At 41.4% G+C, this 121,896-nt stretch overlaps 8 protein-coding genes across 11 annotated transcripts; 6 read left to right on the forward strand and 2 right to left on the reverse strand.

The window, feature by feature from the left end:
• Window positions 1-4,518: 4,518 nt before the first annotated feature.
• LOC133416384 (uncharacterized) lies at window positions 4,519-41,655 on the forward strand. Its single transcript, XM_061703235.1, has 10 exons — window positions 4,519-7,182; window positions 9,074-9,135; window positions 9,217-9,329; window positions 9,440-9,742; window positions 12,714-14,159; window positions 14,266-15,155; window positions 26,068-28,635; window positions 30,970-31,028; window positions 34,125-34,210; window positions 38,337-41,655. Exons 1-10 carry the CDS (start codon window positions 4,651-4,653, stop codon window positions 38,648-38,650), a joined length of 8,373 nt encoding a protein of 2,790 aa, XP_061559219.1. The 5' UTR covers window positions 4,519-4,650; the 3' UTR covers window positions 38,651-41,655.
• On the forward strand, window positions 12,564-19,939 carry LOC133416451 (protocadherin alpha-C2-like). Its single transcript, XM_061703353.1, is given in 3 exon segments — window positions 12,564-14,176; window positions 14,178-15,155; window positions 17,434-19,939. Coding segments are annotated over 3 exon segments (2,460 nt in total). The 5' UTR covers window positions 12,564-12,721; the 3' UTR covers window positions 17,461-19,939.
• A 3,198-nt stretch (window positions 41,656-44,853) lies between the features above and the next one.
• On the forward strand, window positions 44,854-53,136 carry LOC133416116 (uncharacterized). Of its 2 annotated transcripts, XM_061702778.1 has the most exons (5): window positions 44,854-45,236; window positions 45,458-45,509; window positions 47,510-50,542; window positions 51,440-51,514; window positions 52,576-53,136. In XM_061702778.1, exons 3-5 carry the CDS (start codon window positions 47,574-47,576, stop codon window positions 52,790-52,792), a joined length of 3,261 nt encoding a protein of 1,086 aa, XP_061558762.1. In that variant the 5' UTR covers window positions 44,854-45,236; window positions 45,458-45,509; window positions 47,510-47,573; the 3' UTR covers window positions 52,793-53,136. The 2 variants fall into 2 exon arrangements, with proteins under 2 accessions (XP_061558762.1, XP_061558763.1); XM_061702779.1 differs by lacking the exon at window positions 45,458-45,509.
• A 5,336-nt stretch (window positions 53,137-58,472) lies between these two features.
• hrh2b (histamine receptor H2b) lies at window positions 58,473-60,932 on the forward strand. The gene is made up of 2 exons (XM_061703236.1): window positions 58,473-59,093; window positions 60,435-60,932. The coding sequence occupies exons 1-2, from the start codon at window positions 58,473-58,475 to the stop codon at window positions 60,930-60,932; spliced, it is 1,119 nt and encodes a 372-aa protein (XP_061559220.1).
• Window positions 60,933-63,765: 2,833 nt separating this feature from the next.
• Window positions 63,766-76,093, forward strand: kcnip1b (Kv channel interacting protein 1 b). Of its 2 annotated transcripts, XM_061702208.1 has the most exons (9): window positions 63,766-63,871; window positions 64,361-64,449; window positions 72,575-72,699; window positions 72,779-72,848; window positions 72,917-72,987; window positions 73,083-73,190; window positions 73,985-74,089; window positions 74,270-74,332; window positions 74,962-76,093. In XM_061702208.1, coding segments are annotated over exons 1-9 (681 nt in total). In that variant the 5' UTR covers window positions 63,766-63,869; the 3' UTR covers window positions 75,010-76,093. The 2 variants fall into 2 exon arrangements, with proteins under 2 accessions (XP_061558192.1, XP_061558193.1); XM_061702209.1 differs by lacking the exons at window positions 63,766-63,871; window positions 64,361-64,449 and adding an exon at window positions 69,592-69,839.
• Window positions 76,094-76,951: 858 nt separating this feature from the next.
• On the forward strand, window positions 76,952-82,662 carry npm1a (nucleophosmin 1a). The gene is made up of 11 exons (XM_061702303.1): window positions 76,952-77,101; window positions 78,155-78,234; window positions 78,331-78,450; window positions 79,459-79,552; window positions 79,636-79,775; window positions 80,168-80,220; window positions 80,358-80,397; window positions 80,475-80,543; window positions 81,586-81,696; window positions 81,801-81,875; window positions 81,969-82,662. The coding sequence occupies exons 1-11, from the start codon at window positions 77,062-77,064 to the stop codon at window positions 82,017-82,019; spliced, it is 873 nt and encodes a 290-aa protein (XP_061558287.1). The 5' UTR covers window positions 76,952-77,061; the 3' UTR covers window positions 82,020-82,662.
• Window positions 82,663-85,686: 3,024 nt separating this feature from the next.
• Window positions 85,687-88,792, reverse strand: LOC133416336 (claudin-7-B-like). Its single transcript, XM_061703183.1, has 4 exons — window positions 88,396-88,792; window positions 86,994-87,158; window positions 86,806-86,890; window positions 85,687-86,668 (listed from the first exon to the last, which is right to left on the reverse strand). The coding sequence occupies exons 1-4, from the start codon at window positions 88,616-88,618 to the stop codon at window positions 86,515-86,517; spliced, it is 627 nt and encodes a 208-aa protein (XP_061559167.1). The 5' UTR covers window positions 88,619-88,792; the 3' UTR covers window positions 85,687-86,514.
• Window positions 88,793-98,326: 9,534 nt separating this feature from the next.
• fgf11b (fibroblast growth factor 11b) lies at window positions 98,327-121,130 on the reverse strand. 2 transcript variants are annotated; one of them, XR_009770210.1, is made up of 6 exons: window positions 120,052-121,130; window positions 106,445-106,555; window positions 105,647-105,750; window positions 100,471-100,669; window positions 99,716-99,996; window positions 98,327-99,481 (listed from the first exon to the last, which is right to left on the reverse strand). XR_009770210.1 is itself a non-coding variant. In XM_061702742.1 (5 exons), exons 1-5 carry the CDS (start codon window positions 120,242-120,244, stop codon window positions 99,860-99,862), a joined length of 744 nt encoding a protein of 247 aa, XP_061558726.1. In that variant the 5' UTR covers window positions 120,245-121,130; the 3' UTR covers window positions 98,327-99,859. The 2 variants fall into 2 exon arrangements, 1 of the variants encoding a protein (XP_061558726.1); XM_061702742.1 differs by having other exon boundaries at window positions 98,327-99,996.
• Window positions 121,131-121,896: the final 766 nt, after the last annotated feature.

The raw sequence follows: 121,896 nt of genomic DNA on the forward strand, positions 1-121,896 counted from the left end.
GAACAGGATGTGAGATTGGACCCAAACGCCAGATTCAGAGACAAAACCACAGTTCCAAAATCACAATGTTGAATAAACAGGCTGGGTGCGGTCGGTACATGGGGAGGCAGTCAGCGAAGGCAGCTGTATCCAAAAGCAGGAGGCAAAAAGGTCACGTCAATAATCCCATTATGATTCAGGGGCGAGAACACACACACACTACACGCACACACACACACACACACACACGCATGCATGACAGCATGCTATACTCTCTGACGTTCCACACCTTGCTTTTCAAGAAATTCTCCCAATCCAACCAAAGTAAACTAAGTGTGTTTTCCACATATTTCTTCATGCTAAATGGAATTGTTCTTTTCATTTGGGTGGAAAATCTGTACCGAAATTACAACTTTTCATCACTTTAACTGGTTTCACAAGCATTTCTTTTCCTCATTTCCCTTCTCTTGACATAATTGGACAATAATTCTCGACTAAAATATGCGCGTGCCACCGGTTTCCGTTACTTCAGATTTGAAATATAGTTTAGTGTTAAAAATACACAGTATATAATAACATATACTGGGGAAATGTGTTTATATAATATTATGATGAGGTGATTATACTTTTATCTGGTTTTCAGTCATAACAGCCCTCTCAAGAAAATCGTAATCGAATGAGTTTGACCCCCCCTGCGTATTCTATTTCACATAAGTCATGTGTTGGCTAACTCATTTGCATACATGACAGGGACGTATATATTAAATACATACAGCGCATTTCCTTCCAGTACCACTTTGACCTCATGAATACATCCATGCATGCTTGTGCTCATTAAGGGTAACGGTTGCGCTGTGTGTGTGTGTGTGTGTGTGTGTGTGTGTGTGTGTGTGTGTGTGTGTGTAGACAAACTACCATTCGCACTGTCCACCATTTTTTTTTTGGGTAATGTGAGAGGAAGCCCGAGTCGCAAGATAAAACTGGGAGCAGTGCACACACAAAAAAAAAAAAAAAAACCCTTGGCCCCTGTCTGGCCACACCACTGAAATCAGTCTAGAACCGCCTCTGCACACAGGAAGTCCAGAACCGGGATTCGAATCCCCGACGTCAGTATCGTGAGGCAGACATGATAACCACTCGTTCACCGTGCCGCCGGCGTTAATGCATTTGTTCATTCTGACAGCACGACTCAAAACTGAAATATCAGTAACCTTGCGCATTTGAGGGGCAGAGCCATTTGTTGATCTGTCTTAAATGTGGCCCAAGAGTGTGTTATAGCTTCTGTTACAGAGAGTTGGGAAGAGAGGAGAACCCGCAGTGGCTTCTCTTGACAAAGAAGATCGCCTTAAAGAGCTTTTCTCGTTGATACATTTGGCTGGTGCGTTGTATCACGGAGACATCTGCCTGTTGGCGAGTTAATTGTTTAGCCCCTGCATATCTGCCAGTGACCTCAATTGTGCTTTAATCTCCAGTCAATGCTCTCCTCATGTGTAAGTGTGTTTGCATTATCTACTTTTTATGTGCTGCTTCTTAGCGACGGCTATAAAGTCAGGAAGAGTAACTAACTATGCAACTTAACGAGTAAACATATTATTTCACATTTCTGTAGCAGAAAATAATCATACAATAGTTACTGTGTAAACTAAAACAATAACTGCCCCATATCAACTCAACGTGTCTTTTCGAGGACCCCTTGTTTGCCCGACAAAATGCTGTGACGTAAAATACATGAAGTTCAGCACCGTCTGAACAATGTATGCACAAAACACCGCAATAATACGGAATTTACAATAATGACCTCTTCCGAAGAATCCATCTTTTTGTCACCAGTGGCTGTCATTCAAAACAGAATAAAAAATGTTATAGAATCACATAGAAGGGTCATAAAGTGCATAGTCTACGTCATATGGAAGTGACGGCTCTGTTGTTGTAATGCCGAATTCCAGCCGAGGGGGCGACAGAAGTTACATCAAATAGCTTTAATTGTTATATGTGATATTTTCCATTTTTTTTTTTCTGCGTAGTCCGAAAACTAATACATTTATCATCTTAATCTAAACATCATCATTGTAAATCATTTAACTTCATCTACTGTAAGGATGCGCTCTATCTCAAAGATGGCAATGTAGGTAAACTGTCAGTCAATATCAATAATTTGGACGCAATTTCAAATGGGAAAATTCATAATCAAACAAACCCTGATAAGCAACAGTGACAAATCACAATGTTATGTTTCAACTGACATTGCCTCAAGTGCATGTCGATTTGCAACCGACAAAAAAAATACAAATAAAAAAAATCACTAAGATATTATTTCTCGTTCTTGACCAGGAAATGAAGTTGTAAGGTAAAATCATTCGACCAGTTTTGTTGCTGTGGCTTTGTGAGAGAAACATTCAATGTCAAAGGCTCTGGAAATTCTGCCTGCCTGAACGGCCCCTCGGCAACTCCAATAACTGAAATGTATTTTTTGTCATCTTTCATTTCTGCCATCAACAGTCCACGCTGACAGGTGATGACCTCTTGAAAACCCAAGCTGGAGGTCCAAACAACGATTGAATGATACATTTATGTCACACGGCAAAGCTACTTCTTGAAAGACAAGTTCAGTGAGCGATGATAATAAATGTCATTTCATGATGATCAAACTGGCTCAAAACAACTTTGCAAGCAGGGTAAAATTGTCATCATTTCTCATCATTTTCTGGCTTGTATTTCTTACTGCAACACAGAGTTTAATCCCATAACCCTAGTCAACCATGTGCAAGAATTCATTTTAGATGACGCTTTCGCAAACAAAAAACACCTACTGAATGAATACTGAATCTATTTTACTGCTGTGAATTGAAATCTTATCCAGTGAACAGTGAATTCAGGCTTTTGTACGTGAATCGGTGTTTTATGAAGCTTTCCCGATCTTACATTTTCCTTATGTCGTGTCGCATTGAAGTAAAATCGTAGCGCTGCAACTCGACAAGAGGAAGCGGTCAGTGGTGGTAATTGTTATTAATCTCATAACCAGAGCAGTCAATCATGTGAGAAGAATCGTTTTGCTTGTGGCATGTTCAGAGCAGGTAGTGCAGAAAATGCTTTTTTTGCCCCTGTGAGGTAAAATCATCAAATTCAGAATGATTAGTTGGCCTCAAAACACATGACGTGCTTTTTAAACCATTTTAGCAGAATGCACATCACTTTTTTTTTTGTTTTGTTTTTTTTACTTTATACTAAAACCGATTATGAGTAAGAAGCTGCAACGGCCCAACCTTTTCCAATCCTAAGGTTTTAAAACCGAAAAGCAGTTAAAGACAAAAGGATTGCTTGTCGACTTTTGCCCTTGAGTGAGCGACAGCGGCAGATTGTCAGTGTGTGCGCGTGTGTTGGAGAGCCAGCAAGAGTGACAGGGAGATCATCTCTTTTGTATTTTTTGATCCCTAAATGCGGTGGCTGCGTCCCCCTTATCCGAGCTACTTAGTTGTGCAGCGGGTAAGTGATGCCATGCACTTAGGCTGTGAAAAGCAGGTCAATATGACCACTGAGAGGAAACCACATGTGCATTACATGGATAGCCTTGGGATTATTTCTCACAAAATGTCTTAATTCCTCTGTTCGCTAATGATCCAGGGAAAATGCCCTCTAATCTCCATTCCATTAATTAAAAAGAGCATGAGCCCGTGGAAAACCTCGCCATCTGCTGCGGTTTCGCTGCTGCAGACAGATTGTGTTTTCAGCTTTCAGCATGCGGGCGAACTGGGATTTTGGGAGCAAATGGGTCGAGCATGCATTGAGTAGACGGTAAACAGATAAAACTGCTCTGTTTCAGTGATAACACTCCCAGATGTGTTGGAATGTTCAATATCTTCTCCTTCGCTCAAATTCCACATTAGATACACCTGCACAATCTCATGAGTTCAAAACAGATGCCGTGCTAAAAATTGCGCCTTTACTAAATGTATAAAACTACGTTTTGTACGGCACCATCACTGATGTAATTTTACTTTACTTTACCAAAATACTAGAAAGACCTCTCAGAATAATGCAACTGATAACCAGCACAATACTATTTTTTTTCTGATGGGAGAAGAGTACAAAGGGTACTCATTTCTGCATGTACATAATTTGGACCGAAGGATGTGGACGTGCAATTTGGCCACATGAAAACTCAACAATGAATAAACAAAATAATAAACACAATACCGTGCGGCTCTCCAGCATGGGCAAGCTACAACAAAATTACAACTCCAGTTTTGCTTTTTTTTGTTTTTTTTTACACTTCTGGTGAGGCCAAATGCATTCAGTGAGTAAAAGTGAAGCAAGCACGCTGACATGCAATTAAAGCCTCGGGACTGTGATATGGATTGGCTCTGGCTAGTAGGCAGTCAAGATTATCCAAGCAGATGTCGTCTTGCCTCCAATTGAAACAGTAGGGCCAATGAAACGAGGGCGCGCTCGCACACACGCGCACACGCACGCACACACACCTCTGTGATAGCCCCCCTGCGAGCCCCCGCCGCCCCCCTCGCTCTTTCCTCTCTCCTTTCTCCCAGACAGACAAACAGGAGCTGCATCAGTCCCACCAATGTCAAGTTTTGTATTGTTTGCCGTCCACTGCGCGCAATTTGGCCTCCGTCAGAAGCGTCACGTTTTCATGGGAGTTGAGAGAAAAGCCTCCAAATGGACACACAAGGGGCGAAGACGGGACGAAAGGTGTGCGTAAACTGCTCCGTATTCTGCGCCTTTGCCTTGCTCGTGTGCTTCTTGCACTCGGCATGCGCACAGATCCGCTACGCCATCCCAGAGGAGCTGGAACACGGCGCCTTCGTGGGCAACGTAGCGGAGGACTTGGGTTTGGATCTGGATCAACTCTCTGCGCGAAGATTCCGCATCGTGTCCGGTACAAGGAGGCAGTACGTGGAGGTCAATTTGGAAAATGGAGTTTTATTCGTAAACGAGAGGCTCGATCGGGAAGATGTGTGCGAGCAGAGTTTGGCGTGCTCGTTCCATTTGCAAGTGGTGATCGAAAACCCTCTGGAGTTGTACAGAGTTGAGGTCGAAATTCTGGACGTAAATGACAACTCCCCGAGCTTCCCGTGGAGCCAATTTAATCTTGACATTTCGGAATCCGCGGCACCGGGATCCCGTTTCCCACTGGAGAGCGCGCAAGACTCGGACGTGGCTTCCAATTCGTTGCGCACTTATTTGCTGAGCGTCAATGAGCATTTCACTTTGGACATCCAGACGAGGAGCGATGGCAGTAAATTCGCCGAACTGGTCCTCCAGAACCCGTTGGACCGGGAAGAGCAGGGCGCTCACCAGATGGTTCTGACGGCGGTGGACGGAGGTTCGCCGGAGAGGTCCGGAAGCGCGCAAATTGACATCACCGTTTTGGACGCCAACGATAACGCGCCTGTGTTCGACCACTCTTTCTATCGCGTGCGACTGGCGGAGAACGCACCCAAGGGCGCAGTTGTCATCAGACTCAACGCGTCCGACTTGGATGAGGGCACCAACGCGGACATCAGCTACTCTTTCAGCGGGCACGCGCCCAGCAAAGTGCGCCAGCTTTTCGCGGTGGACGCGCGCACGGGGGAAATCAAAGTGAAGGGGCTGATCGATTATGAAAAGGCAAGGATGCATGAAATTTACATCCAGGCGAAGGACAAAGGTCCTTCCGCCGTCGCGGTCCACTGCAAGGTGCTGGTGAACGTCTTGGACCGGAACGACAACCTCCCGGAGGTCATCCTGACGTCCGTGTCCACGCCTGTGCACGAGGACGCGCCCCCGGGCACCGTCATTGCTGTCATCAGCGTCACAGACGAGGACTCGGGGGAAAACGGCAACGTGGACTGCGAGATCCCAAATCTGATCCCCTTCCAGCTCCACTCCTCCTTTCAAAACTACTACACGTTGGTGACCAGTGATTTTCTGGACAGGGAACGCGTGGCAGAGTATAACATCACTCTGACCGCAAGAGATATGGGTTCTCCGCCTTTATTCACCAGGAAAACGATCGTGGTGCAAGTTTCTGACGTGAACGATAACGCACCGCTCTTCAAGCAACCTTCGTATTCTGTCTATTTGACTGAGAACAATGCACCCGGGGCCTCCGTCTGCTCAGTGACGGCACAGGACCCAGACTATGGGCAAAACGCGTATCTCTCGTATTCTATAGCAGAAGCCGACATCCAGGAGATGCCCACCTCCACGTACGTGTCCATCAATTCCGATAACGGGAATATTTACGCCCTCAGGTCGTTTGACCACGAGCAGTTAAAAAGCTTTCAGATCACAGTGCAAGCTCGAGATGCTGGATTCCCACCTTTAATCGGCAACGCTACAGTGACTCTCTTTATTTTGGACCAAAATGACAATGCGCCCGTCATCGTGTCGCCTCTTCCTGAAAACGGGACACCGCCAACCGAAGCGGTGCCGAGATCTGCCGATGCCGGCTACCTGATCACCGCGATACGAGCGGTGGACGCGGACGCGGGTCAGAACTCGCGCCTGTTCTTTCAGATGCTCCAAGCGACTGATCCGAGCTTGTTCAGTGTGGCTTTATACACAGGGGAAATCAGGACAGTACGGCAGCTCGTGGAGAAAGACCCCACGAGGCACAGATTGGTCATTCTGGTGAAGGACAATGGCCAACTACCCCTCTCGGCCACAGTTTCCATCATTCTGTCAGTGGTTGACAGCCTGCCAGAATCTCAGCCCGATTCGGGTGACCTGTCCCTGAGCCCCCGTCACAGCTCCGACTTTAGCCTCTACTTGATCGTGTCCCTGGGCGCTATCTCCTTCACATTTCTCGTGGCTATCGTCGTCATCGTTACCGTGAGGAGGCTGAAGGACAGAGCGTCCGGCAAAGAGTCCAACTTGCCCTGCGCCAGCGTGCGCTGCTGTTGTTGTCGCTCGGTATCGCCCGGCAGCGCCGACGTCTTCAAAAAGTCCAATTTGAACATCAGAACGTCAGCGGACTCGGTCGGATGCGCCGAGGCCGGCGGTAACAGCGCGCTCCCGCAAGCTTACTGCTACAAGATGTGTCTGACGCCAGAATCCTCCAAAAGTGACTTCATGTTCCTCAAGCCCTGCAGTCCTGCCTTGTCTGGTCGGCAGAATAATTCCCAAAGCACAGACTACCTGACATCTGGTTGGAGCGCACTGGGCCGCAATGAGCTGGCCAACAGCCGAACTTCATCCCCAAAAGAGGTAACGGCACACAAAACACACTCACGCAATTAACAAAACAACTTGTAATAATAAAGGAGGTGAAGGGACACTCCAGTGGAACCAATGGAGTCTATAAGATGTTGTTAACGTAGTAGTTCACATAGGTGACTCATGCAGATGGCGTCGTGCATTGACGTGCAAGCCACCAATCCAGGTTGTAGTCTGTAAACCGTCTTGGTTGCTGTGGTATAGAAAATTGAGACCTCTCAGTATCAGGCAGCGTAGTTATACTCCACTGCGAACTACAGCAATTCGCATTTTCTTAGCTATTGCTTCTTATGCACTGTAGTATTTGCAAAAGCTAACTTTTCTTTTTTTTTTTTAAATATTGCTCATGCATTCCCCTAATTAGTGCTTGAAGTATATTTTGAAATGATGTATTAATCTACTGCAGTAGTTCTCTTTGTGGGACAAGTACCACTCATGGTACAGGGGCTCCCTCTAGTGGTGCACAATAGAATCACTGAATTAAATGTTCAAACTTAGTGTCTTCATTTTTTTTTAAATACGGTATAGTATTTTTTTTTATTCAGTTGAATTAAACTTTTAAGTACTATACATTTGCCTCATTTTTTTTTAATTTTTAATTTTTTGATGAACACCTCATTATTGGTACTTGGTGTAAAAATGTGTTAAAAACGACTGATCTCGTGCGTAATGCAAATGTGAAGCATCGGCAACCCATAGCAGGGATATTTTGTATAAAGCCAAACATCAACATTGTGTTACTTGGGGGCTCTTACAAAAATCAAATATTAGATCATTGTGCCTTTAGGGGTAAATGGCTTATCGCGATTAGTATCCTCAAAGGGACTACTTTGGTACCCTTGATGAGAGACTTTTCCAGCTTCAGAACATGCGTGTACCTTTATCGTCCTGGAAAAGATTAAACCAGTTAGCTTGGAGTCCATCAATTAATCCCATGGGATACTTTAGCACGCGTACCTTGAGGGACTACAGACAAAACTACATGCGATGACGAAATCAGCACATTATACAAACAGCATGACTCAAGAGTTTAACAATGATGTGATCAAACGGGAAAAAAAGAAAAGAAGTGAGGCAGGGAAAATAGTTTCTTATTCACACATCTATATCTTTCCGTGGATCTTAACATATATTTACGTTGCATTTTACATTTGTGTAAATGTCATCGGTAGGATGTTTCTAAATGTTGAGTTGTCCCTGATTAAGTGCGAACTGCTAAATTTGCAACGACATTCATTATTCATCCCATTAGTCATTCCGTGCACCCCAAGTAGTGTGATACTTCACACCGAATCAATTTGTTCCTCATTACCTCATGATGATCTCATTAGGGTTTGCTTTTCCGGACTCCTCAGGCGTAATCAAATTACAAACCTGTGAATAATTTTTGTATTTTGTATTTTTTTTCCTTTTCAACTCTGTTTGTGAGCAAATCAGTATCAAATCATTATTTACATTTTTGTAGTGGGGTGCGCAGCCACAAAAGTATGATTTCGAACTGAACTACATCATACAAAGATTAGTAATAATTTCACCTACATGATAATTTCATATATATCAATGACTTTTAACTCGATAGGATCACATTCGATTGTGCAGGTAAATGGGTCAGTATGAAGTGTGTTCTATCATAACGACTATACACACAAATATCGTGAAATTTATGTTTGAAAGCAACACGACATCCAATTTTGTTTGAGTTGATTTTCTTGTTTTTTCGGGGGGGGGGGGGGGGGGGGGGTTCCACTAAAATACGGACCCATATGAGCTATTGAATGTCAATACAAACAAAGGAGAAAAGGGCACGCCAGTCAAGCAGAAAACACATTTGCTCCACTTGAGCAAGTTAATGATTTGCATTTGGTATGCTTCAACCATGCAGCTTAAGTATTCAAGTAAGGACTGGACCTGGACCAAGAACCAACGCAATTCAACATACAAGAGGTGAAAAGTTCAACAGACGTCACACATGTACTGTATGCAGATATATGAAATTACACCGAAGTTGTATTTTTACGTCTTCAGGTACAGCTGTGGAAATATGGAAGGCGCGCTATCCCGTCCGCAGCAGTACGACGCTGATGAGTATTTCTGCTCTGTGGCGCCGCAGTACTGGACCTGGGGAAACCAAATGAGTGGTGAGTGTCGATTGTTAAATCTCTTCTTGGTCGTGTCCCGCGAGTGCAGATTTGGGGTTGATCAAAATGCGAGGATGCAATTGTCGGAGACTCAATGGCCATTTTTACAGACTGCAAGATGTCTCTTCAAGACGAACACAACTGCACTTGGACTCCAAAGTACACGCAGCCTCAGTCTGAGGCTGCGGACTACCAGCAGAATGTGTACATTCCCTCGGAGACACCGGACTACCAGCACAATGTGTATATTCCTGGCACCACATCCGGCTACAGCACACTCAAGCTTGCGCCGCGGGGTGAGCTGGACGTCTACAACACCTTTTCTACTTTTGGGAAGAAAAAGAAATTAATCTCCAAATATGAACAGCCTTATGACAGAGATGATGGGCTCATAAGCAGTGCTATTTTGAAATAAGACACCAACCATTCTGTGTACTCTGTGTATGATGTATGATATATTTGTAACTAACAAGTTTGTTTTTGTGAGATTTTTGCATAGGACTTTGAAAAGCAATTCGGTATACTAATAAGAAGAAAACATAATTATAATCGGGGTGATTCAAAATGTGATTTTTCCTAATTAGTGTCCAAAACATACAGCCCTAAATGCATATGGTAAAATATTTTACTTCCACTTTTCAAATGATTTCCTGCTCAATTCTCATGAGTACACGTTGTATTAAGCAACTCATCCAATAGTAACTGTTTATTCTTCCTCAAGAAGTGTTTTATATGTTGGACAAGTTGTTTCTGAATTTCTCTGAGTCGTTTTGACTGTTGTTGTTGTTGTTGTTTTTTCTTATCACATGCAAATAATGATGCAATTTAGATGGACAGCAAAGGTGACGGTCGACTTGTGGCTTTTAGGCTTGCTCCATTTAAAATGATCATCATATGATACAATACATGATTATTTAAATGTGTAAAGATTATTTAAATTCAGTTTGAAATGTGATCTGTACCTGTCCATGATTCATCTGTATTCTAGTACATGTTCATACATGGTAGAAATATTCACTTTGTACAAAGTATGTACAGTAAATATATATTATATGAATAAAATTCACCTTAAACCCAAATCTTTATTGTAGTTTTTATTTGGTTTTTTTTAAACAAATAGCTACATCAATTTGAATTGTGCAGTATGTTTTAAAGGTAAGTATGACAGTGTGAACGTGGTGACTAAATGTGAGAACATACACAGAGAACATTAACTAAAATGTGTCAGCCGCTTCTTAATTTTAAAGTTGCGTGAAATTGTGATCATTTTCTGTACAATCCGGGTCCAGATGGGTCAGATGAAACCTACTGTAAATGGTACGCATGTAAGAGCCAATTGTATCGCAGTATAGTTTCATCCCCCGTATGTCTTAAAGAGCCTGAAATCCTTGCCATTTAAAGGCAACTGGAAGAATATCCACAGAAATACAGATTGACTTGCACACATTTATCCTGGCAATTCTTGCAGAGAAAAAGAGCCAAGATTCAATATTTGACTGAATCACAAAAACAGTACCAAAAACAGCCAGAGGACATGCATATGGAAATTGTCTGTTTCTTATCAAACGGGGTGTGAAATCAAGATGTGCTTCATGATTTTTTTTTTTCTCTCTCTCCCATTAGCTCCATTACTCGGGTGAGCAAGTATCATTTTGCCACTAGAGGGTGTGACTCCATCACAGATGCGGCACTTTTGTTAAACCGAGTTGGATTTTGAATTGAATGGAGAGAAAGAAGAAAACAAAAAACATTTCCTATGCCAAAAGAACGACCCTTACAATTGGTTTGTACTGTATGTGTATAGGAATGTCGTGTGCAGGCATGATCTGATGCACTGCAGCCGCTGCCAAAGACACACACACACGCACGCACACACACACACACACACACACACACATGCACACACTGCAGTCTTTCACTCGCTGCAGAGAGAGTAATTGGCTGCAACCTGCGATCCCTTCAGAACCTCGGACTCCTAATGGACTTTGAGAGCAAAGGGTCAAAGGTCGTGGCTGACCCCTCGCACCTTGGTCACTGCTTGTTCCAGTCAGTCTCAGCTGGCAGGAGGCCAAGGTCAATCTGCACCAAAACCTCACGGCACAAAAACGGTTTCTTCACCTTTGCAGTTCGCCTTATCAACGAGGAATCCATCCTAATGCTTTCGAAATTTGGACAAACTAAATTAGCCTTTTTTATACATTTTTTCATACTATGCACAGCATTTTGATTATTACTTGATGATGTCTTTTTATTTCATTCTTGCCCAATATTAATCGTGGTCATTGTTTAGATTTTCCACGCACATGGCAAGGCAAATTCCTTGTTTGTGTTGGCAAATCAACATCATTCTGATTTTCAGGTAGTACTAAATCACCACAAGCTGCAACCGCGATGCACATATTGTTCATCGTATTTCCGTGTCAATCAAAACCGAGTCATAGTATCGATTGTATTTGATACAGCGTATTGGATCACATCGGCTTGTGCAGCAGCACCTCACGCAGTTTCAGGTGAGTCTTTTTACTTTCACTTACGACCGTGGCTAAAGCACATGAGGCCAATCGTGAGACAGGTGGCCTTAAAAATCCTGGAACTTGCTGTCATTCTTAAATGTTTCACTAGGTGGCGGTAAAATACAGGCCAAAGGAGGCACAATGCACCAGAACGAAGCTCTCACAAAGCATCCATGTGGTTGAGCTAAATCACCCATGCAACCATGACAAAGAACTAATCGTCGCTATGGTTACGTCAAAAGAAAACTTAATTTAGTACCTCTACATTGTACGTGGGGGTGGGGGGCATTGCAAAAACTGTAAATGACGAGTTGTTGGGGGAAAACAGGCTTGCAAAAGATACAAGAACAAGTGTTACATTGCAGCTCCTGATGAAATGAAAAGGCAAAGTCTTGATTGACTGCTTCGGGTTAGTGTTACGGTTCTCTCAAACCTAAAAAAAAACAACATCATAAGGAATGCTTACTTATTGCTCTTAAAATTCCTACATGTTTTATGCCGGCACCATTCAAAATTTGAGTGATTACATTCTGTTTAAAAAAAACAAACAGTTCATGATGAAAATGAATGGAGTCAAAATAAACGTTTTCATTTATTAGGTGCCACGTTTTTAAAGGATGTTATGTGCGTTTGGGGGTATAAAAGGGTCCAGCCCCTTCCCCCAATCCCCCCTCCCTCCCCCGCATCTTCTTTATGTGAGCTGGGCCACCCGACGCCGGTCTACACAAACGCTGCACACGCCCCTGCAGGAATCGGATGGACCGCTTGCTGCAGCTCCCACGCGTGGAGCCAAGAATGACGCCGGCGCTCGTTTGCATCAAGACGGCCTGAACATTATAGGACGCATCTGCTCGATCGCTTGATTTCCAAGGCCGCGCGATGGCTTCTCTCGTGGCGCTTTCACGGACACGACTGCTGGTCGCAGCTTTTGCATTCTGCGCGTTGTGCGGGTCAGTGCTTTCAATCACTCGCTACTCCATTCCGGAGGAGATGGAAGAGGGTTCCTTTGTTGCCAACCTCGCCGCCGATTTGGGTCTCGATGTTCGGAGCATGGTGGAGCGCAAAGCAAAGCTGGATGTCATTCACAGCAAAAATTACCTTGACATCAACAAAGAAACCGGTGAGCTCATCATCCGAGAGAAGATGGACCGGGAGAGCATCTGCATGACCAAAACAGCCTCGTGCTTTATGAAGATGGATGTCATACTAGAAAACCCAATTCGTATTTTTAACATCGAACTGGAGATCATGGACATTAACGACAACGCGCCGGTGTTCCGGAGGAAGAGCATTCATTTGGATGTTTCCGAGGCAACCCCTCCCGGTGAGAGATTCTCGTTAACAAATGCCGTCGATGCGGATGTTGGCGCTAATTCAATTAAGACTTACTATCTCAGCGAGAGCAAAGACTTCAACGTTGACATACAAACTGGCAGCGATGGCTCCAAATATGTAGACTTGGTTCTGAATGGCAATCTGGACCGGGAGACAGACGCGGTGCATAATCTGATTCTAACCGCGGTGGATGGAGGGCTTCCTCCCCGATCCGGCACAGCCAGTATTATTATCAATGTCCTCGATATCAATGACAACGCCCCCCTCTTCACTCAGCCGGTGTTTGAAGTCAATGTTGCAGAGAATTCAGGTGTGGGGACAGTTGTCATGACCTTAAATGCAACAGATTTGGACGAAGGCACAAACGCACGCTTATTATATTCGTATACGCTCTACACTTCTGAGAAGACACAGGAGCTCTTCTCGCTTGACCGACATTCGGGGGAGATCAAGGTTAAGGGGGTTGTTGATTTTGAGGAGAATCCGAGTTTTGAGATGCACGTCCAAGCTCAGGATGAAGGGTCCAGCCCGCTGTCAGGACACTGCAAAGTGACGGTGTCCGTCACCGATTTGAACGATAACTACCCCGAGATGACCATCAAGTCTCTGAAGAGCGCCACGGCCGAGAATACGGCCGTGGGGACACTGATTGCGGTGGTCGGCGTCAGCGACAGGGACTCGGGAGTCAACGGCCAAGTGGAGCTCACTTTAAGTCAGCAGGAAAAGCTACCCTTTGTGCTCAATCAGTCCTCGGAGGGTTACTTCGAGCTCTTGGTTTCAAAGCCGCTGGACAGAGAGATAAAGGGCAAATACGAAATAACGCTGAAGGTGACTGACAAAGGAACGCCGCCGCTCACTGAAAGCGAGACCTTCACCTTAGAGATTCATGATATCAACGACAATGCTCCCACATTCCCGCAGTCCTTCTACACCATCCACGTGATGGAGAATAATCTGCCGGGAGCCTTGCTGACATCTCTGAGTGCACTTGACCCGGATCTTGAATGAGAACCAGTACTTGGTCTATTTCATAATGGAGAAAGAGATCGCCAACACATCTATGTCAATGCTGTTCTCCATCAATCCAGAAAATGCCGACCTTTATGCCTTGAAGACCTTCGATTTTGAGCGAGAGAGGGAGTATCTTTTCCACATTGAGGCGAGGGACTCCGGTGTCCCCGCGCTGAGCAGCAATGTTACGGTTCATATCATCATTCTGGACCAAAACGACAATATCCCTGTCATAGTGTCGCCGTGGCGGGCGCAGGGCTCTGTCGTCGAGCAGGTGATACCGAGGTCTACAGATAAGGGACACCTAGTGGCCAAAGTGATCGCCATCGACGCCGACTCGGAGCAGAACGGCAGGGTCACGTATCAGCTCTTGCAAATCAGCGATACCAGCCTCTTCAGTCTAGACCAGTACAACGGCGAGATCCGGACAACCAGAATGTTCAGCTACAGAGACCCCCGGCAACAACGCCTGGTAATTGCCGCGAAAGACAACGGCAACCCGGCCCTCTCCACCACCGTCACCATCAAAATTGCCACTGTCGAGCACGCCACGGCATTTTCGGAGACAACGGAGTTGCCGCTGGAGTATGACCTCTTCACAGACCTCAACTTGTATTTAGTCATCGGTTTAGGGGCCGTTTCCTTCATGCTGCTCATTACCATATTGGTGATTATCGTGCTAAAGTGTCAAAAGCCCAAGCCAAAGGCCATCAAGATGCCCCCAGCTAATCGGAACAGCGTGATCAGCAGGAATAGCGTGATCAGCCAGAGGAGCTCCACTATCGCGGACTCCACTTTGATCTCCAGCGACGCCTACTGGTACAGCCTCTTTCTCGCAGAGACCAGGAAAGGCAAAGTAGTCGTCAGACAGCCCATAATACCCAAAGGGGCTGGCTACTTTGTGTCCAGTATACCCAGGAGCATAGGGCCAAGTGAGACCACAGAGTCCAGAGCATCTACACTGGAGGTACGTTGAATGTACAACATTTTACAGTCAACTGGCAGGTAACTAACATTACTCGCAGCACAATCATCAACAAGAATAATTGCAGACTAAACTGTGTGTTGAGAGACTTTTGAAAGGCATACAACTTTCAAAAATAATGCTAATGGCAGGTTAAACAATTCCTTTATGTACTTTATGATACTTACAGATTACAGTATTTAGTTTCAGTATTTAGTTTCAGTATTTACAATGAACACACAAAACAAGTATTTCCAGGCATGGGTTTCCCCAAACTATTCCAGCTCAAAATCAAAATAAGAGATTACAAAAATATGACATGACTCCACAATAATGATCACGAACACAACACACATCAATCAGTGCAACACGGAAATCAAAAAGAAAAAAGCGAAAAGGTTTGCCGACAACCCAACAAAGGCCTAACTGAAATACAGGAGGTTTGGGTTCAAGAATAAGACTTAACCGAAGACGAAAAAAAAATTCACTGGCTATCATTAAATCCACAATCCCGTGTAATTTTGTCCAGCAATCACTTGAACTACATGAAACATTAAATAACAATCAAAAGGGGGGGCGGGGGGGGGGAATAGCTACACTCACAAAGGCATCGATCCTGCCAATTCTAATAATGAAACAGTATGTGGTCTCTGCACCACAATGTCATGCTGCTAGATTTGGTTTTCCTCTGCTATAGATCATAACAAAGAATGGCAAAGCCCCAGGTTTCACACTGTTTGTCATATTTCCAGCTAAAATACATTTGCAACATAGAACCAAGGTAAAAAAAAAAAAAACACAACAACAAAAAAACAAGAAACAAAGGTCAGGGGTGAAATGATGCAGTGATTTCTGAGTAAATTTTGATGAAGTGAAGGACCGGCTATTAATTATCAGTGTACTGAAAGAGCCGACAAGCAATCACATTGACTAATTAGGTCAAACGAATACAGCACTCCCCCCCTGTCCCCCGCCTCGCAAACACACACATGCACACACATATGCACGCATAATGTTCCACTGTTCAATGTCGAATGCAAAATGTAGGTCATTTATCCCAGATGCATATCACGGTGGTGGCTGGCAGAAGAGCGGGAATAAACTTCAAAGAAAGCACAGAGAGCGCTTCTCTTCAGGGACAAGAAGTGCAAAATGAGCAGCATCATGCAGGGAGTCGAGCCAATCAGACGCAGTTCATGCATAGACGTGCGCACAGTGGAACTTCTAAGGTCAAACGGCACACCTTTCCAAAATTGGAAGAATCCGCCGCCATCACAGCACCTTTATCAACTGTACAGGGAATGTCTCAATTCATATTTTATCGTTCATAACTATCGTACACGTGTGCTGTAATGAAGTAGGTGCATTGTAGGCAGACCGGAAGCACCTATCGTTCTTTTTTATTCTTCTTCTAATTATTCTCAACTGTCACTAGTGTAAGAGGAAGTGAACTACTGTAAAACTTTCAAATGCAAAGACTCCAAGTCCCTTTTGGTGGCTTCTCCTGAACCTGCAGACTGAACTGTAACAACACTGAACAGAAGAATCATATACAGTCCAATAAAACAAATACATGGGTGTAGTATATGGCTGGTGTTTGACATTCACACTCATTGTGCAACTTGTCTCTTTTCTTCTGTTCTTAAGTATTCAAAATGAAAAGAAGCCCGTTCTACAACTGGAGGTACGCTGGTTGCTATCTACATGCCGTAGATTTTATTTGTATTTTTTATTTGAATGATTTTCTTTGACTCAAAAATCAGGTGTATATTCTGGCTTCACCATTCAGTTCAAATTGATTTGGTTTTCAAATCCTATGACTGACATTTTCCTGGATGGGTAGTTGCCCATATTTGTGCACACGGGCCCACAGCATTGCGCTTTGAAAGGCTACATTTAAATTGGCTAGGCTCTCAAGTCAGGAAACCAATAAGCTTACTGAGTGCACAGATTAGAATGGAATTGGCTGCCGGTCAGAGTCGTGTTGTGCACATCTGGCTGTCCTAAATTCTGGCCAAGCCGGTGTAATTGCCAAACTTCACATTATGATGCTTGCTGCATGCTTTGTCCACACTTATGAGTCCTTGTGAATGATTTTATGTATTTTTTTTAATTGGAATAATACAAGTTGTTGCCTTGTGACGACTGATTTTAGTTTTGCCACAACGACACTTGAACGACGGTGGCAGTAACCAGTCACGATCCCCTGTTGCATGAGTGAGGACTTTGTGTAATCTTCAGCATGTTCGTGTCAGGACTAATTTGATGTTCTGTCTCTCAGCAGGCAACCAGAAGAGAACTGCCGTGATATAATCATCTCTTCCTGGCAGTCATTGACTCCTACACCAATTCAAAACAGTTTCCTTGAGTCCTTCCGAGCCAACTCTTCTCTCCTTCAATCCTCCAAATATTGTCATGAGCTAGATAGGCAGACACAGTAGATATTGTATACTTTAATAATCGTGTGCTGGAAGTAAAGGAATCATCCTCAGTTCATTCAGCTTCATTGTCCCAGACCTTCTATTTTCAGCATGAATCTGCATGATTCTTAAACATGTCCCATTTGGACTAAGAACTGAAAACGTATTATTCTGAACATGAGCTGAGTGGCCTCATGCCAATTTCTTGTCAACGCAACTCAAACGGGTCGGGTAGTGCCGTGTACAAAACGTGCTTAACCAATAACAGTCAGGGTGAACACGGTTCTTCCATAGGACTTATTTACATACTGAATTGTGTCGGGTGATGTCATTCATCTAAATGCTGCGTGGTTTCCTTTTTTAAATGACATTTTGACTGTTTTATGTGTGGAGCTGTTGTCGAAAAAAAAAAAAAAAAAAGGCTCCCACTGTCATCTGGTAATTTGACTTTCTCTGGTATCTTTCTCAGTACTCACAAATGTGTAAAATTGAAAGCTCACGGGTAGGGAAAGGTTTTGTTAGGTTTTTATGTGTCTGTAGTCTAACATTTTGAAAGATTTTTGAGTATCGAGTGGATAATTTCTCGGCATAGGTACTGTTCTAAATAATCTGACTGGCCATGTATTAGTTAGTATTTAACTGTAATTTGGGGACAAGTTACATGGCAAAATCTGTATTTATTTAAAAAAAATAATAATAATAATACTTGGAATGTGGTACGAGGGAGATAGAAGTTAAACGTGCCCTCAAGCGTAATGTGACATAACCAATGAGGTGAAAGTGGATTGTACATTCAAGCATCCTGAACTGTAGCACTGCTTTAAAAAAAAGTCCATCTTTTTTCTATCAATAACATAAGCAGACAAAACTGGCAATAAAAATATCATCTATTAAGCTTCAACTATAGCTGAAAATGTATGTTCATATTTCAATTTTAATACTGAATCTATCAATTCATATGAAGAAGAATATTGAAATGTATTCATTTTGGACATGATTGAATTGAAGTGCATACAAGGTTTATGATTTGTTTTGTTTGTTTTATTGATAGTTTGTGTCATAACTTTTAATGCTGCTTCTGTGGGCTTTTTCAAGGGCATTTTGTGTTGCAATTGTGAAGTCTAGTGGATTTGATGTTTTGGTATTCTGTAGTTTTTAACTGAGATTTTAACACGCTGTCCTTTTTCATGACCCTTTTGACCTCTGAGATAGCGCCTTTGCGCTCCACCAAGGCACAGGACTTTAATTTCTCAGAAACAAGTGGCTGATTAAAGCAACTTATTTGGGTGCTCAAATATAATAGAGTTAGAAGAAGAGAATGTGGTTTAAGTTGCAGTGCTCAAGTACTGCATTAAGTACATGCAGTGCTGGACAAATGAGTATGAAGCGAAGTACTGCAATCTTTTAAAATATGCACAAATCAGAAAGGGAATTGCAGCACTCTCAACAATGCAATGGAGAGGAAAACGTTTCCAGAATCACACTGAGCAAGTCAGCAAAAGCTTCATGTTTGTTACTTTTGCTTATGTGACATGAGACAACAAACTATAGATGACAAGGGATTTATTGCCGTGGAGAACATGCATATGTGCAATCAATTTTGAAACCCGACACTTCCTAAAGTGTGTCATTGCACATCTGATAAGCTTTTTGTGTGCCTTCTGCGTTGTAAAAAGACTTTTGACGAATGAAATCATTACGACCCGTATTGTAAAACAGCGTCGTAAGCACATGCATGGGAAATATGCTGTGAACGTTAAACGCATAGACAAAAAAATCTAATAAAATTTCAAAAACAATAGTGTTATCATTTGCCAAAGAAAGTTTTTACTGGGACTAGAAATATTCTTATAACATCCATTGATCCAACTAAATTCTTGTGGGAATTTGCTCAGCAAAATGATGGTTCTCGTTATGACATGCCACAATAGGTTGCTCATAGAGTGGAGACATTGAAAGTTAGCAAGTCAGCCTTTTGTTTTCCAAGACCAGTAGATGCATTTACCGTAAATTCAAACACTTTATACATGTGTTTTTTATAAAGTAGACTTTTTGATATCTTCTGTAAAGTTCACTGTGATCCAGTGGCACAGGGGTGCGTGGTGTCACTTGGTGTTGTCCTCATTTGTGAATGCGTCTCTGGGTTTTTCTTCATCTAATTACCAGTCAGATTGTGCGGTATACTTGAGAGTTACATCAAAACGTGCTCAACTTCCAATCCTCTTATAGTGAATCCAAGACCCAATGGGAGAGAAAGGCCTTCGCTTTCTTTTCAAGTCCAGTTAATTGTCAGGTTTTGATGTCGCTTATTTGGCTTTAATGTTCTGCTTGATTATGATCATTTGAATAAAGATTTTTTTTTTTAAATCAGTCTCTCTGTTGTGCCTCTGACGGATAAGAAAGAAGAAAATCTGAATTGATCAAAATTGACTTGTCGGGTGTCAAAGATATGCACATGCGCACGCACATATAGACTCATGCACATTATGACCCAGTTTCTCTGTTCAACGCTGCGTGCTCATTCCTAGAAACCAAAATAACTGAGTTGTGCTTCCACTTCAACTTGCAGAATCACAAATTTTTGTCAGACTGTATTTACATAGTTTGATCCGTCATTAGCATACATGAATTTACGAGGAGTGTGTTCTGTTCTAATTGACTGCACAGCAAATGAAAAATAAATATTGTCCTGTTGGTTAAAATGATGACAACACAGCATCACTCAAAATAATTGTTGTCTTGTCTTAATATTTTTATGTCACTTGGCTCCAAGCAAATCTACTGTGTGTTTTTTTAAATCAAACAGATGAGGTTGCAAAAAAACGAAACAAACAAAAAAAAAAGAGAAATGTGATTCTCACTTTTTCCAATTTCCTCCATCCTCAAACCTCATTCCTCCTTTTATATGTTAGCTCCTCCCACCGGAGATCCCATCAAGCAGTCGAGAAGAACAACAGACGAGTGGGGAGGGACAAAAAGGTGGAGAAATGAGACCGTCGCACCTCGATGTCATCTTTTCACGGAGGCTTCAATTAAAGATTACATCACCTCATCGACACGTGTCATTGATCAATATTTTTCATATCTACACAGTGTTGATATGCTGCTAATGTATAACGAAGAACAGCCATCATCACATTTATTTTCTTGACGCAGACAAATATATTTGACCAAATTACTTCTGAACGATTTACAGTTTTCATTGCTTGCTAACCATGAGCCAGCGTAATTAAGTAATTTCATTATTGACCGCCCCAAAAAGATACAGACTCGGCAAAATATCTATACTTAAACTAAAATATTCAAAGAAAGACAAAAACAAAATATTAACTCCTCTGTTACGTTACAAGACCGTGCAGATGTAAACAAACTTGAAACTAGGAAGCGTTGCGCATGTTGCGAATAAAAGGTCACGACCCTCAGCAGTACTTTCCAAGCATCCACCTTTTCGGTACTCGAGCTGGACTGACTTCGTAAGCCAGCTGTGAGAAGCCAGAGTGCCGACTTTGTCTTGCACGCCACCCTCGTAGAGTATCTCATCCTCTAACGACCCCGCAAAGAGACTACGCTGATCAAACCTGTTCATTGGTCTGTGAGTACTATGAAATTGTTGGAGGGATGCAGAAGACTTTAGATGGGCACGCAACAAAACTGCTTTGTTCGCATATTTGGAGGAATTTGAATCATCACCACAGAGCACCTCTAAAAGTCACCTTTATGCACACAATTATCAACGGTAAAAAGTAGTCATCGACAAAAAGTATTTCATGAATAAGGTGGTATATGTGCATAACTGATCAATTATACATATAGAGACTTGCAGACGTCACTTGGCTTCAGTATCGGTTTCACAGTTTTTTTTCCCTGTGGATTAGGTTATTAAACGATGTAGATTTTCAGATTTGGACAAAAGCGGTTTAGGGGATTTTAAGATTATGTTGATTTGCCAATTTTATTTTATTTTTTCTATTATTTCTCAACTATTAGAAAGGGAAGATGTGCCTTTTCTTTGATGCACACAATAATAACAATCAACTGCAAACTTGAATTGCGGCTTTGAACATATTCTACGTGAGATTGCTCTAAAGTTTATCCACAGTATCATCAAGAGACAAACTCCCCGCTTAGGGCTGCAGATGGCAACGCCACATTCAAGCCTTTGCACGGGGTTGGCATTTTAGCAGAAACGTGCTCTCTGGCCCCATCTGTCTGTAGCTCGAAACGCTGAGCGTGTAGAAGGGTCAGGGTGTTCGTGAGAGAGTCAAGAGAGTCTGGCTGCCACTTTCATGTTTAATGGAAACACTTGCTATTATTACACACGTCCAAAATTGAAGAATGGTTGATAAAGATGAGATAGAATTATGATACCACTGCATGAAAATACAACAACAGTGCAAAACTGCCATTTTGTTTTGTACATATTTCAACCTTTATCTGGCATTTAAAATGAAACAATAGTTTCTGGTAGGACTGTATTGATAATGAAGTGCGCAGCAGGATTTGGACGTTTGACCCAATTGTACGAGATTGTCAGAAGAGCACGGAGAATTGCTGGAACCCGTTAACAATGGGGCCATGAGTCTTATTACCTAGAGCCTCCGTTTCCAACATGGCTGCAAGGGGACAGTGAAGACGAATGGAGTTCACTGCAGCCCTGTGAAGTGCAGCTCGGCCATAACTCAGATGGAGAATGAGCTTTTTTTTTTTTTTTTTTTTTTTTTGTCTCTTCTTTTGTTTTGAGGAGGGTCTGTGTGAAGAGATACGTCAGTGAGTGCGACGCTGCAGAAACAGATGAACAGATTGTCACTTCAATTTAGAGAGACACGAGGGGCAAGACAGGAATACAAACGTGGTAGTGCATCTGCAAAAAAAAAAAAGAATGTCATGTGAAATGGCAGACCTCCAAAGACAAACATCTGTCATGTCGCCTTTATCATACAACGCAATGGCTTGTTTGATGGGGAGAACGTTGCTGCAGATCAAAAGGAATTTCTATTGTAATTATTGGATTATTCAGAAATCCAAATCTATACGGGAATAAGGAAGACGCGTCATATTCCCGAAGGAACAAGTGACTGAAGGAGTGCGTGTCGATCTTGCGGGCAGTCTGATGATGGAGCACTGTGATAGAGCTAAGTGCAGTGCAGCTTGGACTCCATCTTGAGTGATGCCTCTGGCAGATTATTAATATGTGTGTCTGCCCTTGCCAAGGGGTCAGTGCTGCATTATGATGTTGGCCATTATTGCTTTTCTTTTTTCTTTTTTTCTTTTTCTTTTTTTCTCAAATAGCCACATAAACACTAATTCAGATCCATCCAGGTGCAATCATTTTAATTCAATATTTTCGGAATGACCCAATTTGGCCTTTGCAACGATAATGCTTGGTTTTTTTGCTAATATGTACTGTGTAATTGCCCCTTAACAGGAGCGTGCACAGAGACTTTTGGGGGCCAGGTGTTCAAGCCAAAAAAGGGCACCCAACACCAAAATTATTCTTACTATGAAGAAAAAGCAATAGTATATATTTAACTTTCAAATATTTATTTCTGTTGACAAAATCAACACAGTCAATAAAAATAACTATCAACAAAGGAGGTGAAATGAAGCTTTCGTGGATATAAAAAGTCTGGACACCCCTCTTCAAATGGCAGGTTTTGGTGGCACACAAATATACCAAGACGAAGTTAATAATTTAAAAATGTTTTTTTTTAACCCCACTATTAGTTAACCTATAACATTTACCAAAAAAATGAGAGGGAAAGTAAAAATAAACAATGGAGATAACGTGGTTGCACAAGTGAAAACACCCTCTTCTAAGAGGGGATGTGGCTGTCAAACTTGCCACGATTTAAAGTGCCTCTGATCAACTCAAAATTAATTATATGTACAATTTTATCAGACTCAAATAAATGCCCCTCAAATAATATGAATTTCAGTTCTATACTACTGCTAAATACGTCCACAGAAATAAACACGCCATTGTATTGTTACTTCTGAGGTAAAAAAAAAAAAAAAAAAATTCTCACATACAGTATAGTTATCATTACAAAGGCAGAATGTGTAATTTTGTACATCACAATTTTGTGCAGGTGTGACCAGTGACTGCAAGAAAAAAAGTAAAATATATATTTATTAGACACTGGTGCAATACCACGGCTTATAAGGCAGGGTTCCAGAAAATAACATGTTAACAGTACGATGTGGGGAATGTACATCAGATTTAGGACAGTCATCACAACTGGCACTGCAACATGCAGCAAACAGCTGTTGTCATGGAAACGCAATGTTCTGATCTCATGCAACGGATCCCAACATGATTTCTATAAGCGGTATAGAGAACAAAACACCTTTGAACGGGGAAGAGGATTAAATAGGGAGCTATTTTCACAAGCATTCGAATGGTGGCAACATGGCTGCCGTTTTTAGATGAACACTGTCCTACTTCGAGTGGCATCTACTCGCTGACGCTCTCATTGTGATGTTGCTGGGATGTACTGGCTCACGTGTGCTTATGATCCACTTAAACATTGTGCAGATCGCTTCCAAACAGCTTGAGAGGGCATTATACGAAATATACAGAAGTCTCAAATGAATTTACCGGCAGCATGTGACGCTTATTAGTGATGCCCTGTTAAAATATACAAGCATGTAACACTCGCAGATGCGGCACATCTTGAAATGGAGGCGATAACTTCACTTACTAACTGGTGTGACTGTGCAATTTCATTTTAATTAATCTAATTGGGTGTGCAGGAACATGGAGCCTGATTGCTCTCTCTTGTGGCTCTTAAGGAAACTGTCCTTGGTGCTGAAAGGAATCATGCCTACGACTTCCCTTAAAGGGCGGCAAGGCAACTGATTCTAGTTTAAGTACACTATCACAAAGTAATGAAATCCAGACGTAGTGAACTGCTTTGTATCATATGTTCCCCCACCCCTAGCCCTTCTATTATGGTTTGCTTACCTGTACGATATATTTGAAAGACAGCGCATACCATGGCAGCAAGTAAGCACGGTTTTCAGAATATTGGAAAACGAACACTGCATTTCTCGTTCCTTGTCAATGCAGACCGTTTCATACAGGTCTTGTAATTGATCGCCTTGTTTGGACCTTACCTTACATAATCGTTTTGCGGCTGAGCACCAGTGAAAGAAGGTCTGTCAAGTTATGATGTAACACAGATAGGCAACCCCATTCACACCTGCAGTCTAACGCATCGCATGTTGATTTTTTAATCATCCGTACTATGCGACTATAATGAGCTCCATCAATTGACAACACATTGAAATGTGATGCAGGCAATATTATATTGTATTTCAACACGCACGCTGGCTAATTAGGCTGTTTAGGAAACGAGCAGCCGGTCTGGGTATACGTAAAAACCCTATCTGATGTTTCTCCCTGGCAAACGGACCAGAGGCAACGCGCTACTTCTGCTTTCTGGGGTCCACCACGGTCGCCTCCGATGCGATGATGTGACCTGACAGTCTGGGGCCTACCACTGACAGTGATCCATGTGGAGCGAAGGTTGTGATTGTCAGTGCAATGTCCAAATGGTCGTCGTGCGGTAGGCTGCACCACAGAATGGCTACCGGCAAACTTAAGCATCCTTGCGACTCCGATGCAGACAATGGGAGACAAACATATTTCCATTCGTCACGCTAATTATGCTGGCACGGACAACACCCCATTTCGGCAATTGATCGCACGCTTTCATTGCATTCGTGCCATTTGCATAACACCGACCTTGCACAACACTATATGTGTAAGTAAGACATACATTGGCTATTATTGGTAATATTCTAATTGGCATTCATTTTACTGTGTATTTTATTTGATAGCAGCTTTGCTCATTGGTCGCGCGCGAGGCGAGGAAGCACTCCGACATCGCATTGGCTCTTTGGGAGGAGAGAGATGGGTGGTGAGGGGGGAAGCCGGAGTCTGGGTGCGCGCAAGGGTGGGATGAAGCAACGCGAAGGTCAAGTCGTCGGTATTTATTGCGCATTCGTTCCGCTTCGGGTTTTTCAAAATAAATCCTACAGGAGGGGAATTCACCTCGCAAGGGACGTCAAGAACACACGTCGATGTTCACTGCGCGCACTACAGAAGACGGGATCAGACTAATGCCTCTTAGTCGACATCTAATTTCGGAGGGTTTCGTCGAGCAAGACCTGAGTATTTTTCGACCTCTCGCGCAAATACGCCGTTTTATTTTGAAAGGGTACTAAGGGCCATTGTGGCTGCTTTTACAGATCTCACAGCTCCCACACCCGTCAGCAGCGCGCACTGGCAACGAGGGAAAAAAAAAAAAAAAAAGGCATCACGGACAAAGGAATATGGGTGAGCTGGAGAGGATTTGCCACCGCCGGGTCCGACAATGGATGAGCGACTTGTCTTTCATTCAGCCGGAGTCCATTTAGCCCACCTTAATGAGGTGCTGGGACGCATGGTACTGCGAGCCAAAAAGGCGGAAGGCTGCGTTTAATCCGTCTGCGCATCCTATGAGTTTGCAATGGCTGTTGCGGGGATACGCAACCGGCTGGGGAGCAACGTGCCTTTTTATTATTTTGTCATATTCTCCTTATTTTGTGGCCTTTCCGTTGGACAGTTGCGCTATTCTGTAACGGAAGAACTGGAAAACGGAGCGCTGGTCACCGATCTGGCGTATGACTTGGGGCTGGATATTCGAAAGCTGGCCAGCCGCAAAATCAAGGTAACCTCCAGCAGCAGCAGTAAACGCTACGTGATTGTCAACCCGAAAAATGGCAAAATGCTTGTTAATGAAAGGATCGACAGGGAGGCGCTGTGTGATATATCCAGCAGCTGCCTCATCAATCTGGAGGTCCTCGTCGAAAATCCTACCGAGGTGCACCACGTTGTGCTGGAGATCGTGGATGTCAATGATAATGCGCCACAGTTCCCCCGGGATGAGTACCAAGTCGAGATCACAGAATCGGCATTACCGGGGTCCCGGTATCCCATTGAAAATGCCCAGGATCCGGACATTGGGTCCAATTCGGTGCGCTTGTATCAGCTGAGCCCAAACGAGCATTTCGCGCTGGTATCCAACAAACCCTCCTTAAATACAAAGCACATCGAGCTTGTGCTCAAGAAGCCCCTGGATCGGGAGCAAACGCCTTACCACCAGTTAATTCTAAGTGCTGTTGACGGCGGGACACCGGAAAAAACCGGCACGGCTATCGTCAACGTGCGAGTGTTGGACTCAAACGACAACGTTCCCATGTTCGACAGCTCTGTGTACAAGGTGAAACTGTTGGAGAATTCGCCCAAAAACACGCTGGTCATCAAACTGAATGCTACCGATCTGGATGAGGGCAAGAACGGAGAGGTTTACTACTCTTTTAGCAGCTACACTCCTGAGCGGGTGAGGCAGATGTTCAGCATGGACACGAACACAGGAGAAATACGAGTAAGCAGAAATGTTGACTACGAAGAGACCAACTCCTACGAGATGTACATCCAAGCAATGGACAAAGGCCCCGGGGCAGTGGCGGCACACTGCAAGGTGGTGGTAGAGGTGGTGGACGTGAACGACAACGTCCCTCAGATTGTGCTGTCGTCCCTGTCGAGCCCGGTGAGGGAGGACGCCCGCGCTGACACGGTGGTGGCCCTCATCAGCGTCACCGATCGCGACTCCGGCGCCAACAAGCAGGTGACTTTAGAGATCCCGGCAGGCCTTCCTTTCAAGATCAAATCATTCAGAAACTACTACACCCTGGTTACCTCAGCGTTCTTGGACCGCGAGACCACCGATGCCTACAATGTCACGCTGAGTGCTACAGACGGAGGAGCCCCCCCTCTTTCCTCTCAGAAGACCATCCGGGTAGATGTGGCCGATGTCAACGACAACCCACCGCGATTCGAGCAGACATCGTATACGGTCTACGTGACCGAGAACAACGCCCCCGGGGCCTCTTTGTGTACGGTGAAAGCTCAAGACGCCGACATCAAGGAGAACGCTCGCATCACCTACACGGTGCTCAATGACAATAACCACGGCATCCCCGTCACGTCTTATGTGTCTGTGAAGGCCGACACCGGGGAGGCCTATGCCCTGCGAGCCTTCGACTATGAGTCACTGAGAGAGTTTCACTTCCAGGTCAAAGCCCAAGATGGGGGCATTCCTCCGCTTAGTCGCGTCGCCACCGTCTACATCTACATCATGGATCAGAACGACCACGCGCCACTGATCGTCAGCCCTCCGGGTAATGGCACACGCTCCTTGGAGACGGTTCAAAAGAACGCAGATCCCGGAGCTTTGGTGACCAAAGTGGTGGCGTACGATGCAGATGCCGGTCCAAACGCCTGGCTGGTGTACGTGCTGGAGACCGCTACGGACCTGGACTTGTTCAAGGTCCACGAACACACGGGTGAGATCAGGACCACTCGTAGGATCCTGGAGGAAAACTCCACCTCATTTGCTCTGACAGTCTTGGTGAAAGACCACGGGCAGCCTGCGCTCTCCTCCACTGCCACCATCAATGTGGCTGTCATGGAGGTGCCCCCCAAGGTTGTCCCGGACCCCAAAAGGATCATCAGACCTCACAGCACCCTGCTTTTCTCAAACGTGACGCTGTACTTGATTGTCGCTCTGAGCGCCACCACCTTTGTTTTCCTGGTCACCGTGGTGGTGCTGGCCATTGTCCGCTGCCATGCTTATTGCACGCAACCTGGATCCTGCTCCCCTTGCTGTGGTTCACAGAAACCCCCTCCAGATGGTGGGAACAGTAGTGTGAGTGCGGGTGGAGGAGGGGCCGCTGGTGGAGCTGCAGGGCAACCTAATAACAATGTGGTACTCCGGAGGGACCTTAAAGTTGAGCCTCACTACATTGAAGTGCGCGGGAATGGCTCGCTAACAAAGACTTACTGCTACAAGACCTGCTTGACGGCCACCTCCGGCAGTGACACCTTCATGTTCTACAACACAGGAAGGCCCATCAGTGGCACCTGGGGCAGCGGCGCTGACCGCTTCTTCACAAGCGGAAGCGGATTTGTACGCAGGCTGAGCATGCCGGATGCCTCACTTCAAATCTGCCCAGAGGTACGTCTTATACATATACAGTTTCTATAACTATAAATGTATATCTTAACTGCAAACTTCAAAGTACATGCTCGAATGTAGGCCCAATGAAGGTTGAACCGTTTCTTACTGTTATGAGCGATTTTGTACTGTGACTTTCCCCATTTGAGACACATTTGTATTGCTTCCCTCCGGCATGGAAGCCAACAACTGAATGAGTGCTGGGCTTCATTCTCTTTGGTTCACTTCGCCCCTCATACCGTGCAGTCTCTCAGCCTAGCCCAGCTCAGCACTCACGCTGCATTAACGTCACTCCTGATGCTTTTTCTACATCCCTGTGTGATTTCTGATGATTCAGAGATTTGTGTTTCCATTTGAGGTTGTCATCACATCCACTCTCAGAGCGGGTCATGTCGTCTTTACCTCTTTGCTCTTGATATCTGACCAAGTAGGCTTGAACTACGTGTGCATGCGTGTGTCTGAATGAGACTTACGACTTTACATTTGGATTGGTCCAGTTGATTGACTCAGTAAAAGTTACTATAAGACTCGTTGTCAAGCTAAATTAAGAGCAGGCCTTCTGGTTTGGCTAATTTGCACTGAGGATGTAACATGTAACTAGCAATCTAATAATGATAGCAACAGACAATTTTTGAGATTCTAATTTCATTGAAAATTTGAAATTAGGTATGAAAAAAATGATTCAATAAACTGTAAAGATGAGGTGCTGAGGCTCTGAGCTCAACCTCGACACATTCGAATGCAAAATCCAAGTACATAAGACCCACTGATTGTTGTTAAAAAACATAATAAGTATAATAAGTCATCGTGTAAATGCAGCCTTGCAGCATAGGGGGCTTCGCTCCATTGTCACAACTCGTCTTTGGTGTTGCTATTTCAGCAGCTAGTCGTTATCACTTCCAATTAATGTTTTTTTGTTGGGGTCATTAAGGTTTAGCGACAATTTTGTATGTCCACCCTCAGCGTCCACAAGGAAACTGAAGTGGGGCTATACACAAAACCGTACCATGCTGAACCAAACCAAAACCAAACCTCTTGAGGGAAATGGGGGCCTTAGTGACTGTACAACATACCCACTAATTAAAGTCAATCAAATTCCACATGATGTTTCAAATTAGTGTATAATGCCTACCCCAATATACACTAACAGTTTAGGTTTTGGACCAGTATGGAAGTTTCGGTATCTAATCTTCATGATGTTACAGTTCCTTTTCCTTGCCAATTGTGACATGTTGAGGAAATGTTTCACTGTTGCAAAGGATATTTGATTAACCAACAGCCTCTGTTGCTCAGCCCTGCAAATTAGATTTAGTCAAAGAGGCAGTGTCTACGAGCACCAAAATACTCCCCTATGATTTGTACTGACGGAACATTATGTGCAATCTTTATCTGGGACGCTTGCTAATGCCTGAGCAGTTGCAATGCGAAAACAAAATGTTCTTGAGGTCCAATGTTGCAACCTCACTTGATGACAACACATTTACAAAACAGTGCTACTACCCATGAAGAGTTGACCCAAAACGAGTGTAGCAGTGGCATTCAGTCATGCGTGTAGTAGGCTGCAGTTACTCACATTGAAAAATTGTTATTAAAGGTCCAAACAAAATTAATGACCATGAATAAAGAAACTCATTACAATATTCTTCACGGAACTTAAAGGCATAGCCATTGGGGGGGGAATGTACGTGGCTCTTATGAAAGGCATGATTATTCCAAACTATTAAGCATTGTTTAATTGAAAAATGAAATATATCATACTTAAAAGGGGCCTTTGTAAACAACCTGTCTATTCCTCTACATTCTACAGTTGGAGACAAAAAAAAAAAGGTTTATGTCAACATTTGCAGGACTACATTCTCCCTTCGTAGTGTCTAGGTTGTGAGACGTACTTGTCTCACATGTTGAAGCCCTCTCGTCAGACCAGAGGCAAAGGGTGTAGTTGCCGTGGCAATGATGGCTCTTGCTTATCGGTTTTATGGGCAGTAATTTACCACAAGTCTGCTGGGAGCATTCCATGCTCACAAACACCGAACACCAGAAAGGGCCCGTCTCTCAAAAGCTCCAAAAGTCAATCACTAACCCTATTTAGCAGATGTGTGCCTGCGGACATCAATATGTATTACCATGTGTGTGCGCAGATCACATCCAGAGCAGGGATGTGTATCATTATTAATTGATGAGGCTGTAGCCCGGCCTGGCTCTGCACTGGATGAGATTGAACTAAACTCTCTCTTTGCTGTTATCTCCCCCCCCCCCCCCCCCCCCCCCCCCATGTCTCTCGTCCACCTCTCTCTCTCTCTCTTCTGCTTTCCCACTCACCTCTTGCACGCTCAGCCAAAAGCCCCAAATGCTGACTGGCGATATTCTGCATCTTTGAGAGCTGGCGTGCAGAGGTAAGTAACTGTTTTGCAACTTTGAGTCAACTGATACAGTATAAAAAGCAGCTTTACCCCCCTTTTTTTTGTCATGTCTTTCACTTGTGTTCTCAATTAAAAAAAAAAAAAAAAAAAAAGCTCATATTTAAGCAGCTTAGCTTGTTTACACATGTATGGCATCTCCCAGTAAACTCCAAAATGACAACAAAAAGAGCCTAACAGAGCCTAAAATGCAATATAATACTGCAAACCAGCATCTGCTACTGTCAGGATCAAATAATTGAACCTCAGCATCTCTTTTAACCCAAAAGCACTCTTCCTCCTTGAAGGCATCTCTCATCAGTGAATGCACAGCAAGTCTTCTCTGCAGTGTAACACTATATCGGCCAGTTACATTCTGAGCGTCGCATCCCCCATTTCTAGTTCTTAAGCAGGAAGCATGAAGGACAAATGAGTTATGACCTTTGTCAGATTAGCCGATGCACGCACACATCAGTTTCTGCACGTACAACTGCCCTGGCACCCACTGCTGTTTATTTATACACATTTCTTTTCTGGAGGTGTGAAGTTGTTAACATAGACAACAGGGGACTTCGAGCATTCCAGTTATACTTGCTAATACGCTATATGGACAAAAGTATTTGGACACTTGACCATTACACCTAAAGAAATTTAAAGGTTTTACAACACGGGCAGTCAAAAAGCTGCAATTCAGGGAAATGTCTTCATTCAAGCAGAGGCTACAGGAGTTGAGAAAAAAAACTTGACTTGTAATTGACAAAAAAAAGTGTCAAAAGCTATGAATTGGTTTGGGTCTGCCGGTTGAGGACCTCTTTTCTAACTTTACTCTTTTGGAGTATCTGGAAGAAAAACATTCTGGTTATTCCGAAGGATTTGTCAGGTCAGATATCGCAGAAAATTCCTCTATCGCTCTGTGTCTTTGTTCTCATTCATCCCAAAGATCAGGGCTCTCAAACAAAACTTACTCTGTTCACTGGGCTACAGTGCATGCTGGAACAGAACAGGGCGTTCTTCAAACTGAGCCCTCAATTTTAGTTTTTTAGCATGCTGAAGAGCTAAAATTATGGGAGAATTAAGAGGCATAGTCCAAGTTGAAATTGATGAAATAATTGATAACGTGAAGCTTATTACTGAGTGATGTGTACAACAGATGTACTTGCATTGTATTTTTTAAAATGATATATATATATATATATATATATATTATTTATTTATTTTTTGCTTCAAAACTGGAGCAAATCCCAAAACTAGATTAATTAAATACAAGTGTAAACAACAACAACAACAACAAAAGGAGTTGGGTGCTGCATCATCAAAATATCTAAAAAATATATATAACACTGCTACATGATTTAATTAGGCGGTTTTATTTGGAAATATTTTCAACAACAGCAAACTTGTTTCCAAGATTGTGGTTATGAGTTCATGTGAAGTCTGAATTTAGAACAGAACAATTCCCATCTTTGTCTGAATAATGAAGGAATTTCCATGGAAGCATGCATCTCATTAGCAACCAACCAAAGCATTTTCAATACAATTCAAGTTGTTTTCATCCATGTCTTACCCTTGCAGTTTGAATAATCAGGTTACAAACAGATGCAAAAATGTATAGAATGAAATGCTCCGCTAATGTGATATGAGGACAGCTGGAACTTCAGACTAATTAGTTTTTGTTTTTTCCCTCCACACGCCTCTCTTTTCTACGGAATTTTCATAATTTCACGCTAACAATGCTGACTGCTCCTTTGCGCACTCCTCTGCTCCGTCCAAGTTTGCTTTAATTGGAAATTAGTGTTAATTTCTCTGGCGTGGAAGTATCCTAATGTGCATCATGTCATCAGTGACTGTAACATGATGTGGATTAACAGAAACCATCACTGCAATTTGCCGCCACCATCTCAAAAATGTCATAGCCTGTAATGTTCATGGACACAGCAGACGCTCTCATTAACACTTAACCCCAAAACAGGCATACTGTAATCTTCTACTCTTTACACATTTTGCATGTAGCACCAAATTTACTGACCCTCATTCTTGGAATAATCAGCAGGAGCGGAAAAAGACACCAGTCTTGTTGGTGCCATACGCTGACACATTAAAGCAGGATTTTAGCAAGTAAAACATAACATTCACACTCCGTGAACATAGCCGTCTTGTATTCTTGCCACATCCGTCCCCAACATAAGTGTTGTACGTAAGACATTCTGGATGCACTGCATTGCAGAGGGCCCTGCCAGAGAATGTCCACGTATCCAAAATGCTAACTTTGTTCTAATTGCGGCGGTATGGAGGGGAAAATGTCAGCCAGTGTTTGAAGCTCCATGTAGGCTGGAAGATATTATGTACGTGTGGTTTTGCAGGAACACAAGTCCTTTTTTTTTTCCTTTTGATGTCACTGTAAGAATCATAATCACAAACTGCAGCATGATTATCATGCTGGATCTGTTAATTTCAACAGTTCCTCCTTCCAATATTTACAGCCAATCCACTGGATAAACACTGAAGTGGAGATGCTAATGTACCTAACAGCTGACACGGCGATGCTAATGTACCAGGTGTTTTGCTACTAGAAAGCTGTCACTGTGAAGCAGGTGCATTAGCAGAATCATATTCCATGAAAAGAAACGGAATGCACAAATGCTTGCCCTAAGCTGCGCCATCACTACTGAGTTATCCTTGTTGTATCCCAGCAGCTGGCACATGTAGTAACGTACAAAGGCATTTGGCCTTTTCAGTTGTCACACCATGATATTTATCGGGAACGATACTCATGGCGGCATAAACCCCTTGAAAAATGTACCTATTACAAAACAACAGTGTTTGGCCTAAACCTCATTGCAACTAATAAGAATCAAACTGACTTCTTGATTCATGAAATAATGCTGTTCCTATATTTTATGTTCTAATTTTTGCTGTGAAAAAATATTTGACACTTTGCGAACAGTATTGTACTATTACGGACAGGAGATAATAATATTATGTACATCCAATGGACACTTCCTGGTTGACATTAATGATCGAGATTGTAAAATGTAATAGGAATGAATAAATATCTCTTTGCATGCCTCTCACTTAATGTGTTGTGCTTTTCAGTTCAGTCCACATGGAGCAGGCCTCTGTGGTGCAGGGAGCCCAGGGCATGCTGGTCCAGAACTGGCCTACTGTGTCCAGTGCTGCAGGTGAGAGAGAGAATCTTGCAGTTGAAGTGTGAAAAGGGAAATTTTGCAGAGTAATGACAGGAAACGAATCGGGACTTTTGGATAGAAAAACAAATTACGAGTACTTTCTCATTACTGAAGTTGAACTGAAACTGAAATTGAATAAATCTTAAGTCATTTCTTGCTGCAGTAATGGCTCAAATGAACTCTTGCCAATGAGGTGAATTTCCGGGATGAAAAGTAAATTGATTGAGAAAGTTGATGAATTGAAAAGAAAGATGCAATTGGGTGCAACATCTTAATCGAATCCGTACTTTATATACTGTAATACACTTCTTTTGCATAGCAAACGCACCCAAATAACTGAGGTCTATGGCATTTGTAAATTCGTGTATTTTCTAATGGTTTTAGTCTCGACTTACTCCGTACACATTTGCATAAAAAAAATAATTGCTTGACGTTAATTTAATCTGTTTTGATGCTAAAAATGCTCCTGTAACCTGCACTATAAAGGATTTCTCTTCCATTCATTCTGCTGGTGGAAGTGTTGTATTTAATAGGCCAGTGGAATACGTATGTCATATGATTAGTGAGTGCTCCTCCATATTTTAAGACTGCTTATTAAAAATAGTACTTGTCCTAAAAAAAGAAAGTAGGTTGTGTGGGTGGGGGCTCTTGTCGTAAAATGGTGTGAATTATCAAAATATATCCTGTTATAATTTGTATTACATTGACCATAAATGCTATTTTCAGAGCCAAGCTGAGCATCCAAAAACCTGCGAGACTTGTTGAGAAACACACATCAACAACTGCTGCATGGAGATTTGCAAACTGAAACAGATGTTTTTTTTGTTTACTCTCGCTTCCCCCCCCCCTCCCCCCTTTTAAAGCAAATAGGAAATGATTCGAACTGTGTGAGTTGTAACATTGAACATCTGTGGCAACACAAGCAATATAAATAGTGCTGCCCTCAAACATGTCCTTTGCTTCATTATTTACACACACTGGCTCAGCGCTAATGACTGAGAAACAGCTTTTGTTGACTGAAAAGAGCATTTTTTGAGTGTGTTTCGCTCATTCCTTCACCCTATTACACATTGATTTTGAAATCTGCTTTCCTTGGCCATGCAAATCCTCAAATATTGTATTCAGGAAGAGGGCGCAGTTTGCGTATCAGGAGTTCATTGTTGCATGAGGAGACTATTTTGTTAGCGGTGGTTCAGTGCGCAGGCATATTCATGCACCGACTTGCAGGTTGATCCTTTTTAATATGCATCAAAAGGCAAAACCTTTTTTTTATTTTTTTTTTTATACACAAAGTCTGCAGTGAATCGGTATCGTGATGTATTTTAATTACAGCACCCTCAAAATTATGTTGATGTAAGCAGCCCAGTGGCCCAAAATAGCAGACATTTGTCTAATGCCATGAAGAGCGATGACAAAAGCTATTTATTATCAGTCATAAGAGACTGCAGTGAAAAAAAACAGGCCGCTTAATATGAAAAGTAATTTAGGAGAGGAAGCGCAAAGAGAGGTACAAAAGAAGGGGGGTGATGAAGGGGGTGCGGGTGGGATGGAGAATGAGAAAGGTTAAGAGGATTGGCAAGTTCCTGCAGTAGTGTTGTTGCTAGGGAACACCATGTGACTTGTTGCCTGGCAACACTGTCTAACGGAGAGATTGCTGCAGCAGCCGCACCCTCCATCAGCAGGGAGTGGGTGAAGGCTGTTCCCATGGCAACCAGCCATACCGCTGAATGGAAGAATTAAAGACCAAAAGGAGGAGGATGGAGCGAGAGTGGAGTGACAAGGTATGCTAGAAAGAGGGTATATTGTGTTGTGGAGGTAATGCAGAATATACATCTAGTGTGACACATATATTCCCACAATCATTACGACATGCATGTTGCAAACCATCCGAGGTTTCTTTCGAGCCAAAATGGAAACCAAAAGCCAATTGAAAATGTAGGACATCAGGTTACAATATACGAGGCTCCAATTTACCACTCATCAACATCAGGTGTCATGTCAAGCGCAAGCCTGTTTCAGGATGTACATTTTCTGTGAAATATAGGCTAGCATGAACACTGGCAGAATTACAAATACCCGGTTTCACACATGCACAGACACACTCACACACACACACACACACACACAGCGAAATATCTCTTATTTATACCTGAGCCTGGATTCTGATGAGATTTGTCACAGCCACCACTCGGAGCGCAAAGATGTCTCCAAACACTTAGACAACATGCACTCGATTAAATTCGGCCACTCGACGTTTTGCCTCGGCTGGTCAAGCGTTAGAATATAAATTGCTGTAGCGGACACATCAGAGGAAAATTGCTGACATAGCTGCAGGAAGAGAAGAATTACAGTATTATGTGGTCACAAGAGTTACTAAAAATCCTGTTCACGATAATCTTACAAAGCAGCACAGTAGTGGGTTATTATTTAAGTATTGCCCCTAAAAATATATTTAACCATTTGATAACAGGATAAAAAAAAAAGAGATGCAGATATGTTTAATGCATTTATTCGTGTATCTCTGTCATGAAAGTGTCATTCACTTTTGTAGAAGACACTTTTTTTTTTTACTTTTTGTGAAATGTTCTACTAAATTCCTCAACAATATTTTACCAACTTGCTGTCATTCAATATTTTAAGCATTCCTCTTCATGGGGAGAGCATTTTCCTCTCCCTTGGCTGTTGAAAGCAGTTGGACAAGACCGACAGTGTTTTAAATGCTAGCCTCTTCCGTGGATTAATAGCTGGATTAAATGCATACCACCAAACGTCATAATCCTTCAAAAAGAGAGCGGCATTACAGTATTATGGGATTTACTCGACTAATGGTGAGATAAAATCATCTAATCTGACACTGATGTATCATTAAGCATGCTCATTTACAAGGAGTAATTAACTTACTTGCTCTTCTTTTTAGCACATTGTTGGAAATAAATCCAAATACACATACTGTATCATTCTTTCTCTTCAGTAGGTTTAGTTTCAGTTTATAAGCAGTTTGTTTGTTATCGTGGTAAAGTACTATACTGAAAATCCTATTTTCGTTTGTAAAATTTAAATAAAAAGCAATTCTCATTGACCTGTTTTCTTCTCATGTCGCTGTCACAAGGTTTCTATTCGTGACACTTCCTGTTTCATCGAAAATATCAGAAAAAGATGTTCGCGTCAAATTGGTGTGCATTGTTAGGATGCTTTTTGTAACAATGTTTTGACTGATCAACGATGCCAAGTTGTCTCGTGTGGCGGCCGCTGGTACGAGTGCACGCATGTAATTGACTTGATGAACTACAGGCCTAGATTTGTACCAGACTACGTGTAATGGCGTACTTCCCTGAGGGAGAGTAGTTGAAAAACTTTCAGCATTCCAGTAATGTCATAAATAGCCTGCAAAGAAAAATCAAAAAGAATCTTTTGGCAAGGGCCTGTTTGAGCTGAATAAAATACTGCGGGAAAGTAGGTCAGAGCAGAGAGAGAACTGGTGTGGGCCTGAGAGCACCGTGTCTGCAATGTCGCCTCCCCCCCCCACGCCCCACCCCCCATCTTCCTTACCGTTTCGCTTCTAGCTGTCTACATCTCGCTGGATCTCATCTAACATTCCCTTTCCTTTTTCATTTGTGCATTTGTAACCTTTTGACCTCACTATCTTATGTCCGCCGTGCATAATTGCATGTGTTTCTATTTAATCTTTATCCGATCATCCCTGTTCAGAGCAAGATGTGATATTTGATACAATCATTGGCACACAAACTTCCAAACAAAAGTGCTGGTGTGTTTTTTTTTTAAGTGGCGGCTGTTGGAGAATTCCAAATTAAGAAACAATTTTTTGTTGTTGTTATTGTTGTATGTCACACATTTATATGGCTCAGTCACGAGTTCCGACTAGGTTGTTTCAATGACAAGCTAGGGCTGATGGTTCCGTACCCCTTCCGTACACAGAGAGCTGACATTAACAGGAAGTCAGACAATTCTCTCTCGGCGCTGAAGACTCTAAATTACCACATCGGTGTGAATTTCTATTTGTGCCTTGTGATGGACTGGTGATGACTGGTGATATCTCGCGATGATTATGATAGCGAAAGTGCAGCTGATTTGAAAAGTTGTATTTTCTATATCTGTGTAGATGGAGAGGGTGGCGGCGAGCTCTCCCCTCCGGTCGGCGCCGGCGTCAACAGCAACAGCTGGCACTTCCGATACGGAGCCGGACAGAGCTATTGCCCGCCGCAGGGCCTGAAGCCTGGCGAGATTCCTCCCGAAGCCTTCATCATCCCCGGATCCCCGGCCATCATTTCTATCCGCCATGACGCCGGCCCTGTTGACAATAAAGGGGACTTCATAAGCTTCGGCAAGAAGGAGGAAGCCAAGAAGAAGAAAAAGAAGAAGAAGGATAAGAAGGAAAAGAAGGAGAAAGGAAAGGATGACGGAGAGGAAGAATAAAGAGGGGTGAATTGAAGCTATTAAGATGCCATTCTGAATTACAGAGCCAGAAAACAAGCCAAATCGATTTAGGTAGAGGGGAGTCTCTTTGCACCATATGCACAACAGTACATATACTATATTTACATTGTACAGTTGCCAATCCCTTATTAGAGCGAGCCTGGCTCTCTGCACACAGCAAACGTGCTTAACAAATGCTCGCTCTCTTCCATGGCTCATTTGACCTTCAACTTTGACCCGGAGAAAATAATTCTATTCAAATGTACGTTCAAAAGGAATTTTACAGGATTGGTGTAACCTGTGAATTTCCTCACTCCCACGTTTGTATAACGGAAACTAAAATGACCCAAAAAAAAAAAAAAAAAAAGGGATTTGTATTCAACTATTGTCAGCAAAGGATGCCTGTGCTGGCACCTTAGAAATAATGCACCCCGCCTTCTCATACTGTCTCAACTAGCTAGGCATGAAGTGAAAGCCAAACTGAAAAATATGACTTTGTCTTGTCAGTATTAAGTGAACATTGTAGAAATTCAGCAAATGTGGTCTTTTCCATTTCAACAAAAAAGGTGATGTAAACATGAAAAAGAAACAACTGATATGCAGAAAGTGAGATTCTCACCTTAAGAGTCAAAAGTGACTGAGACAAGAACATCAACAAAGTTCAAATGCAGCAATCTGTCAGTATAACAGAGCACATTGCCAAGGTTAAGGAGGACCTACCGTCCGGGTTGCAACACCTAAATGAATTTTGTTCCCAGGTCAACGTCACAACTTGTTTGAAATTTACTACATTTGATTGTACTGTGATATATTTATTAAGGGGCATTCTAAGGCTCTTGCTCGTTTTAGCATTAGAACGTTAAATAAGAAGAGCCAACCAGGAAACCAGAATCAGTCTGCTACACTGTAAAGAAATTTGATTCATGGTTTGTCAATAGTATATCGCCCAACATAGGATAAGACCGTAATATAGGCTTTTTTATTTTTTCTTAACCCGTCCTCAACAAATCACAACACTGCTGAGCATTTTCTAAAGTTCCCCATTCTATATTGGAAATGGGATATTCTTAATTTCTTCCATTAAATTCAAATGGAGTCCATCAGGCATTTGCCAAGTTTAAGTTTGGTTTTGGTCAAACTAAACATTGGTTGATGTAAGAAAAATGATGACAAAGGAAATGTCCACTAGTTATTTAGAAATGCAGTATAATGTAAATTCAAAAAAAAGAATAATAATCTTAAATTTTGGTGAGTGCAATTATGTGACTTGGTATCATTTGCATCAGCTATCGGCTTACCTATTATGTTGTTCCCTCTTGTAGTCTTGTGACGCAGTGTAAAATGTGCAGCTGATGCAACCGCCCCCTGACCTTTGCCACTTTCCATGCAATACGGCACAACTCCAACGGGGTCATCTTAATCCAGTTGTGCACCGTCATACTCAATCCGAGAGACACATTATTATCGTAAACACCGACTCCCCAATATAAACGTTCCGACAATGTTTTTTTTCTTCTCAGTGCTGCATATGCAACCTGCAAAAATATGGAATATGCACCCTGTTCTCGAGGCTCCAAGTCTGAGGGTCAATGGCATTCTTAATGACGAGAGTATTATTCTCCGGCTGTAAAGCGGGAACATTGCTTGATCCCTCTTCTTCTGTCTTTGAATGTTAAGTAGATGTTCTTCAAGCTCATCGCCACCGCTTCGACTGCTTCAGTGCTTGTAGGACGTGCTTGCCCGCTGCTTGTTTCCTCTCTCCCTTCTCCCGTCCACCCGAATCGACATAGTCGGGAGTAACATCTGTAAAGTCATTCCCCTTTAAATGGACTGTGCGGTCATGTCATGTCTTTGCATATTCATAAACAGAGGACACTGTGCTACCTATTGTCAAATGTCTAATCAATTGACATCTGAACATCTGAATCGTTTGAAGTTGGAAGGCATTTACCATTAGCACCAACAAGAGTTTGAACATTAATGTTGATTATGGTGCAGTCGGTTGAAGTGAGTCCACATGCAAAATACTTATTTTGCATTTGCTCGATAACGGCAAATAAGCAGTAGGGTTTTTTTTAAATTTATTAGCTGTTTTGCTAGTGTATAAAAAGATGAACTTTATTTTGCCCTTACTGAAGGAACCTGGGTCTAGCATGGAAGAAAACGTGTAGTTTGAGCTGAAGGCAATGCAACTGGGAGTCTCTCATGTGTGTCAGCGTTACTTTTCCGGAAACCTCCTATTTCCAGTCACAGCTGTAGGCGCTGCTGTCATGCTCCAAACCAACCATGCTCACGTTCCCTTGGCCCGCCCGTCCGTCAGGTGTACTTCTGTGCTCTCAGATCACCAAGTGTTTGCATGTTATAAGCAAAAGGAAACAGATATTATAAAAATACTATATATACTTATACCTTTTTTTTTTTTTTTCACTGGGAAATGTGTATTGGAAACCACAAACCTGAATACACATCCATGCACACACAATACAAACAGTAAAGCAATTTGTGGCAAAACCTAAAACTATCACATTTTTTAATCCTGTAAAAATAGCATTGGATCATCTACACAGTATATACATGATCCTATTGTGTTATGCTACGAAATGCCTTTTTTTTGCATACGGTTTTCATTGGTAAGAAAATTGACCCTTACTTGTGTTAACCTTTGAAATGATCAAACAAACACTGTTGCGAACTCATGCGCACACACCCTCCATGGTTATTCCTTGCTTAATGAAGACAAAAGGTTGAAAAAAAAAAAAAGAGATAAAATGAAAAAAAAAAAATTTGATGTATTCTCTGCTCGTGTATAGTGAATATTTGTCGGTCACTGGGTGTGACAGTGGGTGGCACATGCTAGTTGACTGTGACAGTGCAAATCTGTTCATAAACTTATTTTGTACACCTGCTTATTGTTAAGGTGATAATAGTGGTTTTAATGAGTTCATCAACCTGGTAATGTGTTTTGTTAATAAGTCACAAATAAAGTTTTTCTTAAATATCTCAAACTTTGTTTGGATTCTCTCCTCTGTCCAGTTTATAACTCAGATTGGATTAGATCATACAACGTGACAACCGTTCCCATTATTCAGGGATACCTTCTACTTGGGGCAGAAGTTTAGGGTGGCGATCCAATGAGTGGCAAAATGTTTGTAGGGTGTAAGTGATAAGGCACTACATGAAGCTCCTGAACTCATTTCAACATAGTTCCTTTGCCCCCAAGATACTCAAAGATGGCGCCAAAGGGCTTTGGCGAGCACAAAAACAGCAAATACGTGCGTTTTCAGGGAATAGCGGAATATAGGTTCCCCCACAAAAATGAGCTAGTTGGTAAATTTGTAAATATGCGGAATACATACATCATAATCCCAAATATGTCTTGAGTAATTTCCACTGACATTCATTCATTTATTTTGTGTAAAGTTTAAATAAAGGCCGGCGTCATTCCAGCTATTAAACATTAAAAAAAAAAAATTCTTGCAGTGACATTTCCATAATATCGATATTATACACCGGTATAGGATTATTTTTATACCCAAATATCTAAGACATACAGTCAATAATATGACATCCACCCCATGTATAACAAGAAGCCATATAAACCATTTTAAAAGTATGGCGTTCAAATGAAGCATCAAACTGGTGGCTATTCAAGGAGGTTGCTGCTAAAATGGGAGGCTAATCCTCCCCTCCATCTGCACAATTGTGAGGTTTCATATTCATTACTGTCTGTGAGGGGGAGTCTGCTACAGTGCAGTGTTTCTATTGTGTGTTGTGGGCGCCATCTGTATGTAGACTTAAGAACATTTCCACCTTCATTTTGCTGCTTTCCTACAATGCTGACATCTGCCGGTGTGAAGAAGTGCACTATATTATTGGTATTTTGGGACCCATATTCTTAGAGCAGAAGCATACTCCTTTACAAATCTTCGAATAAACCTGTGGTCTACAAACAAAAGAAAAAGTAGTACAAAAAAAGAAAACAAAACAATGCGCGCAATATCATGTTGATAACATCTAATATGAGCTTCTACACACTGTATGACAAATTAAAGAGGAACAATATTTGATGACTCGTATTTGTGTTTGTGTGCTTATACATGTGTGTCGTTTTTGCTGACTACTTAATTATGATTTATTTCTGAATTAAAAATGGTTTGAAAGAGGTTGGTATTTGGACAGGCAACAGCGACAAGAATTGTGTGAGACCTGATTATATCAGTCAGTATTTACAATTGAATGGTAAATGTTCTCCCTCCTAAGTGAAACAATATGATTCTCTTTGAACAATTTTCAAAATAGCCTTCAGAATGTCTTCCTGAAATGTTCACCCTTCATTCATTTCCCCCCGATGGCCTCAGTCTCACTTTCAAAATAAAGATTATTTGTTTTGTTCTTTCATAAAGCTTCGGCAGGCAGTTTTACTGATTGAAACACTTCAAACTGTATATTATGCAGACTATCCCTCTCTTCAATTTGTGTGTTTTTTTTCTTTAATCCTTGTTGAAAGGAAAGGCTAATAATGTGTAATTAAAAAAGGGAAAAAAGAAAGAGAAACTAACCATATACATTACTTCTATAAAGATGAACCTGCGATTCGGACGATTAACTGTGATGCACATAAACAATGACAGATAGTAAACATTTATAGTACACAGTTGTAGCCTGCAAATTGTGCCAGGCTAAGCATTACATTATTCGTGTATGTGTTCACCTCGGGGCGAAAGAACAATCTTCCAAGCACCAAGCGAGCTTCACATTCCCCACAGCGGCAATAATGCAATATGAGGGAGAGTTAATGAACACAACAGACTAAGGCGTCACATACTGCAAAACCTTGTTTGGTGCAGGCCCTTTTCATCATTTCAGTGATAGGAGAAATAAATGCTAACGACCGCTAACTAATTGGGTGGGGACAGAGTGCAAGTAGTAGTAGTAAGTATACTCTCAATTGGTGAATGAAAAAAAGGTAACAAATCGAGGGATTTCTTTTTTTTTTTACCTGAACAACCAGAATCCGAAATATTCAAGTGACAACGCAGTGGGAAGTTGACAAATGGAGCTGGAAGAATTGTTCATGTTCATACGTTGTTGTTTTTTTGGGTTGTTGTTGTTTTTTGTCATGACCTGATACCCAAACGAACAAATGCTATTTTTGACTTGAACTGTAAATGGGGAATATCTTTGCTATGGCTCCAGTTTTCTGACAACTTATATCTTATCAGCAAACAAATGTAATACTATAATATAATATTGCCATGTCATTTGGTGAAAAAAAAAAATAATTTATACCAAATGCCATGGTCATCCTGAACATATGACCTGAACTGCTCCACGTTGATGTTTTACTTATTTTACAGGATCTTATTTTACCTCTATTTTTATAACTGTTCTTAATAAATCTTACTTCTGTTTTTCATGTCTCTTTTAGGTTTTTATGTTTGTCAATATCTACGTTTTAGCGCTGTCTGTTTCTTGTGTTGGTGAGGCAAAAGCGATTTTCCACCACGGTGGGCAATAAAGAATTTGTCTTTTGTGTTCTATTCTAACATCAGAATGTGAATAAATGTATTGAGAAAGTGATTTTATTAAGAATTCAAATAGCACTCAGTATAGCGCTGATAGCCTTCAAACTCTTAAAAAAAGTTATTTATTTTTATTTATTTATTTTTTTTAAGGCTGTAGTGTGTCATGTGTTTTTTGTGTGTATGTTTTGTTTTTTGTCCGATGGCATTGTGGAGCCAATCAACTCCAAGTGCAACACAACAACAACAAAACAAAATAATCCAAAACAACTCATAACGTGTAAGTCATCACGTTGGACCATGTGACCATACACTTTATATTAGGCTACTTCATTATTTTTTAAATTTTCTGGAGTTTGTGCTTTAATCATGTGTCAAATGACAAGAAATGAAATACCCCTACAAAAGTGAAAACAATCTTAGAGTTCTTATTTTGTGTTAGCTACTATCTGGTTCACTGAGAGTGAGGAAAAGATCGTCAAATGGACAAAACGCTTCCATTTGCTTTTTTTTTTTTTTTTTTTTTTCCAGCAGGGTGTTTCCTGTGGAGGCATTTCTCATCTTTTGTGCATGCAATTTAAACACGGTCCCTACCTCCCTGATGCAAATCACTCCTCTCTCCCTCCGTCTCTCTTTTACTCTTTCTCTCTCCCCACAAATCTCCACCCAGCTGTAGCTCAGGATGCTGTGAGGAGAGATGACTGTGATGGAAACAGGAGAGAGTTAGTGGAAGAGAGAGAATGAAGACACAAGCCACTGGAGGAGAGGAGAGTGTTGGAGGGCAGCATGCAGTAGCATCGGGACTATGAAGCGAGCATATGGAGCAATTCCCACATAAAGTCAGGGGAGATTCAATTTGGGAGAGACTTGGTCTGATCAGTGGGAGGTAGAGTCAGTCAGAGCTGGAACGTGTGAAACCAGGCTTCACGTTGCGGAAGTGGACGACTGTAAACTTGTCTGTGTTTGAATTGTTTTAAGCTCTAAGATGCTCCGCACTTCGCCGACTCTGGCGGACACCAACGAGAAAATGTAAACTTACTTCTTCAGATTTGGACGTCACTCAGGTATGACACCAAAGTCGAATTCGCTTCAAAAAAAAAAAAAAATGTACATTGTATTGTATGAATTTACATTTTGACTCGGCGAAGAGTTGGTTTAGATCTATATGTAACCTTTCTTTAGTTATTCGGTGACAACACATACATGTCACTTGACTGAGTTCAAGTAACGGCCACCCAAATTAATAGTCCCTACAGGGATAACTGACTACGTGTTCTTTCTGCAGTTTTGACATGTCTGGATGGCAGTCAGGGGTGAGGATGAAGAGGAGGGCGAGGGTGAGAGGAGTCTTGTCAGAATGTATCCATGTAAAACGTATGACATGCATATCAACTCAATTCTGTTCACACATTATACTTGGCAGTGAAATCCCTGCTTGTATGCAAAGCGTTGTGAAAGGTACGTCCTCTCCAAGGCTTCTGGTGTTGTTGACACAGCAAGGTTCAAAAACGTTTTGGGTCCGACGACCCTCTCCTGGGGAGATTTTTTTTTTTTTCCAAAGAATGATCATAATCCTAACGCCAATTGAACATACTGTACTACCATGTGGAACAACTACATGCCACAGAAAACATGTACATATATATTTGTTCTATATTTTCCCAGTTCAGCCGGTTTGACATACAGGGATTTATATCCATACCCATGGACAGTCGGTAGAAATGTTGTGGGCCAAGAATGCCAGAATACATGACATGTCGCTGTCATATCAGAGGGAGTACTTGCTTTAGTATGTTTGTTTTATTGGGGTGCTGGTCCCCACGTGTAGGTATGGACTTTTTGTGAGAAAAGAAAAAAAAAAAGACAATCATTTATAATTGCAAATGATTTTGTGACCACCAAGCTATGGCTTGTGGACGCCGCGGCGCCCTGAACCAGAGTTTGTGAACCCAGCTGATATGACAGCGATAGGTATCATGCACTAAATATAAAAACTGCCCAATCTCTGTGAAAGGACGCTACTTCCTATTATTTTTTCACCAAGTTACTGTTAGCATCTCTGTGGGCCCCTTTCCAAGATAAACTGAATGCTGAATGCAAGCAGCCAACCCGTGAAGACGAGCGAGTTTTCCAGAAGAGCGACATGAGCGCCAAAGTTGCCAATAAATTATTCCGCTTGGTGTCAGAAACAAAATCGAGATCTGTGCATTAGTCAGAAATGCTAATTTAGCATTTAACTAGCTTCTTAAGGAACTGTTTGTTTATATTAACATGTTCCATTTTTCGTCATGTCTGAAATTGCAGAAGAGGAAGAGTCCTTTTCTGTCCGTTAAATGTACAAGCTATATTCACGGGCTGCGTAGGGATAATTATTCACAGCAAAAATATCAAAACACTCCACCTTTTGCTTCGTCAGGTAGTCGAGGGTCAGTATTGTCCACCCCACTGATGAACATAAAAAGAAACATTTTGCTGCAGACAAGCACAAAAGGTATTGCGTTTAATAGTTGTTTGTTTGGTAGCAGGATGACACACACACACACACACACACACAACCTTCACAACAGCTTTAAATTCAAGGAGTGGCAAATGTGCAATAATCAATTAAGTTTTGGTGGATAAAATTGTGGAGAAATGTCAGTTTGACACGATGGTTCCTGTGTGTGTCTAATCCTATATATTCAATAAAGAAAATGTATTAAAAGAAAAATAGCCTTTGAAAAGATATGTACACTATGTGTCACATTTTTCAGCAAGAGCACACCTGCTTGCGTGTTCAAAGTGCTTTTCAGAGCACCTAATTCAAAACAAATACCAATAAAAAAGTGCAACATGTTCCATGTGGGAACTCTGCATGGTGCAGACGCATAACAGGTATGAGTACATGTTATGCCCCCATTTGTGATGCATACCTGTCAAAATAATATGTATTTTCCAATTAAAAGGCAAATCCAACATAGGATGCCTGTTAAAGTTTTCAATTTGAGTCCGCGACCCACCCATCATGGGTCCATGACTCACCAGTTGAGAATCACTGTAGTTACTAAAACACAGACACAAATATATTTTTGCTTTATATTGTATCAATATTTAACTGGCTGCTAGCACAATAGAAATCTTTGTCATGTGCGTTTATGTGTTGCTCCACAACAAAGGCCATTTATTTTCAGAGGTCAAAATCCATCAAAGGAAGTGTCAAATGTTCCGTTTATTTCTACAACTCTACCCTAAAGTTTTGCTGCTTAGGACGACTTTGTCCATAAAAGCTCAACAGCGTTGTGCAATCTTTCACAGGTCGTTCTTCAGAACTGTAAGCTTCTTCCTCTTGTACTTGCAGATGTATTAGTCGGTACAAAAATGATCCTTTGAATCGTGAAACGTTGGAAGCGATCAGCCAGAGGATGGGGAGACGAGCGGCTGACCTGACCACTCCGGTACCAGTTTTGGGCATCCCGGCCTTGGTTGGCGCGCGTAGTTGGAGGACAACAGGAGGCGACACAACCGCAGGAGCGCAGCTCCAGACGTGGGGTCTTCAGAGCAGCAGCGTGGGCATACAAACGTCCCCGGGGGTAGCGAGAGCACCTTCCGAGCGGTGCGCACAGCTCATGTATAAACTCCACACGCAATCACTTCATAATACCCACGCCACCAACAGCGACGTTACCAAGGAGTACAAAGCGCTACTACTGCTAACAAACAGTGATAAGGAAAAAGGGGCAAATAGTGAGAAATTGAAGAGTAAAAAGGAAGTGACCTTCCAAGAATTTGTAGGCGAGACTTTAGGGGATGTTGTGTGCAGTAAGGATCACAGTGACTCCACTCCGAGAACAATCAAGGCCAACCCACATTCTGCAGGAACTGTAACCAATGCGGGCCCACGAATAAAGCCTGCTGTCCGCTACACCAACGGTAGTGTGGTCGATTCGGAGGCGATGGGTGGCATCAGCGTTGATAATGGTGACGTGACCCCAACTCGCGGAGGATACCAAAAAAGACCGCGCAGCTATTACGCCGAGCAGTCAAGGGATATGTTGCTGTTTTCTGCTCCCGCACGTTTCAGTGCATCACAAAAAATATGCAACCAGTGTGGAGGCAGACGAGCAGCGGGAGTCGAGATTTTCGGGAAGAACATTCTTACTGCTCCTGCTTGCCAATCAGAGAGCTTATTTAATTCAGACCACGACTTGCTCCACTCCAGCAAACATCTTCAGCTGCGCCATAATGAGACCGATAGCCAACCAAGCAACCGTCAACTCCCGGAGAATTACCCTAACAGAAAAAAAGAGACAAGCCCACAACAAGGATCTCCTCTTCAAGAAGCACTAAGACATAAAAAGACACGACACCCTGCACGTCCAGTCCATTCAATTAAAGGACATTTTCTTACGCATAAACATGCCGCCACCTTAACCGAACCGCAAACCATCCACACGAATGCAATCACTATCACCGACGCCACCATTGAAACAAAAAAAGATGATCGTTTCGACAGCTTAACAAATATGACCCTTGGCAATAAAACCGCCCAAACAGGAAGTCTCCCATCGACTCCTCTCATGGCCACAGCTACCAAATCAAACTACCCACCGACGCAAACTCATTCCAAATGCCAATATGATGTCCTGCAAAAGGTGTGTGTATCTGTGCATGCTACGCAAGAAAACCCTCCATCTCATTTGTGCACAACGTCCAATGTAAACTCATCCGGTATTATCCCTAAAACTGTCCCAACTTTCAATTCTACGCTCATGTCCGCAAAAGGTACGCCTGCTAACACTGCGCGTCCTCGCGGTGAAAACCCATCCCAGAATTCGACACATTCGGCACAACGAAGAAAAACAAAAGATGACTCAAAAGTATCACCTAAATATCTCATCAGATTCTCAGACCACCTGAAATCCCAAACACAGCCCACACCCGTAAATCCAGGACATACTTCCGTTGATGTAGCTCCGACACTGCGAGAGAAAACAAGCTTGTACAGCACTGTGGTTGTAACTCGCCCTGTCAAGCATAATGTTAACTTGAAAGCAAACTCCAATGCAAGTGACAAGCATAACAAAACACAGCCAGTGTCCTCAAACACAGCATCTCTAAACGCATCTTGTGCAACCCTTGATTCTAAATTGGAGACGTCAGCTCCCATCTCCACAACTCCTAATTATGCTTTGTACAGAAACAGAGCCCTAAGGAGTTATTCAAATATTCACCCTTCATCTACACTGAAAGAAAACCAGAAGAATTTAAGCGTGTCGTATAATTCTTCACTTAAAACAAGCAATGTGTCACGCAAACACAACAAATCAATTAATCATAATACATTTCCCTGCCGTAACAAGCCTTGCCACACGCAAACAACTGACATCACATCCGAACACACTCATCAACCTGCGCTCTTTTGTTTTGTTCCAAATCCGACAGCAACGCTCGGGCTGTCAAAAGTGGCCAAGTATCCAAGCAAAAGCAGTCATGCGTCAAATGTGATACAAAGCCATCCAAACAGAACTGACAATTCAAACAAACTTAACAGTGAATTGTATTCCGATGAACAACTATTGACGAGGGATCTAATCAATGACTTATTATGGAATGAGTCCCAAAAACATTCCGTTATATCACAGGACGCAACCCCTCAAAATAGCATTTGCCCAATTAAGTCAAACGACTCTCGTCTGCAGGGTTGCACGAACGCGCGACAACAAACGGGTGCACATTATCAAGGAAGCACAGTAAGAGAACACGAGGGACAGTGTGCTACATGCCCGGCAGGAAGAACAGCCCGCCGGATGGATTCGAATACACAAGACTCTGCCTCGGGCATATCAACCATGCATGCAAGCAGTAAGACTGAATCTAATGCCCATAAACAGACTCATCCAAATGATCCAACAGCCTCTGTCGCAGCAAAAGGAAAATGCGAGCCCATTATCACCCCACCGACAAAAAGAAATGTACATTATGAGCTCATGCACATGCAAAGGCTTGAGTCAAACAAATCACAGGTTCAACAAACTCTCAGAGGCTCTAAGTTGCCTTTAATTGCACCAGAACTATGCTGCGGCGAGGGAGAACATTATACGCGTTGCAATTCCGCATCGCCCCAACGCCTCGGGTCCCGTGAGGCTGAGGCCATCATCAGCCGGGATTCAAAAGTCGCCGGCGAGCAGGACACGGCGGAACTCGTCTCGGCCCATTCCCACCCGACCGATGTGGTTCTGTTTCTGCCTTCTTCCCCTCGCTGCGGTGAATCGGCAGCCATACAACAAAGGCTTGCAAGTGTGGAGGCCAGTCTGGCAGCTAACAAGGACAGAATCAACACTCTGCTGAACATCATCCATGACCTGGAGGCCAGCCACACTCCTGCCACGGGGTAAGAGGAGGTGTGAGTGTGTGCGTGTGTGTGCGTGTGCGTGCGTGCATGTGTGGAACATCATAGCGGTGAGCCTGGTTTATTTCTGTTCCACTAGAACTGAACAAAGCATTTAAAAAATTCAAGGGAGAAAGTAATGACTATTTTTTTTTAATTAATAGTAGTATTAGTATAAGTATAGTAAAGTGTATGACTTTGTAATACGCAGGTTCAGATGTGTAACACAATCTACTCCAGACAGGTACTCTCTCAGTCGAACAAATATTTTTGAGAATGTTCTAGAGTGCTGCTCTTGTCAAGTGAGTCATCATTTGCGCTGGCCTGAATTCTGAAGAGGCTCGTCACCGACAACATCTTTCTCCACTTTATGAGCATTTCTCTGTATGTAACTGTATGACAAATTCAATTGAGCAGATAAATATACAGGGCATTGGAAATTGCTGAGTTTGCTTCTCAATTATTTAGCTGGGACATAACAAAGCTTCAAATGGGCTTGCAGCAATCTGTCACTGTCAATCATTCTCATCCAACATGGAGTGGTAATATGTTGTGACCGTCTGAGGTCAACTCTTAGATCAGAGCTGGTTTTATGTCTGGCATAACGTGTGTCATACCATTCACTTGCTGCCAACGGCAAGACAATACGAAACGAAGGGGCTTATTTTCGTGGCGTGGCGGGTGGTGCAACTGTGCACCAGGGGCGGGTTCAACCTGTGGTTTTGGTAATTTCGTAGACCGGTGCAGCCCGGCGGATCCGACATTGAGCGGGCTGCGCCACTGCCCAATGACGCACCCTGGCTTCGCCGAAACACTCGGCTTGCAGCAAACCGGTCTACCAAATTTTTAGGAAGTTGTCCTGAAATCTTATATGCATGTTTTTTTGCGTGTTTTTTACAGTCGACGATGCGACAAAACAGGACAGGACCTCAAAAGCTGTTCCACCTGCCAAAAGAATGCTTGTATTGTCTACAGGTTAGTGTTGTTTTGGACCTTTTAAATGCAACTCATGGGTTACATATAAAATCACGCTAATGGGATCCTCTTGAACATATATATATAATATATTGTTTGTAGATTGCATTCAATTAAAATAGATTACAGATCAAATTATATTCGATCACTTACCCCCTCAAGAGGGAACATTGCATCAGGTGGAGGCAACAGAATAATAACGTAATTCCCTGAACCAGCGTTTCCGTTAGTGGAAAGGAAGTCAAGAAAGGCGAGGAAATCTAAAATTCTCTTGATCTTTTTAAATAGAATAAAAATGCTTTGTGCTATACAAAGCAAAGCCTGAGACACCTTTATGCTGCTGCTGCTGTGGCTGATGATGATGATGATGATGAAGATGAAGAGACAGACTGTTTCGCTTGATCTACCCTTGTTTCAAAATGAAGATGTTAGATTTTGAAGTTGTTTTCTGGCCATGTTTTTGTCTTGTCCTTAAAGGGATAGTTTGCAATAAAAAAAATACAATACATTTTTTTTTTTTTTTTTTTTTTGAGGCATGTTTGTTAAAACAGTCATTATCACTTGGCCGTAGTCCAAAAAAAGATCAAGAATTGTCCGTGTCTGGGCCCATTCTGTGCCTCTCATTTGATATACAAGAAACAACCACGTCCGTTGAGAAACAACCAATCAGAGATCGAACGCACGACTTGCGAAGTCATAATGACTGTTTAAATCAACATGACAGGACACGATATCTAGAGGATAACCGCTAAGATTGATTGAACACATTGCAAAAACAGCCAAAAAATCCAAAGATGAGGCGCTCACGCTAGTTAATCCTTCGAGACTTGCTCACCTGAATTTTCAAGGTAGGATGACATTTGTTATGGCTTTCGAAGCATATTGCATGACTCCTGGGGCAATCACATTTAACTTTGAGCAGTTCCTCTGTGGCGTGGACATTTGCCAAGTGACGCTACAAACTGAAGGTCAGTTTCATCCTGACCCACTGGCATTGTTTAGCGAAACCGAGTCTGATGCTTGCGTTTTCGATGTATCTGTTTTTATATTTATCTATTCAGCGTGGAGTATGACTTCCGACAGCAGGAGAGGCGCTTCTTGGAGGTTCTTAATGTACACTCAAGCAGAGGAAAACATGCCAACCGTCTTCCTCAGTCTTGTGCGCTGAACTTCAGTTTGCTCAGAAAAGCCATGAAGAACGTGACGTCAAAGAAGAGAAGCAAAAAACTTTGCAAGATTCTGTTGAAATGGCTGCCAAGGAAACTGAAGCAGGTTTAGAACTTGAAACCCAAACAATTTGGCCATGGACGGAAGACTTGCAGAACTCTCATATTATCCAATAAGTGAAATAACATTTCAACCATTAGTCCTCTGTTATGCCTAAAATGGAGTTTGTACTTGCTTCTGATCTTTATGACTTTGGTTTACACATGCAATGTGTAAGCATTCTTTAAATCACAAACAATCTGTTACTGTTTGGCTCATACATCAACATGCATTTGATTGCAGAGCAGTACAGCTGTCAAAAAAATAAAAATAAAACAATTATGAAGTCTGCATGTGAAAGTTAAGATGAAGATAAAGGAAACTTCCAAACACGACAAAAACAACAAAACATTTGTGTCAGCCACTGAAATCTTTTTGTCATGCTTTTCGTTTGTTGTTTGCTTTTTTTTTTTTTTTTTTGCACACCACAAAAAAGCCCTCTTACTCTATATTGTGGGAACGCTGCTGCCGGTTTGAGTCGCGGACGCGACTAATGAGTCCTTTTGACGACGAGACTCACTGGCAGTGTTCCCTGCGGACGAGGAAGGCAAAGAAGGGCAGTTGGGGTTTACTGTCACTCCTCCTCCCGGGGTCAAGTGTCCTCCAGAGGGGCTTTGGAGGAGCACTAATCCACTGGAGATGTGAGAGATCAGCTTCTGTGGAATGAAAATGGGATATGACAGGCCGCAATAGAAGAGACACCGTGGTGGAATTTTCCGAGGGAAAAAGTGCCTGCCTTGGGCCTTTATGGGAGACTTCATTTTGTTGTAATGTGTTTTCTTGAATGATGCAATCGCAAACATATTTATTCATTAATATTTGTATTATTGGAGTTGAGTTTGTGGTGTTGCGTCATGCAGTTGTTTGTAATATTTGCGTTATAGACTGGCAGAACATTAGATTTATTGTATTATATCCGCGCATAGTCAGTCATAGACAGGATGCAACTCATGGATAGATGGATGGGTATATTAAATATATTAGGTACAAATAATTATAACAAATACTTATCCTTGTAATAACATACATTCATTAACTTTGGATTAGATTGCATTGACATTGTTATATTTTATATATTTGTATTTTTTTTTTTTGCTGTACGGCATGTTTATACAGGTGCATCTCAATAAATTGGAACATCATAGAAAGGTTGATTTATTTCAGTAGCTCATTTCAAGAAAAAGTGAAACTGATATATATAGAATCATTAAACACATGAAAACATGTTGGAAAAGGCTAATTCATATCCTTAATTTCTATGTGAAAAACATTTTGATTGTTTCTTATGTAATATTTTAATTTATTGAGATGCTGATTTTGAAGTTTTCATATTGCTACAAGCTACAATCATCCAAATTATTTTAAAAAATAAAACATTTTTCTCTGTGTGTGTAGTGAATTTCCATAATGTGTGTTTATCGCTTTTGACATGAATTGTTTTCCTCAATATTCAAATATATTGAGATGAACACAGCGGATATAGTTTTCAAGCAATTGAACAAGTTTTAGTTTATTCATTCACCATCAAAACTGGATTTGTGCACTAGCGTAGAGTATATGTGAGCATGCCTATTTGGTTTTAGAGAAACTATGAGCACTTTTCATTCTTTTTTTTTTTTTTAAACACTGCTAATTCACTAAAAGGGACAATTGATGATAAAAGACCGCTTAGATGCTGAAGTGCAGCCGAAACATCAGGCAAGTCAGGCCATCAGCAGCATCCTTGAAATGCTGAGAAGGAGCTCGTTAGTCCCAAACATCACCTCGGGCTCGCTCACGTCTCTCTCAACGGCGCGTAAGAGCGTGATTGACAGTCAACACAGCTTGGAGGCTCCTTTAATTACTGTTGTTGGCTTGTAATCAGTCATAGTCTGCACCCACAACAACATTAATAATCATGATCAGCGACTTTAATGAAGTGTCATTAACAGCATCCCGTATAAACAACAGAGATGTCAAAGTTGATGTTATATAAAATACTTTCAATATTGGGCCAGCCCACATTTCCTGTACATTGGACTGATGATTTATTGCAAGTTTTGCATAGCTGCATTGCATTGTTAGTCATCCATCCATCCGTCCGTCCCTCCGCTCAATGCACCGCTCGTCCTCATTCGGCCCGCGAGTGAGATGGAGCCAATATCGTCCGACTTTAGCAGCCAAGCGAAGTGCAGCCTGCAACTGCTTGATCCCAGAAGCGGCACCCACTCAGTACTCGTGTCCAGCAGGTGAAACAACGGAGTCACTTGAGAAGTGTGCAATGTCAGACATTGACGTAGAACTTCAAACCAATCTACTTTACATTAGAGTGTGAATAAGCACAGACATTGAACATTAAGCAATCACATCTTAATGCAACAGACGAAATTGTGTTGGTTTCCTTTTTTTACTGCAATAAATATGTTAATTTTATTACTCTCTGTCAATGGATCAACATCTCCAGTATTGCCTTTCTTTAAGCTTTTGTTTTTGTGTTCTTTTCAAAACACACTCTGATCATCCATCTCGTTTAGTAGATATAACATGAAAAGAATGAGTACAAAGTGTGTGTTGTTATGCCACATGCGCAAACTTGGATTGACAGGAGGACTTCACTCCACATTAGTACAAACAGCAGGTTAGTCAAAGTATTTCATTCAGACATTCAAAATGTTTCAAAATGCTCACAAACCTGAACCCCGAACTTGAGTTCAATGAAAAATAATGACAATTATATGGGTTGAGATTATACATTCAGATATGAAAACTGATACATAAAACAAATGTCTAAGTTACACATAATATTCATAAAATGCCTTTTTTTTTTTTGTCACGCTGAAGCAATGGTGACTGATTAAGCCAAAACCACGAATAAGTATACCACAGATGGGGGGAGGTGCATTTTCGGTTGACTGCTATGCCAGTCAGCAAGCCTGTGAAGGGGGGGGGGGGAATACAATAAAATAAAAGTTAGATTGCGGGTGAGTGCTGGGGTCAGAGAAAGAGAGAGAAAGCAGGACGAAAGAGAGAGACAGAACACATTAATAACTGCATTTGGCTAGCTCCAGACTTTATTTGAGATTTGGAAAGACGTTTTCAGAACAATATGAGGTGAGTCATCCCTTTTTTTTTTTTTTTTTTTGCAGATTTTGACGAGGAGAATAAGTATGTACTAAGTATGCTACATGCATTACACTGTGACATCGCAAAAAAATGACCACCCCAAAGACTCAAGCATGCTGTAAACTTCTCCCAGGAAATATAAGACAGGTAATATGTTGCTGAGGAATGTACTGTACGTGCTGGTTACATATTGACAAGATGACCTCATACGGAAGGAAGCCAGTGATCTTTGTCTTGAGTGAAGAAATGTATCCCTTTTTTATTCACAGCTCTGGCAGTTTTACAAACAGTAAGTTTCATGTGTTTGGGGCTTTTTTTTTTTTAGTTCAGTTTATTGTACATGTGAAGTTTCTCTCTGTGGTTTGCATGACTGTGGAAACTGTCAGATGGGTGTCAGCTTGAAAAGGATGTCCGATAGCGCCCAGCACCACATCGAATTCATCGAACATACACGTTTGACATGGACTCCATCCATGGAAGCGTTCAACCAGCCCGAGTGCCAAGTCTCATTTTCTCACATATTACTTTCATAACTAGGCAACTAAGAAAAGATTTTGCATTAACTGGTTGTCAAATTTCCCACTTGGTGGGTGGGCAGGTCCACCAGAGACACAATTACTGTATTTGTATACAAGCAAATAAAAAGTCAATTTTCCATAATATGTCCCCTTTGGCTGTGTGAATGGGCCATTGTGCGCTGTCTTCAGTCTGTGGCCAAATAAAAGAAGAGAGAAAACTCTGTCAGTCGTGAGCATCTGTGGTCCCTGAGGGGAGCCTTTGACATTCATTTAAAAAAAATACAATCAAATATGGAGCATTGTATTTTAGGGACATTGTGAGGCTTTTGTTTGTTTAACCATATAGCTGGAAGAAGTCTTAATTTTACCTTAGTGAGATTAGCCATTACATTTTAATGTAAACAAGTATACTGCACACTTTTATGTGTGTTGGTAGGTAAATTGCAAGCACACCCTGATCGAATTAAAATAGATACATTAACTATTGCAACATTACATTTGCACAGATTCAAGTTCATTTATTGTTCTTTGTTTCTTGTGTTGAAAAGATCACATTTCACATTTAAGCTTCCAAAATGTGCCCATTCAGTTATTTTAAAAGCATGGGATTGCACTGACAAATATCTTCTCTCCCCCCCCCCCTCCCCTTATTTCTTTTCCTGGTCGGCTGTGTGGGGAGTTTTGAATCACGATGTCCTTAAACAGCTTGAATATGTTTATTTTACTCCTTGGGCTTTGACGGGATGTTTTATGGTTGTTGTTTTTTATGCATGGAACAGCCCACGCTTAAGCAAATGTGTTCGAGCTCTTGTAAAATAAGTTCCATTACTAGGAAGCAGATTTACATTCTCAATGAGTACCAACAGTAATTTAATAGCTCTCTGTTTGCTTCTGATGGTCATCAAATGCCCTGCATGTATCCTATGTGGAACAAGCACTATCCATTTGATAGTGTGCCTGCAATATTACAGAACTCAACCTCCGATACATACGGCACTTGAATATTTACGGTGGTTGATAAATGGACTGCTTAAAAAAAAAAAAAATAGAAAAGCACTCAACAATAAATCTAACTTAACTTGGATGTATCAAATGGTACACCTTCACAACTTTAAAAAATATATATATATATTACAAGAGATGTTAATCAGCGGCACAGTGAAGACTGGTTCGCACATCTGCCTCACAGTTCTGGGGACCCGGGTTCAAATCCCGACCCCGCCTGTGTAGAGTTCGCATGTTCTCCCCGTGCCTGCGTGGCTTTTCTCCGGACACTACGGTTTCCTCCCACATCCCAAAAACATGCGTGGTAGGTTGATTGAAGACTCTAAATTGCCCGCAGCTGTGAATGTGTGCGCGAATGGTTGTTTGTTCATACGTGCCCTGCGATTGGCTGGCGACCAGTTCAGGGTGTACCCCGCCTCTCGCCCGGAGATGGCCGGGATGGGCTCAAGCACGCCCGCGACCCGCGTGAGGTTGAAGCGGTACGGAAAATGGACGGATGGATGTCGATCAAATTTGTTCTGTGTTCTCAGTGGTGATCAAAGTCTGGAGTCATATTGCATTTGTGTATTTCAGGTACCCTGTTGATAAAATTGGTTCTGTTAAGAAGAACCCTAAGATTAATGCCTTCATTCATGAAAAAGCGTAATGAATCTAAGCGTGAATGTTGTTTCTTTATCTGTGCCTTAAGTAGTAGAAGATAAATGAATGAATGTGTCATATTGTATAAGATCGTCCTTGGTTCAGGCCCGACCCTTTTACAGATGAGTGAGGGTATGCGTGCATGCGTGCGTTCGTGCTTACTCACAAGATTCAAAACATTATGTGCAATCAGTTGCTCCACTTTTGATGTCTTTTGTTCCAAGTGTCACGTTAATTCAAGTTTTTTTTTTTTTTGTTTTTTTTTTCCATCAGGGACTTGTTGACCTCAGAGAGTCGCAGCAGGGAAAGGAAAAAATTGCCAGTGCTTGGGAAGATTTTTCCATCCTGCGACCTATGAACTTCGCACACAAGAGCAAGCAACTGCGAGATTTGAGCATTGTTCCAGTGACTCGGCGCAGGAGAGCACGATGATTTCCACGGCTCTTCACTGGCTCATTCTGCTGTCGTTTATCGTCTTAACCATCGGCGGAAACGTGCTGGTGTGTTTGGCCGTGGGCCTCACCCGGCGACTGTGGCGCATCGCCAACTGCTTTGTGGTGTCGCTGGCGGTGACGGATCTCCTGATGGGCTTGCTGGTGTTGCCCTTTTCTGCCACTCTGGAACTACGCAGTGGCCAGTGGCCCCTCGGAGGCACCATGTGTAACATCTACGTCTCGTTGGATGTCCTGCTGTGCGCCGCCTCCATCCTGAGCCTGTTGGCCATCAGCGTGGACCGATACCTCGCCATCTCGGCGCCTCTCAATTACTCGTCGAGAATCACTCCTCCCAGAGTGACGTTGGCCATCGTCGCCATCTGGGCCTTGTCGCTGGCTGTGTCTTTCGTGCCCATCCACCTCGGCTGGAACACGACGGACTACAGAGTGCAGCACTTGGACTGGCACGTGGGGCAAGAGCACAAGGAGGGACGCTATTGCCAGTTTGAATGGAATAACAACTACATTATTTTGTATGTCTTGTGCTCATTTTACCTTCCTCTGCTGATTATGTGTGGGATGTACCTTTGCATATTCAGAGTGGCACGCCAACAGGTGAGTATTTCGATGGGTCGTTTGGAGTCACTGGCCTGAAATCAGAAAGTCCTATCAATGATGCAATTCCTGTCTTGATGACTTGCAAAAAAAAAAAAAAAAGAAAGGCGCCTGAAAACATTAACATGAATTTTCAGATCGTACTATCAATCTTACCAAATTAGCTGCATTATGACTCAAACCCACTACTCAAGCCGCTTTTTAAAAATCTAAAAATAATCATTGATTTACTTTCCTGCGTCACGGGTCTGACGGGCGGCAGCAGACAGTATATGCAAGGATGCGCGAAATTTCCAGCACCTGAACTCCACCTCCTCTAGTCCCCCAAGGAAAGACATGGAGATGTTCTCAGAGCCGCTGTGAGACGCAGTACCACCAAGCGTGTCGTAGGTCTGCAAACTGGCTCACTTGGCTCCACCTGCATGAACAAGCTCCACAACCTAATGGTACCCTAAGGGTGACGGCTCCATCTGATATCACAGCTCATCCCTCCTCCACTTGTGGAGAAGACCCCAAGATCAAAGACTTCAAACCCCTGATCATCCAGCCTTTTCCCAATGGGAGCCTCGGTTTTGATTTGGAGGAGCTGATTCTCATCCACAAACAGAAGACTTGAGATCCTCAATTGTGCCGTAACTCCCATGCAACCTCCAATACAGTGGTGATGGTACTCAACTGCTCCAGTATTCCATGAAAGGAACAGAAAATACATTGAACCTCTCAGGATTGTGGTTTGACTCATGGCTGGACTTTCCTCTCCAGTACTTCAAAAGTGAGAAGTTTGATCCCACGGTTGTTCGCCTTCTTAATTAAATATGCCAATCCAGAAGGTGTCACAAACGACAGTCCGACAACATTCAGAGCTTTGATGTATTCAGGGTGAACATCATCCTGCCCTGGGGCCCGGCCACTGCAAAGCTGGCATCAATAACAATTATACAAAACAGAATTCTTGAAATAGCTCCTTTTGGGTTTTTTTTAGCTCATGGGTATGTTAGTGTACCTAATGGTGTGGCTAGAGAGGGAACAGCAGGTCCAGTACTGAGTCAAGACACTCTGTTGTGGGGGCTTCTGCCATCTAGTGGCTTCCTTTGATCATCGCATGTTGCCTTCACAACACAGCTGCTGATAGAAGCCATAGAAGACAAAGGAGCATGACACAAGAGAGGTATTGCTCCATCTCCTGCAGAGGTCATTTTGCGCCATTAATGCGGGTCACCGTGCAGCCTTTTCATGCTGGGATATCGTTTTTAAAAAATTATATATATATGTACATGAAAGACTTCCAGTATGATATAAAATGTGGTTGAAATTAAAGTCCAGTTTTGATTGATTTCGCAGGTGCGACGAATCCGTGCCTCCACGCCATCTTTCGCCCGCATGGCATCAACTGCAGCCATTGCCAAAGAGCACAAAGCTACCATAACGCTAGCCGCTGTGCTAGGGGCCTTTGTCATCTGCTGGTTCCCCTACTTCACCTTCTTGACCCGAACGGGAATCAAGGAACAGAAGAACCCCCCGACTACCCTTCACTCGGTACTGCTGTGGCTCGGCTATTTGAACTCAGTCCTGAACCCCATCCTCTATCCCGCCTTGAACCGGGACTTCAGAAAGGCCTACGCAGAGCTGCTGTTCTGCATGGGATCTTCACGCAGAAAACTGCAAGCGCACAAAAGATCAACACACTCTCACGGGCAACGGCATTCCCAAGTGTCTGACGACAGTGTTAAAGAAATAGAGATGAAGCGCTTAAATAGACAAACTACTACTAATAATAATAATAATAATGGTGTAACTAGCGAATCTATGCTTCGCTGTGCACAGCTCCAGATTTGCTAACCGGTATCAATTTATAGCAGCCTTTTCCAAATAAGGTTAGGGTTACTAACCCTAACCCTACATCACAGAATGATATCTCTCCGTCCGTCCATTTTCTCGTTTCTGCTTATCTTGTTCGGAGTTGCTTGCTTGGTAACCCAGCTGATTTGGGCGAGAGGCTGACGACACACACACATTCACACTCACTTTTACACCTTCACTGAGTGGGAATTGAACCCACGCTGCCCGCAGGGAAGGAAGTCAGACAAGCGAACCACGACACCGTGACCATTTAGTTATAGCGACATTATGAAAACATTGGCAAATTTGAATTCCCCCAGGAGGAACATCATTTCTAATTTGGGTCTTGAACTGAAAACATTTTTGCAAAAGGCTGATTTAAAAGTATCATGCCAAAGATGATACAACTTGTGGACCATACTTCATTGCAATCTTATTAATGACAGCACAATTTGTCCATGAGGAAAAACAAAACAAAAATCATTGTGGTGCTCGTATATTCTGCATCACAACAGTAACACATCTTTTAAGAAATAGCAGCAGCAACAGCAGCAAAAAGACAACAGCAATTAAATGAATTAATAACTTTGCTTCTCAAGCAGGCTCCTTGACTTGAGCAGTTCAAAGTTCCCAACTTTGATCTCTTCTCCCCTCAACTGTGCCAGTAAAGGTGAATGAGTGACCAACAAGTTGTTTTTGTGCGTGCTATTCTAATGCTTGATTGCATCCAGACAGGATGAACGACTGAAGGATTTCCTGCAGACTGTAAAACAAAGCTTGTACAGTTTGATTATCACCACCACAATAACTAAACTATCCCATATGCTGCTCTTAGACATATCTTTAACTGCCTATGATTAGAGCTTTATTCTAAATAATAATAATAATGAAAACTACAAAAAGAATACACATTTTTCTGTCCCGAATAAAGTTGCATTGATAATTGAATCAAGAGAGGCATTTGATCTTTGCTTACTCACATTCTGAAAAATAGCTCCTCTCACAGGAATTGCACATCATCAAACTCCTATTTAATACTCATGATTATGAATATTTTTTTCAAAGACAAATAAGAAAACCAAATGAATGACAAAGACAGTCTATTTATGTCCACAAGATGGCAGTAACAGATAGTTACCCAGAGTAAAAGAGGTTGAACTGTGATCGTCTCTGTCTCATCCACTCGGCCAATTAAAAACTTTAGACCTTTAGCAAAGCAATTATTTAACACACAGTCCAGAGCAAATTTTCAAAACAAGACATTTTTATTATTTGGTTCATGTGAATAGTGCTGTATGGAAACCATTCCGTGGACAAAGACCGCTCAGAGCTTGAAGGGAAAAAAGTATGTATGTGCAAATGGTATCATACTGTTGAAATACATTCATGCATTATGCAACCATTTAGAGTAGGCGTATTTGTGTAGGCGGTGAGGGACAAAAAACAAAAAAATGTTGTTAATTTCTCTACAGCTATTTTTGTTGCAATAGGAGAGTGTAAATACTGCCCCACTGTGTTGGAATAAATTCCACTTTGGTGTTTGTGGAGCCCAAGCAGAGCACAGCATGATCGTATTTGTCAAGGATAATCCAAATTTCTTCGAACGCAGAATATGGACAGCAAGATGACCATATTAACATCAAATACCAGATTTTACATAAGCATGTTTCTAAAAACGAATTTGATCCCGCGTCGTTTTATTCTATTCACAAATATAACATTCCTCCTATTGCGCTTATGTTATTTACTGGGTTGTACTCCAAAAAAATTGCAAATCCTGACGACACACATAGAAACATGGCAGACAAGCAAAGTTTTTTTTTATTTTTTATTTTTTTTTTACTTTTTTTAACACAACAAAAATTCCCTATTGAGTAAAAAATGGAAATGCCATAAGGGTTGACAATACTGCTTTTTGCGGGAAACCTGAATTATCTTGAAAACAAACTACCAGGTGTATAAATCGTAGGTATATTGTTGACCCACTAAGTGAAACTGAAATGAAGGATCTATTGAACCGTTACTTTATTCAATTTAATCTGTCCTTTTTGGGGGGCCTTTACAAGCAAAATGCATACCTGCGTACTGATATCAGTATTCATGACATAGAGGGAGTTTTGCATCCTTCTCCCTCCCTCCTAGCATTTCTCACGTGATTGGAGAGGGAGAAAAACTCTCTCCTGTCTCCACAAACAAGCTGCAACATTACATAACCTGTTTTGGAAGCTCTGCCTGATAGAACAGCCGCTCGAATGTTGCACTTTCACTCGTCAAAACTTTTAGGAACACCTACACAAGTAATCTAAGGTGATCTAAAGCAAGATACGAGCTGGATCAAGAATGTTTTCTTTATTAATGCTCAGTTTGGTCGACACAAATGTCCTACTTTCCCATTGTTGCTGCACTTTCATAAGGTTAGGTTTTCTACCGGAGGAGGCCTGGGAGTCTTTGAGTTTTGCGCAGTATCTGCAACAATAAAGCAAGTTAACAATTAATTCTGCACCTGTGCTTCATTTTAATTGTCATAGCAAATTAATTGATATTATATTTCAATATGATGTTGCCGAAGGTGTTCTATGTGCTGATTATAAAAAGGCTTTTATAAATAATTTGGTTATCAACATTAACCTGCACATTTGTAACCTAGTGGATACTGGGTTTATAAAAACAGACCCTAAATATCAGACGTTACCAAGCGGAGGGAAAGCGCTCAGATGTAAGCGAGGAGGAGGGCGCATGCCGAGGTAGAGGGGGCGGTTAAGTGCTGTTGGCGCTCTCCGGTCCAAATCTGTTACATGCACCACAGGAGAGATCTTCCGCAGACCTCGGCCGAGCCTCCTCCGAGCCCCACGCTGCACTTCAAATAGCCTGGAGATAAACATTCCCCTCACCACAGAAAACCAAAGGAAAATCAGGGCTAGTGTTACAACTACAACAATGTGAGTTTTTTTTTCTTTTTTTCTTCAGAGAGCAGAAGTGGCTGAAATGTATGACTTTCATGTCTAATGAACTTCAGGGGACATTCAAGTTTCAAGTCATTTTTGAGCATTTCTCCTGAGGAACTGGAGCACTTTCTTTTTCCACTTGTCTTCTCAACTTTCTCCTCACCTTGACCACAGTTTGTTTGAGTGACCATCTTTTTTTCTGGCGCAGTGGACTTTATAGACGGATCTTCAAAAGGAAAAATATTTGGCTTTTCAAGTGTTGAATTTGCACAGAAACAGTATTTCTGTCAAATGTAACTCTCTCACTGGCAATTATCCTTTTCACTCACTTTTGAGTGTACTGTAACAACGGCTGAGGCAGATTCCGCTCAGTATTATCCACTAAAAATACTGTGCCGGCCCAAATCCTTTTCGAGATTCAGTGGCGGAAGCAACTCTTTTCCAGGCAACCCTCAAACTCAACTGTTTGTGCTTGTATCCAAGGATGGCTTGCTGTACCACCCGCTGTCGACAGGGGGTGCTCAAGTTGATCCAGTCTGTTCAGAGACTGCTTTCAGGAAGCCTCGCCAAAGGTATTGACACGCTTTACTGGAGACGTGCGACATTCTGGTGATGTAAATGTGAACTTGATGATCATTAACCCCCAATATGGAAAAAAGAGTCAAACGATTTATATTGGTCTCATTTCTTTTTGTATATCACAAAAAAATATATGCTACTGCTTTTTCTTGTCTTAATAATCGTGGCGATGGGTGGCCTTTTGGCTTGAGCACCTGCCACAAACAAATTCTGTGCATGTGCCTTGGATTTCTATTGTACTGTGTATTTTATTTACCCATGTAGTTTTAAATCTTTGAATTTGACGGTCAAAAGCCTTTCGAGTTCGCTCAATATATGTCGTGGCGATAAATCAAAACAGCAGTGGTACCTTAAAAGTTGAGCACAATCCATTTCATGATGCTGGTCCACCTTCCAGAGTCCAAACTGTCACCAATATGAAACGTTTAGTAACTGTACATATGTATGTACAGGATGTAGATATGTGTATGTATGTACGCAGTTCCCCAAAAAGAAAAAAAAGTAGTAGTCTGTAGTCACGTTCCACGTTGAACATCTTTGAGCAATTCACCCGCGATCATCTCTTCGTGCAAGCCTCTGGATTTCGACTCGAATATGCATGAGGAAGACATGAATACATTGCCGGCACACATTTGTCTTCGGGCAAACCCTCAAATGTAAAGACTCGTCTACCTCATAGCTCATTTCATTATTCCCCCCCCCTTGCCCCCTTCCACTTCCTGAACACGCACAGTGACGTGAACCGTGAAACTCGGCTTAGTCACCTTGAAAATGCCCCACTTGCAAATGCAGCAGCATCCATATTCATATTCATCATTTAAACATTCAAGGCTAAAAAGAGCTGGGCTGGGGGAGGCTGCCTGGCTGATATACGCCATGACCCTGAAAGCCTCATCTCTATTTTACACTCCTGTTTCATTGTTGCTCTCTTTGAGGGGTAGGCTGCAGTCAAACTTAGAAAGTTCTGCCTTTAACAAATTCTATTTCTATATAAACACATTATTTAAATGGAAAAATGTATAATTTTTGAAGACTTGATGTATAGTCATATCCCACTTATTCCAGCACATAGCTGGTATTTACTTTATAATGTGCTGTAATGTTTGGCATGTGACATTTATTTTCCCTACTCATACTCGCTGCTATCGTTCACAACAAACGCCGCGTTGTTTTTCTTATTTGTTGACGTAAAACTGGGAACACAGCACAGACAGCAACAAAAGAAAAAAGTTGTTGCTGAGCTTTTACCAATTTTGGATATCAGATATGCATTCCAATACAAAGTCTGTTTAAAGAGAGAAAGAGAACAGAGAAGGGTACTTCGAGATATTGCTTTAAATGGTCGAGGTGGGAAAGGAACATTTGTATACAAGGAGCTAAATACTTTTGCAGGCGGACTTGGAGGTTCTGAATGCACTTTCTAGCCAAACATTCAGGGTGTGGCAATTTAGAAAAGCTGTACCTGGTTGCTTGTGTTTTGTAACAGAGCCTTTTCCAATTTACAAACAAACCCCAAAATCCTCAACAATGGTGAGTCATGCAGTAGCATCACGCGCCACAAACATGCCGAACAATGATGTGCTGAGACGCACCAAGCAAATGTTGCCATTAAATTGGATAGGAAGGAATTACACGGCAGTTGACAGAGTAGAAGGCACGCTTATTACATTTTATTTTTTGATATTGTCAAATCTCTCGTGATTACATAGCATTGTGTATAATTCATGTCACTGATACTCTCACAGGCCACGACATTGCACTTGCACGTTCTAATGTGACGCAATACAAAAGCTGCCTTTCTAATGATACATAAATACTATTATTAAACATGTTGCACTTCTTGCGGTTCTGAATATTATAACACAAGTAATAGAAAAGAGATTCAGAATGGTGCAGTCCTTTCGTTTTGGTACTTCATGTAGATATTTGTGACGACACATATTCCACACATGCTCCGAAAGAGAAAAAAACATTCCTCCATGCTGCTTTGATCCTTTGGCGATGCAAAAAAGCTTTTGTGTCCCGTATGTCCTGAAGCAAACCTAAACACAGCATTACAGTGTACAGCTACATGGCAGCTAAATGGCTGTAAAATAATAATAATAATAATAATGTGACTCACTGGCCAGTGTTTTTACACAAAGCATTTACTTTGCCTAAGGTTAGGCGAGAGTTATTCTGTATTGTGCCCTTTATCGTTTCATTCTCATTCTTTTTTTTTTAATCTTTGCTCCGGCTGTGAAGTCAGTGAACTGGAGCTGTCTGACTTTTAATTTTTTACATCATCTCACTGCCTACTTTTATGTAACTGCCATCATGGAGATTTATTTGTATCTTTGCCTTTCTCACTCTCTAGCATTCTTCGCAACACTCTTTATTTTCTGGAATGTTCATATTTTCCTGTTATTACAGAGTAGTTGCACGTCCTCTCAGTTGCTCAAATGACAGCTGCCGCAACTTTAGGTACATCTTCACCTTCTAATGAGGCGAACTCCTTCACGATGATCTTTATTAATTTTATTATTATTTTGCAGTTTTGCAGTTGTTGTATCAAGGCATCATACTGCAAACTGTTCGTAATATTTTGTTTACCTTCATTTAGTGGCCTGACAGGGCAAAACACTGTACATCATTTATTGTGCTGTACTTGATTGAAGTACTGTATATGCACGCCTCTCAGTATGATGCAGTGCTCTGCTGCCACCCACTGTTCAAACACAACGAAATATGGAAAATGTTTGAACTGACGGAAAGGTCACAGAGGCCGCTTTTATCCATGTTGTTGTGATGCAGCCATATTTGCGATATATTTGAATTAACGCGATTGACAAATGTCTTCAGCAAAATCAAACGTTTCAAATCTACTGCATTTGCAAATGTATTGGTTGTAGTTTGCAGCGGTAGTGTCGTTCACATCATATTTCAAATATTATATCGAATGAAGTAAGAATAAGGTGTAATCTGAGCAAAGTGTTTGAATAAGATTAGAGTATAAGATTTGTATTACAATGTGCTAAGTTATGCCGACTGCTACGGCTGCTGAGTGTACATAGTGATGACAACATAGCTCATCAGAAACTTGAAATATGAATGCTGGTGATGTCATTTTTGCCCATGTCATCGGTTTACGATGAATAAAGTCCCAGAACAGATACCAAACCAAAGTAACAAAGAAACACTTGAATATCTAAAACTGGAAACAAACTATGACCTGTGAGTAAGACGTGGAATAGATAGGGAAAATGACACCTGACAATGACATACCGCAATGATAAAGACAACTGACGACTATGACATGGCAAAGACATGTGACAACGACAATGAACTGACCAGAAGTGAAAGAAACCAGGGAACTAAATACAAACAGATAGACGAGACAACGAGGAACACCTGGACAAGACACGAGTGGCTGGAGAGAGGTGATTGGTCGACACAAAGTAGACGAGAACAGGTGGACACAACAACTTAATGAGCACACGACAAACATGGAACACAGGAAAACGTGGAACAAAACAAAACTAAACACAACCCAAACCAAAACACAGACCATGACAGCGACGATGCCCGTTTGGGCCCGGAATTGCTTCCCCAAGTGCATTTGCGGCCATAACTGCTCTGTGTTTGGATCGGAGGTCGGAAATGTGTGGAGTCCATTTCAGGCACATTTAAAGTATAATCAAATCACAATAAGGAAAAAAAACATCAAATACTGTATTCTCGTTTCTCAGTGCCACGGTTGACTGTGTGTGCAGTCTTGATCGACTTGTCCTGATTGTCATCTACAAGCGAGCGTCGCGTCTTTAGTTGTGCTTATGAGGAAGGGGCCGGGGTGAGTGAAGTCGTGACGAGGTCGTCTGTGTGCTGCTGCTGTGTTGCAGCTCATGAGCTGTTGAGGAGCTAATGAAAGGATAATGAAGTTACCGACTGCAGTGCAGCAACCTTGGCACGTCCCTGCAGCTGGGTGAAATGCAGTTGAAGATGGCAAACATCCGCCAAGGGAATTGCAGCGGGCTCTGCTAGTTTTCACACTGCAGAGACAATGAGCCATAAAAATGTAGCGAAAGCAATGTCATGCAAACGCAGTGGATGTGATTTGGGGTTCAAATAACCACAGGCACACGCACTGGCATCACTTTGTGTTTTGCGCTCCTCGAATAAGCATGTTTCAAGGATTAAATAACTGGAATTGAGATTCTTCTCTCACACTGTAACAATTTGCTCTTTTCAAGGAAACTTGATGAATAGTTTAGAAAAGCTGCAACTGCATTGAAGAAAAAAAATGCCCACATGAATTTTTTGTTTGTTCGTTTTAACCACGGGAGAATTTCCAAAGGTATCGTTCACGCACACACACACACGTAGTAAAAGAAATATCGAGGTACAGAGGGTTCATTCTGGTGTTGATTAATACTAATATCTCAACCACATTTGCACGACACAACCTACAAGTGCAACCACAACAATAAAGAAATGTGAGCGCCATCTTTGTAAAGGCCTCTTTGTAAAGGCCTCAAATCCAATTTCTTGCATTGGATCGCATTAGGTTATACAATCATACAGTATCTTGTGGCTGGTGCCAATGTTAGGTTTACTCCAAGACACAACTCATCATGTGTGCCTATTTACATATGCGGGAAACTTCTTTCAATGGCTGAATGTAGTAGAATAAACTGCCATAGAATGGCAACATGTCAAGGGTCACGTCACAACCAATATGGGGAGGTACTGTATCGAAAATGGACGGAGACTCGGATCACTTCACAGCGTTCCTTCGCTCAAAGCAGTAAAGTGTAATGTTGAAATGAACGTGCAACATGAATGTTATTATTAGCCCTCTAATCCTGTGAGCGACTGTATGCCAATGCACACACGGATGTAGTGAGAGTTGATGTTATCAGCTTCAGCTGCCCTTCGCCCACTACCATTCACTTACCAGTTGGCGTTATTAGCGAGCACTGCATCAGTCCAGCAGCACAACACGATAACATGAGGCCAGGGAAGTGGAAAAAAGGGGGGAGCACAGGCTGACAGATGAGTGGAGGGAGCCACAGAGAAGAGGGAGTGGCGCATGGGAGCAGCTCACGTGTGTGTGTGTGTGTGTGTGTTTGCGAGTGAGCGTGTTCAAGAATGAGCTCAGAAATCCAAGAGAATCGTCACTTGGAGGAGAATCGACTCAGTGAGCGCTGTGAGAGGAAAGCCCCCTCCGAGACCCCTCAGCTGGGAAAGGCGACAAAGGGGGCGCGACGGAGGGAAACTGTAGGGGTGGGGGGGTGGTGGGGGGGCGAAAAAAACAACCCAAAAACATTTTGCCAGGCTGCTGACAACATGGGTGCAGTGGTGGGAACTTTGACCATGCAAACCAAGCAAAGAAGACCGACAAGAGGTATGGCAACATTCGACAAAAGAGACATTTATGGGAGTCATGCTCATCATTGTTTTTGCTGCACAAGTGCAACATGTGCTTACTGAACAGTGCAATATTTTTTTAACACTCTGTCTGCTGTCTTTCTGTTTGAAAATGACTGCAAAAAGCAACAGTATTTTTTTTTTTTTTTTAGATTTCGGCGGTGACAATCAACCTAATGCATTTGCATTTGTTAATATGCACACTTTTCATCATACAGCAGAGCATGCTGCCAAAAAAAGAAAAGAAAAGAACAGATAGGTTTCAATATGAGCCACCCTCGCTGATATTGTCACGAGTCATATGTTCTCACGCGTCGTGCTTATGATGGAGAGATTCACGTGTCTGCCATCAAGTCGGCTGTCGTTGTACGTAAGCGGAGAGCAAAATCACTGTCCCTGACTCTTTCGTGATACGTGCACGGGGCTTGGGGGGCGCGCGTGTACGCGTGGGGGCCTCGATTTGGAGGGGAGCGAAAGAGAGAAACAAGCGTTGCATGTGAATTAACACCCAGCTCACATATCATACCTCTCTCCACAGCCTCGTGCTTGACAGGCCTGTTGTCATGGAGACTGGGTTGAAGGGGCATAAGAGAGTGAACACTCGCTCATGTGCCAGGATGAATGATCAATTTTTAGCAACATACCGCAGAGATATTGTAAAGATGCACACTGTGTGATAAGAGTTTGGCAGTCATTTCGTTGACACAGATGAGATGGAATGTTACTCATAGTGTTTATAGTGGGGGGGAAAGCATATGAATAATGAAAAAAAATGCTTAGGTGGCAATGGATATGTATAATTTTAAGATATTAACATGTTTATATTATGGTTATTGTAGTTATTGTAGTGGTGTTGCATAGAATTCTGCATACTGTACTTTGGATAATTTGATTGTCAATATTAAAGCAGCGTAATTCTACACCACTACATTTTAAGGTCATGAGAAGCCGCAAAGCAAGCATACTGTTAGACCTTTTTTCCGATTGTAACAATGAGAACGTTAAGCATCTTTCTCCAGACCGAATTGTGTATCCTGTACATTTGGCAAAAAAATTAAAAATACTGTACATAAAAGAATCATTTTCTCACTGGGTTTGGAAGATTCGCCACCTGCGTCATATGGCTGCGAGTGGTAACAGGAAGACAACAATAACAGATGTGTTGCTAATCCAGCCATATAACCTCCTAGCTGGACCAATGGCAAACAGGCAGCATACGGACAAACATTCGCTCATATTGTTTGTGTACACAGTGCAAAGTGGTGTCATTAACAAGTCACGCCATTTCATTTGAGCCTTTATCACCACCCTACACAGCTCTAATTATCTCCATCACTTTCCTCCAATGTGAGCAATTTTCTGTTTTTTTTTTTTTTTTTTTTTGGGCTTTTGCCTGCAATGTCGAAAGGAAGTTATTTAAAGATGTAATATCCTCCAGGCAGTTTGACAGGAAATAACTCATCATGCTTCCACCATCGGTACAAGCTTTGTCACATATACCTTCGAGCGGCATGTTTTCCTCACACTCCTTCTCTATATCTCACTCTCGTCTAATCAACACCCGCCAATTCCAATTCTCACCTTTAAAAAAAATAAAAATAAAAATCACACATGAGTGAAGTACCTTGGTAAAGAGAATGTACACTATATCCACAAATCAAGCATAAAATTCAACCACCTAAATTAATTCAACTTTGAACAAAAGTCAATGACTGAAGGGTTTATTTCGTAAACATAAATGATTTTGTTTGTCATATGTTTTGAGTGTTACTTTCCCAAAATATTCCACTGCAACCCAAACATCAATATTCTCTCGTGGCTCTGTGTGTAAAACACAACGACCATTTTTTTTAAAAAAAGCACTTTATGAGGTTGTTTTTCCCCATATGTTTGTTCATGTTTTCACATTTATTTACGTGTGAAGAGTTTGACTGATGGGTGTCTGGATGTTGTGTTTTTTTCCCCGTCGCTGGACAAATCCTCTGACATTTACCTGCAGGCTCACCTGAGCCATCGTGTCTTCACAATATTAACCGCCATTTTTCGCATCAGTACCCGACACTGAGAACCTCCATCCATCCATCCATTTTCTGAGCCGCTTCTCCTCACTAGGGTCGCGGGCGTGCTGGAGCCTATCCCAGCTGTCATCGGGCAGGAGGCGGGGTGCTCCCTGAACTGGTTGCCAGCCAATCGCAGGGCACATCGAAACAGACACCCATTCGCACTCACAGTCATGCCTACGGGCAATTTAGAGTTGTCAATTAACCTAGCACGCATGTTTTTGGGATGTGGGAGGAAACCGGAGTGCCCGGAGAAAACCCACGCAGGCACGGGGAGAACACGCAAACTCCACGCAGACGGGGCCGGGCATTGAACCCGGGTCCTCAGACCTGTGAGGCTGATGCTCTAACCAGTCGTCCACTGTGCCGCCCACTGAGAACCTTGTTAACATGAATAAATTCCCTCAGTTGCTCGGCGGAAATCAAATTTCTCACGCACATGCAGTTTGATTCCAACGAGTCATTTTTACTCCTTTCCATTTGTATTTTTTTCCCCTCAGTAACCATTCTTCTCCGCAGCCAAATTCGATTTGCGTTCACTGAGCTATCTCATGTAGTACACTTTCCATTGCTCTACAAATTATTTAGAGCATGGCATAGAGACAGTTAAAGTCTTGAATTGCCCTTAAATGCTCGCCGTTGTTCTCTGCAGATAAAACAGACGATGATCTTGAGATGACAACGGTGTGTCACAGGCCGGAGGCTCTCGAACAGCTGGAATCCCAAACTAACTTCTGCAAGCAGGAGCTCCAGATTCTCTATCGCGGTTTCAAGAATGTAATCGTCACGTCTTACTTGCATAAATTCACAGGCTTCCGTATGTCATCATAGCATTTGTCGTGCTTCTCGTCTACAGGAATGCCCTAGTGGAGTCGTAAACGAGGAGACGTTTAAACACATTTACGCACAGTTCTTTCCCCATGGAGGTACATTTTTGCGTCATCACGTGTTTTTTCACAACAGGTGTCACATGGTTTTGCTTCTTGTGTTCCAGATGCAAGTATGTACGCACATTACCTTTTTAACGCCTTCGACACAGCTAACAACGGCTCCATTAAGTTTAAGGTAACGGCGGAAAAAAGAGTTGCAATTTCACGTGGCACGAGGAAAGGTTATTTTCCTGTCCCGGGTGCGGTGACGCTCTGTTCTCTCGCTGTCAGGACTTTGTGATGGGCTTGTCTATCCTGCTGAGGGGAACCTTGAGGGAAAAACTTGAATGGACCTTTCACCTTTATGACATTAACAGAGATGGCTACATAAACAGGGAGGTGAGTGTTCTACAACTTTGTGGTCATAGAGGAGTTCTTCATTCCTGCAATGCTTGCCAAGGGTGCCAATTTCCAAAAAGCACTTAGCAACACATTTTGCTGCTTTTAAATTGTATTTGGAAGCTTTTTGCAACTTTTGAAATGTGACATCTGCACTAAAATGCATGCATTTGCACTCCAAATGGCACAAAATCAGAAAAATACATAGCCCATCTGCCTATATGTACTGTATATATATTACTAGGTCACTGATGGTGCAGTGGTACACTTGCCTGACTTTGGTGCGGGCACCGTGGGTTCAGTTCCCACTCACTGACGGTGTAAATGTGAGTGCGAATGGTTGTCCGTGTCTGTATGTGCGCTGCGACTGACTGGCGGCCAGTTCAGGGTGCGGTCCGCCTTTCGCCCGAAGTCAGCTGGTATGGGCTCCAGCGCCACGCGACCCTAACGGGGATAAGCGCTGTTGAAAATGGATGGATGGGCATATACTGGCACGGGCACGACAATATGTCGGAATAGGGAGAGCGAGCATCTTCGTGGGCGATTATGTCATCGGAAGCTTCCGAATCACACAGGTGGTGAGCGGTCCGTACAGCACGGCCATATTGCGGTGATCATCGGACTAGTAGAGTATCAGTGTACGTCCTTCTCAAGGTATTCAAAAGATCAACTGTTCTCCCAGGTCTTTACTCTTTTGAAGTGTTTTAGCAAGCAGAATGTATGGGCACAAAGCTTTTGGAAGTGATTTCTTCATCATGATTCAAGGTCTATTTGTGCGTCATCTTTTCTTGTAGGAAATGACGGAGATTGTGAAGGCCATTTATGATATGATGGGCAAGTACACTCACCCTGCGCTGAAGGGAGATGTGCCACAGCAGCACGTGGACGCTTTTTTTCAGGTGAGTTCAGCAATGCATTTACTGTGAGACAGCGTTTATACAGGCCAGCAGTTCACTATGGCAGATAATAATAATAATAGAAAACTTTTATAGATGGTAGAACAAGCTTACCTTTGAGATGCTTCCATAGCAAACTTGATCATTGCATTTACCGACGCTTATTTTTTACTTTTCCCACAGAAAATGGACAAAAACAAAGATGGAGTGGTAACTTTAGAGGAGTTTGTAATAGCCTGCCAGGAGGTATGTGTTTTCCCACTGGGGATTTTCTTCATTTCTTTTCGAGTCACGCACTCATTTGGCCTCCTGATATGAACTACATGCAAAGTTCTGCCTTCACATAGGCACTTAAGTTCAGTTTTGGTTGACAATGTCACAGACGTATTGTTATTAAAGTATATCTATATGTTGTTACCTAATAGCATAATTGCCAAAGCCATTTTTTTTTTTTACTTTTTGTCACAATATCAATAAGGAATTTGTAGAATTGCAGTCATCCAGGTCATGGTAATCTGGAAATCTGAATCCAGGCATCTGGTCTCTCCATGTTTGTCTAATTTGTTGTTGTTATTGTTGTTGTTGTTTTCCTGTTTTCTGAAAATGTTCAAAAAAGACGAGCTCAGTTATGCTGTTGAATGAACATTATGTATTATTGGAGTTGTTTGTATTGAGGTTGATGCCTCTCAGTATGCTGCAGGACAGTTCTACACTTCAGTAAACTACAACCTGAATGCTAAATACATTCTTCAATTGATATGTCCTGACTGACCTGAATAAAGTTGAGCTTGTCCTTTTGTTAAGAGGGTGTTATTTCAACTTTGTGGATGACTGCATTGGATTCTTCCATTTGTTCTCTGTCTCTCTCCTCCCAGGACGAAATCATGATGAGATCCATGCAGCTCTTTGAGAATGTGATGTAGGAAAGGAGGCGATGACGTTGACATATTCCAAATCAGAGGGCTACGTGTGAGCTAATGTGTGTGGATCCAGTCTGTCGTCTTTCCCTTGTATCCAGCTGTGAACTGTATACAGACAGGCTTCCCGCAAAAGACTTTGGATGACTGGACTGGAATTCTTGTTGCGGATTTTTGGGTGTCCTAAAGTAACTCCCGAGAAAGGCAGGGGAGTCAAACTCCCTTACGTTTTACAAATGGGCCAGTCAAGGTTACTGATATGAGTACAGTAATTACACATGCTTATTCATTATTTTTGTCCGAAGATGCTCTTGAAATGTATGCTTCTCCAAAAGATTTGGATTTATCTGCAAATATTTGTCAGATTTGTGAAATGATTTATTGTCCTGTGTTTTTGTGTGTGTTTGGCTGTCGTGTGCTTGCAAAATCACTCGGTTGCTGTTTGTCAGTCAATGCAAAGCTTACAGTTTAAAGTGAAACCATCTTGGAATAGTATGTGGGTCTTCTAGTCATGGTTTTTGTGCGTGTGTGTGTGTGTGTGTGTGTGTGTATAAGTGTGTGTGTGTGTGTCCTAATGTCTATTTAAGAAATATATTTTTTAATTACCCTGTCTTTTCCAGCTTTGCTTTATGTGTGTTTTTAAAATATTTTAAAAAAAGGATTGTGGAACATACAAATCATGTACTTTATGTGTATAATTAAGATGTTGCAGTATCAAGAAGATGGTTTCATCATATTAGTGATATCTTTATTTGCACAAATATCTGATAACAACATTATGGCCGCAATGTTTCCTATATGTTCGCCCAGTCAACGGTGAAGCTTAAACTATAGAACTGGATAGCCGCATTTTAATGCAGCTTCATTGGCAAATATCGGCACAGCCTCCTCCTTCGAAAGCGTAATCTGTGATGTAACGCTAAAGCCAGCGTGTGAGCAAGTATGGTGACTTCTCTACTTGCCTGCAATTTCAGTCAGTTGAGTTGTCAAAAGTGCCGCTGTCGGGACATCGCTTCCGGTCTTGCTTTGAAATGGATTTGTCTCAAATAGAACATTGAATTAAGTCTCAAAGAGAACATTAAATTAAGTCTAAGCCATACAAATAAAAATGTAATTCTTAAACTGAGTGTGTTTTATTTAAGATGTTTGCTGCAATGCTTAAATTGAGGAGTTAGCAAGGATTGTAATTGTGTTTCATGAAACATAAGAAAAGGCACAATAATCTACCGACATCATCTCATATTCTGCAAAACTGAATTATGGAAAAGAATCCCTATAAAACAATGTCTGGCTTCTACTTACATCACTCTTAAAATGAAAAAAACAGTACACTGAAATGTCAGTCGGAAAATTATTGGCAAATCTATGATGGCAATTATAATTTAATGCATCTGTTCGTGTTGTGAATCAGTTCTTATACTTTGAAAATAATCTCATTAAGTATTTCACATAGTATGCTGTACAATATCTAATGTACAGCGCTAAACAGTCAGCATGTGTTGTTGTTGTTTTCACTCGGATGACTGATAGACAGAACAATTCAAAAATAGTTAAATAACCAGATGAAATTTTTTTAGTACAGCTGAATGTGTTTTGTTCAGCATTGTAATTACAATGTACATCACTGATATTTCTGAAATAATTAGGGAGCCGTTTCTCCATAGTTGGAAGTAACAAAGTACACATAATTGTTTTAACTTAATTCTTTATTTTTTTATTTCAGGTATCTCTACTTTCTTGAGTATTTATGTTTGCGACAACTTCTTACTTTTACTCCCCTTATTTGAAAACAGATATATACTCATGTAACTCCTTACTTGGTCCAAAAGTCTTTCTGGCCACCTCTGCCTTGCCGTCTGCACTACATAGTGATCACGACAGGTGGCGACATTGAGCTTGTTGGCTGGATGTTCAAAGAGAAGAAGAGGCGAGGGGGTGGAGACTAGTTTTACGTGACGTCACTTAGCTCACTGGAGAGCAGTGTTGGGTCGTCTCGGCTTTCTTTTCGGTTCCTTGTGCTTCCACGGTCACCGCATCCCCTCGTCTTTCTTTGACACAATGAACGGTTTAGACGTGGTTCCACAGACGTTTCTTTACGGTGAGAGAGTGTTTCATCGATGCGAACGCGCAGAATGTCGTATTATCTTATTGTTAGACATTAGAAAAAACATGAAACAAGTGGCTTACGTATGCAGGCCTGCCACGCTAATTAATAATGTATTACTTTCTTATGTTTCATGAAAATGGGCGAGTGGTTTTTTGTGTGTATGTCACACTGGTCCGGTGCTGCTGCACACGTGTTAGGGCCAAAACATGGCGTCGCCCACATTTCCACGAGCGGGTTTGCTATTAAAACGCGTTTTCTTTGGGGGGAAAAAAATATATATATATATAGATATATATGTTAATATATTTTTTAGTTCCGTTTACAGTAAATTGAAGCGTATTATCACATGGCGGAGAGGGTTTTAATCGGCTCTTTTCGATGGTCGTGGCCTCAACGTCTTCTCTCACATGTGGCCCACGCCGGCGCTTCTTTTCCCGAATTTCCCTTTAAAGCGTTGATGTTTCGCGTTTTCGTGGCACAACACTTCCCCACCCGTCTGCTCTCAACGTTAAAGAACTCTGTGACGAATTTGCTTATCAAATTTCGTAATGATCCGTGTGCACGTTTCATACGGGCAGCACTTTCCATTCTGTTCCAAACCATTGTGGGGATATCCACGTTGGTACTGTGGCGCCCCCTTGCGTACGTGCGAAGAAGTACGCATTAAGTCACGCTGACGCACATTGAAAGTCAAGAACAAGCGTGGAAGGACATTTTGTGCGATGGTCTTAAAAGTCTCGAAAGTTACGACCCACTTTTATAGAAGTTAAGAAAATGTTATCGGCTTTGAAAACCCTGTGCAATTATATCTTTCTCAACATAAGTACACATGCGTATGTGTTTATAGTGTCTTTCAGAGCACTTAATTAAGAAACTGAGGATGAGCACAAGTGCATGTATAACAATGAATGTCGTCAAATCGAACATGACAATTGAGAAGACATTCTTATTTGCAATGCTGACATGCTGAGTCCTCACCTCACCAATTGAGGGTCACTGCTGTACCCAACCCGCATCTCATCATCTTAACTTTGTCCTCATCAGGTTGTGTGCTTGAATCTGGAAAGGAAGTGACGTTCAATCCCAAGGGCGATGGCTTTGAGCATCAGCTTGATCTACGGATGGTAACCATCCATGCATCCGTTTACAACTAAAATCTCAGGTGTTCTGAAATTCAGGAGGATATTTTCAAATTCTCAACTGTATTTTCCTCCGTACAGGCGTGTGCTGACCCGACCACAAAAGATGAGCTTCACCTGGTGGAGGTGGAAGGACACGACTCCGAGGGTCAGAAGGTGACGGCGACCCTGGTTTCTCTGAACCCCGCCACCCTGCCGAGCGTGAGTGTCCACCCCAATTTAATCGGACTTTAGCACGATCCTAAATCAGTGATTATCATCTGGTGGGCCGTGAGTCGGGACCCAAAAGCGGGTCACGTCATTTAGTGAAAAAACTGTAGGGAATCTTCGGTTTTCGATGGCGCCGACGTACGTTTCGGGGTTTCGAACAGCGCGCAATGAACTAGTTTGTGCAGTGGCGTAAGACTACATCGTCATGCGGCACCAGAATGCATGCTCAGTTACCGCCGTGTATTTACTGTTTATCACACTAACAAAATTCTGTTTTCCATAAAATACCTGTATAAAGTGTCGAGATAACAATGTCATGGCACAAACCTAAACCATCACCCCAAACTGTGGAATCATAGGTAACAAAACTTGAAAATTTAAAGGTATTTTTAATTCTAAATATTAGGCAATGGAGGATATTCAAGACAATGATTACCATGTACTCACTCGGTAAAATCAAGAAAATGGACATAGCAGCTATGGTGGACTGGTTAGAAGTCCTGCCACACTTCAAGTTTATACTTCTATATGCTGTTAAGACATTAACTGTACATTTGCCAGAGTTCTTTTCCATACAAGTATTTACTATAATCATAACTTCACCACTGAGTTAACATAGGTCTGTGATATTGAGAAAACGGTGTGTTTCGACACTTACAAACTCGGGTTACATCGGCACCACAACAGCGGAACTCCGTTGTAAACTGAGGACCTCCTCGATCGTGATTTTTATTTTGACAAGCAATTGTCAGAAACATTATTACTTCTGTGCTGGTATTCATCAAGCCTCTTATTTTAGTGTAGTTAGGTTTCAAAATTTGATGTAGATATGTTTGCAAGGGTTACTTTTGAACAATATTTTCAGTATTAACTTCTATAAAAGCGTGTCGAAACAATAGGAAGACGCAGGTCGAGAACAACTGTCCGAAATGGATAAAAGGATGTCCTGACTTTGAAGGCCTGCTGTGGTGGTTTTGCTGATTGTGGCGGTTTTTCCAGGTGTCTCTCGGGGGTTTCACCATCACGCCACCCGCAGTTTTCCGTCTGACATCTGGTTCTGGTCCGATCCATATCAGTGGGCAGCACCTTGTCAGTAAGTGTTTTTACGTCTTGCTGCAAAACAGAATTGGTGTTTTGTTGTCTTATCCATCTAATACATCTGAATTTCCACTGAAGTGATGGAATCCGATCAGTCGTTTGATGATGACGACGATGATGATGATGATGATGATGAGGAGGAGGAGGAGGCACAACAAGAGGGTGCTGTCAAAGCGTCAAAGAAAAGACCCGCCGCCTCTCCTGTCCTAAAGTCTCAGGTTTGCTAATAATATTAATGACGATGCCGCGCACTTCCATCGTATGGACTCGGCCGGCTGCATTATTTCCACTCAGTCAGTTGTGTCCAGCAACTTGAAAGTAACATCGGACGCATTGACTTCATGCTTGTTTTGGGCAAATTCGGTGCTTAAACTTTGACAAAGTCCTCTTAAGAATTCACCTACCCGGGGAATCAGGTATGGACTATGCCAAGTTGCACGCCATTTTGCGCAATGCCGTTAAATGCGGGCGGAAAATTTGTCGTTAGCTTCAAGGATGCCATTGCCATGGAAACTGCAGCGTGTTCATCGCTGGTCGTAGCTTTGTCCTTTGCGTTTCGTTTGTTGGGCAATCAAAACTGGCTGTCGTTCACATTGATCACTTTTCACAGAAAAAAAAGAAGATGGAAGTTGATGCGGAAGAAGAGGACGACGAGGATGATGAGTGCGTATTCACCACATTTACTTTGCGTTACTAACTTTTACTCTCTGAGTGGAGTTGAAAACTTCACTAGGTAATTGAAAAATAAGGAATATGAAGGATATTCAAACAAGCCTTTACATATGTTGTTTTATTTTCAGGGATGAAGAGGATGAGGAGGAGGAAGAAACTCCTGTTAAGGTGAGGATTCAGAAAAGCCACTTTAACTCAGCCGGTTTTTATTTCAGCTATCTCACTAACAGCTGCATTTTCAACAGGCCAAGCCCGCAAAGAAGTCCACTCAGAACGGAAAAAGCCCAAAAGCTAGTACTCCGCCCACAAAGCAGGTACCTGGGATTTATTTAGGCTTTGATTTTTCCCCGAGATGAGAAAAAGTTGAATCTCCATTCCCCCACCACGAGTCGTCCTACGGCATGAGAAGTCAGGCTTAGGTTATGGCAGATTTGATTATAAATTTATGGCTGAGAAGTGTTTTTAATACAAATTGGTACTGAATTTTTTAATAGTGCTGCTTGATCTGGAAAAGAAAATCTATCTCAATATGGGCCATTTAATATCACAACGATACACCACTATAATACCTTTTCAGTTATTCTATGAAAAAGTATACAACCTACTGTCGCTGCTTACTTTTTCTTCATTTGGAAGTGACATTAAACTAACATGTCACAAATGAGAAATGCATCCAATAGTGTTGCACTTAGGGCTGCGGCTATTGAATATTTTAGTAATCGAGTATCCCAATGAGAAGGCTATCGAATAATTGAGTATTTGGATAAAATATAATTTTTCTTGTTTTATAAAGCAATTATGAGTACATGAGAAAATGAGACATTTCATGAGTTAGCAGTTGGTTTCATTTTTTGATAGTCAATATTTTTTCTTTTAATTCACCTTGTGCAATGTGCATAGCAGCAAACTATTTTTCTTATTTACCAAAGATTTCCAGTGGGGCCATTTCAAACACAAATATAGATATTTCATTTTAAACTTGGCATTTCTTGTCAATAACATTTGGCATTCTTTTTAAAAAGGCATAAACAGGCTTTTTGTTGTGCAACTTCACTTCAGCAGCTAGCTCGCATTTTAGCATGTGATTATAATGCAGTACGTTCATGTGGCTGTGCATTTATGTACTTGCACGTGACGCATTATAACGGAGGCTTTGTTCCGTCCATCCATCCATCTGTTTTCTGTACCGCTTAACCTCACTCGGATTTCCAAAAATCAAACACACCCAGATAAATGCAGGCTGTTGACTCAGCTTTGCGGTCGTCCACATAGTCGGTCGAATCCTTTGAAAATCAACAGGATCCCACAAGTTTACAACTCAGCAAAATTTCTTACCACTTGGACTGCTCTGTACAGGTGAAGACCCCCAAACAGAAAGCGGAAAAATCACCTAAAACCCCAACAACCCCCAAGGAAACTTTAACTCTCCCGGAAATGCAAACAAAGATGACTGAAGCGGTGAAGAAGGTTGGTGGTGTCGCACTCCTGTTTGTTACATATGGTGGCAATCTTCTACATTTCTGCCAGTAAATGTTTGGGTAGCGCAAGTTATTTTTCAATCTTTGTTTTAGGGAGTAACGCTGCCCAAAGTCCAGGCCAAATTTGAGAACTTTGTGAAGAATTCTTATCGAGTCACTGATGCCAAGGTAGTGTATTCATATTTAGTGCATGTTTTTATTCGTTGTTAATACAGTGTACAAGTCAGTGATTAATTTGTTTTTTTTCTGTCCCACTCTCAGGTTATTGCTGAGCTGTGGAAGTGGAGACAGACTGTGGTGGACACAAAATAAATGTAATTGTTTTAATTTTTTTCTTTTCCTTTTTTAATTTTTTAATTTTTTTTTTTACTTGATATTCAAAATTACTTCTGTGCCTCACTCTCACACTCGTCTAATCTCCGATGACTATTAAGAGGTTACATATTGTTGCACCCACCAATGGCTCATTTATACTAGAAGTGTTGAATACAACTTAGGGACTGGTTTGCAAATGTGCATATATGTAAATATAGGAACCTGTAGATTGACACCGAAAGCTGTGATATCGTGGAGTTGTGGAAGAACAATAACATGAAGTGTAACCAATGTATCAGCTAAAGTCATTTTGAGCGCAAAGGCTAATGTGAGATTGAGTTTTTGTTGTTACTTTGTCTTTTTTTTTTTTTTTTTTTTTTCTCTCTCCCCGCTTTCTTACTGGCCCCTCATCAGCAACACGGTTTTGTTCACTTTCAAGGGAGAACGCGTTTTAGAAAAGGATAATGCCCTGTACCTGTGTCACGATCACTGGATGCATCAAACGACGCATTACAGTAATTTGACGGCTTTTCCATCATAATATTCCCAGGTTTGAAAGCTAATGTAACACATGAATAAGTAAGACTTGTTGAAGCCTGTTCAAGATAATTCCAAGTTCCCAATAAAGATCTTTGGCTAACCTCTGTGAGTTTCTAACATCAACTGTGGTGATTTTAGTGAGATTACAAATGTTTGTAGATGTAAATTGCCGTTTCATAAACTCTCGACAAAAAAAAAGTCAGCATTGTAGAATGTGATAACCTTTTTTGCCCCATGTTGATACGAAGTACTGTTATAATTGTTCAATTGATGACAATCTTCAAACTGTTCTGCAAACATCTGTTGGCAGTGAGGAATAATCCTGTGAATCCCAGAGGAATACACGCGCTGAGATTTGAGTGACTGTCAATGTGGTGTTTTAGTTTGCTGTGTCATTGAGCTCTACTGCATAATACCGAGATGTTTTTCTCGTCTCATGAAAGGTTACCAAAAGTATGATTAGGGAACTGTTATGGCTCACATTGTCAACAAACTCACTTCCTCTTATTTTGCAACTGACTTTCAGCTGCGCATTATTTCATCAGGTGAGAATTAATATTTTTTTTAAGTCATAAATTATTCATGTCACTTACTGCATGCTGGGATGTGACCCACATTTAATGGAATTACAATGTGATACAATGTCCCTGAGCCAATATTTGTATAGTATATTTGAATAGCGGTAAAAATCGTAATACTGAATATATACATGAAATATTTGTTTTAATTTAAACCAAGCCCCATGTGGCTGTAAAATGTGTTTTACACACATTTTACAGAAGATGGGTGAAAAGCTTAGACGCGCATTGGGGTTAATTGGGGTGATCACATTGAAATCCTGTCATTTATTACTTTCACGGTCTGGCCTGAGGGGAGCAAGAGAGAATAACTGATAATACAAAATAGCCAGAATCAGGGCAGAGGAGAGGGGGGGGAAAAATGAATCGTTGAGTCATTTCACATAATCCCAGGAGACGCAATGACAAATTGAAGGCAATGATTGGACAGTGCAAACACAGCATGGGATCATTCAAGAGGACTTGGATCAAAATGTTCCTTTCTACACCCATTTTAGACTAAAACCGTTTCTGCTGCTTTATTTTAACGAAAGCATGAAAAAGGTCCAGTTCATCCTCAGTAAAACGCCAATCTGCATTTATAGCCAATTTATTGTACCACGAGGTGGCAGTAAAACCAAAGCTACTGTCTTTTTGTTGTTCATGTGATGCAATGAGGAGACTGTCTCAAAATTGGACACACACACACGCTGAACCACGATGTGATGCAAAAGTAACTTATTTACACTGTAGCTTCTACCTCTTCTCACTACCTAAAATAAATGCTGTCTAAAATACCCACAAAATACGTACACATATAAACACTTATACATATGCACAATTACACATAGTCCTCTCCAAAAGTATTGGAACGGCAAGGTCAATTCCTTTGTTTTTGTTTTTGTTTTATACTGAAGACATTTGGGTTTCAGATCAAAAGATTAATATGAGGCAAAAGTTCAGGATTCCAGCTTTTATTTCATGGTTTTTACATCTAGATGTGTTAAACAACTCAGGACAGAACACGTTTTGTTTGAAGCCACTCCAGTTATCAAGTGAGCAAGAGTATTGGAACAGATGTTATTAAATTACTTGCAATAGCTGCATCAAGTCTGCGACCCATTGACTTCACCAGACTCTGCATTTTTCATTTGAAATGCTTTTCCAGGCCTTTACTGCAGCCTTTTTCAGTTCTTGTTTGTGATCTGGGGGTTTCTCCCTTCAGTCAACTCTTCAGGAGGTAAAATGCATGCTCTATTGGGTTAAGGTCCGGTGATTGACTTGGCCACTCTAAGACCTTCCACTTTTTCCCCCCGACCAAGTCCTTTGTTGTGTTGGCAGTGTGTTTTAGGTCATTGTCTTGTTGCATGATGAAGATTCTCCCAATTAGTTTTCTGTAAATGGTTTTGTAGACTTCAGAATTAATTCTGCTGCTACCATCATGAGTTTCATCATGAATAAAGACTAGTGAGCCCGTTCCAGAAGCAGCCATGTGAGCCCAAGCCATGACCTCCACCATGATTCACATACGAGCTTGTGTGTTTTTGGATCATAAGCAGATCCTTTCTTTCTCCATACTTTGGCCTTCCCGTCACTTTTGGTAGAGATTAATCTTGGTCTCATAAGTCCAGAAAACTTTGTTCCAAAACTTTTGTGGCTCATCTCTGTACTTCGCAAAATCCAACCTGGCCTTCCTAATTTTTTTTGTTGATGAGTGGTTTGCATCTTGTGGTACGGCCTGTATATTTCTTCTCTTGAAGTCTTCTTCAAACAGTGGATTGTGATACCTTTACCCCTGCCCTGTGAAGGTTGGTGGTGGTCACTGACTGTTGTCTTTGGGTGTTTCTTCACAACTCACAATGTTTCTGTCATGAACTGCTGTTGATACCCTTGGCCGACCTGTTTGATGTCTGTTGCTCAGTACACCAGTAGTTTCTCTCTTTTTCAGGACATTCCAAATTGTTGAATTGTCTATGCCTAATGATTTTCCCTCTTCTTTCAACTTCAAAATGGTTTGCTTTTCTGCCAGAGACAGCTCTCTGATCTTCATGGTTGCTTAACAGCAAATGCAGTTCTCACAGGTGAAACCCAAAGCCAAAAAACAGGCACTAAGGTTTAAGCAGTCAATCTAAAAGGCAATACCATGAAATAAATGCTGGAATTCTTAACTTTTGTCTATCTTTTGATCTTAAACCCAAATATCTTCAGTATACGACAAAAACAAAGTAATTGACCTTGCCATTCCAATACTTTTGGAGGACTGTATACATACTTCCTTACCCCCATATCCTAGATGCAACATTTTTATATAGTGGTTATTTTTTGTACATTGCTTTAATTCCACACTCATACTGTTGCTGTTTCACACCACAAATCTGGTTGTGCATGTTTATTTAGTTGGGTTGACCCCTCGAATGGTAATTACATTCCCGAGCATATTTATTTTTTCTAGTAGTTTGACAAAATGTTGTTGCAAAACATATACTTACACATCCCTAGTCAATATAATTTTACATATGTAACACTCTTGTACTGGTTGTAAAAGAATGAATCGTGTTTTCGGGAAGTTTTCATGTTTTGGATTTTTATTAAATGTCAAAAAACAGTTAAGTGATAATTACATTTGTTATTTCCACTTTATGTACAACAAACTTATCGCAAATAAAAAAAAAAGTTTTTTAAAAAAGGGAGTGCAACATCCATGACTAAAAAAAACGGGAATACACGTATAATCTTTAACATACACAGGAATTATCTCACCAAACAGCTCTGTGTCGTTATGACGGAGAGAAATAACTGGCAATCTTGCTGAAAGAAATCAATATTGTACATTAATCATTTCACTCTGGCACTTGATTAAAGCAGTCAACTGTGGTACTTGAATCATTTGTCTTGTTCGTATAAATAAAAAGGCACAAACAAAAAACATTTGTGGTCTTGACAGATGATTGACTTTTGCAAGCATTTAGCCTGAAAGTTGTGAGCGGTTTTAAATATTGCTTGCACCCTCTGTTCTAAATCCAGCACTTTCATATTCCTTTCACTAACATTATACATCCTAAAGCATTGGTCAAAGAACAAAGTGTAACATGGTGTCTATTTTTAAGCATGGCCAATGGGATCATAACAGGGTTTTTTACTTTCATGTAAAATTTTAGTGCTGGAGTGTTAAGAATATACATGTCTAAGATTTGACAGAATAGTTCCAGACGGTACATTGTCAAATGTAGTCTGTTGGGTAGTTAACAGCTTTAATGTGGTTGTTAAAATGTTACAGTAACATCTAAACATTGCCCTGAATAAATTAAAAACATGGGTATGGATCATCTTTTTGACTTCTGGGTGAATTATGCTTGCTGCATGTAAAGGGTTCTTAAAGCCTTCAACTTTCCTGCTCAAACATATTCCTTGGTGGTACTAGGAGGTCTGGAGATGGGATACTTTGGTGTAGCTTTGCCTCTTGGGCACGAAGCTGCCAGCATGCCTCCCCCGATTACAACCAGGAAGGCTCCAGCCCAGGCAATGAAGATGGCCGACCCAAACTCATACCTTGGAAAATAAACAATACAGTGAGTCAGACAGTGGAAACTGAGCATGTGACTCCACACTTGCATAATGTGGGAAGTACCACATCAATGGATGAGATGAGGGCAAAAAATAATAATTCTGAATTGTCAGATACTCACTTGGTGTTGACTGGGGTGAAAGGGTTGTAGAAGGCTTGGATGATGTCATGAGCGTACCAAGAGCAGGCAACAATTGAGCACAAAGCTATAGGTAAGCAAAGAATGTTGTTAAAAAGTGTCATACGCATCAGTTTGTGTGTGTGTGTGTGTGTGTGTGTGCGCACGCGCGTGTGTGTCTGTCCCCTTACCGCCAATCAGTAGGATAATGCCACCTGTCATGGCAATGCGAGACTTGCGCGTTTTGTCATCTCCGCCACAGTTGGTGCACTTCATCCCCATACAGGCCGCGCCCAAGCCGGCCACCGTTACGATAATGCTCACAATCATGAGGGCGCGTGTTGCCTGGAGGGCACCTGAGCGAAAAGGACACCATCAGTCAAGTAGTTAAACACTAGACATGAATACATAATTCCTGTGGCAAAAAAAAGGTCATTCAGCAAAGGGCCTGCGATGACCTTTCCAAATTTGCGGCTTAGTTTTTTTTGGGGGGGGAGGGAGGTCTCCGGTGTGTGAGTGCGACAGTACGCGCAACTCAAACAGGTCTGACCAGGTTTCAGGTTTCATCATGGACGACACTCCTAATTTCACAGGCTGGCTACAGGTTAACATTTTAAAGCTCGCAACCTCGATCCACAAACAAAGACGCCCTCTGTGCATTCAGTCGGCATTGAAGCGTTCCTGAATTTTGCATTATTGACTCAATTTCTGAACTGAACTTTACTCAACCGTTGTTTATCAAAAGGTGGGCATTTGTAAAGAGTGGCAAAATAAGTTGAACAGGTACTGTGCTGTACCCGGATGAGCACTAATACAAGTGACCCATTTCGCCACCGTTTTTCCACACACCCTCTGACAGATAAGAACCATAAAAGACAGCGTAAACCTTAATGCAGCTTGTTCCACATTGCATTGAACCACTTCCTTGAACATGAAAAGTAAGGCCAACAATCCTTTTTCAACCATTTATTAAAGCATTATTTTTATTTTTTTTAATTTATTATTATTTTTTTTTTACAAACGCATGATTGTAGTTTTCGGGGCGTGGGAGGTTATGAGGTAAGAAGGTGATAGAAACTTCACGATGCTGCTGAAGTGTTTAACATTCAGACCTCCTTTCCTGTGTCATAAAATCCTGCACACCAATGTGTGTTGGTGGGGGTTGGTTGTAAAGAACAAGCGGAAGCTCTTCTGGTGCTAACACACAGAGTAAAATTGCCTTAGAAGGACAGCTTGTTTTTTTCCCCCCTTTTTTAAACTACCTTATTTTCCATCGGTGCGAAGTGTCAATAAGTGACTAAACCGGTTAGGTCGAGCGACAGGACTCCCGAGTGCAGCTGAAGTTGTAAATGCGTGGGGCAGGTATAACGGTTGGTAGCTTCCCCATTGCAGGTGTGCTTCATTTGCTTACATTTGTTCATCTTACTCACATGGAAGTCATATTAGCTATCTTAGTACACCTGTTACACTTAAAAAAAAAAAAATAATAAATAGTCATTTTGAGATTTAATTTAACTTTTTTTTTTTTTTTTTTTTTCCCAAAGTTCAAGTCCACATATAAATATCAGCATACTAACGAGTCGTATGACTTACTGTTGAGTTGGAGGATGGAGTCGTAGACCTTGCACTGGATCTGGCCCGTGCTCTGGAAGGCACAGGACATCCAAAGGCCTTCGTACATGGACACCGCTGTGATGATGTTGTCTCCGACGTAAGCAGACATTTTCCACTGGGGTAAAATTGTGCCCACTATTAAGCCAATTAGCCCAAGAAGCGCCAGGACGAATCCCAACATCTGCAAACCGGAGTTGGCCATTTTCCTTTCTTCCTCTTCGACGATACGATTTCAAAAACAGGTAGGCGACGTCCACCAGCTCAAAATATCCCTACTGATCTAAATCGAAAGTTTAAAAAAAATAATAATAACTTACTGTTTTATGTTAAAACCAATCCAGTTGTTGGTCGTAAGTATAGAAACAAAAAGAAAATGATTTTAAGTGTCTGTTTCTATGGCCAACGATGTCACCTTGCGCACCTGTTGCTCTGCCGCACCTTGACTGGGGCGGGAACAGCGGGAGCGAGCTTTTGAGGCGGTTTCCGTTGCAGGTGGGGGTGCACGCGCACGCAGTTTCGACGCGTGCGTCGCTCGAAGGAACGCCCCAAGTTTCATGACGTAACAATTTCCGGAAATGTGCGCCCGCGACAATTTAGACAACAGACGAGATATAGAAACATATACTGTTGTACATTTGGGGGATTTCTTTACGATTTTTCATATAATAGTCATTTTTTTTGTCATCCGCTCATCAATATGTCACGTGAATGTTCACGTGTCGTCAGGTATTAATGTACACACCGAAGTTTTTTTTTTACTGAAATCCCACGAGACGTAAAATCTGTCACACGCAAGTTTTACGGATTCATTAAAATTAATATTCTTTGGATTACTGGATTATAAAAATGATTGTTTTATTTCAAACAGTTAGATAATGTAATTATTATTTTATGAATCCTATTAGCATTACTACCTGATTGTAGTGTCCCCCCCCAAACCACATAATGAAAAACAATATATATATATTAGCTAGTTTTGGCTTTAATTAATCATGAGTGTAATTTTACATCTTCATATTAAGACCACATTGCGGTCATTTCCCTATTTTACCTGGCAAAAATCACTTGTGTTATTGAAGCCGTGTTTATATCAAGTTAAATCCGGAACAGTCAGAACTGCATCGGCGTGTTGGCAAGTGGTGTACACATTGATACTAGCTAGACTTTGCCCACAGGCTCTATGAGTCATACTGCAGAGGCGGGTGGTAATTTAGTTTTTCACCTGTCACAACCGTGTTACCCAAAAAGAATTACTCACTTGAAGAGAAACAACTGAAACTGTTACAAAGTTGAACAATCTGACTGTTTATTACTTTCGAGGCAGCGTTTATTCTGGGTCCTGCTGCTTCCTGATTGGTCACAACTCTCGCAAGACTCATTCATATGTGCAGGAACTTTAATTTCTCATGAGGCGATTCAACCTCTTTGACATATAATTAAAATATCAAAGAATTGCCTAGCAAAAACGTTTCCTCGAAACCTAAAATGATGACATGAATCAGCTTAGTGCTAAATTTATTTTCTGGGCAAACGTTTGGTGATTAATATTGAACATTGTCATCTGACAAATATGACAGGAGTTGATGACTCATCACCCTAATAAGTCTTTGTAGCGAGGTCATGTGACGAGCCAACCAAGGGCCCCGAAGTACGATTTAGTGTCCTGCCAAGTGTTGAACTTATACATTCTCAATATGTAAAAAAAACAAAAAAGAAAACATCAGCCCAGTGACCAAGTTAAATTTCTGCACAATCTGAATCTTAATGTTCTTCGTAGTGAGCGAGTAGATGATCAGAATGCGGAAAGCACACCAAACTACACTACCTTTCCATGGCCTTTCCATCCCTTTTTCATATCATAGCATTTGTTTCTGAGAGGAGTTTGGTCTGGAAATTCCGTTGCATCGGCTGAAGTTAATTTAGAATAATATGTAATATCAGTATAGTGCCAATAGGAGAACATAACTAATCCATCCATCCATTTTCTATTCCGCGTGTCCTCGTGAGGGTCTCGGGTGAGCTGCAGGCACGGTACATCCTGCACTAGTTGCCAGTCAGTCCCGGTTCCCAATCCCTCTCGACTGTGACGCTAGTGTACCGTGCTGCCCACCTCTTAATCAAACTCAGTAAGTAAATGGTCTCATAGCTCCAAATTTAGAATTTTTCACACATTTGTTGATAGTCACAGGCACACTCTGAAGTTAATTTGTGAATGTGAGTGCCGTATTCGGCCAAATTGCTCTAATCCTTACGTTTCGCGTTAATCATTTACAGCACATGAAAGGCCCGTTTGAGTCTGAGCTCAGACTCTTTTGCTTCGTGTGCTTCGACTGAGAATTAAAAAAGCACAACAATTTGAACCAACGCAAATCTTTTGTGTGATTTGAGTCGCTCTGGTTTGAGGGATCCGAGTCATAAAGAGAAAGTCATTTTATTTCTTTTTTTTTTTTTCAATTCTGACTTAGGTCACATCCGAAAAGGGGACGTGCTGTGTCGGTCTGGAGCACGTGCACAGGAATCCACCGGATCGGATTCTGCTCATCTTGATCACGACTGCGACTTGTAAGTTAATTACCCTAATCTGTGCTACATGAGCGATCCATACGGTAATCATTCTGACATTGTGATGTTTAATTGACTTCTGGGCTGTGAACGAGTTGTAATTGCATCTATTCATCCATCTGATATATTCTGGGTTAATCCGGGCTCTTTACAAAGACAGTTGACTTCTCAGTTGATCATACTGATGAATATTTTTGACATCAGATATTTTATTTCATGTTTGCCCCTTTTCAACAATTTCACGCTGTACGATATATGCTAAATGTGTTTTATTTAATATACAACTGAAGCTACAGTGTATGACACATGGAATACTATCGGAAAATAAGGAAGATGATTTTGAAGTTGGGCGGCATGGTAAAGTATTAGTTGGCAACTTGGCTTTTGTGCCCCCCAGTAAGGTTCAAATCTTGGCTCAGGAGCTCCCATGTGGAGTTTTCATCTTCTCCCCGAACTTGTCTATTGCTATTAATGTGAGTGTTAATGGTTTGTCGATATATAATTTCCAGTTCACCTTTGGCCCCAATGAGGTCAGGCGGGATAGAAAATGGATGGATGTTGAGGTCTTATGTAAAATAATTAGTATTGTACTGTGGGCGGCATGGCGTAGGGGATAAGCGTTTACCCTGAAACCAGAAGGTCGCCGGTTTGTATTCTGCCCGAGTGCATGTCGTCGCTGTGTCCCGGGACAAGACGCTCAACCCAAATTGCGGTTGGATGTTTGGTGGTGGTCAGAGGGGCTGTAAGCGCAGAATGGCAGCCACGCTTCTGTCAGTCTGCCCCCTACAGGCCACACACATAGCTTACCACCACGAGGTGTGTCTGTGGTGCGAATGAACAATGTATGCAATTGTAAAGTGTCTAGAAAAGTGCTTATTATTATTAATTTACTGCATTTTAATAATTGATGCACAAAGTGCCAGCAATGAAAATTTATACTAGCAGGTAATTTGCATTTGATAATTTATTACAAATAATACTAATAACTCCTAAGAAATCAGGGTGTCCATTTGACACAGCACCTGATATTTGTCAATATCTTCTGCATAATGTCATACTTGGAAAGTCCCCCCCCCCCTTTTTTTTCCCCTTGGTAACAACAAGTCAATCATTTATACGGCATTTTACATAGAAAGACAAACATAGTGGGTCATGTGATCACTGCACCTAAAGGAAGTAAAAATAGAAGAAAAGAAAGAAAGAAAAAGATAAGTTGTTGGCCCCCTCTTTGCAGCTAAAACAAAATGAAATTTCCGGATGCACCAAGGATGCACTATAACCTGTACAGGTGAACTTAATTTGACCTTATCTAAACTTTTGAATGCACTTGTCCAACAACTTGTGCACAATACGCTGTTCTCAATGGATAAAAACGCCAGTTGTGAATTTTGCCGTTCAGCTCCTTGCTAGAGAACAGCAAGTTTTGCAAAAGGTACAGAAATGTTGGACATGTGCAATCAGAAGTTTTTGAGGTCAAATGAAGTTCACCCGTAAAGGTTATAATGCATTTTCGGTTCATTTTGAACTTTCACGCAAAAGCCGAATATCCCAAACTTTTTGTGAGTAGTGCATTTTAGCTTTTGTTTGAGTTCTGTGAGGAACTCTCCAGAAGTTTGCATCTTTTCCCTTTTTTTTTGCATTGCACAGGGCAAAATTATTCCAATTTCGTCAGACTTTCACAGGCTATTGCCGCATATTTATTGGCAAACAGACAACCATTGTTGTCACATTTTGTTGCATTTCCTTTAATTAGATTCATGTTATAGGTCCTAGTTGCCTATTAGAGTTTTTGGAATGCACTACAGGATATGAAATGTAATGTGCTTATAGGCATCCAGCCATTATTTATAGCAGTTACCCTGTGCATGGTCGCAAGGGGTGCAGGCGGGGTCACCCAGGAGAGATCACCAGTCGATCACAAGGCTGTCACCGAGAGAGACATATTACTCGCCGCTACGGTGTCACCTTCTTGCTCTAAGGCGACACTGATCGACCGCACCAATATGCCACCCATGTTGCGCTATGATTTAACATAAATTAAGTTAAAATGCAATACATCTGGGTTTGACTAGGGCTCAAAATATGATATGGTGTATTGTAGTTGTTTTTCTACATGTGTAAATTACACTCCGGTGTGCGGTGACATTGCATATAGGATCTTCACATTCTATACTTTATGACATTCTGCTCAACAAGTTTGAAACAATATTACAGATGTGCTCCATATTAGTTGGGCAGTTATTCTGCCACCTTGTGGGCGTTGACACACATTGCAGTTATTGAGAAAACAAGATGGCTGATACATAAACCCATCCATCCATTTTCTGAGCGACTTATCCTCACGCGGGTCGCGGGCATGCTGGAGCCTATCCGAGCTATCATCGGGCAGGAGGCGGGGTACACCCTGAACTGGTTGCCAGCCAATCGCAGGGCACATACAAACAAACAACCATCCGCACTCACATTCACACCTACGGGCAATTTAGAGTTGTCAATTAACCTAGCACGCATGTTTTTGGGATGTGGGAGGAAACCGGAGTGCCCGGCGAAAAGCCACGCAGGCACGGGGAGAACATGCAAACTCCACACAGGCGGGGCCGGGGATTGAACCCCGGTCCTCAGAATTGTGAGGCAGACGCTCTAACCAGTCGCACACCGTGCCGCTACATAAACCCAATGTTTGAATTGAGTGCTAAGTGTTAAGGCGAATCGCACCTTTTGGGGGGCAAATTAATATGGTACTGCACTCTATTGTTCTTTTCAAGTGTAAACACAATATATACATATATATGCTAAATGTACTGTGCCATTCTCTTTTAGTTTTAGACTTTGGAGATTTTTCACTACGATAAAGTATGTGCCTATGGTAAGAATCCAGCTTTTGCGCCCAAGTTTTAAATTAAAAAAAAACATTTCTTCCATTGTCTTCCCTTCATATAGTGTTTGTGTGCGCATGTGTATTTGCAGGGGGGAGAGGGGGTGGGGAGATGACAAAACCCAAACAACCACTGCTTACAACCATACAAATATATGCTGTTTTATTGAATAATATTCCAGAATCGCACATCTCCTTTCAATCCAGGTAAGAGTTGTTATAGAAATATACACAGGTTTGACGGGAACATCAGGTTATTCGAGAGGGTAAATCGAGGGCTTGTGAGAGGGATCATCACCTATGAGTCAAACCACAGAGACATACTTTGCAGGAAAAAAGAAAAATAATCATTTGTCTTTCCAGACAGTAATTATTATTGCAGACTAAAGATTGCCATAGCAAATCCATTTCAGTTCAATCCCCTGTTGAATTTCCACATCCTTGATTCCAAACTGGTCAAAAGTCCCCATTGCATATTGCTGGTTTTAATTTCTGTGGAGTTGTTTAAAAAAAAAAAAAAGGAACCAGTTTTTGTTGCTTCATTTGGCGCTTTTTGGAGTCCACCATGTGTTGAAATCCGTAGGTGCCTTCAGATCTGGACCTGCTCTCTTTGGCCAATCAACGCCAATGCCCATGTTCCTTTATGGCTTTAAATCAGCTTGCTTCTTTTTTCTGAAAATGTCAGTCTTTTGGAAGACAAGAGGATGGGCTTGTATGTGTGAGAGAAAGAGAGAGAGAGAGAGAGAGAGAGAGAGAGAGAGAGAAGAAAGTAGTTTACGGAAACTTTTTGGAAGACGTGCGTGACCAGAACTGTGAGCCCACAAAGGTCATTGTTGGTTTTGAGAGGACACATGTGAGCTTTGGTCATTTTTTTCCCCCTCTTCTCTCTCTTTTCACTTGAGTACATCTTTCACAAACATAAAACTTGGTCACACAGTATTATTCAGCGGCGATGAAGGTCACACAAGGGAGGCGACCACATTTGTAAAGATGCATCAGTGCAAAGCGAAGGTTAAAAAAACAAAAGTCCAAAAAGAGATCATATTTGAAGAGGAAGAACTCCTCTGCCTTCGTTGAGGACTTTGCATTGGAAATTAAACATAACAAATAAAAAACAAAACAGACAACACATATTAAGAGTTATAAACAGAAGGACTTGACATAGTACACTACTCACACTGTACACTATACTAAATGTATCATCGACATAGCATACATTTAATATGATAGAACTCTAACATACAGTCAAATTTTTATATGAAAACACACTGCCAAATAGTTTATCAAGACCACTTAGAATCTCACCTTTTGTTGTGTAAGAAACAGTCCTTTCAAAGAAAAATCAACAAAACTGCAAGCTCAAGGGCTGCTAAGCAGTATTCTTTATAAAGATGGTTAATTTCAAGATATGAAGCCCGTGTAAATTCTGGGTAGTTTTGACTTTCATCGGTCATAATCCACGCTCATATTCTCCTTTCCCACTGGAGTGAGGAGGATTAATGACTCATCCTTAACATTTACATAAACTAGGAAGACAAAATGGAGCAACATTTCTTAATGGGAACCTTCAATTGAAATAAATCAACATCTTTCACAATTGTCATTTTCTCAACTGGAGGATTAATTAACTTTATAGCTCAGCCATTGGTTGTAAAATTTTGATTTTTGCATTTAATGTATGCACATAACTTACTCTTCAACATGCTGACTAGAAAACCGGAAATAACCTTTATGTTGACATTGACACATTATTCAGAGGGGGTGTAACACAGCGATTCATTTGGATTACTGTATTGCAAATATATAATACATAATACACCGAAATGCAATCAATACCCATCACATTTGATCAAAGCTGAGTAAAGCACATCATAATGTCATTGGATTAATTCAACAGAAACTGAAGTCGTGGCAGTTAAAGCAAACAATTATTTCCATTAGAGGGAGCTAGTTGTACACAGATGTTCGTTCCCATAATGTCGCTACTTGTATGTTGACGTTTCAATATGTATATTTTTGTAAACAGACAGAACATGTGGATACTGCAGTGTTGGCAATTAATGCAATGAGCAAAACAAACAAAAAACAACTGTTGTTGTTTGCAGTTGCACTTGCAGTGGATTACATACTGTTTTGGGGAGAAAAAAAACAACCCCCCCCCCCCCCCAAAAAAAAAAACAATCAGTTTACAGCATCTGAATAGTCAGTCAGAGAAGTCCCAAGATGCATTTCTCTCTGAGTCGCTCATTGCAGTATAAATCAAAAATATCATCAAGTTAAGGAGAAACATACGGGCCCAAATTAGTTGCTTTTTTTTTTGTTTACATTGTAATGGGTTAAATCTCTGCTGCAATTATTAAACATTGTGATTAGTTCAAGCAACAATTTGTAGTAGTCTTACCTGAACATATAATAGCTTCTGAATTTTTGGGCTGTAACAGCATCTTTGTCACTGCCACGACAGCCCGAGATTTCCTATTTACGTGTTCTGCTGTATATTCGTGGACCAAGCCCAAATTCCCCTATTGTTGTGTTGCGATGCTTATTTCAAGACGGAATGATTATTATTATATATATATTTTTTTTTAGTGTCTCTCTGTTATTGGAAAATGCAGTTATAATTTGTATTTACCACATCGGTTTAAAAGTCCAACAACCCAATAGTTCCTCACAGCTACTTTAACAGCACTTTAATATTCTTTATCATCTGGAAGCCTCACCAATGGCTTGTGGGTTGTCATCCTTTGGGATGGTAGGTTAATGTTTTAATGTTTCAAGCAATATCCAGGGCTTGCATAGTCAATTACTCTACAAGGGGTCCTAGTTGCGGGGGTGGTTGAAGAATCTCTCCTCAATTTATACATGTGGATCCTAAAAGACAGTCTGTCTCCTCATGTTGTTTATAATCAGAGGAAACATGTAGTCAGGAGCATGTTTTTAATTGCTCTGCAGAAACAAGAAAACGTCTATTTTCCACACACTTGGCCTCTGACTTCTTCATGAACAAATGGATTTTGCTGTCTCTGCCAGACCTTCAAGTCATTTTTGCAACCATCACAAGTCTCTTGTTTGTGTTTTATTGAATCTATCGATCATTGTTTCCCATGCCCTTTGTTTTTCTCCTCTGCTCTGTCTTGTCTTACCCAACTTTTAATCAACGGCGCACATGCACACACTTTACAAACATTCTTTTTTGCAAACGGCAATCCTCATAACCCGTTCAAAGGTTTCTCGAAAGGTTCCACATACTTGCAATTTACTGTTTTCCTTTTTTCCTTTTTTACATTCTTTAATTCACATTCAATAGCACTCTTTTATTTTTTTCTGTAAACATTCTCTATTCCCGTCTGTCTACATGTTGTTTTGCTGTCTTGACAACTTGCGGGGGGCATTCGTCAGCATTATGAGCGTTAAGGGCTTTTCCCAGTGCTTCATAAAGACGATAGGGATACGCATGTCTGATAAAATGATTTAAAAAAATTACCATTTTATGTGCCTACTCTCACTTTGAAAAATATATTATTGCTATAGAGGAACCGAGCAGGAATCATTGGCTTTTCCCTTTTGTATGTGAAAATATGACAAAGACAACACATTTGGGGAGACAATTTCTCAGAGAACTGCACTGAAATATGTAGAGTGCTCCAACTAATTTGATCCATAAACTCCCTGTCATAAATAACTCACAGCGCCAGACATGCTCTTTGTCCTGCGTTCATTACTATATTTTCATGCCTCATCATACATGCCTACCAAACATCTTGCATGCCTTATGAAGAAATTCCTTAGCAGGATTCCTCAAGAATCCGCATGGCCTCTTTCCTCATTAACGGCTTCCTTTATGCATCTACTGTATGTACTGCATATCATTACAATCTAACACACAGTTTCAGACTCTGTACATCACATTTACAGTTTAAAGCCTCCAATTCGCTATCCTCCTCTGTTATCATAAGAATATATGCCCTCATCGCAGCAAATCAATTTCTAGAAAAGCGATGTCAAGTCCTGCCACAGTGCAATCTCCAAACATATTGAACATATATTGTACTATAGTGCATAAAACATGATCTTTGGCCGTAGAAAGTCACATAAATCTATTGGCGTTATTTCCAAGTGGTTTGGGTAGTAATGCAAATGGGGGAGGAAAAAAAAACATACAATCCACTATTCTTTTGTGTAAGACCCTACTTATTATTATTATTACTATTATTATTTAGGGCAAGCTCAGATGTATATTTTTTGTGGCCATGATTATGATATTGCCATTTCCATCTCTCAGCATTGCTTTGCATGTTTGCTGGTGGTATCCAAGCACATGATGAAACATTGCTGTCGCGGAGTTTTGTCCCAAGGTAACTTGCATGAGTGACAGACCCTTTTAAAAATTCCAGACTGACACGAGGTCATTGCATATTCTTTTAAAATGGTCTCTTAATTTTTTATAGCGAGCCAAATATAAAACCTAAAAAAAAAAAAAAAAAAAGGATTTTAATGTATCACCTTCTGTGTGTTCGCAAGTAAACAGTTGATGGAAATTCTCCCGTTGCCCTACTGACAGCGTTGTGTTCTTTCTGAATGACATGGTTAAGGTTACCTGCAGTATCTCTTTCCCTTGCACAGACGCTCATCCACACGCTTAAAGTGTCACCACAGAGTCAAAGACATCTACACACCAGGGTTACGGCACAGTCACACCAAGACATCCACTCAGACAGCTCCATTTTTGAGGGCGATTCTTCCAAGGTGATTTGATAAAGCGAGCGGGCGGATAAGCTGCCAGACATCGTCAGAATAACAAGTGCTCCCGCTCCGAGGCTCCTCTGGCTTTGATGTTTGCCTTCAAACACGGCTTTCTGCTGACAGCAGATGCCGAGTGAGGTGTATACCTCCGCTCGTTTTCACATGACTAGCTTCTGATCCACACTGGATTGAAAATATGACGCGGTTGTTCATGTGCAGCCTTTGAGATAAGTGATAACCTGATGGGGAGAAAGGCTGGAAAGAGTGTCACTTATTCTCTTGTCTCAGTCAGTTTTTATTTCTTTTTTCGGACGTATCCCCTGGCTTCTTGATCCAGATCCATATATTTTTTTGTCCCTGTCTATACACTTATTGATATATAGCCCCAATATGACTCTAATTTAAGATCTCATGGGTTGTATTTAGAAGATTAGTGGATGCTTGTATTGTATTTTATTCACTTTTTTTTAACAGGAATAATTTCCATATTACAGAATGCTGAGAAGTCATGGATTTTAATTTGTATTGTGGGGCTAGTGGAATTAATATAGGTTTCTTCAAAACAATGGATAAAAAATATTGGTGGCTCTTGGGTGGCTGAAGGCGTAGACTTGCTGATGTTCTGTCATCGCTTTCTCCCTGATGACCTGATGTGACCCGGGATTCCAGTTGACATCTTGACTCTGAGCCTTTTCATCTCTTGTTGAGCTGTAGTTGACCTTGATGATTAGCTGAGCTGGTCGGCAGATGGTGCGGGGAAAGCCGGCAGGGCGACACGGTCACCAACTTTAGGGATCAAGAGCGGGCTCATGGCTGAGGATTATGAAGCCGGGACCGCTCCGTAAGCGTGTGAATGGTGAATATCACGTTGCGATAGAGCAAATGCTGCGTAGGCATGGGAGAAAAGACAAAAGTGTCAGAGTGACAATGACGCATGACGAGGCGAGAGAAATGAAGCAGCCTTTGCATCAGGAAATTCGAAGGGGCTGAGTAGGAGACAAACATCGGGATGGGTGTGAAATTTGTTAGGGCCAGGGTCTAGGTCTGCCATTCTGTGGTGACAAGGGTGGGGGTGGGGTGCTCCTCTCTCATCCTGTTGTCTGCTGATGGACTGCTCACCCTTCATCCCTCAGCATCTTATAGTGCACTTCTGGAGTAGTGGACCATGAGGGCCGTTCACCCAGCCGTCCTGCGCACGTGATGGGCGACTGACTGTGTTCCAAGTGTCGCTGTTGCCCTGTGACCCACCCTCTGTCTCCTGTGCTATGAGGCGTCAGCCTTGGGAGCTTCTTTCCGTCCATTTTTCAAGGACGGGGAATCGGATGTTTTGGTTGTCTTCCGCGGAGGACTCACAGGCTCACTTGTGAGCTCATGTAGCGATGGCTCCTTATACATCGCGACTGTAAAACAAAGAAATAATCACTGAAATATAGCTGGAAAATGTTGTTTTACATATATATATATATATATATATATATATATATATATATATATATATATATATAGGCATGGGCATTAAAAATTCAGTAGTGAGTTGTTAAGAATTTTGATCATCAAGTTTGCTGGCTCAAGAAGATATTAAGAACAAGTTAACATGAAAAAACGTCTTTAAAAATGTCAAAGTTTCATGATTTACAACAAGTGTCTTTACCGTTATTAAACAAATTATATGAAAATATTTTTTGATTTGACATATGTAAAATCAATTCAGAACATGTCAAAATATTGATGGAAATCAATTATCCGATGAAAACTAACATGTCAAAATATTGATGGAAATCAATTATCCGATGAAAACTAACTGCAGTTAATTAGTAATGTATTCAAATGCCCATCCCTCATGATTTTCTCAGGTCCTACAAATGTAAACTGACCCTCGATAACTTTAGGCAGGAAGTGTGCAGCTCCTTTGTTCTTCTTTACCCGGTTACCCTTCATGACCTGGCCATCACGGTTGATACCGATATACCAAGAGCGACCAGACTGGGTCTGCCGATAGAGCATGGACGAGTATGTGACGTAGTAGTTCTCAAACACACTCTCCTTGAACTTACACTCCGGAGTGAAGTGATCCTAGAAATAAACATGAAAAGCGAGAATGGGGCAGAGGTACATTCGCATTAGCAACTTTTGCAAGGGAAGCAGAATGATGTTCAATTGTCATGAGAGCAGAAAACACATCATGTGAGTCTTTGAACACAAAAAAACAAAAGCACGTTTGAAAGCATGGACATCCTTACCCCTGGGGTACAAAAAACATGAACATTCATGCCATACATGGCAAAACAACATTAACATGGGTGCTAATGATTACACGTTCCACAGGGAAAAGCAGATGAAAAGCACAACAACCACAATACCTACAGTACAACAATGTAAAAAAATTTTTTTCATCCAAATTCAATTATTAGTGTTCTGCTATCCAAAAGAACAACATCAAATTCTATGACAATAAGAACCAGATGAAATTAGACTGAAATGTACAAGTTTGAATGCATTAAATTGAATTTCAATTGAAATTGCTGCCAAACAAAGCAATCTGCATCAGATCTGGAAGAAAACAAAACAGCTTCCCAAGTGGACATATTATTGACAGTAATTGCTCATAAGCAAAAAAAACAAAAAAACAAACGAAACCTCAATGGTGGAGGTCATCAAATATATAAATGTATACAGGAAAGATGACTTGATCAATTAAATTTCTTCATTAGGTATATTAAGTTCAGAAACCTATTGCAATATTGGGACCCTGATGAAATAATGTGTGTACATTCCGCCAAACATAAAAACAAGGTCTACTGTTGGTTTCTTGCACATTCTGTCAATCACGCATGACTTGCTACATCTGGATAACAATAATTAAATAAAATGAGCAAAGCGTCTTCCATTCAGCCAGTCGTTACAAATAATCATTTCCCCTCTCAGCCCCAAACTCACGCCCCGGTGTGTTCTCTGCATAAGGACAACTGAACCCTGCATAACGTTGAATGGTGATATTAGGCAATCGAGACATATATCAATCTCCCTTAGTCTCAATTAGTCTTGTCAGGGTCCTTCTGCTGTCAGAGAGCAAAGCCAATCTGTTGAATTGATTAACCAGCGTCAGCATTACAGAGATGGCTGCGTGGCGACTTTCTCCGAGACTTGGAGGAGAAGGACAAGAGCTACAGGACCACCGCTTGGTATAAACAGACTTCAATGAAGAGGCAGAAGTAGATGGAGACGGTACACAGGACCTCTAGTTTCACACTTATCATAGATCATCACCTTTCTCCTTCACCGGGAGGCATCATCCTTTAGCTGACAAGGCAATTCAGGACTTTGTGACCTTTCTCGGTCCACTCCGCTGCTCCAAGAGCTGATGCCCATTTAATGCCTGCTCCCTGAGCAGAGCAAAACAAGGCTTCTAATTCAACAAATGTACCCGCTACTATGACCACCACAGCATGGGGCTATTTTAAGATCCTCTCGACAGGTTTGATACCCTCTGCTTTGGCTAACGCAAAGAGGGTAGGATCGATAGGTGATGTGCTTCATTCATTATTAATCAGATCAGAGAGCAGGGGGCAGGAGGTGCCCGCGACAAAAAGAAAAAAGGGGGAAGGTAGGAGAGTAACTAAAAAAAGAGTAGAAGACAAGACAGACACTCTTCTAGATCTCCCCTTGCACCAAAAATAAGACTTTTTGGCTGACAACCCCGTGTCCCTTGATCTGACAAACACAGGCCTGTGTGTCTAGAGAAACCATTATTCTAACAAAATGCCCTTCAGCTCAAGCTCTGAAATAACACCAGTGATAACCCCTCTTGCAAGTAATCCCATAATTATCCTTCATAATCACTTCCCTGAAAATAACCTAACCATAGAAACCACATCAGCTGAGCTTTCATTCACGTAATCTCCAAAGAGATGGTTGTTGTCATTTGACGAAAAAAAAAAATCCAGACACGACGATGCAATCGTTTTTTAATAAAGTGATTTTTCATGGCCGTTTAGAACAAAGATCCAAATGGTTGTCGCTGTTATTACATCTATTTTTGAAACCCCCTTGAAGTGACCTTTGGATCCAAGCAGAACAACAGAAACCAACCTGCGGGTATTTACTTGTTCACCAAATTAACCTTTTACATTTATAAAAGTCAACAGGGACTATACCTATTGTGTGTTGTATTTTTTTTAATTTGATTGTCAGTTAAATATGTCTCACCTTCCAGAACTGAATGCCAGGCTTTGCCTCCTTCATGTGTCCAATGCCCAAAATGAATTCAAATGCAAGCAGATGAGATGATGTACAATATGTGGCGTCCGTGCTCGGAATCCCCAAGATGGCTCAAAAGCATTTTGTGATGCACGGATGCAACCCCCGCCCCCCGGCCCCCGCCACCCCAATACACAACCCTCCTTTCTGATTACATATCTCCGACCTCCTTCAGGAAGCTTAACTCTCCTTGCTGTCATAGACTGGGTTTACTATTATACCTCCAAGCAGAATAAGTATTAATATTTACTCACAAGGCAAAATCACAAATTTCATTCTGTGTAGAATTAAGATGTAAAGGACAGAGAACGAAAATCAATAGATCATTTAAAATGTCTTATTTGCACTTGTGTCCTCATGTGTGAAATTAGAACAGATGCACTGCAAATGTAGACGTCCGTGCTTCTAGAATTCTCCTTCTCCTTTTTAGACGGCAGGGGTCACGGTGTCGTACGAGCTCCCTGTACCTATTGACTAGCCCATCAGCTCCCACGGTACGCTATGGGAAAGCATGAGTTGCGCCCGGGCTCGGTTAACATCACCATATTTCCATAATACTACTGCGGCAAACCCGCCTCACATGAAACCGTGCAGTGGAAAGCTCACGTTCACAGCATTTTCCTTTAACACCCAAACAGACGCGCGCATGTCGCTAAAGGATGTGCACAGAAAAGGATGCAAAGACAGCAGCAGCGAGTGTTGCTGATGTTGTTTTGGAGCCAGATGCTCTTTGGCGCACCATGTTACATAAGTCACTAGGACACGGGTGTGCATTTAAAAAGAGGTTTAACAGCGCACGAGACAATCAATAAGCTCTCGCAGCATGTACAGTATGGCCAGCTTTTCATATTGCTTTATAGTAACATATATAAAGCATGCGGACGATCATGCGGTGAGATTTGTGTCTCGTGCTGTGCTGACTGGCTGCTGGTCTACGTATAGCTGAGAGCGGAGTGGCAGCTTCCAGTTTCTCTCCAGGCCTCTGTGACACCTGCTGCCTTGAGTAATCACTCAGCTTTTAATTATCCACGCTACCCAGGAAACAAGTAACGCTTGGTTGTGTCATTATTGCCAGAGGCATTTTATATATAATCAAATCGCGACAGATAACCACAGAGCTTACATACATTCCTTTTTCATCGACCAATTGGAAGAACTGCTGTTATAATATTCTATGTTGGTCGCTTGGAAAGAAAAGTATTTTTTTTTTTTTTTTTTTACAGTTTCTGTTCTCAAACACTGTGAGCGTGTCCACTGAATGAGCTAGCATGGGCGGAGCTAATGAACCCATAGATAAATGAATAAAAAGAGCAAGATTTTTTTAAATAACAGGAGCAAAATTGTAAAAGCCATTGTGATGTAAGTTTCGTAGTATTCACATTAGAAAAGGTAGTACTCACAGCAGAAGGGGATCAAGACAATTTTGGCAAGAAAACATTTGTTTTTGTTGAGCTTATGGAAGGAAATGAGTCCTGATGTGTTCCTCACTCTCTCGGGATTCTTTTGAATGTGAAAACAAAACACAGCAGAGCAGAAATACGCAGAGAACCATTCTTCTACATTCAGCCCCTTCCTGCACCATTAAACCAGCGCCTTAGACACACTTGAGAGGGAAATATGGGGTCATAAAATCAAATATGCATGAAATTACACCAAAAGACAGGTGTTCAGTTGTAAAGCACCTGCATGTGAGTGTGTGCGCGCATGCACGCGTGTAAATGTGTGTTTCTCTGAAAGAAATGTGAGCCTCACTACCACTATTGACTACAGCAGAGGAAATCCCTACTCCGTGACGTTCACAGAGGAAAAGCATACTAAGCAGGGGCTCAGAGGATAATAAACCATATGCCACACGATTTTGCACATAATTGTTCTCATATCCTTCACTAATATTGTTTTCAGAAAACCAACAACTTTATAGCTGCTGAGCGCTACTGACATGGATTAAATAAAATAGCAGATATAAGTAATTAAAAGTTTGCCATCATCATTACCACGCAGAGTGCATGGTTCTATACTAGATTGTACTGTCTCTATCTTGAAGAAAATAAGATTATGAGTGACATGTCACGGCTTCCTGTCCATCCAACAGCTAAAGATAATCATTATTATGACCAATCTTTTCATCTTTTCGAGACATGTGAACAGTTTACACAGTTTTCAGATTTTAGTGAATGAAGTCAGTAAAGTGAGAAAGGCGCAACGTTGAAAACAGTGTGCAGTGCTAATATTAAAAAATGACATGTATGGCAAAATGTATTCTTCCCTCACTAATTGACCTAGAGCAGTGGTGGGCCAATTTCTGTGTTCCAGGGCCAGATTTGATTTTTTAAAACGGACAGGTAAGCCAGGTCAATTGTTAATTGTGTAAAAAAATATATGATTGCTAACAACAGCTTGAAATGAATTTTGGTAAGACTATGGAATTTGGCCCCTCAAATTCACCTGCCACAATTCACATTCATATTTTCAAAAACAAAAACAAATGAGGATAACATGATCAATGATTGACATTTTCCATCCAAAGATTCAAAGTCTTAATTCATTGTGACAAAATAACAATTCCAAAGATGTAACTGACAAGCGTCAGATCTTCTAAATCCAAAATGACGGTAGTGATAAAGGCCTTCTGTGTATTCCCTCTTAATGTGATTACACAGAGAATTCCTTATCAGTAAGCACAAAAAAGCTTTTGGCGTGATCAGGATCATGCACAGCAGAATGTGAAGCTTACCTCCCCAAATGACAAACTTGAGACGCAACATTTTGAGCTTTCCTTCACTGCATACTTACAGACGTATAGAGGTATCCGTCGCTATTCATGGCAAGATACAGCCCCGCCTTCGCACCCTGTATTGCCACAATCCGCAGTCCCACAGGAATTAGGTTAAACTGCGCTAAATTGGATAAAGCAGTTCAGGGAAGATAGAAAGGGAGAGAAAATAGCAAGACAGACAATGTGAATTCAAACAAAACAATATCATATATTGCTAAAAAGGTTTGTATTCTCTTTCTACTGTACACTGTCGCGGTCTCGGAGGCGCCAGTCTCTCTACTGCAAGCTACAGTACATCTCCCTTTTTGCCCAAATGCTGTGACCTCTCCGAGTTTATGTTGCAGCAAACTCCACACTGTGTCACCTTCACTGAGCTTTATACTCCCTCTAAACCTGGATAAAAGCGGGATGCTGTACCTCAGCAAATGGGGCTTGGAGCAGAGCTAAAAGTGGATAGTTAGACACAGCACCTGAGCTCTCTGCTTCAAAGCTAAGACAGTAAAAAAAAATACTATGGAAGGTTTCACAAGATGACCGAATCAACTGCTACTGCAGTGTGAATGTATGCCTTTGTATGGAGGGTTAAACCTCCACATTCAATTATACTTGCAGGATAAAATGCATAATTTGGGGCTGGAAAGATAAAATTAGACTTCTAGAGGTTAGGATAACATTCACATTATGTCAGCAGCAGGAATTAGAATGATCAACATTGGAGCTCTGCCTTCCACTGAAGGTAATGTGGGCGTCCTTCGGGTGTTTAAGATGGACTGAAATGCCGTAACAGATTTAAAGAAGCCTATACACACACTTACAAAATAAGCTGCTCTCGTCTCTTGTACCGTCCATGGTGCCGTCAGGCTGCATCTGTAGGTAGTATCCGTGTTGGCTGTACAGGCGGGATACAATGCCTTTCAGCTGCGGCTCTGTTCACAAACACAAGGGAACATCTCGATTAGATCATTTAGAGATCACCTCGGACCAAAGTTTTAGCTTTGATGACTGTGCAATGACAATAAATATTATAATTCTATTACGGTTGGAAATGATCCTTCAATTTTAGAGTGAATTGGTCTTTGCAAGTCAATATACTTTCAGACAAATTTGACCTGCGGTGACTGAATGGCCTCTGTGATCAACTTCAAGAAACACCATTGACAATATCACGTTTTTCAACAGTACTTTTTGTTGAGCGCATTTATTTGTCATGCTAACAGTGCTGTGGCAAATGAACATCAGCATGTCAGCATTATTGAGAGCATGTTAACAAGCTGACGTAAACATTTTGCTTGGTTGACAGAACCACTCACAGAGCTATTCTCTCCAATTCCATGAGAAAGCGTTTGAAAGTGGTAACATGCAATCCTGCTATTTTTCAAAGTATTGTATACTTTGACAACAAAATATTAAAAATAATACAATCAAAAATGTTGTAGCTGTAGAAGAAAGAAAATCACACTGTTTTCTAAATTATTATCAGATTATTCTTCACAAATGTAATATTTTGGTAAATGAAAATATGCAGTTAATAGTGGTCCTCTCCAGAGAAGTCTCACTGCAAACAATTATTCAGCATAAACACTTTTAAGTTTTAGTGACTCCCATTTTTAGTTAATTAAAGAATCGCCCAAGGTGCATTTCACACTCATACACAAAACCTTAGTAAGACACATTCTAACAAAGTATAAATGAGCACGGCAATTAAACCAGGTGATTAATAATACATTTTGTTTTAGCCATCGTATTAAAGCAATAGTTTGCGATCACATGCACTTTTAGGTATTGCTGGGGTCATCAGAGGCTAAATTTAGAGAGAAGGTTGGAGAGTTAGCAACATAAAAAGATGCAATCAGGAACCTGTGTGGAAGTTTAATGAGCAAAAGCCCCACAGCCCATTTTCATTTAAGAAAAAGCCATAACCTCAACTCCTCTTACTTGGCAATTCAAACATTGAGGAGAACCTTGCAGGTCCACAATGACTCATCTCATTTTTTCCCACTGCTCACGTTCACCAATCTCAACATTCCTTTCCGGTGTATGTCTAACGAGGGAGGTGAACATGGACGAAGGAGCAGGTCCAGGAAGTCTTGCTGGTGTTCCTCTTCTGCCAAACTCCGCCCATGCCCTCGCACGCAGCCCCCAGGGAGGGACCCGGCACACTGCGCAATATGTCTGTCAGATGGTGACGAGCACAGGGAGCAAGAAAGTGGCATGATGATGATGATGATGATGATGATGCAGTGATGAGATCTGTCGTACCGTTTTCTCTCAGGAAGTGTTCCAGGGTCGAGACATAAGTGAAATTGTGACCTATTGCAGCACTTCCCTATCGAATTAATTTCAAATCGGCTCGTCAAAATACGTGTTTGTCCTCCCATTTGTATCTTTTTGAATGCTGTATATTAGTTCACACTTCCCACCACATCAGAGCAGTCAGTTCCAGAAGGATGAGAGAAGGGGATATAAAGAAATAGGGAAATTAAGGAGGTGTGAGATTAATAGAGCGATAGCTGCGACATGCAGTGAAGTTGTCAATTCATTCAGAGTGGCAGCTCCGTGCGCCACAAACAAAAGCACACTTAAGCAGAAATTCAATAGATGGCTCATGCAGTCTTGCTACTATCAAAACGTCCACGTTAGCCTCGAACTCATGTTTCAATAAGCTCTCCACAGACTCTACAGATCCACTCTCGAACCATTCCAATCCAATATTAACATGCTGTATATTACTTAAAAACAAAACAAAAACCAAACGTTTTACAGCCCCCCCCAAAAAAAAAACTGCCCACCGACTGCTGACAAGCAATTAACAAACACATATTGCAACTTAAAGTTGTCAACCTCAAAGATACTTTTCTAAATAGGTTTTTATTGTTTTTGTTTTTCCTGAAAGTAATTATGAAAATAAGAAGTACATTGATAAGGATTTAGGTGGTAATAAAGGGCTCAAGTAAGGTGCTGTAATGTTTATTCAAATAATGCAGATAACCCTAATGGTGTTATTTGTATATAGTTTAGTCGTTATTCAAGGGGAAGCAGGGTGGACTTGTGGTTAGCATGTCTGTCTCACAGTTGGCATAATTAGGAGTTTAGCGTCTTGCTCAAGATCTACTATGATAGGACTGATGGGGAACATATCTAAAGACAGCCAGTCTACCACCTACCACACTAAAACCAAACTCTGAGTTAATCAGTTGGACACTCAAGATCGGGATAGCAAGAGGAAATTACACTAGGCTCTATTTGAATGTTTGGATTCGGAAAAAATATTTACGTAACTGGAACCTTGTTGAAGAGTGGTGCATAGTCAAATGAAGAACCCTTGATATGCGGATTGAATAATTTATTTTCACTTTACACCGTTTGTAACAAGCCCCTGCAATCGGTTGGCCCCCAATCCAAATTATACCCCGCCTCTCGCCAGAAATCAGCCGGGATCGGCTCCAACTCACCTGTGATCCTAATGACCGTATCACTGTATCACTGTAGTAAATGTATACCGGACTTTGGTTTGGAAAATTTTATTTCTGAACTGGACCTCTTTAATTTTCAATGGCGGACCCCTTCACTAAATTGTGAATAGTACAAGCTGCCCCAGAAACATGAGCATGGCACTGACCGCCCGAGAAGTAGTCTGCTCCCTAACATGAACACAAATTTAGCTCTCCACATTTTAAAATAAAACTTTTGTTATAATCTCAACCTTGGCAGGGGTCCGCGCTCTACTGAGTGCTATTCTAAGTTGAAATGCAACATGACACACAAACGTAGTGCTCATCTTGTTTTACAAGCCTTTTGGAAAGCACGGCTAACCAGTTGTTGACATCCTTATGTAGCACTCCATTTTTTTTTTTATTAAAGAAAAAATGTTGAACTCCAGCTTTAATGGTTTGCGTCTCGCTCACTGTCATATCCCGCTACTGCTCCCAAAAGTCCTGGAGAAGTGCACTGACAAGATAGCAACATGTTATGACAGTAGTCTACCTCCGGTTGGATTAGCAAATCGCACAGTTGTTTACATGAGCACAAACTCAGTGTTTCTGTCACAATGATGCAAATGTGGCCTGTGTGGCACTACATAAGTCGAAAAATAAGTGACTGTTCTGTGTCTTGGGCATTACAGATGTAGTCAAACAGCAAACACAAAGGCACACTTTGAAACTTCAAAAATATATATTTATATATATATTCAACAACTGTCATTGGCTGGCAACCACTCCAGGGTGTACTCGCCCAAAATCTGCTAGGATATACGGTAGTACAATTAAACGATTGACAAACTAAACACTAATAATTTAATAATAATTTAACACTTTTTAGCGGGATGAACTTGTCCTGATGGAATAACACACAAACAGTAAGTCCAGCAATGCTAGAAATGATCATTGCACCAAATACCTGGACATTGTGGTCTCAGACATAATTGCTTAGAGTACAATAGTTTTGACCTTTGAAATGACTTCTCTTACTTTTCTATGTGGCTTACAAGGCTCACTGGATGCAGCATTCACTATTGTTGCTTGGTCCAGCCAGGGAGCTTTCACTTTCAAATGAGACTCAACAAATCAGAGTTGTAAATCTCTCTCATCTTATAAGTCACTTGAAAATCCTTTTTCTTTTTTTTTTTTCAATTGGGTTTCGAGGGAATTGTTTTATGGCTGAAGATGCTGTGCAAAGTTTGATTCGGTTGCAGCAGCACGTTATCGTTCAGCACGTGCATCCGACTTCTAGAACTTCCTATAAATATGCCCGAGGCGCATTCTGTAGCCCTGGACTGTGAACATTTCCCGTGCGAGCGCTGTGTATGATGTTGTTCATCATTCAGGGGACTCGTGTGGGCTTGAGTGACAGAAAACATTCGCTGATCCAGGTCAGTGGAGTGTGGGTCACAAAAGAGACCTCCCTGTCTGCTGGTGTACATCAGTGGCACAAGTGGCACCCACAACATGTCAACTCATCAGCTGGCCCGTTTCCCGAGTGACCTTCTTCACAGATGAACGGGAACAACAATAGCCGTTGACAGGTAGAAAAGCATGTAAACTAGCTGCTGTGTTTCAGTGGAAATACTTTATAAGTTTAACCGTGATGATAATATCTCCGAAACAAATACAATACAGTCAACTGAGAACATTTTGTTGATGAAACTGAGCATGTCTTAAGCCCCAGCAGCAGTAGCCATTTCACGGCCTACACATGCAGGGACGCCCCTCATCAATTTACATCCAACACCGATAATCGTATTGAAAACCCCACGGGAGGAATGAGGCCTCGTCCTAATAGTACCACCATTCACCAAGCAATTAGATGTGTGTCTGTATAAATTAGTTCAATCCACATTAGAAGCCAAGGCAATCACTTCATGCATAACTGCAGCCATCAAGGACGCTTAAACCCTTATCTGCAATGTAATTGCTCTGAAAAATAAGCAGTAGTTGAGGTTTTTCACTAATCAGTGTTGGGTATGTGTTAGTTATCATAGCACTAATGTATTTATCAGGCTCGAGTCAAGCTCAGTATGTTGCTTGCTAATACCCTGATAGCTGAGTTTCTATTGAGAGGGCTGGAGGTAATTACTTGGAGCTGCATGACTGAGCAGCCAAGGACATTTGTTCGTCTACTCTGACCGAATCAAACAATGGGGGTTTTCCTTGACTTATATTCTCAAGACTTACTGTTCAGTCTCTCGCCGCCCTCCCCATTATGTTTCTGTTACCCGGTTCTGCTGTCTTATTCTTTCTTTCCATACGTACATGCACCTGTACAATCGGAGATCTATCTATTAAAATGTTGCCCATCCAATGTTAATTACAAGAACTTCACAATAGCCCAATCTTCTGCCAAGGCTGAACTACCCTTAAAATGTCTTTCTAATGACTTGATTTCCACTTTTTGCGCTTGGCGGACACAGGAGTGCTCGGTTTTGATTGACACTGTCAGCGAGGATTTTTATTTGTATTTTTTGTCCTGTTCGGCTGTTAGGTCAAGCAGAATGGAAGATCTGTATCCCTTTTATGCCGGAACAGATTTACTGTGTCACAGTGGAGTTTTTAAGCTTCCGCTGTGGTATTATAATTGAGGTTTGTTGAGAATCAGACTTGATCAGTCGAACAGAACAAAGTTTCTAGAAGGGAGAGAGAAACAAAGATAAAAGAGAAATCACTAATTGTAAACAGGATGAGAGAAGTAAATCATTACATTATCTACAAGAATGAAACATTAAATATGAGGAAGGGAACGATAATGCACTGCTCCATAGCAGTAAAGAAATAACAGATTAATTTGTTTCCGTTGCCTTTTTAAAATATCCAAAATGAGAGAAAAGATTAGGTCTCTCGTGCCGTGTTGGATTATGGGTTTGGGATTCTGCTTCTTATGAAAAGGAAAACATAGTTCCTCCGATTTTGCCACTTTCCTGAACTGGGCCACGAGCAGTTGGTAATCAACTTTGTATGCGAATATCGGGGTGCAGGAGAGAAGCAAGGGGACGAAAAAATTTTGGGAAATCAAGTTACAAAGAAAAAGAAGGGTGGCACTAAAAGACATGATAAAGGATGATGACGCTATGATGAAGATTGACAGAGAAACAGATTGGAGAGAAAGGGAAAAGGGATTGTTAGAATGAGAAGGATGTGTGGATAAGCAGGGAGTAGTTTAGCACCGAGGGACTGAGGTGAAAAGGAAATTCATCTGAATGTGGTGTATCACATCACCTGTGACTCCAACAAGTGGCTCTTCATTTAAAATCAAGGCTCAATAAATCATTTCCTATGACAATGGTTTCTGAGGGACACCAGGTTATTGCTTCCTATAAATGCGACTGCCAATAGCATGTCACACACAGGTTTAGGTTGTTCTTCTGTTGGCAGGGAAAAAAAAAAAAAAAAAGAAGCCCACTCAGTTGAGAAAGATCTCACCTGTCCTTTCTCTCTCCAGCAACGTAAATATGCAGAACAAATGTTCTTCTGAATCCCCACAGCAGAACACTTGTCACGGCTTATCATTACACAATCGTTGCTGAACAGCACAGTGATGGACACCCCCCCCCCCTCACCCCTCAAACAAAAAAAACAATTGTCACATTTTAATTGTACATTGATTTTGTTTCACACGTGTTGAAATTGTTTCAGGAGCTCTGTTCCTACCAAGAAAAGAAAACTAGCTGCCAGGCGATGGTCTTAAGAGCAGATTGGCACAGGATGGGCAGAGGGAATCTATTATACATTTGAGCCAAACATCTTCTGAGATCATGTGTGAGAAACTCAGTTGCACGATGCACACAGCTTCCCTTGAATATAAATGTACAGACGCATTTATTTGCAAATTTCCGTCATAATTCATATTGCATGTTATGTATAGAGTAGTAGTAAGCAATCACATCCCAATTGAACATTGCCAAGGGATATATTATAGTAGTTAAATCAGATTTTTTTTTTCTTCTTTTTAATTTGCATTGGTAAGTGTACCACCAGACACACTACATAACTCTGGTCATTTGAGCGTCTTTATTAGATACTGTACTTCTAGGACTTCATGGCCATGCACACACTTTCCTTCTTGCTTGTCTTCTCATCAGCACCCCAATCGGTGTCCTACATCTTCGCTGTCTTTCTTTTGTCGGAGGTAAGTTCGGTCTGTCCCTGTCAGGTTTAATCAAAGCGCCCACTGATTCTACTTAGCAAGTATGTGTGGTAGGTTAAGGTGCTACCTTCAGGACGACAGGAAACAAATGGATGCGCTGCGCATACGCATCCCTCGGCTGCACTCACTTTTAAATACGACTTAAGAGCTTTGTCAACAGCTTCTCCACTCTAAAAATCAGAAAGCCACACAGACAATCCGCTCATGTCTATTTACTTTTTTTTTTTTATTATTTTGCAAGTGATGAGAAGCTTCTGCAATCAAGAGACGAGGAATTAGATAAACCATGAAATGAACGTAAATGCATAAGTACAACCCTTAATCTTGTACAGATTTCCACTTTTATTAAGAAAACCCTCAAAGATTAGGGTTGGAAACTTTATCGCTTTGCTTAGATCTAATCTGATAAGGTTTAAAGGATGGAATAGATTATGGAGTTTCAACGTCATCACTCATGTCATTTCACACCATTTTGTTCCAGATATTTTTCATCCGTCTGATGAAGTTCATCGTTGAAACACTTTGGTGGTTGGCGTTTTTGGTGCAAAGACGCAGACATGCCATGGTAATAGTTCTTGCTTGAATTCAGGTCTCTTTGTCTCACTCGTATGAGACTAACGTGGCCTTTTGTCCCCTTCCACATATTCCCACTAGGTTTAATCTACACAATAATCGTTTTTCCTTCAAAATACATTTTCAGGCAGATTTCTAGCCTATATTCACAGTTTGCAGGAGGATTGCTAATTCTGCAAATAGAACAAGCACTCATGAGTCTTACTCCCAATTTTTAGAAAAGAAAATATAATAGATATAAATGACAGAAACAGCTCTCGAGACAGAGGGGGAAAAAAAGGGACAAGTGAAAAGTTCATGTTGAAGAGAGCTTTCTGGAGTGGTGACAGTTAATATCCAGCCCAGTGGTTTCCTATCTCGCACTTTCTGTACGGCAGGCTGATTCACAGCTCTTTTCACTTCCACCCACCTTCCTTTTAATCTCCTCTGCTATCTCTTTTCTCCTTCTTCCTGCATGTTTGATTACCCCGTTTATCTGTCTCTTCCCATCCAACTCCACTTTGAAAGACAAATTTTCTCTCACATCGCTAAGATTTTGACTTTTCTGCTATTAGTGTCTGTTTACCTTCGCCAGACTCCTCCTCCTCCCTCCCCGTCTTGTCTGCTTTCCCTCTGCCGTGCTCTGACCCCTGTCACAGTCAGTAAAGTTCTGATGAGAAGCTACCCAACACTGCATCGTCTGATCAGGTGTTGTCGAGTAAGCGACTTTGCTCAGCCCTGATCTCTTGGGGTCAGCTTAATGCCATCCTCGGCTGGATCTCTCCTTGTAACTCGGTCTGCTGCTCCCCAGAAGGTGGCCTACCGTTTGTGCTCAAACTGTCCTCAGATACCTACTCAACTGCATTGCTCCTCCATGCAAACAGCGCAAGAAATGCTCGAAAAGTTTCAACTATATTTGCTATACTTTTAATTCTGATGACTCGGCACTTGTCGGATAGACAATACTCGTCAGATAGTGAGTACCGTTGCTTTCAAGACAAGCCACCGTCCTGCCTCTGATACTACGTCTGAAGCCAGCAAATTTAGTGTTGATGCTGGTTACACAAATCAGCAACCCAGAAAAATATAAAAAGGGTTATAATTGTTTCTATTGTGACCAGTGCAGAGCTTGGTTTATGAATATTAACTGTAGTTTTTGTTGATAAGTTGTAGAGGGAGTCAGTGATCAGACCTTGAAACGATGTAATAAACAAATAGCAATATCATACAGCCCAGTTATTCACAGCACGCTGGATATCATTCAACAAGAATCTTGCCAGAATGATCTGCCCTCTTGCGGAATCTGTCTTCCTTTATCTGCATCTCAGTCTGCCCAGAAAGTGTGGGGAATTTCCCTCTGTTATCTTGAGCGCATTGGCCCTGCCATTTGGTGCTGTTGCACAAGTGATGTTTAAAGCAGTTCAAAAGATATAATATCTAATATATTGGTCATACTTTTAAAAATGTATCATTGGAATTACTATCCCGAATGGGAACATTTTCACTCTGCTGTAGGCATTGTTGCACGCATTGAGCCCCATTTGATGCTCCACTTGTTTTTCGGAGTTTTCAGCATGGCGCAGGGCACAGGATGATGCAAGAGCAAAGGCGCCCTTGCGGAAACGTGTCCATATTTGGCACTGGTTGTTAAGCTAGTGAGCAGGTAGTAGCCTGGTGCCTTTTTCTGCTGGTTTGGATGTAAAGTAGTTACAAGGGAAAGCTGTGGCTTTGCTTATAATAACGAGGAGGAGATGTGATACAAGTGAAGCAGGTGTGGCTATGCTATATTTTATTAAGATAACATTTGGTTAAAAAATGGCATAACCTTCAGGTTTGGGTATTTTTTTTAATGTCAACTCCAATTTATCCACTTCCCAAATAACAGCCACTCTCTCATGTTTGCTTTCATCCACTTGCACATTCATGACAAAATCCACAACATGTCCAGGCATATAATCTTTTGATGCCAAACATCTCTTTTTTTTAATCTATATTATTCTTTCCGTTTTGTTCATTTTTTATGCACGTGTGAGAAATTGTGATGCTTTAGTTTGATCGATTGTAGAGACAACTCTGCCCCTCTTAAAAAAGATAAGAGAGTTTGAGATTAGAGAAGAGATTAAATAATCCACAGTGCCACACTTTTAGTCCATGCAAGTTGGAAACTATTGCGAGTGCAAATGACATGCAGTTGAGTTCTATAAACGTAGAAGATTAATCTGTTTTCAGTTTTCCTACCCACAGGATATTGTAATGTCAACGTATCCTGTAAACATGCAATTTATTGTCAGGGATTTCTCTCCAGCAGTGTTGGCCCAATCGATATGACATAAACTACACGAGACAGGGCACCTCTCAAAGAGTAATGATTGATAAAGATATTAAATTACCATCAAATCTGGGCAGCAGTAAACCAATTGTAAAAAGGACTCACCGCTACCTGTTTTGTTAACCTATATTTATCGCAAAAAAAGTAGAGTTTATGTCGTTAAAAATAAAAGTTTTTGTTGATGGATTTCATCCAAATTTGTTCGGTGAAAATCATCCTCGGAGTAATCCTGCCGCACACGGATGGATGGAAGCGCTAATCTAATTTGCAGGACAAGCGACTCCTGCAGGTTACAGTCAGTGCCCCCAGCTCCGCATGTCAAATAATAATAATAATATTAATAGTAATAATAATAACAGGTCAATATTTGTCTTGCTAGACCATCTAAACAATGAATTTGTTTTGTGGCAAAATGAAAAGGCAAAACCTGTCATTACATCGGAAATTGGAATTCCCTCAAACTTTTGTGCGAATACTGAGACATGCTGTCACTGTAAAATGTGACAAAGAAAGGAATAAACTCAAATCTGATTTGATACATCACAGCATATCATAGCAATCCCCAGGTACCATGAAATATTATGCTTCCTGGGGCTGTGAGCCAAATCCTACTGAAGGTTTAGTAAGTGGATTGAAGCCATGCCAAGGCCTCATTTCCACATAATTTATTTTCTGGCCGTGATCTCACCTTTGATCTCCTTGTAAAAAAAATAAAATAAAAAATCTAGTATTTTGACCTCAATAACTATTTGAGATAAGAAATATTTACATAGATTATGCCATGAATGGGATGCCCCTGTTATGTTGGGCTCCTGATTTGAACAATGTTGTTGTTCCGAAGCACATCAAAGGCAAATGGAGAAATACAAATTGGAAAATAAAAATATTTATCATGCACAATAGCATTAGTGTGAATGCTTCCTTTTCTGCGCCCTGAACTCCTTGAAAGTTTTTTTTTTTTTTCCCCCTCCACGTACAGTATGTCAATAAATTTTCTGTATGCTTGCTGTCTTTGGGCGAGAGGCGAGGTGCACCCTGCACTGGTCACCAGCCAATTGCAGTATAATCTATTTCCCGAAATCTATTTACAATTGCATTTCCACAATCCTCCTTAGCAGCTTTTGCATGTCACACTGAGCAGCATTTATTAAACAGCATGCGGGCAAGCTAAACAGTGTCTCATGCGATCGGAATGATTACAACTGCAACTCTGGGTAAGAAAAATTATTTTCTACGTCCCAGTTTTACCTTTGTGCCACGGCAACACCCGACATGGTGGAACGCTAGTAGTCTGTTTTAAACAAGCTACTGTACATTGGTTTATTGTCCAGCCTACACAATAGGGGGACAAAACCCACAGAGATTTAATCTTGCAGTGTGTTTACCATATTACTATGTCATGGCTGCTCAAGGAAAAGCAATAGATATATAAATTACTAAAAGGATAAGTCCCAAACAAAACAGAGTAAAGTTTACAATGTGCAGCTATCTGCAAATTATATGATTACTTTACAATATCATAAAGTAGATCTTTACTGTGCAACTATCTTTTGTACATTGAATGAAATTCACAGATTTTGAAGTAAAACACTCTTTGAAGTTGAGCAGACATTTGTTAGTATGGTGCAGAATGATAAAAAAAGTTATCATCAAGAACAAAGCGCTGCTCATCGCTCATCATGCTCCACATTAAATGTGCTTCGAAGCAGCCTTTGGCTCTGCAGGCAGACAAACACTCAAACTTGCGCTGTCTTCCCCAATCAACTGTGACAGTATGTGGCCTCTTCGTGGAGGACATTTGTTCAGCAACATGTCTCGAACGTGCATTGTAAAACTTATTGTATCTCAGTAAAGCAAAACAATTTCCCTCATAGATGGAAAACCTCACCGTAGGAGAATTATAATAATAAAAACTACCGGTACTTATAATCCTCTCTCCAAAGTTGATGGAATAGTGTCCTTTAAAAAGCAATTATTTGGAGCATACGCAGAGATGTTGCGACGAAAGCAAAAAAAAAAAAAAAAAAAAAAAAAAAAAAAAAACCTATTATAGTGACATATGGATTTAGTGAGTCAACTATAATATGAATTGTTATAAAAAGGAAAAAAGGTAGAATAGAACCACTGCTGTCTGTATTGGGTATTTTTTTTAATCTTTTCCATTTATAAATTGAAAAGCATAAGCTATCATTCAGAGACTTGTGCTTTGGAAGAGAAAGACGATCAAAGAATCTAACAGTTACTCAGCTTACATCTTTTCCTGTTGTGCTTGTTTTGCATTTGTGAATAACAAGAGAGCATCACTTTTTGGGTAATTTTACGTTAACTTTGGCATCTGAAGGTCAACTGAAATTGCATATATGTCCAGTGTATGCAGGATTATTATTAAAATTACTAAGTAATTGAGGTGCAGAACTCATTCACTGCCATTGACGGCTCTTGAATTCAAATATCCATGTTAACATGGAGGACTGGCAATGAATGTTACACAAGGCTATTTTAATTTAAAAACTGGTAAAAATTATATTATTTTGCCCATCCATTTATATGTTGCATGTTTTTAAAACCTTTAAAAACGTTAGCCACTGTATTTCACATTAGTTCATGAATGTCAGTCGACGGGGATGTTGCGTGTTTGCAGCTCAATATAATGAGCTTGACAAAGCTTTTCCGGCAAAATGTAAATTTTCTGTGGCCAGAGGCAATGCGATAACTCAAATTCTCAAGTCAAACATATTCCGTTGGATAATAGAAGGAGGACAAGCAGCTGGTGCGCATGCGCTATATATGCAAATCTCAGTGTCCTCTGGCACTTTTTGCTGCTCATTGTGAAATCAGCCAAACTTTTCAAAAATGTCTATGTTCTTGTTCTCATGCAAATGTCGCCTAAATCTGATCAAAGAGTAAAAACAAACATTTTCTTTAATCCTGCAAATGAACAACTGCATGGAAGCTCTTGAGTCTTTCAAACAGAACATTCAGTCGCATTTCTCTTTGCTCTTGCATCACTTCAATCAAAGTGAATCATTCTTTTCCAACATCAGGAATTTTAGCATGTCATATTTACTCAGAACATTAGGTACACCTGCACAATCTAATGACATCTAATTCAAGAGCTGTATTGTGTATTTGACCTTTACAAATACAATACAACTCAATACAACTATGTTAATTATTGTGGTTGTAGTTTGCAGTGTTTGCCTGTCTCATGTTGCCAAAATATTAGAAAGAGCTCTTTGTATAACGCATTAATCAATGAAAGGCAAAACTGCAAACCACAACCACTATCATCCATCCATCCATTTTCTGAGCCGCTTCTCCTCACTAGGGTCGCTGGCGTGCCGGAGCTTATCCCAGGTATTATTGGGCAGGAGGCGGGGTACAGCCAATTGAAGGGCACATACAAACAAACAAACCACCATTCGCACTCACGTTCACACCTACGGGCAATTTAGAGTTGTCAGTTAACCTACCATGCATGTTTTTTGGGATGTGGGAGGAAACCGGAGTGCCCAGAGAAAACCCACGCAGGCCAAGCAAACACTATCATTAACTGTTAAATCACTTACGGTGTCAAAACAAACAGAGCACTTGTACCTGGTTGAGTTTTGCAGTCATGAATTCGATTTTATATATTGCACAGGTAACTTTAGCTTCATTCGAGCTACCTTGTGTGAGACTATATACAATTATGTGTACATAAACCCTTGTTCTTCGTTAAAAAAAAAGAGTTCATTGAAACAATGCAGATCTTTTATTTGGGCATGAAAAGTAAAATGTACCGGGGGCGAAACGCTCATATTTTTTCACGAACTATATGAACCATGTTCATAGCAAATAAAATGCCACATAAAATGTTAATGTCATGCACAGTAGATTAGTTTTATGATGACAGTGACTCACCTGGTCTTTTCTCATTCCGACCTTTGCGACCCCCACACAGTCTTACTTTGGAGATGAGAACCAAGATCTGTTTCTGGCACAAGGACTTGTTGCTTTTTGGACAGGGTTTACGCTTGTTGGCTACCGGTCGATTGGTTTGGTCGTCCTTGACCGCCCGTTTCTGTCTAATGAGTGAGCTAGCGAGAGCTGCCATCTTCCCACCCCCCTCTCAACTTTGCGAGGGGGGTGTCTTCCTTCTCAGTGCCCCTTTTGCCGCTGTGGCTTTTGCTTTGCGCAAAAACTGGAGTAGGACGAAAGGTTGTAGCGAAGCCCCCCCAGGGGAACCCTAAGTGGGTTAACAGGGAACCGTTTAGTGGGAGGGTTCCCTCGGAGATGGAAGAACTGGGAGAGATTAAAGTTCACCTGCAGTCCAATGTACTCTCTTCACACTGACACTATGATATCATAGAGGAAAAGTGCTACAGTCACATTTTGATAATATTATTAAGCAAGGATGGCTTTGGAAAAGGGTGAAGATGAGGATATATATTGTTTTCGTCACACATTTTAACACCAACAGAAATCCCTCTATGGACAAGTTCAAAATCCCATATTGCCAAAAACTAGTCCTACTTTGAAGCAATACAAAAAAGAATTCCACATATAAAAAGACTTTCACTCCAGAAAAGTGAAATCATTTTTAATGCTAGGAAGCTATTGAAGAAGCAAGAAAAAACAACGTGTTTGTCATCGTTTGTGCAGTCCACGGAGGAACTTTGCCTCCCTTTTAAACGCGGCAGCCTCCAACAAAGATGTGGGAGTCCGAGCGGTAATCCGGCGGATTTAAATCCAGAGGTAGAACAGCAGACGGCACGCTGACGACGCTTGTGGGAACACTGAAGAGACATGGACTCAGATAGAAAGAGACTTCTCTTCTGCCTCTTGATGGCATTGCTACGTTCCCACAGTCCTCACCGAATCCCCTCGGCCCCAGCTCTCCCTCTCCTTCCTTAGCCGGCTTCCTCCTCCTCCTCCTCATCCAAAGTCAGCGAGTGGTTTTGAGAGGATGTGTGTGTGAATTCCGGCAGCCACCATCAGTAGAGGTGACATTCATGAGTGTGAGAGGGAGAGAGAGAAAGAGAAACAGACTCAGAGAGAGAGAGAGCGAGAGAAAGAAAGAGAGAGGAGGGGGGTATTGGGTGGAGGGAGTTAGAGGCTGCGATGTGTGAGAATGAGCTTCCCTGCCAAAAAAAAACAAAAACTGTAAGTGACCAATTCACAAACTCACAGCTTTGTCGAGACCGCTGCTTGTCTGTTTGTTAATTGGGGGTGGGGGGAAGTGGGGGGGGGGGGGGGCGGAATTGTGTTTGAGAATAATTATATGGTGAATGAATGGAGCAGATTGTGGTTGGTCACCATCTCTTCTAGAAGAACAACATCACCATGTGCAACCCACACAAACACACACACACATCAGTGCATTTTGTAGTTGTAGTCGCTGCTGCTGTGTCTCTCTCAGTCTTCTGCTCCCAGAGCAGCAACCTCCTAATCTAGCCATCATTGCTGCTCTCCTCGCGATTTATTTCATTCATCTTGCACACCAAATCAAAGCAATACATAAATCTATTGATTCAGATATGTTCTACTCCTGATACTGGCAATTTGTCTTTGTATACACCTCTTAATCAAATAATTGCGCAATCATTTTTCCCAATGATATGCTTCCAACAAGGGCAGTTATTGTGTTTCCTGCTGTTCTCTTTTGTTTCTTTATCCCTTCAGCTCTCTGATGATCTCTCTCAAGTCGCTGTCATAGGTCAGGACGTTTAGGTGTCATTTTGCTTTTATTTGTTGTGCACTACATGG

The sequence above is a fragment of the Phycodurus eques genome, chromosome 17, assembly GCF_024500275.1.
Source record: "Phycodurus eques isolate BA_2022a chromosome 17, UOR_Pequ_1.1, whole genome shotgun sequence".
Classification (NCBI taxonomy): Eukaryota; Metazoa; Chordata; class Actinopteri; order Syngnathiformes; family Syngnathidae; genus Phycodurus; species Phycodurus eques.

Bases quoted from the DNA above. Each gene is read 5' to 3' on its own strand.
- LOC133416384 (XM_061703235.1), top strand. From the start codon at position 4,651: ATGGACACACAAGGGGCGAAGACGGGACGAAAGGTGTGCGTAAACTGC. The intron at 7,183-9,073 runs GTAACGGCACAC...TCAACCATGCAG, and splicing joins GAACTTCATCCCCAAAAGAG to CTTAAGTATTCAAGTAAGGA. The intron at 15,156-26,067 runs GTACGTTGAATG...TAATCCGTCTGC, and splicing joins CCAGAGCATCTACACTGGAG to GCATCCTATGAGTTTGCAAT.
- LOC133416116 (XM_061702778.1), top strand. From the start codon at position 47,574: ATGGGGAGACGAGCGGCTGACCTGACCACTCCGGTACCAGTTTTGGGC. The intron at 50,543-51,439 runs GTAAGAGGAGGT...TGTTTTTTACAG, and splicing joins AGCCACACTCCTGCCACGGG to TCGACGATGCGACAAAACAG. The intron at 51,515-52,575 runs GTTAGTGTTGTT...TTATCTATTCAG, and splicing joins AATGCTTGTATTGTCTACAG to CGTGGAGTATGACTTCCGAC.
- hrh2b (XM_061703236.1), top strand. From the start codon at position 58,473: ATGATTTCCACGGCTCTTCACTGGCTCATTCTGCTGTCGTTTATCGTC. The intron at 59,094-60,434 runs GTGAGTATTTCG...TTGATTTCGCAG, and splicing joins TCAGAGTGGCACGCCAACAG to GTGCGACGAATCCGTGCCTC.
- kcnip1b (XM_061702208.1), top strand. The intron at 64,450-72,574 runs GTATTGACACGC...TGTTCTCTGCAG, and splicing joins TTCAGGAAGCCTCGCCAAAG to ATAAAACAGACGATGATCTT. The intron at 72,700-72,778 runs GTAATCGTCACG...TCTCGTCTACAG, and splicing joins TCTATCGCGGTTTCAAGAAT to GAATGCCCTAGTGGAGTCGT.
- npm1a (XM_061702303.1), top strand. From the start codon at position 77,062: ATGAACGGTTTAGACGTGGTTCCACAGACGTTTCTTTACG. The intron at 78,451-79,458 runs GTGAGTGTCCAC...CGGTTTTTCCAG, and splicing joins ACCCCGCCACCCTGCCGAGC to GTGTCTCTCGGGGGTTTCAC. The intron at 80,544-81,585 runs GTACCTGGGATT...TGCTCTGTACAG, and splicing joins GTACTCCGCCCACAAAGCAG to GTGAAGACCCCCAAACAGAA.
- LOC133416336 (XM_061703183.1), bottom strand. From the start codon at position 88,618: ATGGCCAACTCCGGTTTGCAGATGTTGGGATTCGTCCTGGCGCTTCTT. The intron at 86,891-86,993 runs GTAAGGGGACAG...GCTTACCTATAG, and splicing joins CATTATCCTACTGATTGGCG to CTTTGTGCTCAATTGTTGCC. The intron at 86,669-86,805 runs GTGAGTATCTGA...TTATTTTCCAAG, and splicing joins TTCACCCCAGTCAACACCAA to GTATGAGTTTGGGTCGGCCA.
- fgf11b (XM_061702742.1), bottom strand. From the start codon at position 120,244: ATGGCAGCTCTCGCTAGCTCACTCATTAGACAGAAACGGGCGGTCAAG. The intron at 105,751-106,444 runs GTAAGTGTGTGT...TATCCAATTTAG, and splicing joins AGACGAGAGCAGCTTATTTT to CGCAGTTTAACCTAATTCCT. The intron at 99,997-100,470 runs GTCAGTTTACAT...TTTGTTTTACAG, and splicing joins CCTGCCTAAAGTTATCGAGG to TCGCGATGTATAAGGAGCCA.